The sequence below is a fragment of the Oryza sativa genome, chromosome 1, assembly GCF_034140825.1.
Source record: "Oryza sativa Japonica Group chromosome 1, ASM3414082v1".
Taxonomy (NCBI): Eukaryota; Viridiplantae; Streptophyta; class Magnoliopsida; order Poales; family Poaceae; genus Oryza; species Oryza sativa.
The window spans coordinates 11,246-133,086 of NC_089035.1; the positions used below are offsets into that span (position 1 = coordinate 11,246).

The 121,841-nt window shown below is 47.8% G+C and overlaps 17 protein-coding genes across 37 annotated transcripts in view; 14 read left to right on the forward strand and 3 right to left on the reverse strand.

Annotated features, from left to right (window-relative positions):
• LOC4326813 (rab GTPase-activating protein 22) overlaps positions 1-3,974 on the forward strand; it is a 7,892-nt gene extending 3,918 nt beyond the window's left edge. For 2 of the 5 annotated variants that reach the window (XM_015766610.3, XM_066304520.1), the window contains exons 5-12: positions 293-1,101; positions 1,185-1,307; positions 1,389-1,477; positions 1,565-1,765; positions 2,367-2,774; positions 3,261-3,344; positions 3,431-3,587; positions 3,661-3,974. In XM_015766610.3, coding sequence (XP_015622096.1) covers positions 293-1,101; positions 1,185-1,307; positions 1,389-1,477; positions 1,565-1,765; positions 2,367-2,774; positions 3,261-3,344; positions 3,431-3,454 — 1,738 coding nt within the window. In that variant the 3' untranslated portion in view covers positions 3,455-3,587; positions 3,661-3,974. Of the gene's footprint in view, positions 1-292; positions 1,102-1,184; positions 1,308-1,388; positions 1,766-2,366; positions 2,775-3,260; positions 3,345-3,430; positions 3,588-3,660 lie in introns of all 5 variants that reach the window. The other 3 variants (XM_066304510.1, XM_066304514.1, XM_066304523.1) reach the window with 2 other exon arrangements.
• A 400-nt stretch (positions 3,975-4,374) lies between these two features.
• LOC112163590 (uncharacterized) lies at positions 4,375-5,592 on the forward strand. The gene is made up of 2 exons (NM_001361325.1): positions 4,375-5,217; positions 5,309-5,592. Exons 1-2 carry the CDS (start codon positions 4,955-4,957, stop codon positions 5,472-5,474), a joined length of 429 nt encoding a protein of 142 aa, NP_001348254.1. The 5' UTR covers positions 4,375-4,954; the 3' UTR covers positions 5,475-5,592.
• A 285-nt stretch (positions 5,593-5,877) lies between these two features.
• On the forward strand, positions 5,878-8,842 carry LOC4326455 (monocopper oxidase-like protein SKU5). The gene is made up of 5 exons (NM_001361324.1): positions 5,878-6,970; positions 7,063-7,428; positions 7,516-7,594; positions 8,126-8,328; positions 8,423-8,842. Exons 1-5 carry the CDS (start codon positions 5,931-5,933, stop codon positions 8,514-8,516), a joined length of 1,782 nt encoding a protein of 593 aa, NP_001348253.1. The 5' UTR covers positions 5,878-5,930; the 3' UTR covers positions 8,517-8,842.
• A 604-nt stretch (positions 8,843-9,446) lies between these two features.
• Positions 9,447-13,477, forward strand: LOC112163591 (uncharacterized). Of its 6 annotated transcripts, none has more exons than XM_026027124.2 (8): positions 9,447-10,133; positions 10,540-10,631; positions 10,715-11,415; positions 11,658-11,728; positions 12,125-12,214; positions 12,299-12,478; positions 12,688-12,786; positions 12,888-13,477. In XM_026027124.2, the coding sequence occupies exons 1-7, from the start codon at positions 9,756-9,758 to the stop codon at positions 12,748-12,750; spliced, it is 1,575 nt and encodes a 524-aa protein (XP_025882909.1). In that variant the 5' UTR covers positions 9,447-9,755; the 3' UTR covers positions 12,751-12,786; positions 12,888-13,477. The 6 variants fall into 6 exon arrangements, with proteins under 6 accessions (XP_025882909.1, XP_066163975.1, XP_066164113.1 ...); XM_066307878.1 differs by having other exon boundaries at positions 10,715-11,277; XM_066308016.1 differs by having other exon boundaries at positions 10,715-11,277; positions 12,891-13,477.
• Positions 13,478-16,017: 2,540 nt separating this feature from the next.
• Positions 16,018-20,052, forward strand: LOC4326456 (uncharacterized). 2 transcript variants are annotated; one of them, XM_015765670.3, is made up of 6 exons: positions 16,018-16,438; positions 16,729-17,004; positions 17,119-17,190; positions 17,649-17,734; positions 18,602-18,676; positions 19,040-20,052. In XM_015765670.3, the coding sequence occupies exons 1-6, from the start codon at positions 16,389-16,391 to the stop codon at positions 19,546-19,548; spliced, it is 1,068 nt and encodes a 355-aa protein (XP_015621156.1). In that variant the 5' UTR covers positions 16,018-16,388; the 3' UTR covers positions 19,549-20,052. The 2 variants fall into 2 exon arrangements, with proteins under 2 accessions (XP_015621156.1, XP_015621157.1); XM_015765671.3 differs by having other exon boundaries at positions 16,772-17,004.
• A 244-nt stretch (positions 20,053-20,296) lies between these two features.
• LOC4326457 (small ribosomal subunit protein uS7) lies at positions 20,297-21,762 on the forward strand. The gene is made up of 4 exons (XM_015765672.2): positions 20,297-20,449; positions 20,527-20,798; positions 21,249-21,452; positions 21,524-21,762. The coding sequence occupies exons 1-4, from the start codon at positions 20,378-20,380 to the stop codon at positions 21,576-21,578; spliced, it is 603 nt and encodes a 200-aa protein (XP_015621158.1). The 5' UTR covers positions 20,297-20,377; the 3' UTR covers positions 21,579-21,762.
• Positions 21,763-22,968: 1,206 nt separating this feature from the next.
• Positions 22,969-27,656, forward strand: LOC4326458 (uncharacterized). Of its 2 annotated transcripts, none has more exons than XM_015766704.3 (14): positions 22,969-23,137; positions 23,307-23,389; positions 23,896-23,967; positions 24,046-24,124; positions 24,419-24,492; positions 24,666-24,767; positions 25,538-25,627; positions 25,703-25,777; positions 25,873-25,905; positions 25,989-26,069; positions 26,438-26,491; positions 26,561-26,632; positions 26,704-26,778; positions 27,136-27,656. In XM_015766704.3, the coding sequence occupies exons 1-14, from the start codon at positions 23,101-23,103 to the stop codon at positions 27,283-27,285; spliced, it is 1,077 nt and encodes a 358-aa protein (XP_015622190.1). In that variant the 5' UTR covers positions 22,969-23,100; the 3' UTR covers positions 27,286-27,656. The 2 variants fall into 2 exon arrangements, with proteins under 2 accessions (XP_015622190.1, XP_015622199.1); XM_015766713.3 differs by having other exon boundaries at positions 24,419-24,486.
• A 1,085-nt stretch (positions 27,657-28,741) lies between these two features.
• Positions 28,742-34,334, forward strand: LOC4326459 (sphingosine-1-phosphate lyase-like). Its single transcript, NM_001397998.1, has 15 exons — positions 28,742-29,100; positions 29,188-29,233; positions 29,678-29,829; positions 29,979-30,038; positions 30,755-30,979; positions 31,053-31,194; positions 31,437-31,487; positions 31,595-31,686; positions 32,480-32,606; positions 32,714-32,729; positions 33,100-33,207; positions 33,296-33,350; positions 33,617-33,763; positions 33,864-33,942; positions 34,046-34,334. The coding sequence occupies exons 1-15, from the start codon at positions 28,904-28,906 to the stop codon at positions 34,166-34,168; spliced, it is 1,620 nt and encodes a 539-aa protein (NP_001384927.1). The 5' UTR covers positions 28,742-28,903; the 3' UTR covers positions 34,169-34,334.
• Positions 34,335-51,603: 17,269 nt separating this feature from the next.
• Positions 51,604-54,251, forward strand: LOC107277360 (putative pentatricopeptide repeat-containing protein At2g01510). The gene has a single exon (XM_026027333.2). It carries the CDS (start codon positions 51,819-51,821, stop codon positions 54,249-54,251), a length of 2,433 nt encoding a protein of 810 aa, XP_025883118.1. The 5' UTR covers positions 51,604-51,818.
• Positions 51,604-56,681, forward strand: LOC4326460 (probable bifunctional methylthioribulose-1-phosphate dehydratase/enolase-phosphatase E1). The gene is made up of 8 exons (XM_015765348.3): positions 51,604-52,509; positions 52,590-54,356; positions 54,584-54,734; positions 54,830-54,889; positions 55,255-55,456; positions 55,546-56,066; positions 56,157-56,275; positions 56,409-56,681. Exons 4-8 carry the CDS (start codon positions 54,834-54,836, stop codon positions 56,504-56,506), a joined length of 996 nt encoding a protein of 331 aa, XP_015620834.1. The 5' UTR covers positions 51,604-52,509; positions 52,590-54,356; positions 54,584-54,734; positions 54,830-54,833; the 3' UTR covers positions 56,507-56,681.
• On the reverse strand, positions 56,561-59,498 carry LOC4326461 (uncharacterized). The gene is made up of 7 exons (XM_015765345.3): positions 58,789-59,498; positions 58,409-58,592; positions 58,063-58,313; positions 57,826-57,940; positions 57,500-57,592; positions 57,038-57,181; positions 56,561-56,944 (listed from the first exon to the last, which is right to left on the reverse strand). The coding sequence occupies exons 1-7, from the start codon at positions 59,109-59,111 to the stop codon at positions 56,831-56,833; spliced, it is 1,224 nt and encodes a 407-aa protein (XP_015620831.1). The 5' UTR covers positions 59,112-59,498; the 3' UTR covers positions 56,561-56,830.
• Positions 59,499-66,012: 6,514 nt separating this feature from the next.
• Positions 66,013-72,926, forward strand: LOC4326462 (uncharacterized). 9 transcript variants are annotated; one of them, XR_001541429.3, is made up of 7 exons: positions 66,013-67,096; positions 67,629-68,142; positions 68,780-70,364; positions 70,486-70,567; positions 71,032-71,139; positions 71,270-71,352; positions 72,624-72,926. XR_001541429.3 is itself a non-coding variant. In XM_015761674.3 (3 exons), exons 1-3 carry the CDS (start codon positions 66,064-66,066, stop codon positions 70,167-70,169), a joined length of 2,937 nt encoding a protein of 978 aa, XP_015617160.1. In that variant the 5' UTR covers positions 66,013-66,063; the 3' UTR covers positions 70,170-70,717. The 9 variants fall into 9 exon arrangements, 1 of the variants encoding a protein (XP_015617160.1); XR_001541435.3 differs by having other exon boundaries at positions 71,032-71,062; XR_001541436.3 differs by having other exon boundaries at positions 71,032-71,051.
• Positions 72,927-75,580: 2,654 nt separating this feature from the next.
• On the forward strand, positions 75,581-77,343 carry LOC4326463 (chaperone protein dnaJ 20, chloroplastic). The gene is made up of 2 exons (XM_015790006.3): positions 75,581-76,093; positions 76,879-77,343. The coding sequence occupies exons 1-2, from the start codon at positions 75,668-75,670 to the stop codon at positions 77,023-77,025; spliced, it is 573 nt and encodes a 190-aa protein (XP_015645492.1). The 5' UTR covers positions 75,581-75,667; the 3' UTR covers positions 77,026-77,343.
• Positions 77,344-78,497: 1,154 nt separating this feature from the next.
• LOC4326464 (uncharacterized) lies at positions 78,498-81,990 on the forward strand. Of its 2 annotated transcripts, none has more exons than XM_015789834.3 (7): positions 78,498-78,761; positions 78,898-78,991; positions 79,096-79,247; positions 79,373-79,460; positions 79,560-80,842; positions 81,452-81,559; positions 81,661-81,990. In XM_015789834.3, exons 1-7 carry the CDS (start codon positions 78,540-78,542, stop codon positions 81,742-81,744), a joined length of 2,031 nt encoding a protein of 676 aa, XP_015645320.1. In that variant the 5' UTR covers positions 78,498-78,539; the 3' UTR covers positions 81,745-81,990. The 2 variants fall into 2 exon arrangements, with proteins under 2 accessions (XP_015645320.1, XP_015645390.1); XM_015789904.3 differs by having other exon boundaries at positions 81,455-81,559.
• LOC107278092 (uncharacterized) lies at positions 81,924-82,469 on the reverse strand. Its single transcript, XM_015790108.3, has one exon. The coding sequence runs from the start codon at positions 82,363-82,365 to the stop codon at positions 82,147-82,149; it is 219 nt and encodes a 72-aa protein (XP_015645594.1). The 5' UTR covers positions 82,366-82,469; the 3' UTR covers positions 81,924-82,146.
• A 267-nt stretch (positions 82,470-82,736) lies between these two features.
• On the reverse strand, positions 82,737-85,000 carry LOC4326465 (non-specific phospholipase C6). Its single transcript, XM_015778489.3, has one exon. The coding sequence runs from the start codon at positions 84,627-84,629 to the stop codon at positions 82,986-82,988; it is 1,644 nt and encodes a 547-aa protein (XP_015633975.1). The 5' UTR covers positions 84,630-85,000; the 3' UTR covers positions 82,737-82,985.
• Positions 85,001-112,722: 27,722 nt separating this feature from the next.
• Positions 112,723-114,022, forward strand: LOC136351643 (uncharacterized). The gene is made up of 2 exons (XM_066303893.1): positions 112,723-113,263; positions 114,018-114,022. Exons 1-2 carry the CDS (start codon positions 112,723-112,725, stop codon positions 114,020-114,022), a joined length of 546 nt encoding a protein of 181 aa, XP_066159990.1.
• The last annotated feature ends 7,819 nt before the right edge of the window (positions 114,023-121,841 follow it).

Genomic DNA, 121,841 nt, shown 5'->3' on the forward strand with positions numbered 1-121,841 from the left:
TGTGACCAACAAATTTATAACCAACATCATGTATGCCATCCATACCAATTGTTGTGCGAGAAATTCTACGTTTTGCCTTTGTTACCGATTCTACTAATTGTTGCTGATGAATGCGAATTCCGTGAAATGCCATCGCACAAGTGTTTTTATTCCTTTGTTTCCATTTCTACGGAGCAGGGCAATCAGTACAGTTCTGAAATTCTTGCTGAGTGTTCTTTCTTTTGAAAGTTTTTACACCTGTGGGACAATTATGGAAGCCTGTAACCTCGTTTATTTCTTCGCTTCTATGCAGGGAAAAATATCAAATTTTAGTTAGACAGTGCCAGAGCATGCACCCAAGCATTGGTACAGGTGAGCTTGCTTACGCTGTTGGATCAAAGCTAATGGATGTCAGGACTATGTCAAAAGAAACCCACATTGCAGAAGAAGTTAGCACAAGTCAACAAACTTCACAAAATACAGCTGGCAGTTTAGTAGAAGATTCAGATTATGGCCCCGGTGGTGCACAGCAGTCACAAAAAAGGGAAAGCTGTAGTAAATCAGCTGAACTAGTTGGTTTCAACGTACATAATGATACCTCTCTTTATGATTCTTCCAATTTTATTGTGTCTTCTACAGAAGTGAATAATTGCTCAAAAGATTCTCAGGATTACAATGACATGGGTGAACCAAGATATGACACTGAGACCTTCGATGATTATCCTTCTCTACCTGTTACAAATTTTTTCTCAACTGATGGTGTGGGCAGCAATGGAGTTGATAAAAATCATTGTAGTTTCTCAGTTCCTGAAGATAGATTAAGGCACCGTGATGAACGTATGCACAGCTTCCAAATCAATAATAACATAGATCTCATTATAGAGTCAAATTCATGCTCCAGTGATGTGTTTAGGGCTAGCAACAGTGATTCAGCCATCTTTCACTCAGATGCATACAAGCAGGATAGATGGTTAGATGATAATGGCTATAACAGGGAAGTTATAGATTCCTTGAGGATATCTGATGCACCAGAAGCAGATTTTGTTGATGGAACCAAATCCAACAGTGTGGTTGCCAGCAAAGATCGAGTCTCTGAATGGCTTTGGACACTGCACCGAATTGGTATGCTCTATTTTTTCTTCACTTCATCATGCAATTACAGTGGTATCTTGTGATTATGTTCTAATTTGCAAAACCTATTACAGTGGTTGATGTGGTTAGAACGGATAGTCATCTTGATTTCTATGGAGAATCAAGAAATATGGCTAGGATGTCAGATATACTTGCAGTTTATGCATGGGTTGATCCTTCCACCGGGTATTGCCAAGGTATATGCATATTTCAGTGGCATCTTTTTTTACTTCCTTTTTGGTTTCTTGATGTGTCTAAATGGGATAAGTTGCTAACAGGTATGAGTGATCTACTTTCACCTTTTGTTGTTCTCTATGAGGATGATGCAGATGCCTTTTGGTGCTTTGAGATGCTACTGAGAAGGATGGTAATTCACATATATTTCAAATTTTGTTGCCTATTAGTTTGGTTTCTATGTTACTCCATGCATAATATGTGCCCTGTTCCACTTCAGCGTGAAAATTTCCAGATGGAGGGACCAACAGGAGTTATGAAGCAGTTGCAAGCATTGTGGAAGATCATGGAAATAACTGATGTAGAATTATTTGAACATTTGTCAACAATTGGTGCTGAAAGCCTTCATTTTGCTTTCCGGATGCTGCTAGTGCTTTTTCGTCGAGAGCTGTCCTTTGAGGAGTCACTTAGCATGTGGGAGGTGTGGCATTTGAAGACACATGTATTATCTTTTTTCAGTTGTTGTTCTTCGTAGGAAAGCTCTAATGGATGTTTGTTTGTCAGCTGGTGTAGGTCTAGGGGATGTTGGTTAAGCCTTTTTTATTTCAAAAATTGTATTACTAGTTAAATATTTCAAATAGTAAAATAGGGTACATCTTCGATTTAGGTTCAAAATCATCAGAGGTGTAGGTAGATGGTTCATTACGATTGTAGTTAATGTTTGTGATATCATGTGGCATGTGAACTTTATACTCCCTCGGGTCACAAATATTTGACGTTTAGGACAAGATGTGGTCAAACTTTTAAAATTTTGACCGTCAATAACAGCTCAAATGCGTAGCTTATAAAAACACAAAAAAAGATATGCGGAGATTTGCCTTGCAAGGTATTAGTGTCATAATATGATACACTTATTAGATTTTATAGTCTTATTCTGATATAAAATTGATGGTCAGTTTCAAAAGTTTTGACCAAATCTTGTTCTAAACATCAAATATTTATGATCGGAGGGAACATTACTTATAAAATGCTCTTCACACTGCAGTCTTGATCTGTTAACCAACCGTGCTTCTTGCTTTCAGATGATGTGGGCTGCTGACTTTAATGAAGATGTGATTTTACATTTGGAAGAGAATTGTCTGGAGCCATTGCTGGTAGATATGAGGAATGATTTATCATGTGAGGTGAAAGAAGAGCACCGGGTGAACAGTTACACAAGAAGAAAGTCCAAAAGCAGGAAGCCCCATCATAGAAATGGTGAAATGCGTGTAGCTTGCAACCTTGGAATGAAACCCAATACAAGAAATCCCCTCTGTGGCTTGTCAGGAGCTACTATTTGGGCAAGACATCAGCAGATGCCACATATAAGCACAAATGTGTTAGCAAAGAATGGAGATGATGATCTGCCTATATTCTGCGTAGCAGCAATCCTTGTAATCAATCGCCACAAGATAATTAGAGAAACTCGCTCAATAGATGATGCAATCAAGGCAAGTTTAAGTCACAACTTCCTTTCATATTGTTTACAAACCTCGGATCCATGAAATTACTACCAAGAGTTACCTATATTTGCATTAGATTTTGTGGAATTCATTTTAGGCAAAATTAAAAATTTGCTCAGACAGTACAATAACATGTTATGGCCGATCATTTCTGCATAAATGACTATTGATTTTGTCCTCTGCTGAATTGATGGGTTTAATTAGAGGATGCTTATTTCATTCTGATAACTATCAATATTTACAAGTTACGGCAACTGCTAATTAAAAATGATGCCCAGCCTTTCTCCCTCTTGGAAAAAAAGATGGGTAAACCTGTATATAGTGGTGATATTGACTCTGCTGAGCAGTCTTCCACTTAAATGGGAAGAGTTAAGGAAAGTATAGTCAGGTTTACTTATAATGCAACTTATTGGCATATTAATGCATGTTTATTGTTTGCACTCCTGAAGTTGAGTTGGTCAATTTTTTCCATAGATGTTCAATGATAATATGCTGAAGATCAATGTAAAAAGATGCGTACGCATGGCTATCAAGCTGAGGAAGAAGTATATTTACAAGGTAAATTGTGATAAGCATACATGAGCACCATCCATGTTTTTCAGGTATATTTACAAGGTAAGTTCTAATTTGGTCTTGGGATACAGTTATTGAAGGGGGGCTCGGAATGATGAAAAAGTGGAAACTGAAGTTGAGAAATCGCCCTGGGGAACTAGATGTTTTTCAACCATGAACTTCTCGTAATTATGGGTGATGGAACTTTATATATTCATTAGAAGTCCAAAAAAAATCCGTATACTCACGGTATGGATTCCCTCTTTCTGTTTATGTTTTGTTAGAGATGGATGACGTACATAATCTGCTTGTCTTGTTTCAGGGAATCTGTACATATGCACAGTATACTTGAAAACAAGAGACGAAGCGGTGGAAGGATAATAGAGAAGACCGCCATGTTGGTGTAGCATCGATCGATGTTGTCATTGTTTTTGTGGTGCCAGCCCATCTGCCTTGGCACTTTCCGTGGTGATTTCTGATAAAAGTGGAGTACTAGTTGTTTTTTCTTTTTGCCAAACAATTTGCGTCAGCTATTGGTGGAGAGAGAAGGAATGAATGAGGAATGTGTATAAAGCACTAGTGGTAATCACGCAGTCGTTTCAATACAGAACAGTAAAAAATGGAGGAATTCTGCCACTTTGTTCTTTTTTTTCCTGGCACCTGTTCTTTTTGCTAGAGGGAAAAACAGCCCTGGCTGGGCACTGGGCAGCATACTTTGCGGCCCAATACGATAGAGCCCAACCAGGGTAGGTTTTCAACTAGGCCGGCGAGTCATCTTCCTTATAATGGATTCCTCAACCACAATATCAAATGCTCTAGATTTCCTAATTATTAAAAGGAAAAAGTCAAACTTTAACTTTCTTAAAAGTAGGCCGAATCTAATTCGTAACCCTTAACCAGAAAACCGGATAGGACGGATTCTTAAAAGTTTGGCGTTTATGTGGCATTAGAATTAAAAATATATGTGGAGCTCACATGATCATCTCTCTAATCCTTCTTCCTCCTCTCTCTCTCTTATCTCTCTCTTTTCTTTTCCCCTTCGGCCCTGGAGGCGGTGGGTAGGACGTTGACAGGTGCTGGAGCGGCGGCGGCGGCGAGCGGGTGAGGGCCAGAGCGGCAGCGGAGGGTGTGTCGGCCGATTCCCCTTCCCTTTCTTGGCTCGCCGAAATCCCTAATCCCCATGCCGCATTTCACCTCTTCCCGCGCACAACCTCCGCATCGCACGCGGCCGGCCTCTGCACGTTCGGCGAAGGCGGATACAGCCGGAGCACCTCGTTTAGCATGCACCCCATCTTGGTGAGCTTTCCCATCGCCGCCGCGTCCATGGGGCCAGACCAACCGGTCACCTCCTCCACCTCCTCCCGCACCGCCGCCCGCCACTCCGGGTGCGTCGCCAGCATCAGTAGCGTCCACGACAGCGCCAGCGCCGTCGTAAGCTTCCTCTCTGCGGCGGCGCTCGCCTCGTTCCCGGCCAGCAGCAGCCACAACAGGTCCGTCGTCGTCGTCTTCCTGCCGCCGCCTTCACACCGCCGCCGCGACTCGATGATGTCGAGCAGGAGCGCGTCGATCTTGCGGCCCAGCTTCCACGCCTCGTAGGTGGCGCGGTCCGCGCGGATATGGAGGAGGCTGGCGAGCGGGACGCTGACGAGACGCACGCGTGGAGCGGAACAGCATCGCCTGCAGCTTTGTGGAAGACCGTGGCGTCGTCGGCGGCGATGCTGAAGCTGGCCTTGGCGATGATCTCGGCGGCGTTCCGGACAACGCCCTTCTCGATGTCGATGCAGCTGTGTCCCAACGCCACTATGTCGCTCCACTCGCCGAGCATCTTCGACGTCGTCTCCTCCATCACGCCGATCATGTCCTGCATCATCAACAACAGGTACATATGTAGCCATCAATTAGCATCATGTAGAATAGTGCACGTGTTCTTGTGCATGGAGAGAATGAATTAATTGGTTGATTACGTTGAGGTTGGTGGCGGAGAAGGCAGGGGCGACGATGCAGCGGTGGCGAGCCCACTCGTCGCCCTCGGCCATGACGCGGCCTCTCCCGAACATGGGCATGCGGTTGAGCAGTTACGATATAGTGTGCCAATTGGCACACCTACATTTTAGTCATGTATGTTGTTTAGTTTAATTTTTAATTTTTCGATAGCCAAATATTAACTATTTAGCGACTTTATTGTCTGGTGTCCGAAGAAGAATATATGTAAATGACATTACCATAATAAATGTTGAATGCTTCATCAAATTTTAACCTTGCAACTTGGACGAATCGACTGGCAGTTCCAACTATAGAATTATTGACTTGAGGTGAACTTATTCCTCCCTATATTCCGCTCTTTTTCTCCTTTCCTTCTTGGAGTATCTTTATCTTTTTCCTTGTACTATGGAGGAGTACTATTTTCTTTCTTTTTTTCTCACTCAACTGCTCCTTTTTTTCTTTAGAAGAAAAAAGAAAAGAAAAGGAAAAGGAAAAGTTCTGGGACTCACTCCTACTTGTGGGTGGTCGTGCTGTACTCCAGTCCCCGCTTCACTCCACTCGCCGTCACCCCCCACCTTGACCTCCGCTTCGAATTCGAATTCGAATCCGATGGATTCGATTCGCCGTCGATCTGCCGGAGGCATCCTCGGCATCCTCTTTCTGGTGCTGCTCCGGTGGGCGGGGGCGGGGGATCCCTATGCCTACTACGAGTGGGAGGTATCGTACGTGTGGGGTGCGCCGCTGGGCGGAGTGAAGAAGCAGGAGGCGATTGGCATCAACGGGCAGCTGCCGGGGCCGGCGCTGAACGTGACGACCAACTGGAACCTGGTGGTGAACGTGAGGAACGGCCTGGACGAGCCGCTGCTGCTGACGTGGCACGGGGTGCAGCAGCGCAAGAGCCCCTGGCAGGACGGCGTGGGCGGCACAAACTGCGGCATCCCGCCGGGGTGGAACTGGACGTACCAGTTCCAGGTGAAGGACCAGGTCGGCAGCTTCTTCTACGCCCCCTCCACCGCCCTCCACCGCGCCGCCGGCGGCTACGGCGCCATCACCATCAACAACCGCGACGTCATCCCCTTGCCCTTCCCCCTCCCCGACGGCGGCGACATCACCCTCTTCCTCGCCGACTGGTACGCCAGGGACCACAGGGCCCTGCGCCGCGCCCTCGACGCCGGCGACCCCCTCGGCCCCCCCGACGGGGTGCTCATCAACGCCCTCGGCCCCTACCGCTACAACGACACCCTCGTCCCGCCGGGCGTCACCTACGAGCGCATCAATGTCGACCCGGGGAGGACCTACCGCCTGCGCGTCCACAACGTCGGCGTCGCCACCAGCCTCAATTTCAGAATCCAGGGCCACAACCTGCTGCTCGTCGAGGCCGAGGGCTCCTACACTTCACAGCAGAACTACACCAACATGGACATCCATGTCGGCCAGTCCTACTCCTTCCTTCTCACCATGGACCAGAACGCCTCCACCGACTACTACGTCGTCGCCAGCGCCCGTTTCGTCCCCGACGCCGACAAGCTCACCGGCGTCGCCATCCTCCACTACTCCAACTCCCAGGGCCCGCCCTCTGGCTCTCTCCCTGATGCCCCAGATGACCAGTACGACACCGCTTTCTCCATCAACCAAGCAAGATCAATCAGGTCAGTAGCCTGCATTGCCATTACTGCTCATCCATTCATTCATCGGTCCTACTCACTCTCATTGACTCTCTCTCTCTCTCACACACACCCAGATGGAATGTTACAGCCAGTGGTGCCCGCCCCAATCCGCAGGGCTCATTCCATTACGGCGACATTACCGTCACCGATGTGTACCTGCTGCAGAGCATGCCACCGGAGCTCATAGACGGCCAGATGCGTGCTACTCTCAATGGAATTTCTTATATTGCTCCATCGACTCCTTTGATGCTCGCTCAGCTCTTTAATGTCCCGGGAGTCTACAAACTGGATTTTCCTAATCGTCCTATGAACAGGTTACCAAAGCTTGACACCTCCATTATCAATGGCACCTACAAAGGCTTTATGGAGATCATATTCCAAAACAACGCCACATCCGTGCAGAGCTACCACTTGGATGGATATGCATTCTTTGTTGTTGGGTAAAAGCTTGCAGCACTCCCCCTTTCCCCTGCCCTGGATGTACTACTTATTTACTTATATATGGATATGGTGGTTACTTCTCTCAGGATGGACTATGGACTGTGGACAGACAACAGCCGCGGTACATACAACAAATGGGATGGCGTTGCACGCTCCACAATTCAGGTGCTCAAAATTTTCATGTCTCCCATTGCTTTCTATGGATGCCGGTTTTTAACTATGACACCTGGTAGCTAGTCTGCTGCCTGAAACCCAAAGAAACTAGTACTGTGCTATTACATCTGTTACTTGATGGAGATGGAAGTTAGCAGCCGATATGTGGGACTCGTACTATGTAGTAACAGAGCGGCACGGTGCACCTTCTTGTAGAAAAATCATGTATGTCTTTCTATGGGGGTGGTTAGTTTTTTGAGGGGATGTTGTCATATATCCATATCATTCAGATATGGAGTGGCTAATTATGTGGTCAACCAATGATTCCTTTGGGCATGGCAGTTTTGATGGTATAGAAACCCTCATTGTTTGTTTGGTTAGTGATAAACTTCATGCACTGGTTCAAAGTTTCAGACGACTGCATTTTATCTTGAGAAAACCTTCGAATTCAGGAAATACTGTCTGAAATATAACCTACTCATGAACTCTATACAATATTCTGGTACAGCCTTTAGCTTGACATGTCTTTGTGCAAGACTGCAGGTATTCCCTGGCGCTTGGACGGCTGTCCTTGTCTTTCTTGACAATGCGGGTATATGGAATCTGCGGGTGGAGAACCTGGACGCCTGGTACCTGGGGCAAGAAGTGTACATCAGTGTGGTTAACCCGGAGGATAGCAGCAACAAGACCGTGCTTCCTCTTCCCGACAACGCGATTTTCTGTGGTGCGCTGTCAAGTTTACAAAAGTGAGGCTTCTCATGACAGCGGTTTTCAGTTTGCAGCTCAGGGATGCCTACCTGTTATATAACATGTATAGCGTTTGTTGTTGATTCCGTGCAGGGAGCAATCGCATAGATTCCAATACTCAGAAGCTTCTCAGATAACGCAGCTGTGGAAGATGGTTTTCTTCATGGCATGGTTGGCCCTTTGGTAGAGCTTAATTAGATCTGTCTGCTGGGGTGATCCGGAGACGAGAGAGCTCAGAGCTGGTCCCAAACATGGATGAGCTCTCAGCTCAAGTTAGTAGGGTGGTGAATTTTGTCAGATTCGAATTGGTTAGATTGGACTTGAGTGATGATCCTGTCTGGGAAGGGCAAAGAGTAGGAGGAAGCATTGGGAAGGCATACACACGCTTGACTTGATTTGGCTTGAAGTCGAGCTAGCAGGTTGCTCATTAGCCGTTGTGTGATATCTGAAGATCAACTTACTACCCAAACCTAGACTCACAGAAACCAATTGATTGATATGGATTAAGACCTGAAGCTTCTTGGGTTTTCCTAAGTAATCCATTTGTTGGTGGTTACGGTATCCTTTTTCTTGTATTGACAGCAAGCAGAAAGTTGTTTTAAAAGAACAGCAGGCAGAAAGAAAATAATTATGGTAGTTGGGCCTAACTGAATTAGTATTCTAAGAATATGTCAGTTTACAATCTTAATTCTTAAGAAAGTCTAAAAGTCGTGCATGTGCGTTCCGAGCACACACTTTTTCGTATGAAAGTTTCAGATAAAAGTTTACGGATGAAAGTTTTTTTTTTGAAAAAAAAAAGATGCGCGCTGGAAATGCATTTCCGATTTCATGCAAGGTTTTATAAGGTACTTTTTTTTTAAAACCTTTTATATATAAATATAAGGTATTAGGCTTGATCTCACAAGTGTAGGGAAATGGAATCTGACTTTAGATGACAAGTGGTGGCTTTGTTTGCTCCTTGCCTCCTTGGCCAGGGGAGAAGGCAGTTGACCTACCTAGGTAAAAATTACACAAGGAAAAAAAGAGAGAGTTTCTCTTTCTTTTTCTTTTCTCTCTTTGTTTTTGAGCTGGAGGATTCTTCTCTCTTCTTAAGCTCATCAGGGCCAGCTAAGCCAGCACAAGCAAAAGGACTCTGTATTTTCTGTGTTGTCTCCTCTAGTCCTCTCCTCCCTTCTGTTCCAGTCAGGACATACAAAGCAAAGATCCCTCCCTCTGCTGTGCAGGCTGCAGCAGGCGAGGAGAGGCAACCAGAGGGAGGGTAGGTTGGTTTGGAAGGAAGGAAGGAGAAGAGATAAACAAGTTAGGAGGAGACAAGCATCCGATTCCGAACTTTGATGGATCCCCTCCATATCTATCTTCCCATCCAATCCAATCTCTGCCCTCAATTGAGATTCGAGAGCTAAGCTAAGCCACGCCAAATTAAGCCATGGCGTGCACGGCGGCGCGCATGTTCGCCTCCAACGCCACCCTCTGCGCCTGCGAGCCGGGCTTCTACCTCTCCGCCGCCATCAACGGCACCTGCCTCGGCCTGCCCGACGGCGGCTGGCAGGTCGGCTCCGTCGGCGCCTCCCGCAACCAGAGCTTCTACTTCCTCACCCCCGTCCTCTCCCTCGACGTCGTCCGCCGCCTCACCCAGTCCCAGGCCCTCCTCCTCGAGGCCACCATCGCTGCCCTCCTCTCCTGGCTTGCCTTTTGTGCCTTCGCCAGGTTCACCGGACACGACCCCACCGGCAACAAGAGGCTCTTCCGCGCGCGCTTCTGGGTCAGCCGCCTCGACTGCATCTACGACACCACCCACTGGGCGGTTAGTTTTCTTTTTTTCCCCTTTTTTTTACTAATAACATCTTGTTTCTTACAAATTTCTTTTGCCCTCGCCGAACTTAGATTTTCATCAAGGCCAAATTAATTGCTTTTGAGTCCTTCTACTCATGTCGAAATTGAGGATTGCTTTGCTTCGCTTGTTAGGAATCTCCTCTCCTAAGGAACAAGTTTTTGCTTTGCTACTACTTTAATTTCTTATCCATCACACTCCTTTTGCCGCTCCTTCCTACTTCGGCACATTGCACTTTCTTACCAGTATTAGATATTGGATATGGATATTATACATTATACACTACGAACACTCCTTATATCCAAGGAAATTTATTTTCTGCACTAATTTCTACTTTTCCAAGTTGCATTGAATATTGATGTACCTTGCCGTACTGTAGGATGACCAGCAAGTACTGAGGAAAAGAAAAACAGAGTTGGGTGGTACGTGCTCAGTAGCTAGCTTGATACTCTTCGTTGGATTAGTCACTGTGTAAGTGCTTAACAAAGTCTAGTGTTGGAAGGAATTTGTTACTCACTCACTAACAGGGTGTCTTCTTTCCTTGCTTGTTGCAGGCTGCTGTACCAAGCCATCCAAAGACGCAACATTGAAGTGCATCGGGTCAAACCAGCCAATGCTCCTGATTTGTTGTCTTTTGTCAATGATATCGAGTTCCACATAACCACCATCTCTAGCATGTCTTGCTCTCAGTTGGTTGCCCCTTCTACAATTGCAATGGGAACACCTGGATCTATGGACTTCAGGCTGCTGCCTTTGTCAACATTGTTGACATACAATTGCCAGAACACGAGCCAGGGGCCATCTGTTTCACTCAAGTGCAATGGCTGCAGAATCCCGCCAAGAGACCACTACGTATCCTGGCAATTTATTGACCTGCCAAGGCAACCAGCTGCCGCTGTTGGCTTCCAGTTTAATCTCACTGCGAAGCAACATGGAGATGACAAACATGTGAGCTCTGTCAGTGGAACTATAAACTCCGACAATTTTACTGATGACAAGCTGAAGACATTCAGAGGGAGAGATTCCAATGTGCTCAAGATTCAATTGTTTCCTCAAACATACATCAATCATCACAATTTGAAGCTTCTGCAACCTCTGGTTCAGGACTTCACTCAAGGTTCTACCTTTTCAAATGTTAGAAACTTGAATGCTTCCTTGCAAAACCCTATGGATGGAATAATAAATACTACACTCTACATAAGCTATCTTTCCAACTACATTGTGGAGATTAGCAACGAAAATGTGCTAGGCCCAGGTGAGCTTTTCTAGTGATTGTTGATACCTACATAAGTCATCTTTCCAGCCTATTGAAAATGAAGTCTCTTTACTTGTGAATTGTGGTGTTAATGTTACTAAGATTTACGCTACTAAGTACCAATACAAATATTTGAAATCCCGGTGCAAATATTTTCTCCATGATGGCTTTTTTAAATTTTTGGGCTTCTACTAATCTGAATAGTTTGTATTACTAGTATCTAATATGCTTATTTTCTGCAGTCAGTATACTTGCAAGTATTGGTGGCCTTTATGCCTTCAGTGTGGCAATATTTCTTTGCCTTATGGCTCAAGTAAGTCATCACAAATCTATCCCTGTTGTTTGTTTAAGATAAACTGCCAGTTTTTTTTTTCACTTTCGAGTTTTAACTAGCCTAACACTTGTTGACCTCTGAATCTTTGCATCTTTATGGGGTTTTCTGTTCCACTCAGAATTACTAATAGGCCATGAAAATTTTCTGATATTTTTTAAATGAATTGAATTAACATACTTGCAATTTCCGCTCATTATCATGGTTCAAGGCGTGTGCTCTGGTGCACATCCTTCCTCGACAGCCAGCTGTCGATGTAAAACTTTTCTTGTAACCTTTTCTTCCTATCTTAATTACATTGAATGACCTCCTTCGGTCATTCCGGCAAAAAAGAAGATGACTTAGTATGCAGCTGTAATTGATGCTTTGTCTTTCCAGTGTGAAGCTAGGATAAAAAAGCTTCGAGACGAGGATTCCAGAATGCTAAAAATACTGAGGAAAAGACGTGCTCAACAGAATTGGGATAAGGTGAAGAATGTCCTGATCTAATGATGAACATTGTACCTACTAGACTGCATCCCTGATCAAGCATATCATTTTTCTTCCTAATAGGTGAGGAAGTTTGTCATGTATACCTGGGGCCCTAGCAACTTGGATCCAAGTGATAGAAGTGGCAAATGGCCTGAAAGTTCAGTGATGGATTCTCTCCATGGATCCTTCCACAAGAAAAGAAAACCGATTAGACGAGCAACCTCGAATGGTAACAAACCTAAGAGAAATCCTGCTGACGCGGTAAAGTAACTGTCCTTTTCAACTACTCTTTATGGCACTATTTATACATTTGCCATTCAATACAGTAAAATACGTTTATACCAGAAAAAGGGTACCCTGTGTACATTTTTCGATACTCTTTTTTTTTACTTCATTCTTTCTCTGACAAGGTTTTACTTCATTCCTTGTTGAATGATTATCTTATTTTTCCTGTTTCAATGATATCACAGGGAGTTATTGACATCGAAAGAGTTGGGGAAATGCAGGAGTCGAGTAGTTCTAGACAGGCTTAATGGATGAAAGCTGTGGATGCTATTGGTCATTGAAATGTGATTGCTCTTAGTCTCTGACTCATGGCTGATTCTACACAAATGTGCTTGTAATTTTTATCCCTTTCAATAGTTCCGCATAAAGAATTTTTTTGTTGCAGCAGCATCATTGGAGCGGCATACCGTGGCTTGGCTATATGGCAGGTCCAACACAACCGTACTACCAGAGAGGTTTTCTTGTATGTATGTTGCAACAAATGGGGAGAAATGTACGGAGTTTTAACTATTAATCAGCATGTTGGCTGCTGCCGAGGTCAGGCCAGAATCCTCTTTGATTTTCATGGGACTTCGTTTCTTGAGTTGTCGAACACTGTATATACCTTCACCAGTTACCACCCTCCACGTGCAATTACAGTGGGGAAGAAACAGAAAGATGCCTATCATTTCTCTATATGAAGCAGATGGTGGCATTTGTATTTTAATTTATTACATCGTGTCATCGTGTAAATCTTCGTGTTGGTGTGATTCGCCGACCGTTTTCTAGCCGGCTGATTATATATGCCAAACTTATACTCCGTAAGTAGGGAAAGGTGACCTTCAGTTTCAGGTTGAGAGATTCTACGTGGTACTGTGATAGCTCTTGCTTTTGATGGACATGTAATGTGTTGTTGTTGACTATGTGGTACTTTGTGATGCTTGGACATGTTTATATGTGGTGCTATGTTAAAAAATCCTGTTGAAATTGTGTCAATTATTGCTGAAATTGTGTCAAAATTCTATCTTATATGTAAAATTTTGGCAAAAATCAGGTCAGATTTGAAATACTATATATGTCAAAATTATTGCTGGAATTGATTTTTTTTATGGCGATTGAGTTGTGTGTGTGTAAGAAATCAATTATACTAGCCAACAATTGAGAAAAAAGAGAGTTGCATAGGTGGAAGAAGTTCTGGCTGCCTAGGAATATGGGGGCAACTATCTACTGGCTTGACACTCAATGACATAGAGTAATTTTTCTCTACCCTTAAACCCTTGGAACAAAGGTTTTTTTTTATAAGAATACAACATTTGGGAAGAATTTCCGTGTACCGCACAAGGGTCCATCTGAATGTTGGTATTGAATTCGCCCTATTGAAGGAATTCCTTTAGTCATGATTCAACTTCCATTGGGATTGTAATCGATCTAAAAATTCCTATTTTTCCATAACCCTGACATTTTTTGGGGGGCTTTTTATCCCGGTTGAAGAAAATGGAGTTGACAATGGGGAAAAAAAAAACCTATGTATTTGTTGAAGAAGTCTTGCGTCCCCAAAAGGTTTGCCATTTTGCGGTAGTTGATAAAGCCTACGAATCATTGCAAAATTAGAATAAATAAATGCAAAGTTGTATTCCATTTACTCTCAATAATGATATTGAGATTTTAATAATTGAAAAATCGAAATCAACAATTAGTTAATCATAACCGATATGGACTTACACTTAATAAATGTAGTGTTGTACATGGTGTGGAATTTAAACTATATTTTTATGTGACAAAATAATTTCTAAATTCAGACCAATAGATACAAGTTGTACTGGATTTGAAATCTCATTATCACTTTTTTCCAAATTTAATAGTACTAAGTTTTGGAACCAACTAGTAGGAAGTTACATGTCTCAACTTAGTATCTAACTACCATAGGGTTTTAAATAACATTCATTGATACAAATCAAAATCCTAAACCATATATTACAATTGAAGATAAATGATTAAGGAAATATAATCATAGAAACAATAATATCAAACTACAACTAACTTTGGCCGATACGATGATTTAATATCATGAAAATTATATAATTAAATCATTTTTTTCATTTAGCTATAAATAATTCAATACAGAGGAAAATTATAAGTTTCATCAATTTTAATGGATCAAGTAGTACTAAAACTTATAGTGTAAATGAAAAAAAAACTGAAATTAGCTAGAATTTTTTTTTAAAAAAAACTTATTTTAGCCTATAGATGAAATTTTGATCCATTAATTCTGAATGGGTATCCGTTTCCATTCATATTCCTATGGTTTCAATATTACGTGAGTGGTCCATAAGCATGATTAGGCTAGACCAGAAATGAATAGTACTGAATAAGCATTGCTCATCATCTTCCCTAGTCGAAGGCGAGAAAAAAAAAAGAGAAGAGAAGATGGGCGTCAGTGCTCCGATGACTAAACGGCGGTGAGGAGAGTGGTAGGACGTGTCGCACAACATGAATCATCCATAGATGGTGGAGGTTTCATCCATAGATGGTGGAGGTTGATAATGAAGAAAACCATAATTGTAGGAACACGGCCGGCAACGACGTGGTCCCAATAGAGAGAAATAATAACAACGAACTCTGTTGGTGAACACGATCGGATGAGTGCATGAAAATGTGTTCCTGGATAAAAGGGTTTCAGTTTCTTGAACGCGTAGGAGGAATGAAAGACGGAGAAAAAATGACTAACACTGTTCATCGTCTTCGCTAGCCGAAACGAGAAATATAATTGGAGGAAAGATCGGCGTCGGTGCTTCGGCGACCAAACGACGACGAGGGAGGTGGCAGGACGCGTCCCACGAGGTGGCTTGTCCATAGAAGGTGGCAGTTGGCAATGAAAAAACAAAAAACAGTGGAAACGCAGTCAGCAATGACATGGTCCCGATGGAGATAGAAACAACAACAATTAGCTCTGGTGGTGAACACGACCAGGTGAGTGTGTCAAAATGCGTTTCCGGACAAGGGGTTATGGTTTCCTTAAACGCGCTGGAGAAACGAAAGACGGAAAAAAGAGAATGCATCATATAGGAGGGAAAGAGGGACGGGGAGGAGAGGGTTGCCATGAAAACTTTCTACTCCCTCCATCAATGTGACAATGAATCTAGCAGCTAGATTCATTTAGGATTTATGTGTCAAATCCAACCAAAATCTCTTATATTTTAGGACGGAGGGAGTATATAGAAGTTACTTTAAAATATCAAATATATCTCTTTGTCAAGTTTGTAATAACTAAAACTTAATTAATCATATGTTATTGGTTTTCTCGTTTTACGTGCACAAACTTAATCTTCACCATCATCAATTTTAAAGTTTAAACACCATGTTTAGGGTTTAGGGATAAGATTCAAAATCAATATCCAGCAAGCTATATATAGCAGAGTTGGACTCTTATTTTAATCTGAGGCATGATAATATTTTTATACAGCGTAAATGGATGGCCATATTCATTTATCCGATTGATATCTAATTTTATCCCTCACAAGTCACAGGGAGGAGTCGAAAAGAGTCAATACCAGCCGCGCCACCGCTCCCTCGCTGACCTGCCCGTGTTCGCCCCTCTCGCCGGCCGCCGACCCGCCCCTGCTGCTCACCGCTCCAGCCTCCGCTCATCCCAAGCCTTCCACCACAACCCCCCACCCCTGCTCGCCCGCGCACCCAGCTCACCAGCGCACCCGTCTGGGGTCTGCCTGCCGCTTCTCCCTCCCGTGCAGGTGCAGGGGAAGAGGCAAGGAGGGCAAGACCGGGGCGCAGTGGGGAGTACGGAGGAAGCTGGTGCAGCGTGGGAGAGAGGGAGCTGGAAAAGAAGGAAGAAAGGGGGGCAGTACAAGGGGGACTTGGGAGGAGGAAGAAGGGGGAATATTTTGAGTATATGATCAATTTCGCCGTCCAATCCAGATGTGCGCCAACCAATTCGCTATGGTATAATTGATAATAATGATACCTTCCTTGTTGTATCTATCTATCTATCTATCTATCTATCTATCTATCTATCTATCTATCTATCTATCTATCGATTTCTTATCTTTCTTTGCTCATGCCTGACGATGTCATGTCACAGCTGCTATGCTATAGCAATCTCCTTACTTCAGGATTATCATGTATGTAAATCACTAGTAAATGTATTACGAGAATATATACAATTAAGCATGTATCACATCGATGTAATTGGCTTAGTACAATAAAGCTTTCATTATCTAAAAAAATTACAGTTCTTGTGTTGCTCTGTGCGAACGAAACTTTAAACTGGAACAGGTTGAGGAGCTGGCTTCACTCATCAAGGACAACCTCTACAGCAAGCACCTCGTCCTCTCTACTGAGGAAACCCTCGTCGGGATCCTACAGAACCAGTACCACAACTCTGACGATGACGAGGATGAGGACGATATAGTGGCAGCATACCGCGGGACAAATAGGAATATCCTAGAGCTCCAACCTGCCAGCTCCTATCAACGTCTTCTTTTGCATCGCCTTGCCGACATCTACGGGTGCTCTTTCCAATTCCATTCGACCTGCTTCACCTACCCTCTTCTCAAATACTAACTTAACTGGATAGAGTAATATTTGCAACTACTAATGTCTTGCTTTTGTGTCGCTGCTAGGTTTGTTCATGAATCTGTTGGTGAAGGTGAAGATCGACACTTAGTTCTCCAGCGCTGCCCTGAAACTGCCATGTATGATACCAAAAGTGACCACACATCTCTTTGTTATTGAGTGTCGTCTTATGTCTCCCTATGCCCTCATTTCGCTGTTTCTTATACTACAAACATGTACAGTTTAATTTCCACCTGCATCATTCTTCAATGCAATAGAAAAAAGGGTTAATAGAAAAACACATTGTTTCCACACAAAAAACTGTCTTCAGGGAAATAAAACAAAAGCTATCCCGTAAACTCATGATCACATCTTGTTTGTTATTCCTTGCCGTCTTGCTCCAATTGCATCCCTAGTTCCACCTGTGGCGAACCATTTGGCTGCTCACACTTTAAGATAATCACGCCATTTGCCTCCCATAGCTATTGTGTTGACTCAGAGCACGGAAGCTGAAATCACACTTTTCTTGTGACCTACACATGAGACATTATTCTGTAGTTCTATTACCTCTGATTACTTATTATTTCATATTGCGCAGCCCACCTGTCCTCGTAAGCGACGTATTATGGGAGTATGACAACAAAGATACATCGACATCTGTTGTAGTGAAGAGGAAAGATACAGGTGAATTGTTATAATTTCATTTTGTGGATCATTCATGATGAAGCATTTTGATGGGGTGACACTACCCTGTAGCACCCATGCTGCCAATTCTGTTTGTGCTTTAGTAAATGGTCCATGGAGAAGATTCGTGTGTACTTATGATCCGTTGTTCGGCTTGTCCGGGCTCAAGAAAATTTCTGGATCCTCCTCTGTTTTGTTCCCCTACATAACCACTGTATTACCTGACCAATATATTTTTTTTTCTGAAAACAATCATAATGCCCTTTACTCATAACCCTAAGATACCTTCCCTAATTAATGAAATGGGTCCATAGCGGATCAAGAAAAACTAAAAAAAAGTATGGGAGGATAAAATGAAGAATCAGGGCACACTAGAAATTCTCTTCGCAAAAAAATTATGAAATGATTCCTCTTGATGGTAGTGACCAAATCTGGAAATAGGAACTAGGAAGTCATTGTGCAGTGCCTTAGCCTGAATTTATTTCACCCTCTCATAAAAAGGGATTAAAAATGCACAGTATGGTCGTTGAGCATGATTCGCGTGACAAAGGAGTAAAGCTGGCTGCTGGATGCCAGCTGGAGAAATACTGGTATTTTTTTCCATGTGAGTTTGAAGTGGGTAGTCAATTTGACTTACATTTTCATCGTTCCACAGGCATAGTTTGATGTGTCATAAGACATTCAGTTCCATAGATATCTTCTTGTTATTCCCTTAAAAAAGATATTTCTTATTATTCTCTCAAGAAATTCTAAGTGCACCATCTGCACAAAGAAAAACCTATTCTACATGTATAAATGTGATGCACTGTGCAATCTTATGTGTGTGTAACAGGTTAATAATTAGCATTTTGAATTCTCTTCTAACAGATCTTGAAGAAGCCTGGAAGGAAGATGCCCAAGAAAATATTTCTGCTGAAATCTCGCATTTGAAAAATGATGCAGGTACGTTGCGCTTGCTGTCCACCTCTCAACAAAGCGTCTTTCAAACTGTCTTAGGGTGTGTTTGGAACTCCAAGTTCCCAACTCCATTGCTTTGTTTTCGTACGCTTTTCAAACTGTTAAACGTTGCGTTTTTTTGCAAAAAGTTTCTATACAAAGTTGCTTTTAAAAATCATATTGATCCAATTTTGAAAAAAATAGCAAATACTTAATTAATCATGTACTAATGGACCGCTCCGTTTTCCGTGCCAACTGTTTGGGATGGGAACCGGCATATGCGAACGCAGCCTTAAGCTTGGTTCTCTGCATAATTTCAGTCGAGGAATTTAAGTCTGAAAAAAAACCCAATCAACTCTTTTATTTCAGATTTGAAGGCTTTGCAAAAGTCAGTTGCACCCCCAGCACCGTCACTCAAGGAGAGGGAAGCTGCTTATCGAGCTGCTCGCGAGCGTATCTTCTCAGCGCATGATGCCAAGGGAAATGGGACAGCAGTGGCAAAACCTAGGCATGTTCCTGCTGTTGCTCAACGGATGATCGCGCATGCACTTGGCAAAAAAGTTGAGAGCCCGACAGAGACAGCAGCCGTGAAGAATGGCAAAGGAAAGGAGCCAGCGGAAAGTAGTAGGAACAAGTTAAACCCACGCACAGCAGGTGGCAAGGAAGATAGCAGGTATGTTGAGAATGGCAGAATGAGGTTGCACACCGGGAATCCATGTAAGCAGAGCTGGCGTACAAGTAACAGTAGAGCTGCTAGTAGTGTTAGTCCTGATGAACTGAAGAGGGAGCAGGTTGGAGCGGCAAAGAGGATGTTTGTGCATGCCCTGCGGCTGCCTGGTGTTGAAGGAAGTGATGGTCCGGTGCGGAAAGGCAAGTAAGAGTCGAGTTGAGATGGGAGGTGTAATGTAGGTATTAGGATGGAGTGAAATGGCAACTCTGTGATGATTTTCATCTGGTGATACTATGCTGGTATAAGATGAGATGGAAGGCCTGGTATCCCTTGGTGGAAGAAGTTGAAGCGCAAAATGCAATGCTGGGGATATGCAAGTGGAAGAAGTTGAAGCGCAAAATGCAATGCTGGGGGATATGCAAGTGGAAGTGGTGAGAGCTAGCTGCTTGCCGATGGCAGCAGTTGTGGCAATATTGAGTGCAATTGACAGGTCTTTGTTTGTTTTGTTTTTTTTTTTGCCAGAAGCTGCAGTTTAGCAGGTCCTTATTTTCGTCAGAAGTTACAAAGAGAGAATATGCCAATTTTTAGCTTTATATTTTGCTGAAGGCAGACAAGTTGTAGAGGAATATGCTGATCCTTAGAAAGAACTTTGTGTAGCCTATTTGGATGGTTTCAGACTTTCAGTGATAGAGTCGGAGCAATGTTGGTCTCATTTTCGTTTGCTGCTGGTTACTTGTATTAATACATTATAGAAAATGAGTACATAAATATACATGACGATATGATCCTGTAAGATATTCTATTCCATTATCCAAAAAAAATGAAATCCCTGCCGTCCGATGCGATGGGCGATGGTAAAACCCTAGCTCGAAGCCAAGCACAGCCTGGGCCGGGCCCGGCCCAGCCCAACAAGTAGTCCGCTGTTATAAAGGGAAGGTAGGCATCTCCCCCCGCGCGCCGCGACTCGTTAGGCTACTCCACCCACTCTTGTTTAGGGTTTCCCTCAGCCGCCGCCGCCGCATCCACGCTCAGCAGCCATGGCGGTGGTCGAGCAGCCGCAGCAGCAGGTGGTGAAGCTCTTCAACTGCTGGTCCTTCGAAGACGTTCAGGTTTGCCTGTCCTCCCATTATACTAGTAAGCAAGTAGGGGTACTCGTCTGGTCTGTCGATAACTCTCGTTGGCGCAGGTGAACGACATATCCCTCGCCGACTACCTCGCGGTGTCCTCGACGAAGCACGCCACCTACCTGCCGCACACGGCTGGCCGCTACTCGGCGAAGCGCTTCCGCAAGGCGCAGTGCCCCCTCGTGGAGCGCCTCACCAACTCCCTCATGATGCACGGCCGCAACAACGGCAAGAAGATCATGGCTGTCCGCATCGTCAAGCACGCCATGGAGATCATCCACCTCCTCACCGACGCCAACCCCATCCAGGTCATCGTAGATGCCATCATCAACAGGTACCACCGTCCAATTCCCAATTCCTTTCAGTTGCGCACTTCAATTGTCCAATTCACTTTTTTTTCAATCACCCTCACCCTCTTATATGCAAATGCTTATCACTGTCCAATCACCCCCACCCTCACTCTTATATGCAAATGCTCATAACTGTAGTATTTTTTTTCTTTTTACAAATACTTCTATCCCAAAATACACTCCTCTATTTTGCCCGTGCAATTAATGTTATCTTACTAGCCAAAAATCAAGACGGGAATATATATATATATATATATATATATATATATATATATATATATATATATATATATATATATATATATATATATATATATATTGTTTGGTACGAGTAGTACATACGAAAATGTTTGTGTTACATGTCTAATGTGACAATTTACTACTATCACTGAATGAAATGAACACAAATAAACAAGCATGATTGTTGTTCACAGCGGCCCGCGTGAGGACGCAACCCGTATCGGCTCTGCTGGCGCTGTGAGGAGGCAGGCTGTGGATATCTCTCCCTTGAGGAGGGTCAACCAGGCAATCTACCTCCTCACCACTGGCGCCAGGGAGAGTGCCTTTAGGAACATCAAGACCATTGCTGAGTGCCTTGCTGATGAGCTCATCAATGCCGCCAAGGGCTCATCCAACAGGTAAATCTTGCTTCTCATTTGATGAAATGAGGCTACTGACACATCCATGCTCTAATTCTGATATGTTACAGCTATGCCATCAAGAAGAAGGATGAGATTGAGCGTGTTGCCAAGGCGAACCGTTGAGTGCTGAACCCATCTCAGTGTGCTCGAGCTATTGCCTTGCACTGTTGCCAGTACTTTTTGCTAGTCTTTTTGGGCTTTGCCAGAGTTACCTGTGATTTTCTGTTTAATGATAAGTGCTGAGAAAATGTAGTAGTCTGTTCGCTATCGACATTGTTTTATTACACCCCCAATCCTTGTTCCTGCATGATCTGAGTTCTTTATGTGTGATTGACTGATGATTGGTTCTGTTTCTGATTATGTTACTTGAATTTCAAGCTGTAGATGATAGCTTAGATTAGGTTCATTATGTTTACTCGACTTAGGATGTGTTCGTTTGGGTGATAGGGAGTGATAATGCACATCGTTTTCCGCGCGCACGCTTCCCAAACTACTAAATGGTGTGTAAATGGTGTGTTTTTTGCAAAAATTTTCTATATGAAAGTTGCTTTAAAAAAATCATATTAATTCATTTTTGAAATTTAAAATAGTTAATACTCAATTAATCATGAGTTAATGGCTCATCTCGTTTTGCGTATCTTCCCAATCTCCTCAATCCCCTTTTCCTCAAACACACCCTTAGTTAAGCTTGCTGGTCTTGGTATGTCTCTGAAATACTCGCTGCTTGCATGCCATATGCAAAGTTTATCAACTAACTTCGTATCTGCACCACCCTAAATGGAATAAGAAAATTCTTATTTGTGAATGAACTCGGGCAAATGGCCGCCTACCAGTTTGGTATCAGCACAAGTAAATTATGGTGTATGTATTTCACATGAACAGTCAATTCCAATTGTTGAGTTAAGCTGAAAATTTGATATATCATTTGCAACGTGGATAAATGAGATTGCTGAAATCTGGGGTAGTTCTGTGTGAGGTTGCTATCATATTATAAACTTAAGATTGTAAACATCCAAAATTTGGCCAAAAACTTGAAATCTGATATTTCGATTATTTTATCCAAATTTTGGAAGTTTTTGTCTTAACGGTATTTTGGCCATTTCGACAAATTTGTACGGTACTAATGGAGGCTAACTGGACGGCGATGGTAAATTGTAGAAATTAAGAAAAAGTCGATGGCATATTGTAGAACGTGATAAAGTTAGTGGCAAATCGTAGATGTGTGACAAAGTCAGTGGCATATAATAGGTTGTCCCATGTAATAGAATCTTTCCCTGCCTTAAAAAGAAGTTTGAAAGGGCAAAAGAAAGAGAGAGAGAGAGAATTAATATGTCATCTTATGATTATAATTATATGCCAATCCAACATTCGTGTAAATATAAATATATTTCCATGCCGTAAAAAAGTTTGAAAGGGCTAAAGAAAAAGAGGAGAGAGAGAGAGAGAGAGGGGGGGGGGGGGGGGCGGGGTGGTGTGGAATTGATGATAGGCCAAAGGTGGTGAGGAAGAATCTGGGTCGTCCAGGCAAGATCCCACGGGCGATGCGAACGAGCACCGGATCCGCTGCGGCTGCTCGGCGTCGGGTCGGAGGTGAGGTCTCGAAACCCTAGCTGCTCCGACGACGATCGTGGCAGCCGCCGTCGCCATGGTGCTGGGAAAGATCGTCATCGTCATCGGCTCCGGTAGGGATCCACTCTCGCGATTTCTGTGCGTCTAATCTGTATGTATAGGGTAGCTTGGCCCAATCCCCCCTCTCTCTCGTTAGCCTCTAGCTCGATTCGCTCCTGCTCCTGTTTGTTGCTTCATTTACTGGAGTAGCTTCGATTAGCTTTACTTGTTTGGAAATTGCAGGAATCGTTGGGACATTACTCACCAGCGGAGAGGCCAAGATTGCGCTCCCCGATTTTAGGGATGTGCTCTCTGGTGCCTTCAAGGTTGTTCTTTTTTCTTTCAATTTCAATCATTCCTTCCTTTCAGTAGTATTTTGTTTTTATTTAGAGTAAATTTCACAAAACTACATATTTTATGGTTCACGTTGCAGAAAACCACATATTTTGATACTTGGCACTTAAGTACATATATTTTGGTAGTTTAGTTTCACAAAACCACACTATCGATGAATGGATTCACTTGTGATATGACGACGTGGTTGTTTCATCTAGTATGAGGACGTGGCATCATATTAATTTCGTGCGATGGCTGGTAATAGGATGCCATGTCCTCGTCCTAGGTGAAACAGCCACATCATCTCGCGGGTGAATCTATACATCGATAATGTAGTTTTGTGAAACTACACGACCAAAATATATGTACTCAAGTGCCAAGTGTCAAAGTGCGTGTGGTTTTCTGCAACTTGTACCACAAAATATGTAGTTTTGTGAAATTTACTCTTTTATTTAAGACATAAAAGGTTCCTTTGCTCCTTTGCTCTGCTCTCTAGTTTGTGACCAAGCAAGACAAAAAGGATGGCCCATCCACCAGCAGCCCTCACGCTGCTCACTTGCTATCTCAGGTCTCCCACTCGTCATCTCTTACTGTACTTCATCGCTGGATGGCTCCATGATTAACCCACTGCTCATCTAACTATTAGGTCAATCATCTCAGAGAGGACCTCCAACTTTTGTCCAGGTCAAATCAAGTTGCTATTGTCACCGTCGATGGTAGACCAGGTCTCTCCCATTCTTCTCTGTTCTGTTGTATCTGCAGTGTGCTTTTTTCCTGGAATTATTAACCATAACCTATTAACCTAGTGATATTTATGTTTTCTTTACCGTCCATATCGTTTTTCCTGCCAACCATTATCTTGGAGGAATACATTAAGCCCATTTTCTGATCTAACTAATTTATGGAAACTTGCTCGTGAAATCGTTTGATGCCCTTTTGGACACCAAATTTTTGTATGTAATTTTTGCAGCTACTTCATTGTCTTCTATACTAACGCTGACAAATTCTTTCTTTTGCAGGCCCTGGTGCTTATGGTATAACAGCTGTTGTTGCTGGGGCTATCGGCTATTTATACATAAGGTGGAAGGTAAAAGTAATCACTGATTCTCAACTTGGCAGAAGGGTGCTATTGAACAATTATAAACACATCATCTTAGACTATCAGACAAGCAAAGTTTTCTCTTTTTCTCTCTCCTTCCTTTTCATTTTAGGGCAACTGTCATAATCCACAAAATGGGGCAATCAAGCTAACTCGGTGATTTACAGGGTTGGAAACTTTCTGATTTGATGTTTGTGACGAAGCGTGGCTTATCTGATGCCTGCGATGTGGTTGGCAAACAGTTGGAACATGTTTCAGAGAATGTTAATGTAAGTTTCTCCTTCGTTCACTGGAATATGAATATTGCACTATTTGAAGCTTTTACATGCATACTGCAATGATCCTATATTTCTCTCTTTGGGAAGTTGGAACTGTTGTTTGTTGAATGGAGTTCAATCCTTTAACATCCCGTTAAAGTTTGTGGCATACTGTATGTCAATCACTATTGGACTGCCACCTCAAATGAGAGAGTACACATCAGGCCGCTCAATTAAAATGGTTAAAGGGGAAATATCTAGTGAAAACCATCAAATAAATGAAAACCTGTGAAAACCGGACCGAATCTAAATTCATAACAGTTTCCTATTACTGTTCACCTGAAATTTGTCTTTTTTGTTCCTCCCAAATGAAGTTGAGTTTTTACTTAAGATTTGGTGGGAATGTTGCCTCTAGTTTTTTTTTCATGAATTTAGAGAACTTTTAGGTCCGGTTTTCACTTATTTGATGGTTTTCACCAGATATGTCCACATGGTTAGAATACCTTGGATTTGCAGGATGACCTTTCTTGGATATGAACATTTACAATTATGTGTTGTTTTTGTATATGGCATCTTTATAATTCTATTAAGCATTCTTGACCTATTTGGACCAAACAAGAAAAGTTAACCTGAGAAAACAAAACAGAATCTATGATTCCCACCTCCCACTAGATATGCCTCTGAACATTTTGAGGCTAGCTTTGTTATACTGTTGCATCTGCGTGTGCTTACTCCCACTGTTTGATTCAAATTCGTGTTTATGTGCAATCTTCTGATATCAGGCTGCAAAGAGGCATCTGGCAGGAAGAATAGATCATGTAGATTGTACTTTAGATGAATGCCAGGAAATTACAGAATCCACAAGAAAAGAGGTTTGAATGCTCAAGCATTATGTTAATAGGATTTTATATAGTTTATTGGAGGTTGATACAAAATTAATTCAATAGGTTACAGTCATCCATGAAGATATAAGTGCCTTCCAGGAGGAAATGCAATCAGTTCATCTTGTGGTTCGTACTCTGGTAGGTGCCTTGTATTCCGCATACACTTCTTTTTCAAGATAACTCTTTTCCTCACTGGTGCTAGATGGAAACTGACTTCTTCCCTTGTACTACAGGAGACAAAGCTTGGACGTCTTTCATATACCCAAGTAATTAAGAGTTTGCAACAATATAACTTGCTTTACCCCCAGAAATATGCATTTTGCTAACCTCTTTTACTGAAATGTCTTAGGATCGTACAGCACGAGGAATTTATGACTTATGCGAGTTCACTAAAAGGCTGGATAAGAGCCCCAAAACTGATACTCGTCAGGCAAGTTAGCACAATGCCCAAAAGCTATTTTTGGCAGACCTTGCTATGTTGCTAGCCTGAACTTCTATTCCCTTACGATCCCATACTAGAACATTATTGATATAAAAAGGCATACACTTACACATGAGTTTCTGATAGATTGTGTAAAATGACTGCTCAGACATTGATTTGGCATTATAAGTTATGATATGGCTCCTACATGACCAACTTTAATCTATTTCTTTTGATCCATGAGATATCCCTCAGGCAATGTCCCTCGACACAGTTTCTGGCGTGATACCAATTACGATGTATTAAGTGGCACCATGAAGCTTTCTTATATCATCCTTCTATACTGATAGTCTTGATTTTTCTTAATCGATTTCCAGGTCTTATCATCAACTCCTCTTCCAGCTATTGAATTGCCAGAGAGAATTACAAGGGTAAAGTTGTGCACCTTTTTGAATGTTAACATGATTTGGATTATCTGACCTTTTATTTTCTTACCACAGGCTGCTTCTTTGCCTCCAAGTTCAGAACCGGAGTTTTCTGGCCCTCGATCACCTGTAACAGAGGCATCTAAGGTCAGGTCTGGTTTTGTGTCTGAGGACATGTTTGACCTGGGTTATTGCATCTAATTATTTTTCTTTTGCAGGTTGTGCATTCTCCTACAACTATGTCGGCATCAGGACTGAGTATGCTAGTTGAAACATCAATGCCACCTAAAAGGGTAATATCATCTAACATGCTTTTAAATTGAATAGAGCGACTCATGGCCTATTAAGTGTTAATGCTTACGCTGGGAAAGATGAAGCACTTCGCCTGATGATTATAGACATTGGAAATACTAGCTGTTTACAAAGACGATGGTGTATTGACTATGCTTGAGTGAACACATTAATAGTGAGTCTGCGTTATACTTTCTGGCAATATGCCCGAGCTTTTATCACTTTTCGTTGCTCGACTAGGTGTGCCATTGTTGTTACCTTCCAAAACTCTATAGCACTAAATGCAAACCAGAACGTAAGGAGTGTGTATGCCCTAAACTGAGCAGCTTAAGTTGTCTTAATCCTGCATGAATCTCCAGGGTGTTTTGAGCCGAGCAAGTTCTATGAAAGAAGGATCCCAGGAGCTATCAAATGGGTCATCAAGTTCAGGGGAACCAACCACTGGGAGGAATGTTCCAAATTCAAGACTGTTTGGAGGGTTTGGTTTTTTGAAGAGTTCTGCCAGTTGAGATACATGGCATTGTCATGGTTTTACCCAAAGGAGTTGGATTGACCTTTACGTGTATATGTATTGCTAGCTACTAGGTGCCAGTAGAAAAATATGCAGTTGCCCCATGGCATCACTTTCACCTATTGGAAGTGCCAATTTTTTGTAGAAATTAATTAATCTATATACCAAATACAAATGCATTGCAGAGATATACTGTTTGTCGGTTGTGGTTGTAAAAAAAAACTCGTAGGGGCAGAAAGAGACACCTGATTGCGTCTTGTTGCAGCAAGTTTGTTTGGGGAGGATGTACTGGAATAAGGGTATAGTAGTAGTAGGAATTATTATGGCACATTTGCATGCTTTGGCATATGGCACTCTGAGTTTTATTGATCTCAGATTTTCGTCACTTTAATATACTACCTCCATCCTAAAATGTTTGACGCCATCGAATTTTTTAAAAATGTTTGACCGTCTTATTCAAAAAATTTAAGTAATTGTTAATTCTTTTTCTATCATTTGATTTATTGTTAAATATACTTTTATGTATACATATAGTTTTACACATATCACAAAAGTTTTTGAATAAAACGAACGGTCAAACATGTTTAAAAAAGTCAACGGTGTCAAACATTTAGGAAATGAGGGAGTATATAGGAGTATATATACTCCAGGTGTGGTGTGGGTGTAGTACGTATGAAGTATGATGGATTTGTTGTACTTTGGTTTTCACGGCGAGCCATCTTGTTGTAGCTGTCGGAGTAGGAGGGCAGCCATATTGATGGATGAAGGTCAAATAATTTGGGCCTAATCGATGGTGATACTCCTACTAAACGCTCGCTCTTCTGTGAGGCAGGCTCCTTTTGTTGACCTGACTGAGTGAGTGACTTGTGGCCACAAATTAGGTCAATCTTGATAGGCCCAATTACTCCTATTGCTACTACTGTACATGATTTTCAGTAACATTTTAAACATTAATTTATTTATATTATTTATTAACAACTAAAAGGTTAGTAAGTACTTTAAAATACAAATCTAGTGTTATAACGCATAATACTTATAATTTTTATTAGTCTAAAGTTAGTGAATTTGATTTTCTTTGAAACAAGGACATCGAATCATTTGGGACAGAAGTAATAGTATATTACTCCATCCGTCCCCTGATATAAGAGGTTTTAATATTTTACTTGTACTGTTTGACTATTCGTCTTATTCCAAAAAAATAGAATTATTATTTATTTTATTTGTGACTTACTTTATTATCAAAAGTACTTTAAGCATACCTTTTTGTTTTTTATATTTGCATAATTCTTTTAAATAAGACGAGTAGTCCAAAAGTCAAAATCCCTTTAATTTGAGGACGGAGAGAGAGTATTAGGAGGAGATCTTTTTACACCTAATGAAATCAATGTGAAAATAAAAGGAAATATGCAGCGGAGAATGGGACCCCTTCTAGAAAGTGGATTTAATACTAGTGTGTGCTCCTACTTGGGAAGTTGGGTGGGATTGGCGTCGTGTTCGTGTAGCTCCTCTTCTCCTCATTGCTGGCTTGGCCTTTGGCTATACCTTCCCTTCATCACCTCCTAGTATAAAGCAATTCAATTCCCAATCCCCCCGGCCCGAAGTGAAGGAAGCGGATCATGGAGCTCGCCATGGATTTTGCGCTCCGCCTCCGCGACGCCGCCAACCACCACCTCTCCCGCTACGAGCCTCTCGTGCTCCTCGCCGCGCCCCTCCTCGCCCTCCTCGCTGCCCGCACCCTCCACGCCGCCGCTGCCGCCGTCGCCGACCGCGGTCTCCGCACCGTCCTCCTCGCTCTAGCCATGACAGCCATCAAGTAAGCTTTAATCGACTTCAATCTCCTCCTCTTTTCTTACTTGTTGCTGCTATTACTATTATTATCCGTTCATACATACACACGCAGGTTGCTTCCGGGAGTTAGCGCCTACATCAACGCTGAGAAGAGGAAGGTCAGCAGCACACGCATCTGAGTACCTCTTCAATTCTCTCTCTCCTTTTCTTGTAGTAATCGCTCGCTAGTGGCTTTTATTTTTAAAATGAAAAATAAAAATACTTTCTTTTCTACTCTACTCATTTTTTTACATATGCATATGCCTACCCTACATATGTTAAATTTTTTGCTTCATCTTTTTTTTTCTTTCCTATGGGAATGCTCCGTGGGTATTCAGATGCTACGTTCGTTCAGTTTGACATATGCAGCCGCGCGCATTAACTGGGAATGCTCGCGTGCACGCAACTCAGCCAGGCGTACCGTCTCTCTTATGATTGTGAATGCCATTGTGAATGCGATTGATTTAAGACCATGTTCATGTCAAAACAAAAATAAAAAAAAGTACTTCTACCTACATATCCCCGGATATCTCATTATTGGTGCTATACTTATATTGTAACAGGTTGTTGACCAGCTGCAGTCAGGTGGCACGTCCACAAAAAGTACTCTGCGGACCGAGTTGCCAACTGTTGGGCTTTCCAACCAAGTGATAAACGATCTCGAAACACTGAAAGCTAGAGATGTAAACTGGCAGGGAAAATGCTCTGGCACAGTGTATGTGCATCCCATTAATTCTCACACAAAATAAACCCAGTAAATTAAACGGTTCAATCATTCTATTGTGGTTCTTTTCGTTATGCTGTACACTCTACACATATTACTAGCATTCCGCATGTCAAATAACTTTTTTTTTAATATTGCAGTTATATTGCTGGGAGTGAATCCGAAGGTCATTTTGCATTGATAAACAAGGCTTACTCTATGTAAGACTTGGGATTTTGACCCTGTCTCAATCTCTATTTAAATAGAATATATAGACAATAATTGGTCACCATGTTTTCCAATAGGAGGGCGACTTAAGAAAGTATATAATAAAGTGTATTTATTGTTTTATTTATGCTCTGTTGCGTTGGTGGAAGAAAAAAAGTAATTTGCATAATTTTATTTTTTTCCCTAGGGAATACCGTCATAAAATTCATGTCAGCCTGTCTCAACTATCAAGATAAATAGTCCACTAGATTACTTCAAATGTATAGTAGGGAAACATATGTTCTTCCAGATTCAAACCAAGTGCCTCTGTTAGTATTTTGGTGAATTGACTTATTTATAACTCATATTTCAAAGTTACCATGTAGTCCCTCCATCCCAATTGATCATCATATATATTTATGCACCAAGACCAAAGATAATTTAAATCACATCAATCGAGACACCATGCACACATTCTCCCCACATACATGCATCGATTAAAACATCATGCCAATTACATCCTTAGCATGTACACATTCTCCCTTGCTACATTAATTGTATTCTGATGAAACCCGTGTCCATGCGGTTATGTAATGATCAATTTGAGAAATTTTGGATTTCATTATATGATGATCAATTTGGGAAGGAGGGAGTAACTTTTTCTAGTTTTTATAGGCCTCCATCTAATTTTAGGCTTCTAATTTACCATAAATATTCTTAATCCTTTCAGGTTTTCACACACCAACCCACTTCACCAGGACGTATTCAAGAGTGTGGCACAATTAGAGGCTGAAGTAGTTGCAATGACAGCTGCTTTGCTTGGCATCAAAGAAAAATCATCCGGTGGACAGATTTGTGGTAATATGACATCGGGCGGAACTGAAAGCATATTATTAGCAGTAAAAACATCACGCGACTATATGCGAACAAAGAAGGGCATTACAAAGCCTGAAATGTGAGATAAATGATGGATTATGTTATGCATTGTGATCACCTTATCTCCATGGTAATAAAGGCTTGTGATACAGGATAATTGCCGAATCAGCACATTCTGCATACGATAAAGCTGCTCAATATTTCAATATTAAAGTGCGGCGTGTGCCAGTGAACAAAGAGTTTCTTGCAGATGTGAAAGGATTCAAAAGGTGTATAAACGGAAATACGATAATGGTGAGATTTTATCCATATTCCTGTTTCTCTAGTTAGCTTAAAGCTGTTCTGATGCCTCCATTCACCTGAGATGAAAGATATTTGCATTTGTCTTTTCCTAAGGAAAGATTAGTATGTACCTTCTGACCCTGTGACCTTTTATAAGGAAAGATTAGTCTTTACCTTTACCTTCTTCCTACTCTTACATTTCTTAGTGTACATGTAAATATGTAAATGTTCCCTAACAATTTTCTGTTGCACAGATGGTGGGGTCTGCACCAGGATTTCCTCATGGTTTAATTGATCCTATTGAGGTATGTTAATCAATCATCGTTATGTTAAAGAAAACCAAAAATATTTTTTCCTACTGAAATTGTGCACTGCAAGTTCAGTGATTTCTTGTATCCCGGATCATCTTCAGGAACTTGGGGAGTTGGCTTCACGATATGACATTTGCTTGCATGTTGATCTCTGCCTTGGTGGATTTGTATTGCCTTTCGCTCGTAAGCTTGGGTACCTACTTACTTCATAACATGATATCTTACCATTATTATTAGCACTTGAGCAAATTTTGAATAGCTCGCCAATATACACATTTAATCATTTTCTTACAGCAACATGATGGTTTGCCTATTAATGATTGCTTTAATTTCAATAGAGGAGGTCTCAAACTGTCTACATAAGCAATTTGTTGATACCTGTATTATATTGCTTTTCACCTATAATCTTGGGTATTCCTTCATGACCATTCATTTGTTCCCTTTATCTGGATTTACTCGACTGTTCTCAGATGATGTTCTGATTTCTTATCAGTAATTTCAGCATTTGCATGAACTTTGAAGAACTTGCCAGAACATTACGTAATATTCACTTTTTTAATCATGTAACATGATGGTTTGCCTGTTAATGATTGTTTTAATTTTGTCCCGAACTGCCACCAACTGTGAACTAAAAACCCAAAGGTTATGGCCATGTATAACCACATATGGAACAAGTGTGTGCTTACTATCGCAATACCCAAGCTAATGTGAAGTGAACAAATATGCAAATTTTTGCTAATCCCTAGTCATAGATCAGGTCTGATGAATCTGGACTGGTTTAAAGCAATCTTATGATAGTTACTTATCTTAATGTTCATTTATGTCCCATTTATTGGTTTTAGATACTTGAAGTATATGTCTCTTTTGTTAGAAATGATGTGTTATAACTTCAATCATATATGGCATCCATTTTGTCAAGGCCATTGTTACATCTCTGATTGAACTAATGTTATGTGTACTAATTCTATGACTTCTCTGCAATACAGGTACCCTATTCCTCCATTCGACTTCTGTGTCAAGGGAGTTACATCAATCTCAACTGATGTTCATAAGTATGGATTAGCCCCAAAAGGGACAAGCATTGTCCTATATAAAAATCATGAAATTAGAAAGGTAAAAATAGCCTTGGAGTATTTTTCTCTTTACTTTTCTCAGATATTCTAACATTATTCCCTCCATCTATTTGGCACTGGCATCTTGGATACTACCACCAAATTCAGCATCAATTTGTTGCTGGTAAGCTTCAATCATTTCCTATGAAACTTCTCTCTTGAGTAAACCTTTTTAAGGGGTTCTCACTTCTCAATAAAATTTTGACCTCTATATTTATTCGACAGATATCATGGTTGTCGTTACATAACTATTACAGCTTAACAGATATGATCATGTTGCAAAACTGCACGAAAATGTTCAAACAGGGTAGAATATTTCTTACATGATTATGGTAACTTTGGTTGGAAGAACGTAGATTCATGCAATGCAAATGGTAGTTTGCGTCCTAGTAGCCCTTGGCTTACTTTCCACTATCTGACATGAGCAACGAATCTTGAACCAAAGTTTGAATAGTGGTTTAATGTGGGGATTTTGCTTCCTTATTTTTTTTCAGTTACTGAATGGACTGGTGGGCTCTATGTTTCACCTACTATTGCTGGAAGTAGGCCTGGTGGGTTGATAGCGGGAGCTTGGGCTGCTATGACGTCTCTTGGACTGAACGGTAACAGGTTTATTCAGAAGTTGACCAGTCCAGTGGTAGTTTAGTAGTGGAACAGTATTTCTAATGGATACTTGTGCTTGGTTTCCAGGTTATATGGAAAATACAGGTCATATCATGGAAGTGTCGAAGAAAATACAAAGAGGGTAAACTTGCCTGTTTATCATCCTTGGAAGCCTAGAGTATAAACATATATAAAGACTGACTACTGTGGTGTTTTGGTATCAGTTAGTTTGGGAAATTTTTTGAACAGAAGTGCCATTCACATCAATATTATTCCTCATAATTGTAGGGATGCACATTGTGTATAGTCAAATGGCAAACTTTAGATGCCCTTTCATGTAGATGTGCTGCATCTGAATTCTTGAGAGCACGTGTTTAAAGAGAGAAATGTATTGAATGCATTGCGCAGGATTGAAGATATCCCAGGGTTGTTTGTGATTGGAAAGCCAGACATGACTGTCGTGGCATTTGGCTCAGATTCGGTTGATATATTTGAGGTGAACGACATAATGTCATCAAAAGGCTGGCACCTTAATGCTCTGCAGAGACCCAACAGGTAAAACAAAAACATAGTCTGGTTTCAGATTCAGACAAATAACCATAGTGTAACGTATTTATGTACGAGTGTAGCCTGACGATGTTTTTTTCTGTTTCAGTTTACACATTTGTGTGACACTGCAGCACACGGTCATATATGAGGAATTCCTGAAGGATCTGAAAGATTCAGTGGACACTGTGAGTTACCAACATATGCATGTTTTGTCTTGATAGAGTAGTATATGATTGTAGTGAAGCTACTAAGGTAACTAATTTTTCTGTGTAAATTGCGATGCTGTAGGTAAAAGCAAATCCAGGGCCTATTAGCGGGGGGCGAGCTCCGATTTACGGAGCTGCTGGCAAGATGCCGGACAGAGGCATGGTCAGGGAGCTGCTGGTGGAGTTCATGGACGCGTCTTGCTGAACATATAATATATCCCCTGTTCTTGTTATTGTGGCATTGCTGATTACTGTTGTACTAGTATTATCATCATGTTCATGTACTCACCATAGAACCAAAACATAGCCATAGAATAAAATGCTTATTTGATCCAATAATAATAAAATATAGCTGCATGCAGTTCAGTTCATTTCACTTATCTCTGTCAAAGGAAGGTTTTAACCATCTCTCTCTAAAGGACTCTGTTCCTGCTATGATAAAGAAAACGTTAACATGACTAGTGAGTGGATCTCCTCGCGCAGCTAGATTTTAAAGGAATTAAATTTGATATACTACAACTCTTCCCTTTTGATTCTATAATTGTATTCTCTATGCAACACATTTAAAAAATCAGATTGAATTTTATATAGAGTGAATTGCATATTGGGCTAGTTATTATGACCAAAGTTGCACTTTAGACCAGGGCACATCCAACATTTTCAGTTTAGACCAGAATCTTTTACCTTGGGTTGCACATTAGACCACCCTATCCATTTCCAGTTCCACATCCCCTGTTTTCACTCAGCCACTGCTTGCTCCTACATCAAGCTGCTGCCTGCTGCTAATTGTCTCTAACTTTGGCACTGACATTGGGTCAAGCCAGAAGATGAGTACAACACCACTGGCATGAGGTATTGAAAACCACGGGGAATGGCCTTGAAGAGAGGAGCTCTGTCTATGTTGCCTTTGAGCTTGAGCTCAAGCTCCATCTGTGGCCACCTTTGCTAGCTGTGCTTGAGCTCGACCTCCGCATACCATGCCCATGCTCGATCGCTCCACTTGCACCTCCATGGCGCCTCGATAGCCCTGCCTCGAAGCTACTCTTTTTTCTCCCATGTGTTGTGCTCATTGCTCTTGCAACAGTAGTGGCAGCAGGAATTGGTCTAGTGCTTGATCTAGTCATGAGCTCCTAATCTAGATGCTCAAGCTTGAGGGTAACAACAGATGGGCAGCTAGACCGCTATAGGCAGGCTGGAAAGGGAAGTGGAGGCAGCGATAGTGGGGATGGGGATGACTGGTCTAGAGGAGGAAGAAAGAAGGAGAAGAGGGAGAGACACCTGGTCTGGCTTACATGTGGGCCTCTAGTCCAAATTGCATGCTCAAGTAACTATGGCTGGTTGAAAGTGAAAATGTTTGATAACACCTAGTTCATTGTGAAACATGGGTAAGAAAATATAGTCCAACATGCAATTCACTCTTAAAATATACAACTCTTAGCTTATATTTTCATAGATATAATCTTTTTTTCTTACATACATAACTCTTAGCTTTTATAGATACAATTGTATTTTCTATATAATATCTATATTGATCAATCTACACCGCCATGTATTGAACATATAATGATCGGGAGCTTAAGATCTTTATTTTTTTCCCAACTAATGTCTCTAGAGCAAACATGGTTTCTACCTGTAATATCTAATAGACTTATAATCATGTAGTAATGTTTTAGCATGGCCAGCAACAAAGGACCATGTATCCTTGATGTTCAAATCTTTAAATAAGTGAAAAGTGAAACCCTTCACACAAAAATATCACGCCACGTCATTAAGAAAACATGGATCGTCCGATTACTCCTCTAAACCATGCATGCCGCTTGATCTCTCAATTGGTGAAATTTCATTTGCACCCTTGAGGAAACTTCTTTCACAAATGAAGTCCTCCCATATCCCTACTCGTGGAGCCGCTTCGTCCTCCGGTTTCCACCTCCCATTCGATAGGCAACAGCCCGACGCTGCTCGCTACCTCCTTCCACCTCAACGCCACCACCGTCTCCTCTCCCACCATGTTCTCTCACTCTTCCCCTCAACTTCCTTTGCCTCTACCCATCCCCATCCCCGACGCGCCTGCGACGCTGCTCCTTAACCATTGGTGTGCCCTCTTCGATTCGTCACCAGATCTACGTGTTTTATTCTGGAATCTAATCCAAGAACTCGGCAGATTATATCTCGAACTCCACATTCTAGGTTATCGTCATTGCAATTGTTCTGCAGAGGGGAGGAACCAGGGAAGGTGATGCCATATTGTCGTCGCCTATCGCATAATAGTTTCCCGCAGGGACCTCGTCTTTGCTCCAGCTTGCGTTGGGGAGGTACGACTCTCTTCTCAATTCTTATTGCAGCTATCACAGATGTTATGCTCGATTTGTGTCGAAACAAGATTTCGGCAATAATAAAAGGGGGTGGCTATCAAGCTAGGAAAGTGGATGGGTTTAGAGACAAGGAATTTTATACAGGTTCAGGCCTTCTTATTCAAGAAGTAATACCCTACTCCTGTCCGGGGATGATTCCGCCGAGTGTGTTATTGATTGTGTGATTGAGAGAAAAAGAATCGTTCCGAGAGGAACCCGGACCCCTCCTTATATAGGGGAAGGGATCCGTATTACAAAGTACAGCCCATATCCTAACGGAACATGGGATTACAGATAAAATACAATCGTAACCGATTAGGATCCCTGGTATCTTCTTGACATACAAGTTTAGAATCTAACCCGAGTCCGCATAAAGATATTCTATCTACTGGAATGTAACCGCCATGTGGATTTGGGGTAACCATAATCTCCACAGTTGCCCCCGAGACCTTCACAGTTGACCAAAATAGTCTTCTCGAAACAAAAAACAATAATTCGAGTGCTTCAATTCAACTTGCTCCGGCTTGCCGAGTGCTAAAAGACTGTGAAGGGCGAAAATAAAACATGGTGCATCGAGTAGATGCACCTAATTAGGTATAGCCCCCGACTATGTGATTAGTTGAAAAACTAAACATATAGTCAAGAGCCGAGTGGTTTTATAGCGAAGCACACATGGTACTTAGTAAGATACCCAGCCGACTGCTTCTTAATTTGAATATATCAAGGACAAAAAATACAAGAAGGGCCGAGTGACAAACACTCAAAAGGTCCAAAAATAGATATATTTGGTAGGAATCCGAGCAAGAAACTCTTAAAATGATCCACCAAATACGATAAAGATCATGGTAATTAAGAAGTTCATTAGCCTAGGCTATAACCCTTACCATAATCAAAATAAGCATATAACATGCTAGGAGAATGACTACTAATAAACCAGTCATCTCAAATTAATCCAACAGCTCTTGTAGCCTAAAAAAGCTTACAAAAATGGTATAACACCTTTCTGTCGGGCACCTTTTCATGTGCATCATAATAATTCCAAAGAATTATTGAATCGCGTTAAAAAGGATTTTAACAGCATCGGGCCGTGTCATTGTGAGCACATATTGCTAAAGCAAAAAGCGCCTAAGTCCCTAGGGATCACAACAGGCCACGCTGAAAACATAATTGGGCTGAAGTACTGTACAGGCCTAGGCCCATTAGTACTCCCGATACCCTAAAAATACCGAAGTCCAAACATCGCTTCGTCTTCCCCGCCGAGACTCTCGCCATTCCCCACTCCGTGCTACAGTACAGAACCGCGCCGACGAAGTTAGGTTCATCAATCCGCTCCAATCCATCCTCAAAAACTTCACGAAATTTCTCCCCGCATCCACCGCTCCGATTCCCCATCCCTTTCCAGCCGTATCTTGAACTAAATCAAATCATCTAGTTCACATTCATGGCGGAAGAAAAAGAAAGCTTCGAGAGTCAGTGGGCGCCCTCCGATGTGACAGAAGATAATCTGAAGGAGATGGTGGCGCACGGCGTTCTCCCAGCTAAGGAGATTATCGGATGGCGACCGACGTTCGGCGAAGCATTCCCGACCCCCGACACACACGAAATCGTGGTATTTGCTCATTTCTTCTATGGCGGATTTTCTCTTCCAACCTCAAGATTCTTCCGGGGGATTCTGAACTTCTACGGGATTAGCTTGCATCACTTGAACCCAAACTCCATAGTGCATATTGCCAATTTTATCCATGCCTGTGAAGCTTTTCTAGGCATTAGGCCTCATTTCGCCTTGTTCCGCCGCATCTTTTTCCTCAAGCCCCAGCCAAATAAGAGCAAACCATGCGTCGTTGGGGGTGCTGGTTTCCAACTCAGGGGAACACTGAGCCAAAAATACTTCTCCATGCCCTTCAAGACCTCAAATAAAGGCTGGCACGCAAACTGGTTTTATGTTCAAAACCCCGAGCCTGTCCTTCCCGAGTACTCCTGTCTTCCTCCAGTTTATCGTGATACTTGGAACTCACTGCCAATGGGAGATGAAGCTGCACAAGCAGTAGAACTGATGGATAGGATGATAAAGCTGAAAGAACAGGGCCTTCAAGGAGAATAAATCACCCGGCACTTTATCAAGTGTCGGTTAGCTCCAATCAAAGAAAGATCCCGCACAGCTTTTGAGTTTGATGGCAAGCATGATCCAAATCGGGAAGATCCAGATTCTCTTGACTTTAAGGTCATGAAAGAAAGAATGTACAAGATCTTCTCAAACGCTATTGTTGTCAGCTATTCACATCTGCTGCCCGTTGTGCCATTTAATGCATTCAACCCTCCTCCACCGGTATGCACTCAAACATTTCAACCTTCCTCAAAAGTATACTTTTACCCTCTATTAAGCTAATTGAAAGTTCGAAATATCATGCCCAGGAATTTGCTTTGATGAAATCAGATCCTCCAATTGCTCAATGCCGATCACCTCGCCAGCAGACTGGTCAGGCGAGTGGAGGACCAAAAATTCGATCTGACACTCGACTAAGTGCTTCCGATCCAGTCGGCCAGTCAGATGCCCGCAAGAGGAAGCTGGTTCTAAGCGACGAGGAAGGCGATGATACCGGAAGGCTCGGAGACAAAGGAGCGACCGGAAAATCCCCAAAGCCAACTAATCCAAAGAAGAAAACCTCCAGCCGTCCTTTGCCAAAAATCAAAAAGTTTTCCAGGTACAAATCATTTGGCCATCTTCCTTGTCTTGCAGTTTACCCACTGTTGAAATAATACTAACAGCATAACTCAAACTCGTAGGAAGCCGTCTGACATAGATCCTTCTGAAAAAGACCCCGAGCCGGCTGGCATAGAAGCAAACCCTTCAAAAGAAACCGGGCCGACTGCAGAGGATCGTCCGAGTGACAAACAACCGGCAACCGACAATGTAGAACCCAGCAACGAGCCCCCGACTGGGAACCAGTCGGCCGAAGCTGAAATCGGTGCTAACCAGGAGCCCCCGACTGGAAACCAGTCGAATGCAGGGCCAAGACAAAAGATTCCCGAGGTTGAAGCTCAAACGAACAGTCCTCTCGGGAAGGATGCTGACAATGAATCAGAAACCAGATCTTCCGTGAAGACACCAAAATCCACTCGTCCCCGACAAGGAATCATCATAGGTAGACATGCCATCTGAAATCATTTTGATCCAACAGACTTTATTTGGCTGCTTCATCTTCGTTCATGGGTATACTAGGGCCAATAATTGGTGATGAAGAAGAGATCCTCCGGATACAAGTAGCTGAGGATTCACGCCCTCCGATTCTGGTCAAGTGGTGGGATGACAACATGCAACCTCAAGGGATCGTGATAAATAAGCAAAAAGAGGACGAAGAGTTATGCCTGCTGAAGAAGGCACTTGGTCAGGCAACCCGCATTGTAAATGTAAGCCCTCTGGTACCTGATCTCAACCATCTTGTTTGCCATTTAATTCATGCGCTAATTAAACTGTCTTGTAGAGGATTCATCTTAGGAACGAAGCCAAAACGGTAACCTTAGAGAGGTTAGTCCCTCATCTTGGGACCCTCGAAGCCACCAGGAATCAACTGCACGAAGCGAAAGAGCTTGCCAGGAAGAATGAACATGATCTGAGGGATCGGATCGCTGAGCTCCAGGAATCAAATTTTGAACTGAGTGGCTCATCAAAAGGTACGCACAAACTCTGCTTGACTGACTCATGCTGTTATCTTTTCAATCTTGATTAACCGTAATCAATGTAGTGCAAGCTGCCAAGATATCTCAGTTGGAGAAGCAGATTCAAATTCTTGAAAATGACAAGGCAGAACTGGCAAGACAAAGAGACCTGGCTCTAAAGGAAGTTGAAGGTATCAACAATCAATACCTCAAAAGTCATTATCCTCCATATGCTGAATCATTAATGTGAATCTGTTGATGCAGACCGCAAGATCAAATCTCAAGCTCAATTCGACGTCCTGGTTGGCAAGATCAAAAAACTTGAAGGAGCCCGGGATGAGGTTGCTAACGCTGCTGCCCCAATTGTTCAAGCGATGTTCTTCAATAACAACGGCCCGAGTGCACTTGATGCTTCTGAAATTTTCGACAAGCTGAGAGTTGCTCCGGATACATATTTCAAGAACATCAAAGAGGCTGGAAGTATGGGAGCAAGTCTGGCGTTGGCGATGACCAAATCTCTTTATCCGAGGGTTGACGTTGATGCCATTGATGGCTTTGCAGACGGGACGAGCGAAGAAGCTGCTCTTGACCTCATCAGCGATGCACAAAAATCTGCTGATAAGATAGCAGTTGATGTAGTTGAGAGATTTCAGGACACCGATCTTCGACCGACTGGTCCTGATAATTCTGATGATGAAAAAACTGATACTGATTAATGTACCAATGATGTTAATGGTTAATGATGATGGAGGCACAATTTGTACAATACTGATGAATTTATGCTGTGCTTGATATCTTAACTTAGTTCCTGATTTCTTAAAAGTTTTTGTTGAACCTTTTTGAGCCTAAAACCCGCAAAAGTTGTTAAAAAACTTTCAGTCCTCATTGACTAAGCCAAGAAATCAAACAGGGCAATGATACATCAAGTAAGCAAATTGAATTGATAAAAATCATACTCCATTATTATTATAGTAGCCCCCTGACTGAAAACTTCGAGGAAAAACTTGAAGTTAACAGTCAAAGAGGAAAGATACAAACGAGATGCCTAAGCATAAAATCGACGAAGGTGTTCAATATTCCAAGAATTGTTGATGAGAGTATCGTCGTCGCGCTTGAGTCGATAAGAACCCGGCCGAGTGACTTTAGCAATTATGAACGGTCCTTCCCATAAGGGAGATAATTTATGCCGATCATGTGTTGTTTGAATTTTCCTCAGAACCAGGTCACCGACTAAAAAGGCTCGCGATCGAACATTCCGATTATGATAACGGCGAAGCCCTTGCAAATATCGAGTCGATTGAATTAAAGCTGCTTCTCGGGCTTCTTCTAGTCGGTTGATGTCGTCTACTCGGCCCTCTTCATAGCCCTCCTCGTTGAAGTTCCGAAATCGTAGTGATTCAAATTCCACTTCACTCGGCAACATTGCTTCTGCGCCATAAACCAAAAAGAACGGCGACTGGCTGGTAGCCCGACTAGGAGTAGTGCGTAAAGACCAAAGTACGGACGGCAGCTGATCTACCCACTTGCCAGCATAGGGGCGTAATCGGTCGAAAACTCGTGCTTTGATCCCTTGCAGTATCATGCCGTTAGCACGCTCAACTTGTCCGTTACTCATAGGGTGTGCCACGGAGGCATAACAAATTTTAATGCCGAAGTCTTCACAAAAGTCTTTAAATGCTCCGCCAGTGAATTGAGTGCCATTATCAGTGATGATCCGATTAGGTACCCCAAACCGATGCACAATGTTGATGAAAAAATCTCTAGCTTTATCTGCTGTGATCGTGATGACCGGTTTAGCCTCAATCCACTTGGAGAATTTGTCGATAGCCACAAAGAGATGCGTGTAACCGCCGACTGCCCTTTTAAATGGGCCGACCATGTCAAGCCCCCAGACCGCAAACGGCCAGGACAACGGGATGGTTTGCAACTCTTGGGCTGGCAAATGAGTTTGTCTGGCAAAAAATTGACAACCTTCGCATGTCCGCACAATCTTGTCCGCATCGGACACAGCTGTAGGCCAGAAAAAACCTTGTCGGTAAGCTTTGCCGACGATAGTCCGTGCAGCAGCATGATTACCACAAATACCAGAATGTATATCCTTCAACAATTCTCCCTTCCTCCAAAGATACACAGCGCTGCAGTATTCCGGATGAACTTTTCTTGTACAGTTCAGCTTCGTGAATAATGTAAAGTCTGCTACGCCTGGAAATCCGCTCGGCTTCATTTTTGTCTTGAGGGAGTTCTTGTTTGGTCAAAAATTTTATGAGAGGTTCTCTCCAGTCGGCTTCAAGCATGCTTGTGCCTTGAGTATCCATGGCTTCAACTGCTTCTTTTCTGGGCACGGTTGGTTCATAAAGATGCTCAACGAACACATCAGAAGGGGCTGCTTCCCGTTTTGAACCAAAATTGGCCAGTCTATCGGCTGCCTCGTTGTTATGTCAAAGGACATGGGTGAGCTCGAGTCCATCGAACTTATCTTCCAGCTTGCATACCTCTTGTCGGTAAGCGGTCATATTGTCATCTAGGCATGACCACTCTTTCATGACTTGATTAACAACCAACTAAGAGTCTCCACGGACGATTAATCGGCGAATGCCTAAAGAGATTGCAATCCTTAATCCATGGAGTAGCGCCTCGTATTCCGCCACGTTATGGGACGCAGAAAAATGTATCCGCAATACGTAGCTCAATCTTTCTCCAGTCGGGGAGATTAAAACAACCCCAGCTCCAGTGCCTGTAAGCCTCTTCGACCCATCAAAATGCATAGTCCAATATTCCATCTTTTCCTCTTGCATGTCTTATTGGCACTCGGTCCACTCGGCAAGGAAATCAGCTAAAGCTTGTGACTTGATCGAAGTTTGTGGTTTGAACGATATGTCCAAAGACATCAATTCTAAGGCCCACTTCGCAATCCGTCCGTTTGCTTCGCATTATGAAGTATATCCCCGAGTGGAAACGATGTGACCACCGTGACCGAGTGACTTTGAAAGTAGTGAGATAATTTCCTGATGGTAATTAAGACACCATATAATAACTTTTGAACCTGAGGATACCTTGTCTTGGAGTTGGCTAAAACCTCACTGACAAAATAAATTGGTCGTTGGACTTTTTGAATATGGCCTTCCTCTTCACGCTCGACAACCAGGACCGTACTCACAACCTGGGAGGTCGCTGACACATATAACAGTAGCGGCTCTTGCGGATGTGGCGAGGCCAAAACTGGTGGAGTGGTGAGGAGTTTCTTGAAGTCTTCAAAGGCTTTCTGTGCTTCGGGTACCCATTGGAAATTGTCAGTCTTCTTCAGCACCTTGAAGAAAGGCATCCCCCGCTCGCCGAGTCGTGAGACGAACCGGCTGAGCGCCGCCATGCAACCAGTCAGCTTTTGGACGTCTTTTTGGGAGCTTGGCGGTTTCATGTTGAGGATGGCGTTGATTTTATCTGGGTTGGCCTGTATGCCTCTTTGAGATACCATAAATCCGAGCAACTTCCCTGACGGTACTCCGAAGATGCACTTTTCCGGGTTTAGTTTCATCTTGAAAGCACGAATGCTTGTAAAAGTTTCTTCTAAATCCGCAATCAGGTCATCCTTCCGCTTGGTCTTGACGACTACATCATCAACATAGGCTTCAACATTACGACCGATCTGAGTTGAAAAACACCTTTGAATCATGCGTTGAAAGGTTGCTCCTGCGTTCTTCAATCCAAAGGGCATGGTGATGTAGCAGTAGGCCCCAAAGGGCGTAATAAACGAGGTCTTCAAGCAGTCGGATTCTTTTAGTCGAATCTGATGATATCCCGAGTAACAGTCCAAGAAGCTGAGTAACTCGCAGCCAGCCGTTGAGTCAACCACCTGGTCAATGCGAGGTAACCCAAAAGGGTCTTTGGGACAAGATTTGTTGAGGTCGGTATAATTGACACACATGCGCCATTGCCCCGTCTTTTTCCGAACCAGGACTGGGTTAGCCAGCCAGTCGGGATGAAGGACTTCCTTAATGAAGCCTGCTGCTAACAGCTTGGTTAATTCCTCCTTGATCGCGTCCTTCCTGTCCTGTGCAAAACGGCGGAGTCGTTGCTTGATGGGTTTGGCGTCTTCCTTAACATGTAAAGAGTGCTCAATCACATCTCTAGGGATACCAGGCATATCGGATGGTTTCCACGCAAAATTATCTTTATTATTCTGAAGAAAGGTGATGAGCGCGCTTTCCTATTTACAATCTAACTCAGCGCCTATTATAGCAATCTTGTCAAGATCGGAGGGATCTAAGGGAATCTTTTTCGTCTTGGCATCGCTTTCTTCGGTCTTCGTCAGCTTGGTTGCAGGCACTTCTCCATCGCTTGCCGTGGTCGCAGCCAGTCGGATCTCTTCGCGGGCGAGAGTGGTCTCGTGGGTTTGAGCCATCTCGCAACTTTCTTTGTCACATGTGACGGCTTGCTTGATGTCGCTCCGTAGTGATATGACCCCTCGAGGACCAGGCATCTTCATCATCATGTAAGTGTAGTGCGGGACAGCCATGAACTTGGCTAGAGCTGGTCGTCCGAGTATAGCATGATATGCTGTCTCAAAATCAGCGACTTCGAAACAAACATTTTCTGTGCAAAAATTCTCCCGAGTGCCGAAGGTAACTGGAAGAGTGATCTGGCCGAGTGGTGTAGCTGACAATCCTGGGATAACACCATGGAAGGGTGCATTACTCGGCTTTAATTCCGTGCGAGGAATCTGCATATCGTCCAGGGTCTTAGCGAAAAGGATGTTGAGTGCGCTGCCACCATCGATGAGAGTCCGTCGGAGCTTGACATTGCGAACCACTGGGTCTAGTACCAGGGGGTACCGCCCCGGGTGGACCACTCGGTCGGGATGATCTGAGCGGTCGAACTTAATTGCTGTCTCTGACCACCGAAGATATTGGGGCGTGTTAGGCTGAACCGCATTGATCTCCCGTTCTGTTAGCTTCTGTTTTTTCTTGGACTCATAAGCCAGGGGTCCGCCGAAGATGTGATTAAGTTCTTTGCGATGATCTTGAAAACCAGTCGGGGCATCGTCTTCATCATCTTTCTTCTTTGATGTGCCCTGATCTCCGTCTGCAGGTTTGCGTGCGTTCTTGACGTATTGCTCCGCGAATTGTTTGTAGACGAAGCAATCTTTGGCCACGTGGTTGGAGTTGGGATGATGCGGACATTGGGAGTTCATTATCTTGTCGAAGGTGTTGACGCGGGGACGTTGTCGGGAAGATGGAGAGGTGGTCGCCACAAGTTCTTCGGGCTTACGCTTGCGATCCTTGTGGTTGTTACTTCCACTCCCCCCTGCAGTCGGCGTGTCCTTCTTTGGCTTCCAAGTGGTGCCCGACTGTTTGGATGCGGTGATAGCATCTTCGGCTTTGGCATACTCGTTGGCTTTTTCGAACATCTGCTTAACCGTACTGGGAGGTTTACGTCCGAACTTGCCAACTAGGTCCTCGTGGCGAATGCCTTTAGTGAAGGCGGCGATGATAACGTCGTCGGTGATGTCGGAGATCTTGTTGCGTTGTTCGGAGAAGCGTCAGATGTAATCTCGAAGGGATTCTCCAGACTTCTGAACGACGTTGTAGAGGTCAAACTGTGTGCCGGGGCGTTCAAAGGTGCCCTGGAAGTTGGCGATGAAGTGATCACGAAGTTCCGCCCATAATCCGATCATGCCACGGGGTAGTCCGTGGAGCCAGGATCGGGCGGAGTCCGCTAGGGCCACAGGTAGATAGTTTGCCATGGCCTTGCTGTCTACTCCTGCTGCGCGGATTGCGAGTCTGTAGACGGTGAGCCAGGACTCCGGATTAGTGGTGCCGTCATACTTCTCGATTCCAGTCGGCTTGGCCAATCCACTCGACGCAGGTCATTAGTGAAGGCAGCTACTCCATCCACGTCGTCGTCGTAGCGATTTGGTGAATGGCGGTGACCTCGTGCTGCACGGCGCTGGTTGATCGTGTCGCGAAGATCGACGGGGCGCTGGTGAGGTGGAGAGCGAGGTCGTTCGACTCGGCGCTCCCTGTGACGTTCGGGAGGCGAGTGAACGGATCGTTCGTCGTGACTCCTGCTCCTGCGACTAGATCCTGGGCCGATGGTGCTGAGGCTTGGCTGATGATGATCATGAGATCGGAGGTGAAGGACTCGGCTACCAGTCGGGGTACGGGTGCTTGCGGAGTTGGCTGGAACTGAGGCAGCGATCATGGTCTTCGTCTGGTTCAAGATGTTGACTACACGATCAGCTTGGTTGAGTGCGTCTTCTTTGAGGAGGGTGTCGAGGAGAGTGATTGCTGCAACCGCGTTCTGCTGGGGGGTGCGAAAGACCGCTGTTCCATCGACGTCTTGTTGCCCAATGAGCTCTCTCGCTCGGCGCCCAGATTCCAAGGCGTGTTGTCGTCGATCTTCAGCCTCCTTTGCAATCCGCTCGCGATCTTGCTGCTCACGCTGTAGTCGTTCTCGCTCTTGTCGCTGTCGCTCTTCCTCCAGTCAGCGATGTTCAGCTTCTTGCCGTGCGCGATCTTGGTCCGCTTCTCGGGCTTGGCGTTGTTCCTCCGTTTCGTTGTCAGCCATGAATACGCCGAAGAAGAGGGGCGTGTAGTTATCCTCATAGCTGTCGTCAAAGTTGTCGAGGTCACCGTGGTCGTAGTGGTAGCCGAAATTGTCGTAGTCGAGGATCTCGGTTGGCCGAGAACTGACGCCGGGAGAGCTAAGGTAACCATCCAACTCTTCTGTCGAGACTGTCCCAAGAGGTTGGAGTATAACGCTAACCTCTCTGGATCTAGATTGGATCGGGGCCGAAGCCGGAGCTCGCCTAGATCTTCGAGTGGGAGATGTCTTGGCAGTGAAGACAGCGGCCAAGTCATCAGGAAGTTTCATCAGGATTGAGGGGTAGGACCCGTCGTCTTGATCTGGTCGCGGAAGAGTAGATTGGATCTCGTCCGAGTGGTTTGAAGCCGACTCGGGAGAGATGATCTTGGAGTAGGCCTCGGCCGAGTTCGGAATACCGAATGGCGCGGGGACCTAGTCTCTCCCCGACTGGTTTGAGTCCGAGTCAAGGAGAGAGATCTTGCCGAAGTCGTTGGTGATGAAGTTGAGGCTGCCGAACCGGAACGCCTGCCCGGGAGAGAAGGCGAAGTCGTCGATGCCAGAAACGAAACCCATCGCACTTAGTTGGCGAGAACTTGACGCTCCCCCTACCTGGCGCACCAACTGTCGAAATAAGATTTCGGCAATAATAAAAGGGGGTGGCTATCAAGCTAGGAAAGTTGATAGGTTTAGAGACAAGGAATTTTATACAGGTTCAGGCCTTCTTATTCAAGAAGTAATACCCTACTCCTATCCGGGGATGATTCCGCCGAGTGTGTTATTGATTGTGTGATTGGGAGAAAAAGAATCGTCCCGAGAGGAACCCGGACCCCTCCTTATATAGGGGAAGGGATCCGTATTACAAAGTACAGCCCATATCCTAACGGAACATGGGATTACAGATAAAATACAATCGTAACCGACTAGGATCCCGGGTATCTTCTTGACATACAAGTTTAGAATATAACCCGAGTCCGCATAAAGATATTTTATCTATCATTGGTACCATATATCCAGCTGGAATATAACCGCCATGTGAATATGGGGTAACCATAATGTCCACAATTTGATCAAAAAGATAATGTTGTACTTTTTGCATGGTTTGGATTTTTCTTGTAGGGAAATGATACATGTAAAAAATTCTTTTTAGAAATTAATTGCCAAATGATTATATCAAACTATTTTTGCTCCTAAGAGTTTCGTAAGAAAGTTTTCAAAATTTGATGACAACCACTTGGCCTGATATGTCAAACCACTCGATAAACTAATCTTTGTTCGGATTTACTAGTTTTCATCCATAATGACGAAACCAGTTTAGATTTTACTGGTTTTCGTCTGTATTGGAATTAGTGTCATGGCGGTTTTGGATAGCAAAGTGGTTTAAAAGGGAGACTAAAGGGAGATACAACCCTGATATTTTTTTTCTTTTTTGGACAGAGGATTCAAAACCTAGTAGGTGTATTAGCACATCATTGACCATGACTGACGTGCTCTAGATATGAGATGTCACATTGAACCCTATTGAGGGGATGAGGACATCTATTAATAACGCCCCTGTTCGAATCTCCAATAAAAGTTGGATAAAAGTGGCACGCTTTTTAAACCGCTAAATAGTGTGTTTTGTGCGAAAACTTTATATATGGAAGTTATTCTAAAATATTAGATTAATCTATTTTTCAAGTTTGTAATAATTAAAATTCAATTAATCACACGTTATTACCATCTCGTTTTGCGTAAAACACTTAATCTTTATCTTCATCTTCATCTTCAGGAGATTCAAACACCACAGTTGTCTATGACTTTTCACCCATGACTGGGTGAGTGAACGAGCAAGACATGCATGTAGGGATAAAAACGGAGCGGATACGGACAGATAATGGTCATATCATATTCGTTTTCATATTTTTTGCCGGATACGAAAACGAATATAGAAACAAATACATATTATCTCCGATACGAATAAGAATCGAATATGATCGGACACGAATACGAAAACATTTTTTTCTCGAAACATGCAAACCAACTCAACTTGTAATAGAAACAAATATCAACATATATAATTAGCTCATTTTATATAAAATGTAGTATAATTTATAAATATTTTTAAAAATTTAAATAATATTAATAGTGTGGAGTAGTGTTAAGAGATGAACGACTATTAAAATCTAAAAAGGTATATTGAAGGTCATAAAGTTATGAAGAAATGTGGTATGTCTCGTAGCTTCTGCGGATATTCGGATAGCATTGTTCACCAGATATCCGAATTATTATCCGTATCCAACGGAAACTCCAATACCATATTCGTATTCGTATCCAGAAGAAAATATCTGTATCTGAACTATCTGAGAATTATCCGATCCGAAAGGTATTCGTCTTTATTTTTCTTCGAAGCGGACGGAAACTATCCGCTCCGTTTTTATCCCTACATGCATGGGTAGTTCTCACCCATGCCATGCTCATTTACCCATTAGGCATAAGTTGCAGACTGTTAACATGTTCACGGGCAAAAAAAAATAAAAAAAACATGAGGTACGTGCTCGGCTCAAGTAGTGTATTTATTGAAGGCAAACAAATTATCATGCACAATTACCCTCCTGATCACTGGCGATGGTAGCCACTATTAGGGTATTTTTTCGAGGAGCTTAAGATTCTGAGAAGCAGTTGATAGGTAGCCAACTTCTAAAAATCTGAAAAAGCTGGGTTTCTCAGCTTCTGACTTCTAGTTCATTTTCTGGACTCTATAACTACAGCTTCTCAGAATCTGGACCAAAAGCTGGATTGTTTAGATGAGCTTCTGATTCTAGAAAAAACTGCAGCAGCAAGCTCCCCAAACAGACCCTTAAGAGTCTCGTAGGAAAAAAAATAATATTGGTTGGATACATTTGATTTGGACGCAAATTCTATATAGTTATTGCACACCAGTTACAACAGCTCCTTTCAGGTACTGCACTAGCATCTTCAATTTCTGGTCATCTGGCCTATTTCGTAGTTGCATGTAGGAACACTCAATATTGCTTTTGATCCTTTTTCGAGCAACCTCATCGCTTGTTATAGAGTTCTAACTTCACCGGTTAAATTTCTAGACAGGCACATAGCATTTGATTAGGAAGTTTTTAACGGCAAAGATGCAATTCTAAATGGTGCTTGATAAAAATCCTAGTAAATTTGATTTGCGTCACACTGGAGTTGGGAAAAATGAGGATATGCCACTCCACCTTCAATAAAATAACACAACATTACAGGAGTAATTGTTAAAAGAGTAAAATCCACTAGCGGTTCTTAAACTTGTCACAAGGTTTCACATAGGTCCACGATCTTGCAAAGCGTTCATCAAGGTCCGTAAACTTGGTTTATTGTATCATTCTGGTCCAAAGCGTCGTTTGACCGTGGTCATGCCTATATGGCACGCCACGTAGACGATGATATGGTTTTTTTTCCTCTTTCCCTTTTTATTTTTCCTCACCATCGGCGAGATCCCGGCGACTCTGTTCGGCGAGTGCCCCCGCCTCCGCTGCGTGTCACTCACGCACAACACGCTCACCGGCTGCGTCCCGACGGGCATCGGCAACTGCGTTCTCCTCGCCGGATTCGACTTCTCCTACAACAGCTGGACAGCGAGCTGCCCGATAAACTGTGCGTGCCACCGGAAACCATGGCGAATTGCCGCAACCTGAAGGTACTCAATTTGGTCCAGGAACAAGCTCACCGGTGGGGTCCCGGCGAGAAGCGACGGCGACGGCGGCGGTCTGTCCTGGGAACGGCGGTTCATGGTCGCGGTGGCGACGGCGCGCGCGCTCGCGTACCTTCACCATGACTGCAAACCTCAGGTGCTACACCTCAACATCAAATCAAGAAGCATCCTGTTGGACAAAGAACACGAAGCAAAGCTCTTAGATTTCGGGCTAGCCAAGCTTCTGCCTGAACCGAGCAACCTACCAGACTACGTTGCGCCGGAGCTAGCGTCGTCGTCGTCGCTGAGCTCGAGGCACGGCGGCGACAAGTGCGACATGTTCAGCTTCGGGGTGGTGTTAATTGCTGGATATGGTGACGGGGCGGAAGCCGGTGAGCAGCCGCCATGGACGACAGGGCACGGTGGTGGTGGTGGTGGTCCTGCGCGACTACGTGAGGGAGATGGTGGAGAACAGCACAGTCTCAGGCTGCTTCGACCTGAGCATGAGGAGAGTCGTCGAGGCAAATCCTTCCAAGTCTCTGCCGGCGGCGTAGGTCCTGCCGGCTATGCCGTCGAAGGGTGGCGCAGGGTCGCCGTCGTCGAAGGCGGTGGAGGTGGATTACTACGCGTCGACCCAGCCAAAGAAGCCAGAGGGGCCGCCGACGGTCACAGCAGTCCAAAAGGATTGCGCCCCACCGGCGGCGCCCAAGCCGGCGGCCGCTACGGCACCACGATGCCCGTTCCGGCGACGCCATCGACGTCTCCTCCTTGGAAGGAGTATGCTCCGGCGGCGCCAGGTGTTGTGCCTTTGAAGCAGCCTTCTTCCCAGGCGGCGCCAGCAGGCGTGGTGCCGATGCAGCCTTCTTCCTCGACGACGGCGGCGACAAAGAAGAGAAAAATGATTGAGGAATAAGGGAGAAAAAAATAACGTGCCACGTCATCATCTATATGGCTGGTCACGTGGACCACGGTCAAATAAGATTTTGGACCGAGATGATACAATAAACCAAGTTTAGATATCTTAATACACACTTTACAAGTTCGTGGATTTAGATGAAACATGCTTACAAGTTTAAGAACCGCTAGTGTAATTTAGTCTTGTTAAAATGCCACTAACAACATTGACTCATTTGTGTGTATACGTGTGTGTGTTTTTTTTGGCATTGTGGGGTTAATAATTCATTTTGATTTTTTCTTCAATATTTCCCACAGCCCGGTAAGCTGAAATGACCAAATTACCCCTCTGATTTCCTTTTTTTTTACTACATCCGAATCGTGGGCTTCGTTAAAATAAACTCTCCCCTTATTATTGCCAAATTGATTACTCCTTGACTTTACTGGGGTTTCTTTTTCTTTTTCTCATTTGATGACCGAAATGCCCCTGGGTCACTCCACCTACAGCTACTAGTACATGGTTGGGTTGAAGCAGTAGCAGACGAAGAAGCCTCCTCTCTCGACAACCGGCGGCGGCGCCCAACAGCGCTCCGGCAGACGGCAGGGCAACAGGTGGAGGTGAGTAGCCGGCGGGCAGGACAGGAGGCACCTCGCTCGAGGCCCAGGTGGAGGTCGGTCGGTGGCGATTGGCGATTTTCTTTCTGATGCACCCCTCCAAAACCACCGCCACCGTCGTCGCCAATGTCGCCGCCGCGGCCCTCCCCCTCCCCCTCCCCCGTGCCGCCACGCCGCTCGACGCCCGCATGGTCAAGACGGGCTTCGACGTCCTCACCTACCGGCTCAACCTCGGCCTCCGCTCCCTCCTCTCCTCCGGCCACCTTCACCGCGCCCGCGCCATGTTCGACCAAATGCCCCACAAGAACATCTTCTCCCTCAACCTCATCCTCTCCGCCTACTCCAGCTCTGGCGACCTCCCCGCTGCACAACACCTCTTCCTCTCCTCCCCTCATCGCAACGCCACCACCTGGACAATCATGATGAGGGCGCACGCCGCTGCTGGTCGAACCTCCGATGCCTTGTCGCTCTTCCGCGCTATGCTCGGGGAGGGTGTCATTCCAGACCGCGTCACCGTCACCACCGTGCTTAACCTGCCTGGATGCACTGTCCCGTCGCTCCATCCCTTCGCCATCAAGTTCGGCCTCGACACCCATGTTTTCGTCTGCAACACGCTGCTAGACGCCTACTGTAAGCACGGCCTCCTTGCTGCTGCCCGGAGAGTCTTTCTGGAGATGCACGATAAGGACGCAGTCACATACAACGCCATGATGATGGGCTGCTCCAAGGAGGGACTGCACACCCAGGCGCTCCAACTATTTGCTGCTATGCGCCGCGCTGGTATTCCCGCCACCCACTTCACCTTCTCCAGTATTCTCACAGTCGCAGCAGGTATGGCTCATCTCCTCCTTGGGCATCAGGTTCACGCTCTCGTGCTCAGATCCACCTCAGTGCTCAACGTGTTTGTCAACAACTCATTGCTCGATTTCTACTCCAAATGCGATTGCCTTGATGACATGAGGAGACTGTTTGATGAGATGCCAGAGCGGGACAATGTCTCCTATAATGTGATTATTGCAGCCTATGCTTGGAACCAGTGCGCTGCCACGGTGCTGCGGCTGTTCAGGGAGATGCAGAAGCTGGGTTTCGACAGGCAGGTGTTGCCTTATGCTACTATGCTAAGCGTAGCTGGGTCTCTGCCTGACGTGCACATCGGGAAGCAAATACATGCTCAGCTGGTCCTTCTGGGCCTTGCTTCTGAGGATCTTTTGGGCAATGCGCTGATTGACATGTACTCAAAATGCGGCATGCTCGATGCTGCAAAGAGTAACTTTTCTAACAGAAGTGAAAAATCTGCCATTTCATGGACTGCTTTGATCACTGGGTATGTGCAGAATGGACAGCATGAAGAAGCTCTGCAATTGTTCTCTGACATGAGAAGAGCTGGTCTAAGGCCTGACAGGGCAACGTTTTCAAGCATCATCAAGGCTTCCTCAAGCCTCGCAATGATTGGGCTAGGAAGGCAATTGCACTCGTACCTCATTAGGTCAGGCTATAAGTCCAGTGTATTCTCCGGGAGTGTCCTTGTTGACATGTACGCTAAGTGTGGCTGTTTGGACGAGGCACTTCGGACATTTGATGAGATGCCTGAGAGGAATTCCATCTCGTGGAATGCTGTTATTTCAGCCTACGCTCACTATGGAGAGGCAAAGAATGCCATCAAGATGTTTGAAGGCATGCTTCATTGTGGTTTTAATCCAGATTCAGTCACCTTCTTGAGTGTTCTAGCAGCATGCAGTCACAATGGTCTTGCAGATGAATGCATGAAGTACTTTCACTTGATGAAACACCAATATAGTATATCACCCTGGAAGGAACACTATGCTTGTGTTATAGATACATTGGGTCGGGTAGGCTGTTTTTCTCAAGTTCAGAAAATGTTGGTTGAGATGCCATTCAAGGCTGATCCAATAATATGGACCTCCATTCTTCACTCGTGTCGAATTCATGGAAACCAGGAATTAGCTAGAGTGGCAGCTGATAAACTGTTCGGTATGGAACCCACAGATGCAACACCCTATGTTATATTGTCCAACATATATGCCAGAGCTGGTCAGTGGGAAGATGCTGCATGCGTGAAGAAGATTATGAGAGACAGAGGGGTTAGGAAAGAGTCGGGTTACAGTTGGGTTGAAATCAAGCAAAAGATATACAGCTTTGCTTCAAATGATCTAACCAGCCCAATGATAGATGAGATTAAAGACGAGCTAGACAGATTATACAAAGAGATGGATAAACAAGGCTATAAGCCCGACATAACCTGTGCCTTGCATATGGTGGATCATGAGTTAAAGCTGGAGTCGTTAAAATACCACAGTGAGAGATTGGCCATTGCATTTGCTCTGATGAACACCCCAGCTGGGACACCTATCAGGATTATGAAGAATCTGACTGCGTGCCTAGATTGCCATGCTGTCATCAAGATGATATCAAAGATTGTGAACAGAGATATCATCGTAAGAGACTCACGCAGGTTCCACCATTTCAAGGATGGGGTTTGCTCCTGTGGAGACTACTGGTAGGAGCTTGGCTAGCTGTCGCCAGGAACGGAAAAGGGTTGTAGTCAGATGAAGAATGCAGGCTGCAACTGCTGGTGGATGACCTAAGATTGAGGAGACATCTCTCAGGTATAATCTATGTACTTCTTCCATCCCAAAATATAGCAATCTAGGACCAGATTGGATATCTTAGTAGTATACTATATATTTTAGGACGGAGAATGTACTTACTATAAATGAGGATTTGTAGTTAGTGTAGCCCTGGTGTGATTTTGGTACTACTCTATATTTTAGTTTGCAGCTTGTGCTTTCTTTGTTTTCAAAAAGAAGTGTCCAGTATAATTTTTCTTGCATAGATGTTGCTGCCTTACTGGAAGTCTGAGGGCCATTTGGCAGCACTCTCTCCGTTTCAATTTGCTATTGAAGGAATTTCGGCCGTGGCTCGTCTTCTGCGCGCCGGTGTTGATCTGCATCGCAACAACAAGATGATCCATCCACAAGACCAAAGTATGCTCTCCTTTCGTGCCTTTTCCCTCCCTTGTATATACAGATCGGCCGTCTTTTTAGTAATGTTGACTAATGTAAACGATTCAACATACTAGGATCATGGGATCGGAGCAGGATTTCATTCTAGGATGGACGCCGGAACAAAACCTCCTTGGGTGAGAGTCCAAAACCCTGTTTTTATTGTGGAAGTTAGAATTTTTCAGGCATGGGACAAAATGAACAGCCATGAGAATGATGAGGCCGAAGCATTATGCTTTGATTCATTGTGCTGCATTTTGAAGGCATCAATGCGATGTGAAATCGGGGGACTCCAAGGGGAGTGCGTGTGGTTGGTGTGAGAGAATGAAATGGATGAAATCTGGGTGCGTTGTGTGGTTGGTTGGTCAGTGTCTGGGTGGTCACAGTCGCGCGCCCATATATCCAATCCATTATCCATTCCTTTCCTTTCCGGTGACATGTAGTAGTAGTAGTAGTAGTAGTAATTTCATCTGATATTACTCATCCATTCCATCCGCGACAGGGAGCGTAGCATGCAGGTGCAGATGCAGATGCAGCAGGCTACCACCGTTCTCAGCAGCAGCAGCAACCGGCCTTGGACGCTGTGGTGCCATCCTGTCCCAGTAGTCTCCTCCCCATCCCACGCCAAAAATAAGAAGCATGGCCTCCGACTCCGAGCAGGCATGGCCATGGCCTCCTCCGAGCTTCCTGACCTGAGCGCAATAGTAAGTAAGCTGCTTCGATCTTACTAATTTGTTGAGCATTATTATCTTAATTTGTTGATTGATGGATGGATGGATGGATGGTGGTGCAGCAACGCGTGGTGCTGGACATCGAGGGCACCACGACGCCCATCTCCTTCGTGGCGGACGTGCTCTTCCCCTACGCGCGCGACAATGTCCGCCGCCACCTGGCCGCCACTTACGGCAGCAGCGAGGAGACGCGCGCTGACGTGGCCCTGCTGCGGGCGCAGGTGGAGGAGGACCTCGCGCAGGGCGTCGACGGTGCCGTGGCGGTTCCGCCGGATGCGGAAGGGGAAGGGGAAGGCGCCGTGGTGGAGGCCCTGGCGGCGAACGTGGAGAGCATGATTCGCGCGGACAGGAAGGTGACGGCGCTGAAGCAGCTGCAGGGGCGCATCTGGCGGCGGGGCTTCGACAGCGGCGAGCTGCGGAGCGAGGTGTACGACGACGCGGCGGACGCGCTGCGGCGGTGGCGTGCCAAGGCCTACATCTACTCCAGCGGAAGCAGGGAGGCCCAGCGCCTCATCTTCGCCAACACCGCTGCACACGGCGATCTCCGCGACCACCTCTGCGGATTCTTCGACACCACAATAGGGTGGGTGCCTACCTTAGCTGGTAGTAAGGCTTACCATCCATCACCAACAAAACAAACAATTCACCATGCATGCATGCACCCATGCTGCAGGGCCAAGCGCGAGGTTAGCAGCTACTACGAGATCTGGCAGACTCTGGGCACGGACCGCCCCTCCCAGATCCTCTTCTTGACAGACGTCTACCAAGAAGCCGCTGCAGCAAAGACTGCAGGTCAGCCTCACTCCACTCTCACTCAGCAAATTTGCCGTCCCCTCCGCCGCTGCGCTGCACATTAACATCACTCCTAGTAGTACTTCAGTAACACCTCTATTAATCACAAGTATATTTTTTTCTTCCGCCGCAGGCCTTGAGGTGATAATATCTGTCAGGCCTGGAAACGCACCCCTCCCTGATAATCATGGTTTTCACACAATCACATCATTCGCTGAAATCTCCATCTGAACCTAGCCAGAAATGTCTTGTACTATACAATCTGATCCGAACAATATTCTACCGTACGCTAGCAGCACAGTTAGCAAATGGTTTGGTTAGGTTTAAGGCAAGACAATCTGGGGTGTAAATAAATGTGTAATAGTCCCAATCAAGCTAATACTATCATGCTCCCATTCCATCCAAACCTGGAACAACAATTTCAGATGCATATACTACTACTTTACATTTGTTCCTTTTCCTGCATAAAGACCGTCCATGTCTTACTGAATCCAGTAAAATTAGCACATGTATCCTCCTTGTCTGATCTGATGACGAATCATTAATTCCCTCCCATCAACCTTGCATTTCAACATCCGTAGATTCAAGCTCCATATTGTTTGACTGAATCGAGGCAACGAGATCCTCAATTCTCAGAGGAGCATGCCTAGCAGCGTACTGGAACAAAGCCTGAACATACAAAAGGCGATCAAACCATTGGCTACAAGGCATGAATGAGATGATATTTTCTCAGCAAAAATGCATTCTCAAGTGGCCACTTACTTTCGAGTGGCTGTCAGCAAAAGCACGAGCACGATTCGGCTTTCCAACAAATTGAAGCTCACTAATCTCCATCTTTCCATCCACAAGTTTCACTCTTTCATCTTTGACAGCAAAGCGAAGAAGATTCCCTGGCCGCAGGTTTGACTGTACAGCCATGTAACAGTAAGTTAATGCTTCAAACAGGTTCAGGCAAGGACTGAAATCACAGTGCAGGAAGGCACTTCTGGTGCCTAATCAGGATAAGCACGTTACTTTATAAGCATAGCATTGTAACACTTCCAGATAGGGTATACAATCAACATAACCATTCATTGGTTTCATATCAACAACTAAAAGCTTGGAGCACCATGTGGAAGGTACTCTGATGCAGATTTCCACCCTTAAAAATCGGGGAACCATGAAAGCATATAATCCTATGTAATTATCACTTTTTTTAATGTAGGCTGCATTACACAACAGTACCTTCTGAATGAATTCATTGTCCAAGCTACCAAAGACAACTGGAGGATCATCAGAAGTAGTAAGCTTTCCATCCTCTTGCAGATCCAGCACAATCTGATTGTACAGGAAGAAACAAGGCACGTGAGAAGTTTTGTATTGGGGAACAGAAGTAGTAGCAGGGCATCAGAGTTGACAACATCTTCGTCTGAGAGTATTGAAGATGATAATTATTAAATATGATGCCCTTTTGTAAAGAGAAACAAAATGCCCCAAAATGGAGTTCTATCGGCAAAATAATTATCTTGCTAGCTGCAACATGAAGCAAACATTGAAAGAATGAAACATACATGCTGCTCACTTGGGACTTGTCCCTTGCTATCTGTGTCAATAACATATTGACTACAAGCCTCATCTTTCCAGACCAGTGCAAGGGGTGTGATACCAGCTAGATAATGTGCATGCCTTTTAAGAGAAAAGACAACAAACAGTTAGTCAATGCAGTGATGTAAACTGTAAAGGCAGTTAGCAGATATGAGGGCATGTCTAACAAAGAAGACATCATCAAAGGTAGAAAGAGAAGTTACTTGTTGTAAAACAGCAAGCCATCTTTCACATATGGTGTGCTTCCTGAGTATGCTGCTTGAAGACCCTGAAGCGTGCACTCGTATATAGGGACAGCACTGAATCTGTAGCGATGGTACGTTGATGGAGGATCACCAGCAGTGGTCTCCATGAGCTTAGAATTCACCCAAAAGAACCTAAACTCAGCGGTGCAGTCGTACAAGGAGTAGCCTCTCCAACAGATCATATCAATGATGTAATATGTTTCATCAGGCTGCAGCACAAGAGAGACGACAACGTTATGAATGAACAAGCCAAAAACGAAAGAAAGAAAAGGCAGGTCAAGAAGGATGGATCAGGTGGTAGCACCTCATGAAAGATGCAATCAAGGATGGAATAGGAACTTGCTGGTCCGGAGATGTCTCTCTTTGATCCATTTGGAAGAGCGGAAGGGAATCGGTGGAGAATGGATCCATTTCGGAGCCTGCTAATGGTGATGCCGTTGCAAGAGACGACCAAGCACCGTTTCCCGGCAGGTCTGGCAAAAACATGCCTACACATAGAGAAGAATTGTTGAGGCCGATCCTTTGTTGAAACTTGTAGTAGTAGTAGTATACTACATACAGTTTAATAAGCAGTAAAAGTGAAATTTGCAGGTTAAGAATCATAACTAACATAACAGGGGTACTCGAATTGAAATGCGTAGTAGTAAAGAGAAGGAGTTGGGAGAGGGAGGGGAAGGTAGCAACCAGTCGGTGGCGAGGTGGGGAGGAGCGTCAGCCATCCACTCCGGGAGCATGATCTGGCGGGCGAACCAGCGGCGCGCATCGGAGCCGCGAAGCTTGGAAGCGGCCTCGGCGACGGTGGGCTCATGATCGCGCTCGCTGTCGCCCTCCACTGCTGTGTCGGCAGCGGCAGAGGACGGGGACAGAAGGGAGTTGGCGAGGCTGCGGGCGCGCGCCTGGGCGTCAGCGCGGCGGGCAGACTGGGCCTGGAGGGCGAGGTCGCGGCGGCGCTGCTGGTCGGAGATGGCGGGGCGCTTGTAGGGTCGATGCGGCGGCGGCGGCGCCATGGCTGAACGGACGCCCCGAGGAGAGAGGCACTGAGGAGAGCCGTGGGCCCGTAACCCGCCGCCCCGACGATGACGACCCGGCAGGAGACGACTACGACGAAGACCGGGACGACGACAACGACGACCGAGACGACGATGACCGGATCTGGAGCAGGCGGCGGGAGAGGAGTCGCGGCGGCGGCCGGCGGGCGGGAGAGGCGGGGCGGCGGCCGGCAGGAGAGGAGGCGCGCGGCCGGCGGGCGGGAGAGGAGGCGCGCGGCCGGCGGGCGGCGGGAGAGGGGGCGCGGCGGCGGGCGGCGGGCGGGAGAGGGGGCGCGGCGGCGGTCGGCGGGCGGGACCAATTTTTTTTTCCTTTTTTCCGTTTTTCTCCTTTCCGCTTTTATTTCCTGAGAAAATTCAATCCATAGCACAGGAAAAAAAACCGGTACCACAAAAAATAGCACAATAAATTTTTCACTTCGACCAGAAGCACAGGGACCAATTTTCCTTCGATACATAGTACTTCCGTTATATTTTAAGCTAACGGTGTTAGTTTGGAGTAGAAAAAAATATCCTCGGACTAATTTACCTTTAGACCATGTCATCTCGTCGCGTCAGGCCCTCTGCGGAGCAGCTACGCCATGCGCGGTCGAGCAAGGAGCCGCCGTCGTCGCCTCACTGTGCCTCGCAGCCATCGCATGGACCAACCGTGCACGGTCGAACCACCCTCCAGCCATAGCCGTCGTCGCCACGCCGCACCTCGCAAGCAGTCGCCGCCACTGCCGCCGCCGTCAACCAAGTTGCCTTGCTTCGCAGCTGCACGCGGTCGAGCCACCCGTGAGGCTGTCGTCGTTGTTAGAAGTGATGCCGAGGCCAATGACCCGATGGGCGGAGACGGAGCTGGTGGCGATGTTGGGAGCATGGACGAAGGGGATTCGGTGGCTGGCGGAGAAGCCGACGGTGGAGACCCCGGCTGGCCCCGACGCGTCTCGCCGTCCACCGGAGCCGACGGTGGAGGCCCCGGCTGGCCCCGACGCCTCAACGTGTCAACCCGAGCACTGTCCTCCGCCGCCCGCGCGCGCTGGAGTCACCGTCGCCTCGCGCCGCAGCGGCCCCTCCACCGCCGAAGTCGGAGGGCCTTGCTAGATCCAGCGACGGCGGCACCGGATCTACCACCTCCTAGCCGGGAGACCTCGCTGCCACCACTCACCAACGCCGGGAGAAGGCCCCACCGCCGCCATCCCCGCTCACCAGTCGGCTTTGCCGGCGGTGAGCTCCGGCGGTGGCGAGGAAGGGGGAGGGGGGAGTGGGGGCGGCAGCGACGGCGGGGTTCGCCCACCGTGTGGCCTGCACGTGGGCGACGCGGGGGGAGCATGAGGGAGCCGTTGGTCTGAGCTCCATTGCCCTCTTGCTTGGGGAAGAAGGGCAAATGAGTCTTTTTTTTTCATATCAACTCACATGTTTGGATGGCAAATGTGACGGGAGTGTTATAAATCGCAAGAAAATTGGTGCCCTATGCTTCTGGTCGAAGTGGTAAATTTGTTGTGCTATTTTTTGGTACCGAGTTTTTTCCTGTGCTATGGATCAAATTTTCTCTTATTTCTTTCTCATTTTTGAAAGATTCATTAACATCATTATAAATATGGGCAATACTAGAAAGTCTTATAACCTGAAACGGAGGAAGTACTGTTTTTTGGGTTAGGTGAATTTGAAGAGGGGTATACTCACCACCTTTAATGAAAGAGTGATTGGAACCATTCATCCATCCTACTCTCCCAACAAAAAAAAAGATCACCAAATCCAACTTCATCCTTAAAACCAAACAAAAAAATTGGATCGACATATCCACTCCACCAAAAAACTGGATCACCATATTCCATATTTAGCAAAATATGGACCGTCATATTCTATCCAACCTTGACTAGGAACCAAACACACCCTTAATGGAGCGTCGGCTAGTCCCTTGCAACTACTAATTAACATCGAAGAAATAAGTTTATTTTGGTTCCTCAAATTTGTCACTGTTGACGTAAAACACGAGGCCTGGGAGATCTGCTTAACTCCAGTGCAGGCCCAAAGCTCGCCTTCGGGTGTGTTAGCGTGCCAGTTGATTTGATCCTGCAATCAACAAGAAATAGAAACAAACAGATCGCGGTTAAATCTATAAATGATAGCCGATCGGCTAAGTGCCGATGACATATCATTTATCTTTGAGCCGATGTCATATGTGAATTGATCGGCGACTATAAATAGATAATAAAGAACTAAACCTACTCGATCGGCTGTAGATATTACCAATATATAGTTCTTATATCGATATATATTTAAATCAAGTGATTGGGATAGATCGGTCGCCATGCCGAGACAATATAAATCACTTGGATCGAAATATATATTAATAACAGGACTATATATGTTTATAGCATAGCCGATCATATAGATCTAGCATGTATCGGCTAATACTCCGATACTACTCTATATCAGGATATTAAAACAAGTATAATATATCAAACAAAACCTTAATATACTTAAATGCAATAAGATCTTGACATAAAGGGCGGATTTAACATGTCACTGAAGCATATAGAGCGAATATGGTTAAATCAGATAAGATCGGTTGAAACTTCGATACTACCCTAATCGGCAACCAGAAGGCAGGCTAGAGATTGATATTCTAAGCACGACTTAATAGATCAAACTCAACTAATGCAGCATTAAGTATGAAAAGAAGAACAATATCTAGACAATCAAGCCGCTGGAAGTTTCATAGAGTGGTAGATATCTTATATAATCTAAATCAACATCAAAATCTAACCTAATCGGCTGCCCTCTACTAACAGATGTTAGCCGATTGTAGGTTAGATAGCGATATTGCTAGAGATTATGTACGATATATGATAACTCGACGAATTACGTAAACAAGATTAGAGTATCATAAAGATGGAAGCACTAATCCCGAGAACACAAGCCATCATAACAAGTTTTACCTCTTGTTGAAGATCAAAACTGATGCAGCTCAACCCGAAAGCAAGAACTCGTCGAAATAAAACTAAAGCAAAAAGGTGGCGATGCGCCGAAATTGTATTGAACGTGTGTGGTTAATTGATTACATGAGTTTCGGGCCTATTTATACCCGAGAATTACAAAATATGTCCATACCGGACACGACTCTTATCTCTAACAAACTCTAAGATACCACAAGTCTTTAGGGCAGACTTTTGCCCAAGCATATTTCTAAGGAAATTACATAAAATGTCCTAATTAATAGATACAATTGCCTTCCCAGGACTCTATCCATGCGTGGCAATCATCTTGAAGCACCTCAACCCAACCCGATGTCGTACACCAAGTCGTATTGTCGGAATCGGCTGCATCACCTAACCAAGTCTGACTCCAACTCAGCCGATCCAATCGTAGCCGATCCGGACTTCAGCTGATTCTTACTCTGTTTCCGCGACAATCTTCATCTTCGATCTCGCTTTAATCAAATCTTCATCTCCGATACTGATATTACCAAATTTGGTCGTTAACAGTCATAGAGTCTAAAATTCGTCCCTCAACCGTAATAACGGTGCAAATAAGGTCCCAAAATGGTATGGACTACGGTTTCGGCTGACATGGCACTTAAAGTTAGAAACAAACTATGGGACCCACATACCTGTTAATGTTCGGTTAAAAATAAAAAAATACAGTGGGACCCACGTATCATCCCTCTTTAGCCACCGAGGCTGCGTCGACCGTAATCATGCCGCTCAAGAACTCTGGCCACTTCCTCAACCAACGCTCCCACAAGCCATCCTTGCTCCCTACCCCTGAGGAGGAAGCCGCCCTTGCCGCATCCGCCACTGGTGGGCCCTCCTTCGTGCTCCACACATCCATCGCCCCCAACAACCCCTCCTCCCAAATTACTTATGGCCTCACCATACACCACGCCGTGACAGAATCGGAGAAGACAGTGGCTTCCTCAGCCGCGATAGAGCCGAAGAAGATGTCGCATGCTCCTATAGTTGATGCCCACATCGAAGACACCCAGGTTCCCAGGTTGAAGCCATTGTTGAGCTGTTGTTGCTGTTGCGACCGTCGCTTTGTCACCCCAGTGGCATTGGCATCCACGTTGGTGGGGAGATGGAGGTGAATGCGGGGTCAAGGGATGGGAGCGTGTCTATGGCCGGGGAGGCGACGTTGATGCCCTCACCTTGTAGATCCGCGATGTCGTCCCTGTTCGCCCCTACGCCACCATCTCCACCCCTCCACTACCGCCGATGCCCCGCCCACGCTTCTGCATGGAGGAGGACCGGCTGCCCCTATTGTCCTCCGCTCCTGCCCCGTCCCCCACTACCTCCATCCTCGCTACACCGAGGAAATGCAACAACCAGCCATGCGTCACTGCCCTGGAGGGGGATTGGGAAGAAATGAGTAAAAGATCAAGTCCTCTAACCTCGTGTTAGGATGAGTTTTGGTGATTAATGACAAGGTTGTTGGAATTAACCTTTGCTATGAGTTTGTGATGATACGTTATGTTTTAGCATCAGAAAAAAAAGGTTGATGGTTGACATGTGAGATTCAAGTGATAAGGTTGTGGATTTATGACAAGAAATATGACACCTCATATATTGGGAATCAACAAGAATCAAATGTTGACGATGATAACGCTTGAGGAGATCCCATCATGAGTTGGTGGACATGTTGAAGGAGTAAACCCCATTGTTGAAGTTGATAAAAATGAAGATGGTGTGAGAAGCTAGAGGATGGATGTTATTGGTTGATGAGAACCAAAGAGAAGAGATTGAAGATGTGTAATATGAAGTAGTTACCTATGGCAAGACGGTGAAGCTCAAGTGAAACTCGGCTACGATGGACCATGAGGTGGCGAAGGGCAAGCAAGGGGCTTGGCACCGACAAACCAATTCCGATGGAGAGGAGTGAGTGAAGACATTGTCGTGATGGACCATGTGAAACCATTCGAAGCTACGAATTATCTGCGTCAATCATTTGAAAAATGAAAAATGTAATGCCAAAGATCATAAGATGTGATTTGTTTTTTTATTATTAAGGGCACTGATCAAGGCAAGGGTATAATTGATTTGGGACTAATACGTTTATTGAGTTGTAGGAGAATAGTCCTGAAGGTGAAATGACTTTGACGTTGGCAACCCTTGAAGTAAAGAAACAAGATGAAGTGAAGGCATTTGTATTGGTATAGTTTTTCTATTTGCATTTGAGTATAGGAATGTTGTACTATTAAGAGGAATGCAACGTTGATGTGTTTGTTTATGTCTTAGTATTCAAAGTGACCTATGGAAGTGCTACCATATAAAGAAATCCAAGTTTTAGTCTATCCTATGAGTGGTTTAAAAGCTTTGTTCTTGGTGGGGTTGGGTAGCCCTTTCAATAAGCTTTCCATAGAGTCCAAAATCATTGGAAACTGAGTCCGAAGCAAGAAGTTATGGTTTTTTCTTCAGGTATTGTCAAGTGGTCATGAGACTCCGGGTCGAGACCAAGAGACTCCAAACTTGTGCAAGCCGGGGCTTACATTACAGGAGACTCTGGAATAGAACCTCCAGGCACCCGAAAAGGCTTCCCAAAGACTCTGGGCCAAATCTAGGAGATTCTGGCCTCTGTACTTACTTGTGCATGATGGCTAGTTTTCGAGGTGTTTAGGAGACTTCGGGCCCGAGACCTAGATACTTTGGGGACTGCACATACTTGTGTGTAATGGCTAACCCCCTCCATCCATGCTTGCTGACTTTGGACAAGCTCAGATTCATCCAAAACCAAAGAGTCATTCTCCAATATCATACCGTTGTGGTAGAACTCTTTGTGAGTGAGATTTGAAAAAAGGTTTGATAAGAGAAGGGATTTGGTGCTGAGAGAGAGGTTGAGAAGAAAAGTTAAGAGCTAGTGAGCTTCACTCTAATCTTTGAACACTTGAGTTCATAGCAAGCAAGTATTCGATTGCGTTTGTTACTCTTGGGGGTTAAGTCTTCTAGACGGCAAGACGTCGCCCAGTGAGTTCCCAAGCGTGCGGTGAGCCGCGAGAAGTTTGTGAAGGTTTTCCTGACCTCTGTATGGAAAGAGGTAATTTAGTGGAATCCGAGCTATCTTCTAGGAGGTTTCATGGTAGAGGCGTAGAGCAAGCTTCATTAGTGGATCAGGGCTCGTCGTCAAAGCTTGTAGCCTTGTACCATGGGGTCGCTTGGAAATTTGCTATTCCTAGGTGGTGATTTGTGGGCGTTAGCCGCTGACATGTGGGTCCCATGAGTCCCACATTGACTCAGCTTTGACATGTTAGCTAAAACCGGGCATAATACTGCCTTAGAACCTCGGACGATCCTGTTTTGTATATTGAGGGACCCGTTATATATGATTTTGCTACACGTCTATCGTGTGATTTTTTCTTAGGCATTTCACGTTTTTTTAGTCGCACCATATGTGGGCCAAGATTTATGCAAGAATTGGTGGGGCTGCATGCATGGATAAGGCCGTGTGTTGGATGCTTAGGCCCGGTTCTTTTCTAAATAAAAATTGATTTCTTTAACGGTTAAAACATTAAGACATTTGAAACTAAAATATAAAATTACAGTCCTATATAACTAAAATTACATATGTTTATTTTATAGTCCGTTGGATGCAAATCCAAGGGAAGAAAAAATCTCTCAAAAATCACCCGAGTGATACACAGGCGGTTCCCGTTATATATGGTATTTCGGTTTAAGGATAAATTTGGTAAACTTAATCCAACAACGAATAGTGGGCGTAGGCTTAGGCCTGGGCCTGGTCCTGGTCCTGGTACGGCCCAACAACACGAGAAACAAGTCCCTTTCCCTTGCCCTCTTGTTGAGAGATTTGGGATTTGAGAAGCTGCTGCTGCTCACCTCCCCTCTCCTCCCCACAATCGAATCGAATCGAATCCTCCTCCTCCAGGCTCCAAGCCGAAACCAAACCCTAGCCCCGTCGATCTCCCTCTCCTCGCATGGCGGCTCCCAAGCCCATCTGGGTGCGCCAGGCCGAGGAGGCCAAGCTCAAGTCCGAGGCCGAGACCGCCGCCGCCGCCAAGGCCGCCTTCGACGCCACCTTCAAGGCCCTCTCCGCATCCGCCGCCGACGACCCCGACCAGGACGACGACCTCCACCGCCCCTCTTCCCCGGCCCAAGCCTCTCGGGACGCCTACTCCGACGCAGACGACGACGACGACGACCGCCCCCATGCCCCTCCCGGTCCAGTCGACCCCTCCAAGTCCTCCGCCGCCGGCCCCGGCATCGCTGGTGGTTCCGCTGGTGCCCCCGCCACCTTCACCGTCGTCTCCAAGGACCGGGACTCGCGCAGGGTCCCAACCGGCGGCGCGCGCGTCCGCGTCCGCGTCTCCCCGGCAGCTGGCGTCGGCGGCGACGACCTCGAAGGTGCAGTCAAGGACAACGGCGATGGCTCCTACGCCGTCACCTACGTCGTCCCTAAGCGCGGTAACTACATGGTCCACGTCGACCTCGACGGGTCGCCCGTCATGGGGAGCCCCTTCCCCGTCTTCTTCAGCGCATCCAACACTGCCGCCACCGTCGTCACCTCCACCTTCCCGCCCACGCTTCCGGCTGTCTCCTCCGCCTACCCCAACATGGTCAACCAGACCATGCCCAACATGCCAAACTACGCTGGCGCCCTCTCGGCTGCCTTCCCCAGCCTTCTCGGCCTCCTCCCTGCTGCGTCTACTGGTGCCTCTGGTGGGGTTGTGCTGCCTGGTGTTGGTGCCTCGCTTGGGGAGATTTGCCGGGAGCACATCAACGGCAAGTGCACCAAGGCCACAGACTGTAGCAAGCTCAACCACCCGCCACAGCAGCTGCTCATGTCCGTGCTGGCTGCCACTACATCTGTCGGTGCGCTCAGCCAGGCGCCCATGGCACCATCTGCTGCTGCCATGGCTGCTGCTCAGGCCATCATGGCTGCACAGGCACTGCAGGCACATGCTGCGCAGATGCAGGCTGATTCCAAGGCTGCAGGAGGGGAGGCTTCAGGTAATCCCTCAACCTTTAAGGGATGCTGTTTTCTTGTCCCTAGATGCTCTAGGGTTATGAGTGTATAGTCTGCCTCGCATATTTGCATTGGTTTCAGTTTCTATGCTGTTGCTCTTGATTTTTACTATCTTAGTCATCTTTACTACTACAAACTCTATATGGAACTTCAGTTTAATTGCATCAATATTTCTGTTGTTTTGCTGAAGCTAGCTAAATGCCTGTATAATTGCTATGGATGAAAACAAATCATACACTTTCTGAGCAGATTAAACGAATCTGAGTTTTTTTTATCATTAATACACCCTCCATACTTTTGTCACCGAGAGTGCTTCTGAAAATAGCTTTGATACTGTGCATATTTGTCGCTATTCAGTCATCTTAGATCTTTCTAGAAAACATTAAATTTGTAGCCGAGACAAAATGAGAAAACAATGGTATTTGAAGGGCCTAATATGTAATACTGAAGAACTTAAACAGTGTTTCTTTTTTGCCAAAGGATACATTGCTTACGTTGCACGTTCCATTGTTGTAGGTTCAACAGATAAAACTGATAAAGGTGATGTTCTGAAGAAAATGGTTCAGATTAGCAACCTAAGCCCACTTCTTACGGTGGATCATATTAAGCAGCTATTTGGATACTGTGGCAAAGTGGTTGATTGCACCATCACAGACTCAAAACATATTGCCTATGTAGAATACTCCAAACAAGAAGAAGCAACTGCAGCGCTGGCACTCAACAACATGGATGTTGGTGGTCGCCCCTTGAATGTTGAGATGGCCAAATCCCTCCCTCCCAAAACTAATTTGGCAAATAGCAATCTGCCCATGATGATGCAGCAAGCTGTTCAGTTGCAACAGATGCAATTCCAGCAGGCTCTGATAATGCAGCAGACAATAGCAGCTCAACAGGCTGCTGCGCGCGCAGCCACCATGAAATCCGCCACTGAAGCAGCAGCTGCAAGGGCTGCTGAGATAAGCAGGAAGTTGAAAGCGGAGGGCTTTGGTGGGGAAACTGTCGAAGAGAAGGATGCCAGAGGGAAGTCAAGGTAGTGCTTGATTCTTCTTTAATTTTACCTGAACTGCTACGGTATGCTTTTAGTATTTGTTGATTAGATTTTTTTTTTCTCCTCATATTGTAACAAATTATGGTCATTTGCTCGTAAGATTTAGGTGACAGAGACTGTGTTCTCATCCCTCATGGTTCTTATCAGCTTCAATTGTAGGAAATGAAATTAGATAATATATTTACTTATGTGCAGAAAATCTTGCTATGTTTTTTTTTTCGTACTAGAGGTGATTGATGGGGCACATGCGATTAGAAAGTTGTGCTTTATTTTGAAGTGGTGGCTTTAGTTTTCAACAATGTGGTTCTGTTATTCCATATATATTTCACATTTTTTTTGTATATATGTATGTGTGGTTTTCTTGTATCAATATTCAAAGTGAAGCATTCATAAGAGAATGGGAGATGTCTCGGCATGTCAACTTTCAGCAACATGACTTTTTTTTTTGCGATGAGCAACATGACTCATTAACTGCATGGGAGCATGAAATTTTCACCTGTCACATTTTTAACCTTAGACATGCCCCTACTTTGAACAAAAAGAAAAAAGAAAAAATACTTCAATTTTTTACTTTATACATATTGCAAGATGGACACTGACTAGTATGCCTATTTTATAGGTCGCCATCACCTTCTGCCCGTAGATCGAAATCTCGGTCAAGATCACCTATCAAGTACCGCCGGAGCAGGCGGTCTAGATCATACTCTCCGCCGGTTAGACACACACGAGGGCGTAGATCACGATCACCATCAAGATCTTACCACTCAAAGTATGGTAGTGATCGATCTTATCGGGATGATAGAGACAAGTATGGCAGGTCTGGGAGAAGAGAGAGCGACCGATCTCGTGACCACTATTCATCTAGCTCAAGAAGAAACAGAAGTAGAAGTATAAGTCCAAGGCATAAGAAGTCCTCCAGATCTGATTCTCGGTCACCCAAGCGACACAGAGAAGAAAGTTTAAGCCCTTCGAAATCACGGAGGTCAGCTCGAGCTGGTTCAAGGTCACCAGGACAGCACAAAGGAAGCAAATTGTCGCCAACTCGTGACCATCATTCTTCTCGCCGTAGTAGGCGTTCTAGATCCAGATCTCAAGAGAAGAATCGCAACAGTGATAAAAAGGACAGCAAAAAATCTGAGATGGAGGATAAAAAAAGGAGATCTGATAGAGGCAATAGAGGTGACAAAGATGAAAAGTATCTAAAGGATCCAATGGAAGATAAGAAACTAGATGTGTCTTCTGTTGCTCATAAAAGGAGTTCATCCGCATCAGAAGATGAAATGCTGAATAGTAATTCCAAGAGATCTAAACATGATGCTGCTTTGGAGTGTCATGAGAGGAAGGATGAGGATCATATTGAGGAGGACAGAAGGGATTTGGATTCTGTGGGATCAAAATCTGAGAAGAGAAGCCTAGGAAATGGTGATCATGAAAAACAAAATCATGATACAAATAGGAAAACAGACAAGAGTCATGACAGGGATGATTCTTCTCGTAAGGACAGAAAATACAGAGAGGATGAATCAAGACATTCTAGAGATAGATGTTCCCGTCATTCATCTTCAAGATCCCATAGAAGTTCAAGGCATTCAAGGGAAAAGTATCATGGAGATACCACTGATCAGCATAAATCAAAGAAATCAGAAGAGGGTTCCAAGTCTAGGAAGGATGATTGTCTCCTTGATGATACCTTGTCTTCAGATAGAAGGAAAGTTCAGAGCGAGGACTCTCCTCGTAGGAAGCATAACCAGTTAGCAGCTAGTTCAGATGTTCATGGCATCAACCATGATACTGGAGTTAAGGTGCCAAATGATTTCTCAGAAGCTGATCAGGGTATCCAGGAAGCCAAGCAGGTCGTTCATGAAACTGATATGTCCTCTGCACCACGCCTTGAGGACCCATTTCTTGCACAAGACAAACAAGATAAACCTATTGTTGCTGGCCTTAATGGGCTACATGAACCTGGAGTTGATGGTGCATTTGTGGGCACTGAAGAGTCTGCTATATGATATTAACCAGAGTGTTTACTTGATGGTTGCTATATCATTGAGTTGGCTGATCACAGGATCTACTTGATCAGTGGATGCAGATAGATGAATTGGTGTTTGTTATCTTCCTTTCTGATTTAGGAGTTTTATTTGCAGGATATGAAGAACATGGAGAACTTGAGTGCTGATCGAAGTGTTCATCTGATCTATAAAAATGTACTCATTAACTCTTCAGATGGAGATTTTTTCTGTGGAGTAAACTTCTAGATGTAACGCTGGAGCTTGTGAGGTGATTTAGTACTGTGAGGTCAAACCAACCATATATTTGTCGTTGCAGGCTTGTGGTTCCATGAAGAGTTGGAGCTCATTCTGGGGTGTCAATTGAAGATACAAGGGAGGTCACACTTTTCCGTACTCAAGTAAAGTCCATTATACAAGGCTATATAAACCACTTCTCTTGTAGGCTGTGATACATTTCAATTGGCATGCTTTGGCTAGTGCAATGATCCAAAGATGTTTCTACATGTAAACATCCTTTGATTAAGTTGACATGCTCCCTGTATTTGTTATGCGTATGATTTGCATTATGTCTGCATCAGTAATGGTTGAAAAGATCTATAGCTTAATACGTATTTAAATCTTAGAACACGTAACCAGTCCATTTTACTTTGTATTTTGATTAATGCAGAGACTTGCCCTGTGGTTCTTGTTTACTATCTTCCCTGCTGCTTAATTCTGATCAGTCCATCTAAAATTAATGTGTATTTCTAAACAAAGATAGTATATGTGTGTGTAATTGAGTATATATCCTGGTATTCATTGTTTTTCTTTCCCTTCTGTTTTCTTTTTGTTCCTTTTTTCCTTTTTTTTTTCTGAGAAACAGGGTCCATCCGAGAGGCCAATGTAAGTGACTGGTGAGGAAATTGTTGATAAAGTCCGAGCAACCTTTTACCCTTGATAGTTCCAGAGATAAGAAGCATATCTTTGAAAAGTAGCATTCCTTGTGTCTTTCTTTTGTGACTTTGAATTTGTGTTGGTTTAGTTACTAAGCACTGCCTCTGCAAAGAGATATTGGTGCTTTACTTGCTGTGATTGGTGGTGTCATTGGAAAACCTGTGCAGGTTTTTCATAGGCGGTCGCTGTTGGAGTATATCTGAGGGGAGGTTTTTCAGTTAAGTCTAAGAGCTGCCTGCCTGTAGAAGAGGTAAGGGTTTATGATGTGCTCTTGATAAGATTTAAACACCCACAGATTATTGCCTCTGTTCGGTTTTGATCTTGATTTGGGGTTGTGCTTCTGTGGATGTAATACACTCGTCCACTGTATTGGGTTATTGTTAGAATCTTGATATTAGTTTTTACAGCACAAACTGGTGTATATGCGTGTTGGCGGTATGTCAGCATTTCTTTTCCTTTTTGTGCTTGTGTTTTTTTCTTTCTTTTTTTTCTGTGTTTGGTTGTCTTGATTTAGGAGGGCTGTTGGGTATTGGTCGGTCACTCGATGGAGATGTCGTGTTGGAGGCTGCTGGATCGGTACCAGGGTGCCGCTGAATCGGCAGATTCAGTAGTAGAATAAGAGTTGATGTTAAGCTTTTTGTTTGGAGTGTATGTTTGGATTTAACTGAAACCATTGCAAAAGGACCTGCCTTGGGACTTGGAGGAGATGCTTGGAGTTGTAGCTGGTTGATCATAGGTTAGTAAAAAACATTAATTATTGGATCTAGTTTTCCTGAACTGCCATTTTGTCTTTTTGATGACTGTAGGTCAGTGTACTAGAATTTGGCCGCGAACGGCAAAAGAGTGTGCGTGCATGATTATATTTGTAAGCAATCCAACAGTTCAGTTGTGTGCGATGCATACGTGCTGCTGTTGGATCTTAACAGAAATCCGTGACTGCCAAAAAAGGCGAAAACCAACGCAGGAATGAGGAGAACAAAGTATCCGGTGTTCGGTTTCATTAGCAATAGTAGCTTGCTGTCGCGGGATCATTTCATGTTGCCATTTTGCTGGTATAAATTAGCCATTTTGCTGGTATAAATTAGCAAGGCGCAAAGGCGTCGGAGACAGCGATAACAATCACTTGTTTTAATAATTTTATTTTTACTCTGCTCTTGTTTTAATACGTCGAGATCCGTTCGTTCGTTCGTTGTTATATCAGTTTTTGGCTCCATTCAGAACAGCGTGGGTAATAAGTACTCCCTTCCCTCCATTCCCTAATATAAAGTATTTTGACATTTTATTTGCACTGTTTGACCACTCGTCTTATTAAAAAAATTTGTACAAATATAAAAAACGAAAGTTGTGCTTAAAATACTTTGGATATTAAAGTAAATCAAAATAATAATAATATTTTTTTAATAAGACAAATGATCAAACAATATAAGTAAAATTGTAAGTAAAATGTTAAAATCTCTTATATTAGAGACGGATGGAGTATAATAATACTGTCTCCAGCTGACTCTGCTTGCATTCATGCAGAGCCACATCACTACAGCAGAGGCGGCTCTTCATTCTTGCTAAAAGGTTTTATGATGAGGAAACTTGCTGCAAAGGCATACTCGTTCAAGGGGAGGCTACCTACAAATCCTGACCTAACCCGTACTGATTGTAACTATGATCTATATATTAATAGTAAGTTAATATCAGATCTACACCTTAAAATATAAATTGATATGATGAGTGGAGAGAACAAAGCAGCAACATATACTAAATATCGATGACTTTGCATGTCGACACCTTATTGGGTCCTTTTATATTTGATTGATGATGATGTTTCATCTATTCCATGCCATGCCATAGAAGTACTAACTAGAGTACTCAACTATTTAGAGAAGGAACATTGAGTTTCTTTTGCATATCATCATGGCTTGTGTAGCTTGGTCTTAAATCAGCCATGACATGAATAACGAAAATATAATAATACTATTGAGGTAGCTCTCTTCCCTCTCTTGGTGAAAATCTCTTGGGCGGGAGATGGCGGTGTCCTTAGTGTCGTAACCTTTATGGAAATGTTGTTTACGAAGAGTTCGCTATGTGGTTTTGGAGGCTCGCCAGCGATCGGCCACACATAGCGGCGACCATGCTATGTGGTTTTGGAGGCTCGCCAGCGATCGGCCACACATAGCGGCGACCAATTTAATTTAGTGCTGGGCTTCCTCCTCAAGGTCATACGTTTGTGTTTTTAGCGCGTGTTTTGGGTGCGCTTTTTTTTCCTCAATCTTAACGGTATTTGGATGACCTCCTGGGAAAAAGTAAAAAGTAATACTAATACAATATGGTGTTGTAGAAATGTACTACACAATCCACAACACTACAAAAGATCCACGACACTACAAAAGAGTAAATAACACATTAGGAAAAGTTATTGTCGGAGTACATGACTCCTACAATGGGGAAGCGTGAACCCGCCATGAAAGATTCGGTCAAGGGGCGAGTCAAGCCTGAGTCACCCTCAGGAATCAAATGGGCACAAAAAAAATATACAGGTTCGAGCATATACAAATTCGGGTTGTGCGGATGCGTAACATCTTACGCCTGTGTGTATATGGACCATACGTGATCAAAACAAGATTACAATGAGATATGGATCTTGTGTGAGCTCTAATCTCCAAGGAGTCAAACCATTTATCCGTTAACATGGATCCTCCTTTTATAGACTAAGGAAAGTCCATAGCGCCAACAAAAATATAGAAGCGGTTTCCGTGCCAAAGAGTTGGGTATGCTTGGACTTGTTGATGTCCCCTACGACAAGCTGGTTGGATGTTACAACTTTGCTCTCCAGTTGACACTTAGCGTAGGAGCCAGGTGATCTCTACCCATTCACCATGGGGCCCACCAGTCGGCCCTTGCGAGGTGGCAAGGTTGAATGTGCTAGAGTGATGTGGGCACGACACGTCATGCCCCTTCTATTCCTCTAGCAGACGTGGGCATGCGGGAGGCTGCATGCAGCGTTACGTCACTGAGATGTAGGTGGATGAGCTGTTCTCCAAACGGCTCCCTCCTACAACAGAAATCATGATGTTGGATTGGAGTTAAGCCCCTAGGTCCATCTAGAGAGGCGGAGAAAACCCCAAAGTGAGCTTAGGGCAGTGGGGTGTGCTTGGAGCCCAGCTTGGAGCCCCTAAACCCTATACTGCACCCCAGGGTAACCCTCGCTCCTCGGGGCAGTCGTCTATCCGGAACTTATTTCCATGCCCAGGGAACTTAGTTTCCTTGGGCCCTCGGTGACCTCTCTCCATGTTTCTTCATAGGTTTCCATTGTACTTTGGATGAGTTTCTTGAAGATGTCGTTGATGAATGAGTTTATAGTGATCACCTACGTCAGAGTGGCTCGAAGCAGTTGTCTGCCGCCTCAGCACATTGAAAATGTAGATCTTGACGTTCTTCTTGAGATCTTGGATGTGTAGATCTTATACACCTCTTGAAGATGTTGATCTTGTACTTCTTGAATATGTAGATCTTGTACATCTCATGTTATAACATATATCTTTGGGTGCCCTGACGACTCCGGAGGACGGGGACCCCTATTCTCATTCCTCCAATGGTTTTAAACTAGACTAAGACTAACTTAATATATTCACTTAACACTACAAAGTCTTGTGGTGTATGCATACTATCAATCTTCTCCTTTGCACGGGTATATGTGCCTTGGCCACCACCACTACTGCCCTTGATGGTATCCATACTAGCCCAAGGGTGCCTTCATCAACACCTGTTTCTAGGGTTAGGGTGAAACCTGCATTTCATGGCACAATATGCGTGTTGCTTCTTGATATTTCTCTCGTCAGAGTGTCGAGATTAGGGGGTGGAATTGTCAAGTTAGAAGTGATATCTTCTTGTTATTGTTTCCCTTAGTTGTCTGAGATAGCCACAAGGATAATCATGAAATAATTGATCAGGTTTTGTGGCAATAGATAGTTCGTATCAATCTGCGAAGCACCGCATGGTAAAGAACTAGTCATTGTGAGAAGAGAGCAGCTTGTCGACATCCTCCCTACTCCATACTCCCTCCGTTTCAAAATGTTTGACACCGTTGACTTTTTAGCACATGTTTGACCGCTCATCTTATTAAAAAAATTGTGAAATATGTAAAACTATATGTGTACATGAAAGTATATTTAACAATGAATCAAATGATATGAAGAGGATAAATAATTATTTAAATTTTTTAAATAAGACGAATGGTCAAACACGCATTAAAAAGTCAACGGTGTCAAATATTTTGAAACGGAGGGAGTATTATCTCAATCTCACATGTGAGCTATCGATCCAAATTGATGAAGTTTACAGCAGCAGCAGTAACAGTTTGTTTTTATTCAGGGTATAGTCTATTTATTTATTTTCTTTTCGTATTTTTTTGCAGCCAGCAATGGGTGCGCCATTGGCAGAGCTGTTGCAAAAGAAGAACAAACCCAACAAGAACCCAAAAAAAAGGAGAGAGAGAGAGAGAGAGAGGAAGAAGCAAAGCACGGGCACCGGTGGAAGCGAAGCGAAAGTGAAAGCATAGAGAGAAGAGAAGAGCCATGCCCCATCTCGCCGCCTCCCCCACCTCCGCCGCCGCCGCCGCCCCTGCCTCCGCCCGCGTTGCCTTCCTGCGCCCTGGCCGCGTCCCCCGCCCGCCGCTGCAGACAGCGCGTGGCCTTCGCCCGGACTTGGGCACCCTGCGCACGGCGGAGCAGCCCACGTTGTACGACCTACTCGGGATCTCCTCGGAGGGCACCCTCGACGAGGTCCGCGCGGCCTACAGGCGGATGGCGCGCAAGTACCATCCGGACGTCTCGCCGCCCGACGCCGCCGCCGAGAACACCCGCCGCTTCATCGAGGTGCAGGAGGCCTACGAGACGCTCTCCGACCCCAGCCGCCGGGCCACCTACGACCGCGCCCTCGCGCGCGGCGTCTGCCGGCTTGCCTTCTCCTCCTCCCGCCGCGTCGCCCCCTACTACTACCAGGTACGTTTCGTCTCCTCTCCTCTCCTCTCTAGTGATTTTGATTTGAATTTGTCCCCAACCTTCAACACAAGCCCATTCAGTTTCTAACACACAAGCCCCAGCCTTACATGATGTTTGATCCAGCAGCCTGACTTAATATGTCTGCTCCATCTTCTCCCCCATTCAATTCAATACTTGATTGCAATTCCTTCTATCTTTCTTGTATCACCGTCGTCTGCAGCACATAACTCAATATTGCGCCTGCATGTGCTTGTGTATTTGTACAGATTTTGGCTTCATATATATATATATATATATATTATTGCTCAAGTTCGCTGGATCAATTCATCATAACTCTATGTAGGATGCGAGTAGAGATTTACCTTTTGTTCAGGCACTAGCAGTGCCATACATACAAATAAGGAAATACTACATACATAGGCATTATCTCTTGCGTGATGCATATAGGGATGCAAAATTCACCCTGATGCAAATTATATGCATGTAGGTGATGAATAGTGAATGAACAATTATACTTACAAACAAAATTGAAAAAAAGAAGTCTTTTTCGTGTGCCTCATAGTTAAACTTATCCAGGACATAAGTTAGAGAGGTCGTGTCTTCCGTGTAAGGTTGAAACTGGGAGAAGCTTTGCTTGTTTGGCTATTCTGTTAGCTGATTTCTACTTTCACTCGGTTCATGATGTTGATCCGCAAGTTGGTAATTTCCATTTGGATTGTCAAACCATTGTTTCATATGCTGTTTTTTCCATGCTAACTTGCCACCCGTGTGACTCAAAACCATAGGATCAGGAAGACAAGTCTGGCTGGAGGAGAACTTGGGGAGACCAAATTGAGGAGCTGAAGAGGAGGAGCATGACGAAGGATTCAGAGGAGAACCTCTCCTGGGGAGCTCGGATGCGAAGAAGAACCGAAACATCATCCTCTGAGTAACTGTGATCGTAATGCTTCCAAAGTGTAACCCTAGTGGTATATCTTTTGCATCAGCTAAATTATCATAAGCTGTTAACAAGTGCAAGGTTAGAAGGGTGTGCTGTGCTGGTATTAAGCTGTGCATTTTGTATTTACTCCTACAAAAGATGATGCGGCAACCCTATGCACAAGGAATGCTAAGCACTCCTCTACTATAGATATTAGTGGCCATTCTAGTGGTGGCATAGTTAGAAGCCCGTATGGGGGTATTTGTGTCAGTATACTGTATACCCAACCCAAGCTATGAATGAACGATGAAGTGACCAAGTATGATGTGTATATTTGCGTAGGAGGCTCTGCGTTTCCTTGTGTGCTCTAGTGTAAATATGGGATATGATATCATATGAGCAACTTGTCAAAATAAGCAAAGCTAAGGTGTATCTTCAATTTTGACCATCTACTATTTGTGTGTTGTGCCTTGAGTATCAGGGATTGGACTAGACTGAACGATGAATTGGTGACAAAATCGTAGTAATAACAAAAGATAGTTGATGTCATTTTCACTTAGCAATGAAAGGCTGGGAGGGACTGGGAGACTGCCTGCCTCTAGTAGTTGTGAATGAATCAAGGGGTGGTCCACTCAATAGTTGGAGTTGAGTAAATAATGTGCACCAGTCTACATCTGCTAGTCTATACTAGAATCCATTCTGACACTTGTGGCTGGTGGTAACCGGTGAGAATGTGGTTTTCACAGTTGGTATTTTCTTAAAAAAATGAGTGAACATTTTACAAGTGGTCACTGATTAAACTTTTTCACAAATCTGGTATCATTTTTATATAAACTAAATGATACCCTGCTTTTGTGATGGAAAAGCAGACGGAATATATGGATGAATATATATTGAGTATTATACAAACAATGAATAGATATGTTGAAATATTGTGGAAATAATGTGAGGTGTGATGATTAGATATATTTGCATGTTGATTTGTTGAATTTAATAAATTATAGGTGTTGTTACAAGCTTGGATATATAGAAGGTATAGATGGCATCACGAAATTTGGTCAGTGTTTTTATACTTCTTAAAAAGAAGGGAGTGGTGGTTTTGGTGAATCTGTCACCGCCCCCACTCGCATTGTAAATTTTGCAAGTTAACCCCTAAACTTCTTATAATATTAAAGGAGATTAAATCTAAATGGATAGTCACATAAAAAATTAGAATAATATGAATATTTCCTATAGCAAAAGAATGGGTAACACATTAATACATTTTCTTTTATCTGTAGCAAAAACGGAAAGCCAAATGTCATAGCTGGTCTGGGCTGGACTAGGCTTTGTGATGGAACGGCCCATATAAAAGCCTCAGTCAGCTCGTGGGCGGCTTTTGGGCGCGACCCTTGCTTGTTTTGGCGCCAAGCGAACCAGATTTGGCGCCAAAATCCCCCCGCCCGCGCCGCTTCTTCTCCCTCCCTCCCGCCCGCGAATCCATTCAGACTGCAAACTCTGAGAGAGAGAGAGAGAGAGAGAGAGGCCATGCCCACACAGCACCTGACCTCTCGCCGCCACGCTGAGCTACTCCGCCATCTCCTCCTAGATGGCGGCGCCGCCGTGAAGGACCTCCGTCTCCGCCGTGTCGTCCCGCTCACCTCCGCGCCCCTTGACGACTCCTCCCCCGACCCGGCCGGCCCTGCTGCCAAATCTGGATCTGCAGAGACGACGCCGCCGGAGGCCCAAGACGGCCGGGAGCGAAAGCCGGTAAGTCTTCCCGACTCCCTTCATCTTCATCTTCATCTCAGACGCACAATAAAATTCGTTCTAGCTTAGCTTGGTGTTGGTGGCCATCTCATCTCATCTCATCTCATATGTGTTTTATCCGGGCGGGGCGGATTAGGTCGTCCAGCGGTCGAAGCTCGTGCACGCCCCGGCCTCCTTCGGCTACCGCCGCTTACTGCCTTTCCTCAACCAACTGACCAACACCAACCAAGGTAGTACTACAACAAACACCATTCTCCTCCTCCCAACTAAATTAAATGGCCCTTGTTTCTTCTTACCCCATTCCCTTCCCTTCCCTTGCGTTCGTGTGGTTCAGAATCAGAATGCCCTAGTGGCAAGGACAACTCCAAGATTGATGCATATGCCGAATCTGAATCTGAAGCTCAACCTGATCCTGTGCATTGCTCTATCAGCACCACCAAGGAAGAAATCAACATTTCCTCTTCTCATCTTTCAAGCACCAAGATGGTGAGTACTGTCTTTGATGTCTCCTTTTGGTCTCCCTTGTTATGCTATATTCAGCCAGATCTATTCCCATCTCCTCTTCTCTTCAAAATAACCTTGTATTAAAAATGTATGCATGTATGTTTCAGTGCCTTTCCCGGTGTCAGAGGTCCAGGTTTGTTCACCACCCCAGCTCATTTAGCTACAAGAGGATGCTGCCATTTGTTACGGAGAACGGTACGATCAGATGCATTCTCACATGACGCAACTGTCTACTTAGTTCAGGGTATCACATCGCCAATTTATCTCATCATGTGCTACTGTCTACTTTCTCAGAGATCACTTCTCAGGAAGGTCACAGGACCAAAATTCCAAGACTCGTACAAGAAAAGCAATCTTCAACGGATGAGAATCTTATCTTGACCACTGGACAGCATCACTTTGTTATGTCAGGAGACTCTGCTGAGGAATGCAAAACAGCTCAAGTCGAAAGATTAGTAGAAGAAAACGAATCAAAATCAGACAGGATTCATCCTCTTGGTGGAAGGCTGCTTCAGCCTGCTGTTTCTGAAGCCGCTCATCTAGAACTACAAGTCAGTACAGTTGAAGGGCAAAATCTCACACAGGAAAGAGTGCTAGCTTCAGATGCACACCTTCTATCTTCAGACAAGGGTGAGTGCACATTGAAATGGAATGATGTCCTGCCTGCTGGACAGCATCAGCCTGCTGCCTCAGAAGACTTCTCTGAAGAAAGCAACAAAGCAGGAGTTGAAGCAGTATTAGAAGAGAGGAAATCAGTTCCAGACGGAAATTCTGTTCTTGATGGCAGACAGCTTCAGACTTTTGTTTCAAAAGCTTCTCCTCCAGAAGGCACAGCTGAAATGCAGAAGGCCACACAAAAACAAGCAGTGACTTCAGATGGTGATGACGACCCTCTAGACTCCTGCAAGGGTGGATCTCTTGCCAAAGAGCAGCCTCTACTGCATGCTACAGAGTTGTCAGTAAAAGATAATGCTGAAGGTGATGAGGTACATCAATGCCAAAGCCCAGAGTTGGGAACTTCTGATGTTTGTTTTGGTGGTCCTACCAAGGTTGTAATACCATCAGTGAATTCCCACAATGCACTAGAGCAATGTGATTCTATGGCTTCTCTAGATGAACCGTTGCTTGATGTGGAGATGACATGCATTCCTTTGGACCCTTGTGCTACTGGTGTGCCCTACTCAGTGAAGGAAACGCCTGCTGGTGTTCTGTGCACGTCTGATCATTGTTCCACTGGCACACCCTTAACAGTGGAAGAAACCTCCAGTTCCGTTTCTGTTGTGCACATTGAGCCAATGTCAAGCAAAGTCAGCCCAGTACGGCAAAGAGGTTCCCCTTGTTTGGAAAAACGAGGCCTTTCCCCTAAGAAACTATCTCCAAAGAAAGGAATACTTAAGAGACATACAAGGGGGTGCAAGGGAATCTGCATGTGCTTGGACTGCAGCACATTCCGTTTACGTGCTGACCGAGCTTTTGAGTTCTCTAGGAAGCAGATGCAAGAGGCAGATGATATAATAGATAACTTACTAAAGGAGGTGTCAAGTCTTAGGAATCTCATGGAGAAATCTGCTGGCCAAGTAAGTGTGATCACTGGCACTTCACTTTTATTTTCTTGTCCTTACAATGATCAAATTTTATAGTACCCTTTTCCAAGGGAATGAAATGCTATCATCTTATTTTCCTGCTTGTCTTTTACATTAATCGTGCAACTTCATCAAATTTAAGCACTTGAGAGTCAAGATCAGGCTCTGTACATATCAATACATGGGGTGGTAGAATGTGATAAACTTTTAGCAATCCTTTTTGAGAGAACACAAACAAAATGGGGATATCTTCTCGTACATACGTGGAATTTCTTGTTTAGATCGATGATGCCTTGTATTACTATCTTGTCCAAATATATAAGTAGAAGAAGTTGGTAGGGATTGCTTTGTGCAGTGAACGTATATGTATCAGAATACATGCATATGTTCAGTAGACATGAATGGCAGAACGCGTTTGATGCCATAATTTATCATTTCTCACCAGGACCAAAATTTATGCTATCGTAATTAGGTTGTCTCTGGCTCTGTCAGTTCTTCCTGCATATTACTGATGGACACTTTCACTGCTTGAAGTATGTTGATTGAAATATGAAATTGAGAGAATCCTGAAATTGACAAAAAAACACTTTGGTTGAGTTGCAGCAGGAGACAAAGCAAACAGCCTGCCAGCGGGCGTCACAGGTGGAGGTGGTGGCCAGAGAGCGTCGTAGGCAGATGTTGATGGAGCTGAACTCACATTGCAGGATCCCTGTGAGTACTGTAGCTACCTGCTCTACCGATAATCAGCAATATTCGCTTTAACTAAAAGTAGTAGCAGTGGGAATTCATTTGTTTGACTGTGACTGACTCAGGGACCAAGGGTGAAATTTGCACAATATGTTGAAGAGAGGATGGCGTCGTCTCCATCACCTGATTCACCTAGCAGGAGAAGATAAACAGGGGAGGATGTGTCCTGTCTGATCTATCCAGCTTACCTGGTTAATTTTTGTGTAGTGCAGTGCAATACTCCTACTTGGTTAATGTGTTGTAGAGGGTGGGTGGTCTGTTTTTGGAGGAACAGCATGTCATGTGCATCCTTTGTTTGACAGAAAATGGAAGGACCATGTGCGTGGCGTACTAGATATATTAAATATTTATTATTACCACCAGTCCAGTGAAATAGTAGAATGATACTATCTATATACACAGTTTTGAGGGAATTCCGCTGTTTTTTTTTGTTTCTTTTTGTAGAAGTACAATATAACTAGTAAGTAGTAGTAGCAGCAAACATGCAAAGCGTAATATATAGAGGAGTGAATATGTATGAATGAATGAAAGAGAAAGAAGGGAGGGCTAGGCTAGCCGGCGTAGAGGTGGAGGCCGACGGCGACCATGAAGATGGCGCAGAAGGCGAAGAAGAGGAGGGCGTGGACGAAGATGGAGGCGACGCTGGTGCGCATGCTGTGGAACTCGGCGACGCGGCCGTTGCTCCCGGGGATCTGGCACAGCAACCCCGGCGTCAGCAGCACGAACAAGACCAACGCGATCAGCACTGGACCCCAATCACCAGACCCCATCTTCTTCTTCTTCTCAGGCTTACTAATTCCTTGTAGGCTACTAGCTGTTGCTGAGCAGTGTGCACTGCACTTTCACTTCACTTCACTCTGGTATATATGCTGTGCTGGCTGCTACAAGTACAGGTGCAAGAAGAACAAATCATCTACAAGTATATGCTTATTGCTGGACCTGGACGATCGATAGATGCATGAATCAAATGGCCGGCCTGCCCTGACAAGTACGCCTGCTAGTACTAAATCGTGGAGTAAGAAATTGTTGAGGCCGGCGCTGGACGGCATATCCAATTGCAACTTAGGTACGTATGGTATAGGGACAACAATCTCAAGGACAGCTTCGTATCCTCCAAGGCACCAGATAGCAGGCCCAGACATAAAATATAAGGGATGTGTAGTATTCATTAAGTAATCTTTCATAAAAAAGAAACATGAGCAAAGGCCACCCATCCCTCGGTCCCTCTCTGGGCTGAAAATCTGTGTGATATATATATGATCATCGATATACAGTAATTAAACTAATGGAGTACTCCAGTAGTAAGTATATGGGTAGGGGATTGGATTAGCTAAGGTAGGTAATTAATTAAATTAATAAAGAGACTAGTTTAGTGTACTACAGTAGGTAACTAAGGGCAGCAGGTGGTTGCAGTAGTGAGGGATGGTCTCATGGTTACAATGGCGGAGTCGTTTGCACCTAAGCGTTTGGCCCGCTTGCTGGCCTCCAGGAAACTTTTGACGGCTCGCCTCACATACGCATCCGCCTGCTTCACCGTCATCGTCATTCTCGACTCGTACTCCTGTGCGAAGCTTGACAGCATGTAGTCGCCGTTGAGGAAGGCCGCCAGCTGCACCAGCTCGCGCTGGAAGTCCGACAGCCATCCTCCGTCTTCTTTCTTGGTCGACGACGACGAGGAAGATGGCGGCGGGATCTCCGGCAATGTCTCCGGGCAATCCGTCCTTGGCTCGTCCAGGTCCGTGAAGAGGTGCTCGAAGGTGCCCGCCCACGCATCCCTCCTGGTGAGGAAGTCGGAGCTGAGGTTGAATATCTTCTTGATGGTGGCCGGGATGGAGGAGTGCTCGTACTCGGACGTGGGCGTTGGCCCTCCCGGCGGCCTCCCCACCACCGTCCCTTTCCTGATCCACGGCGACACCATGATGGTGGGCACCCTGACGCCGAGGCGGTCGAACCTGAAGAAGAAGGGCAGCGGGCCACGGATGGCGTCGGGGCTGGGGACGCCGACATTGGGCGGCGGGACGTGGTCGTAGAAGCCGCCGTGCTCGTCGTAGGTGATGATGAGCAGTGTGTGGTTCCACTGCGGGCCCGCCCGCAGCGCCTCGTAGACGTCCTTGACCAGCCTCTGGCCGTTGGCGACGTCGTGCGCCGGGTGGTCGTCGTCGGCGGGCGTGCCGGTGAGGTCGAAGTAGCGTGGCTCGATGACGGAGAGCGCCGGGAGGAGGCCCCTGCGGGCGTGGTCGCGGAAGGCGGCGTCGTAGCGGCGGAAGGTGCCGCGGGCGGCGTTGGCGACGGTGCGGAGGCGGCGGTAGAAGAGGGTGGTGGGGATGGTCTTGAAGTAGACCCGGTAGTCGAGGGCGTCGGCGGCGAGGGAGTCAAAGATGGTGCGCTGCGGGTAGCCGCGGAGGAGGTTCCACTTGTCGTGGGCGACGGCGCCGTGGGAGGTGGCGGAGTAGAGGAACAGCCGGTTGGGCTGCGTGGGCCCCGGGATGGAGGAGAACCAGCGGTCGAACACCGCGAAGGAGGAGGCCAGCGCGGAGAAGGCCGGGAGCCGCGACGGGGTGAACCCCCGCATGACGGCGTCGGTCAGGAGCGCGCTCACGGAGACGGCGCTGCGGACGAAGCCCGACATGTCTGAGGGGGAGGCGGCGGCGCCAGTAGAGTCATTGGGTCGGAACCCCAGCAGCTGCTCGAGGACGTCCTCGAAGGCGTGGGCGGGGTCGTCGGGGACGACGAGGTCGGCGTCGGGGGAGACGCAGTGGAGGAGGGAGTCGGCTGGACCTGGTCCTGGAGCCGGGTTGCACTCTGCGCCGGTGAGGCCGTCGATGGGGAGGCCCAGCAGCCGCTGCATCCACCCCAGCATGTGGTCGAACGACCGGTTCTCCAGCGCCAACACCACCACGTTCTTTATCTTGGAATCCCCATTGGAATTGGGTGCCTGTGCCAGCATTAGGAAGAGCAGCAACAGCCGCCGACCCATGGCGCCGGAATGCCCGTGCTGCTGGAGATGCCGTCGGTGAGGAGAGAGCGGCCACATTACTAGCTAGTGGTGTGGAGTACCAAGTACAACAAGCTAGAGAAAAAGAAAATAAAAGATGGCGGTGGATCGATCACTTCACTAGTACAGCTGCATGCGCTGGCTTCATTTGGCGCCACTCACCACCTGCTCGTGTCACCCACTGCCAAGTGCTACTGTCGATGTTTCTACCTTCTCGCTTAATAACAATCACGATTTCTGTATTAAGTAAATACTCTCTCTATCCCATAGTATAAGGGATTTCATATAGATATGACGCATTCTAATAGAATAGATAGAGTGATGTATTTCTAATAGAATAGATCTGTATAGATAAACTATTATAGAGTGATGTATTTTATGTTATTAATTCTAGTACAATATATCTTATTTATTCTTTATACTCCATCTGTCCCAAAATATAAGGAATTTTGAGTGGATGAGACGTATTCTAGTACTATAAATCTGGACATATTTACTGTCTAGATTTGAAATATTAAAATGCGCCATAATCAACTAAAACTCCTTATATTTATAGACAGAGAGAGTAACTATTTAAATGGTACGTAAGAAACAACACGAGATGAACTCATAAAAATACTTCCCCACTGCCGCTTCCTTTAGGGAGCAATGTTGTTCTAGCCTTGCATATGGATGTGGTGGCGACAGCCGAATCGATTATGTATGTACTCCGGCGAAGTTTGTTGTGTTGTGCCGTTTGAAGATGCAGTGGCCCTGTAGTTACGCTGCATGTGACAGGTACAAACAAACTGGCCGACCTACATATGTCAAACAGATTGCCCGCCGTTGTTGGTTCACGGGCTTATTGAGATGGGATTGGGAAGCTGCCCACCCGTTCTCTCGTTAATTGTTGCTCCTATTATGTACAAGTATTAGCTATCTGCCTATCTCTATCTCAGAGACTCAGACTGAGTTCCTGCTTCTGTTCTTTGTTTCAGAGCTGGTACTTAGAAACCTGAGTTTTATTCTCAGCCCCTGTTTGGATCCCCTCAAATTTTTCATCCTGTCATATCGAACGTTTGAACACTGTATGAAGTATTAAATATAGGCTAAAAAATAACTAATTACCAAATTACGACTAATTTATGAGACAAATCTTTTAATCCTAATTGCTCCATGATTTGATAATGTGGCTACAGTAAATATTTGCTAATGATGGATTAATTAGGCTTAATAAATTCATCTCACGGTTTACTTACGGATTCTGTAATTAGTTTTTTTATCAGTGTCCGAACACCCCATACGACACCCTATATAATATTCGATGTGACACGCCAAAACTTTACACTCCTGATCTAAACACCCTCTGAATGTCTGAGACAGTGCCCACTCTGTGCTATAAACTTTGTGAGTGAGTTTTTACCCAGCGCTCCCCCCGTTTGGGCTTTCAATATAAGCTGGGTCTCTGACCTCTCTAAAAAAAGGTATGTATTACAACTTAATTGATAAAACAATTACATTACTTATACAAGTAGTTGTAGAAAATACTACATCCATCTAAAAATGACGAACGTCATAAAAAAGCAAAGGGAGGATCATGTGTTGTCATTGATAAAAAAAAGTAGATTAAAAATGTTCAATCCGATTTACCCCATCAACTATCGTAAAAAGATAGATATACCCTCCTCAACTATGGTATGTACAGGGATGCACGTGGGCCGGGTTAACCCATGTACCCAGCGACCCAGCCCACGATACATGGGGTCAAAACCTCGTGGGCTTATCCATGAAATTTCATGGGTCATCATGGGCTGACCCTTCTGTTAGGTTACACATCACAGTACCAGGCACCAGCTGCGCCGCTGCCGCCTCACACTCCGCCCGTCCGCTCCAGCGCTCTACCCCTCCACCGCGTCGCCCAATCTTTGTTCAATATTGAGTGATATTTATAGCTGTAATTCTAAAAGAGTGTCAAAATCTACCAAATTATTAACTTATTTTGTTTGAATAATAAGTACGTTAATGATGCATGTTTTCTAGCTGCTCATTTGATGCATCATGCTTGCTGATGATTTAGATGTGTTGATGGATAGAGTCTTCTGTGCCTGGAGAATCGTTAATGGGTTGACCCATAGTGGCACCGTGGGTCAGCAAGTCAGGACTCAGCGTGGGTCGCGAGTGACCCATGGCCTGTAATTCATTACCCTGGGTAACATGGGTTAGACCGTGGGTTGACCCAGCCCGGCCCACGTGCATCCCTAAATTATTGATATGAGATGACTTTACACCCCTTATATTTTTAAACATGACAAAATAACCCTTTAGCCGAATGCAAGAAAGTTTCACCTCCTATCTGGTGACGATCAGTCCACATGGTAGCGGCGTGGCAGTCAGTTAGCTGTTTCACTCTTCTCTCCCCCTTCCCCTCTTGCTCTTCACATGTCGCATTACTTCCCCACGGTTGGGTGCAAGTTGTTTCGCTGCCAGATCGATCAGTGCCAGCCCCAGGGCCCGGGCAGGGCGAGCAGTGCGGCTGCGCCGAGGTGCCCCATCTCAGTATGTATGTGTATTGTTGTTTCCATCACTAACTTAATCGCTATTATTTCCTTGAAAACATATACTACCTCAGTCCCAGAACATAAAAAGTTTTAGAGTTGGACACGATTATTAAGAAAATAGGTAGAAGTGAGTGGTGGATGCTTATGATTAGATGAGTATAGGAGGTAGGTGGGAAAAATGAATGGTGGAGGATTGTAATTGGTTGGGAAGAGAATGTTGGTGGAGAAGTTGTTATATTTTGGGACAAATCTTGAGAGTTAAAAGTTATTATATTTTGGGACGGAGGAAATATTATGCTTAAAAATTTACAGTAGTACTATTTTGGAGCTATGGTAATATCAGGTTGAGTCGATTGGATTATACAAATTATAGCTTTGTTTTTTACAATAGTACTTTAAAAATAATTATACGGACGATGGTACTTTAAAAAATAATTAGTGTGGCTAATTGTAAAACATGTAGCTAATATTTCTAAACTATATACTCCCTCTATTTCGAGTTAATTTGTCATTCTAGATGTTATAAGCCAAACATTTTAATCTTTCACCATTAGTTTCTATAAACCCACATATATAGTTTTACATTAATTAATTATAAGAATCAATATTGTCGACGGGGGATACCCGTAGACCGGATATAGAGGGTAGTGGGGTATGCTGTTACGAGGATCTACGTAATACGACATCAAGCAGACAGAAAACAAAGATTATACTGGTTCAGGCCCCTTGATAGGTAATAGCCCTAAACCAGTTGATATGGGATTATATAATGGAAACCACAGATTACAGAAGGAGAAGCAGAACTCGATGATACCAATGAGATCGTAGTCGAGTTGATTCGACTAGATCACCTGGCGACTTGGCTTCAACTCCGTAGGCTGTGGTGGATGTGCTGACTATGAGATTTGATCCCTTAGGTCCTCCCGGGGGTCCCTTTTATATCGCAGGTTAACTGGTCTCCAAGTAGGACTCGGAGACATCGGACTCGGCACGATAAAATGATGACCCAGTTCTGTCCGAGTAGGACTCCTTCCATCTGTGAACTCCATGATGAATTTCCTTAACGTATGCCGAAAACGTCCGTATACGCGTATGTATGACGTATATCGAAGGGTAGAGGGTATACCTTACCCGTAACCCTGACAGTAGCCCCCGACTTCTGCTTAAATGAACTCGTGTAATCGATCGTGACTTCTGATGTCGAGGTTGTTGTCGTTCTCGGTGTGAGGACCGAGGGATAAGAAGTGATTGACAACGCCCAGTGAAGCTCAACGGTCATGAGTGAATTTAAATTGAAGTCCGAAAAACTGCCACGCGTAACGGACCCAGAAATTTCCGGCGGCAATCTCTCTCCTTTCCTTGGAATTTGCACCGTCGGAAATGCGACTATTTAAGGGAGTTTTGGGGATCCAATTTGAAGTCCGCTGGTTGTGAAAAAACTCTCCAGCCTCCAAGCGTTCCTCGTCTTCTCTGCTTCAGCAAAAACCCTAGCTAGCTCATCTCGGTCCTTTCTCCGGCGATCCCCGGCGGCAATGGACCTTGACAAGTCTACCTCCACCAGCGCATCGCTGAAGAAGCTACAGGAGGATGGCGCCCTTCCCGGTCGTGGGACCATGGAGAGAGAAGCAGGAGGTACTGAACCCCAACATGTCCTGGGTCGCATGGTTGAGATCGAGGACTATATTCTTTGTGATTTTCTTCCTCCGCCTTCTGAATTTCTTCTCTTGGTCTTGAATTTCTACGGCCTTTCCTTGCTCCATTTGAACCCCAATTCCATCGCCTTCCTCAGTATCTTTTCGCATCTTTGTGAGGCCTACATTGGGGTAGAGCCGTTTCTTGACCTCTTCCGCTTTTACTATGAGTTGCGCTGGATGGAACCTAAAAAGGTGTCCGGGTGTGTCGGTTTCCGGTTTCGGGATGGCCTGAAGTCGCGATACATCCCCTTCCAGTGCCCCTTATCTCACAGCAAATGGCGGGGGAGGTGGTTCTATCTTCAGATAGAAGATTCGGATCCGGTCTTCATTGTTCCAACGGAGCAACCAGACAAGATTTCACCTTGGACCGCCAAACCCGCCTTGACCCCGTCCCTCCAATTTTTATCGATCCCATTGATGACCTCCGAGTACGGGGGTTGTCGGGGTATGAAGTCGCTGCCGACTTCATTGGTAGGCGGATTCAGCCGCTCCAGGCTCGAGCCCACCCAGCCTTTGACTATTCTGGGCTAGAGGATGCGACCCGGGTTTCTCCTCGGGGTATTTTTCTTGTAGTTAAATTGACTCCCTTATGTGCGTGTTCCTCCTGACTTATCGGATTCTGGTCTCGATCTACAGGCTTGAACAGCACAACCGTGGAGCACCGCGTCGGCCAATTGATGGTCAGCGGCCCGACAACGGCGAGCGACGTCCCCGTCCCCCGTTGCGAGAGAGGGGCAGCCGAACGTGAAGCTGCCATCAATGTAAGTGTACTCAGCGGCCCTTTTGCATTTTTCTTCCGGGATCGCATTGTGACTTTATGAAGCGTAGGCTCTCCCTCTGACTGATATCATCAGGCCGCTCGTGGACCATCAGGTGGCGGCGTCGCTGAAGGAGAAAATCGCCAAGGAGGCGTCTGACACTGCTGCCGCTGCTGCCACAACGAGTGGCGGCAACGCTCCGAAAAAGGGGAGGAAATTCTCCTCTGTGATCGGACATCGTCGAAAGACACCCACCCTCTCGGTAAGTTCTCCTTGTCCTTCATCGCGTAGTCGGGAAACTTCCTCCTCATATCATGCCCGTTATACTCCAGGCCTCGGATGCGTCCCCCCCACCTCCACGACGGCAGCGGCTTGTGACGCTTGGTGAGAAGTAAGTGGGTGAACTTTGAGGTTTTATCACTTCATCGAGCTCTTGCAGCATGTCTCAATTGTAGCCTTTCACAGGGCGGCGCGGGTGAAAGCGGCGCAAGATGGGTCCGGAGGGACTTCCAGCGCGTCCCCTACTATGGCCTCGACAGATGTCGTGGTCGTACCCAGGAGCCGCGAGGTGACGCCGAGTGGCCCAGCCAGCGATCTCGCGGCTGGTCGGGGTCCGCCGACTGCCGTCCTCACATGGGAGGAGCTCCAGGTCGAGATGGGGCACCTCCTCGAGGCTGGTGCTCGCGGTGTTAGCCGCGAGATCGTGGAGGCGAGGGCGACGACGGCATCGTCGGCGAATGAGCGCACCGACCGGCTGGCGCGTGATCTGGCGGAGGTTCACGAGGACCTCCAGAAGATGAGGGAACTGGTGGCCGGCAACGAGCGACAACGGCAGGGGCTCGAGCACCGCATGTCGGAGCTCGAGAACAACTTGTCGGAAATACGTGGCTCGTTGCGGGTCACCTACACTAGTCTGCACCAACTCACCGGGGAGTGTGGTATCAAGTCCATCATTCCGGTGAATCCCGATGAGTTCTCGCTGACGACTTCGCTTGCGGAGCTGGCGATGGCGATGGAGGCGATCCCCTCCAAGCACGCGGCCATGATCAGAGAGGAGACGCCCAACGAGATCTATACCGGGGCGTGCCATGTCCTTGCGTGTGTGAGGCTGGTGCACCCTGAACTCGATCTGCGGAAGATCTTGGATCAGGGGGCGGCTAGCGACGCGCGCAAGGATGTGATGAAAGAAGTCGGCGATCTGGGGGAGTCTGTCCTCCCGCTTTTTGAAGAGTAGGATTTTGGCTCTTTTGTACTCTTTAGTCATGCTTTGTAAAACTCTCATTGGTTCCAACTGCCTTTGTGTGTGCAGTTATCACCTTGGCTTTCTTCAGCATTTTGATCTTGAGTACTTTGTTGTCGTATGTAGAGATGTTGATGTCGAGGATGTCCAGCAGCGCGGGCAGCCTGAGCTGCCAGTGATCGTTCCGATACTTGCGTTCGAGCCACATGTGCTGGATGGCGACGTAGCTCAAAATTCACCTGTGGAAACGGGTATGGCGACGACTCCCTTAGGTTGGTTGTCTTTGTTTTCATCTCCTTTACTCTTCCGTCTGGATCGACTTGATCTGCTGTATTCTCGGAAGAGAAGAGCAGTTTGACTTAGTCGTTTCCATACTGAGCAGACCTCGAGAGTGTGCTTGCTGACCAGGATCGTCGCATCCAGTATTAGAGGACGAAGTTTGAGGTCGCGAAACTCGAGAGGACTATGCTGGAAGTGAAGAAGGACCAGGCCGTGGAGACACTCCGGGGTCGCGCTGTGTGGTTCAACTCGTATCTGAAGAGTTGCTGCACCTCCATGTCAAGAGTATGTAGAGAGCTCCGAGTACCCCGTGGGGATCCCGAGGAATCGGCGGCTGGATACATCTCGTGGCTGAATGGGGCCTGTGCCCAGCTCGAAGGCATCGACCAGCGTATCGACGAGGCCCTGAAGCAGGAGTGTCGTCGATCGAGCCGATATGCCGGGGGGCATGTGTTGGCTTGCATACGACATCATCGCCCGCAGCTGCACCTCGAGTTCCTCTACGAAGGGTATTCTCGTTCTCGAAGAACTCCTACGGAGATAGATGGCCTGGCGAGGTCGATGGCACCGCTGGCGGAGAAGGTCTTCCAGTCCATGGACTGGCGTTGGCCTTCCTGGTAGTCTCCGTGTCCTGTGACAAATGTCTTAGGAAAAAGTGTAATATAATTTTGGATTTTTGTGGAATTGTAAGAAGTACTTGTGAAATAGAAAAGAAATCTATCTAACTAAGCTTTCTTACTCTGGATGTAGCGTGTATGAGTGTCTTCTCACTTCGTGACTTCGATCAGTCGTTTGAGTTATACACTCTCCCTAGCCCCCAGCCTTATCATCGGAGAATTCGTCTCGGAAGATAAGGCTCTTAGACCTTTGACCTGCCTCGGTTGAACAAGCACTGATCCTAGCCCCCAGCCGTGAAGTTGGAAAGTTAATTTCCGATTACACGGCTTGGTTAATACGCACGGCGAGAACTCTTACACGACTAGATCTTACATGGTCTTTCATCTCTACAGGATCCGACAAGGCCTTATCGGCTCTGGGCGTCCCCAGCCGAAGTTCCCTTAGGTTCCTTGGAGGCCTTGTCAAGACGGCGTAAAGGGACATGAGGATAGGTTTCAACGCTAGGTGTCATCTGGGTAAGGGATCATCGGGAAGGAACACTTTGATTGTAGTTTGTACCTGAAAATAGGCTTTATTGAAGCTGTAAGATGTCTTACAAGTATGGATACTATTGATTTATACATAGAATTTACGTAATTGATTAATGTTCCAGGAATTTGCCAACTCGCGACCATCGCCGTCTGCAATTTTGAATGCGCCTGGCTGCAGAACTTGTGTGATCGTGTACGGTCCTTCCCATTTGGGTGAGAGCTTGTTTCGCCCTGCTTGACTTTGAACCCGTCGGAGGACGTAGTCGCCGATCGAAAGTGTGCGTGCTCGGATGCGTTTCTCGTAGTAGCGGTGAAGGGCCTGTTGGTAGCTGGCTGCTCGAACGACAACTCGTTCGCGATGTTCTTCGAGTAGATTCACATCGTCATTTCGCTGCTCCTCCTGATTCTCATCGGAGTACTTATGTGCTCGTGTACTTTGGTATCGTAGCTTGGTGGGGAGCATAGCCTCTGAGCCGTACACGAGGAAGAAGGGTGTCTCCTTGTTAGACGTTGTCGGTGTGGTACGCACGGCCCATAGTACTGATGGAAGTTCTTCGACCCACTTCTTGTCATGTGACATGAGCCTGTCGTAGACGCGGGTCTTGATTCCTTGTAGTACTATGCCGTTTGCCCTCTCGACTTGTCCATTGCTCTGAGGGTGAGAAACCGAGCGAAGCAGATCTTGACTCCCAGCCTGATGCAGTAGTCCTGGAAATCGACACTGATGAACTGGGAGCCGTTGTCCGTTATGATACGGTGGGGCAATCCAAATCTACAGAATATCCCTTTGATGAATTTGATGGCGTTGTCGGCCTTGATTTCCCCCGTGGGTGTCGCTTCAATCCACTTAGTGAATTTATCAATCGCCACGAATAGGAACTTGTAGCCGCCCTGTCCTCGTGGGAATGGGCCGAGTATATCTAGCCCCCAGTACGAGAACGGCCAAGTGAGAGGGATGGTCTGGAGTGCTTGCGCTGGTAGCCTTGTGTGTTTACTGTGGAATTGACAGCTTCACACCGCTAAACCATGTCGCAAGCATCTTTGAGGGCGGTTGGCCAGAAGAACTGTCACGCCCAGAAATTTAGCCCAAATTTCCAGACTATTTTGTGTATTAAATCCCTGTCCAGGACCAGCCAGGGTACACAAAACGACAAGTAATAAACAGTTCCAAACGTAAATAAAGCGTAAAATACTTACAGAAGAGGCACTTAGTCCTCACACCGAAACAAAAGCAGCAGCAGCGGAAAAAGGCGATCCTAGCGGGGCTTCAGCTCCACTCCACAGGCAAAACTCAACTGGGGTCTGAGCCTTGGTCCTCTAACTCCATCTTCAGCTCAGAAGCACTACACTTCTGAAAAGGGGGAATAATAGCAAGGCTGAGTACAACCACCGTACTCAGCAAGCCACACCAACGATGCAGACGTGCAAGGGGGAACACAAGGACGGTTTGTGGCTATTTGCATAAAGGCAGTTGTAAAACATTTTATTGAGCAAAACAGTAAAACTGTTGAGTAATTAAAGTAATATTAAATCTCCACTGATCAACGCTACACCACGTTGAACAGGCCCAACCAACCCACCTTTACTACAGTGCATTGGGTCGATTTATTAGGTGTGAGACTAATCACGGTGAATCTGGTCGATCGCCCATAACCGCGGGCACGGCTATTCGAATAGTTTTACTCTGGCCAGAGGTGCACAACTGTACCCACAAGACACAACCCACCGACATGTCACCGCGTCATCATGTGCCCATGATGCACACGTCACCATGTCGAGTGATTGTGACGAGACCCTTCGCATAACCCTCCCCTAACCATCCACACCACGCTAAGGTTTCACCCCCACCCCTCAAAAGGCAGTGGGCGGTCCCCTCTTGCGCCGCGGTGAATCCGGCAGCTGGACAACCGGACACCCCGGCCGACCCAACTCCATCACGCCCACCCTCGCCACCGGTGCCTAGGAAAGGGTCGAGCTATACTTCAGATCAAGCAGTTACCCATTCCCGCTTGTGGCAAGCGCTGTAAGTCTTCCAGGGTTTCCCGTGAACCGGTCCTTAATTGCTATGGGTGCGACTCGCAAAACCATGCATCCACAGCCCACCATTCAGTCGCATTTTAGTTGGATAATTACGACCATAAAACATGGCCAGATGTCTCGAGCACGCAGCTCAACAAGATACTAGAATGTCTAATACTGCAATTATCCCATCGACTGAGCTAGTGGTAATTAAGCATGGCTAAGCATATAGTTCTAGCTAGGTCACATAAGTAACACAAGCTAGTCAATTTATTACCCAAGGTTGACAAAGAACAGATATCAAGTAAACATGGCGCAAGCGAGCAGATAGGAAAACCCTGATCCCATGTAATTAGCAAAACATGCATATTTATTTGTAAACGGTAAAACATTTATAAATTGGGATCAACATGCTCAAGGAGAATGTGTGACTTGCCTTGCTTCTTCACTTTGATCTTCTGAACTCTTTTCCTCGCGACCGCGGACTTCCGAAACGACGGAAACTACACGCTGGCACGCAAAACGAGGAAAAACTCTAATAAACACCAAGAAAACAGTACATAAAAAGTAAACAAACATGTAGAGCTCAATTTTAGATGAATTTTGCAAGTTGAATGGCTCAATTCGGAGTTCGAATGAATTAGATATGAATTTTAGAAGGTTTTGAGCCATTTTAATGAATTTCTAGAATTATTACCGATTTATTGCGCAATTTAAATCAATTATGACGTCATCCGACGGGGGAGAGGTGGCGCCGGCAAGCGGGCCCCACCTGACGGTGACTCACGGGTGGCGGGCGCACCGTGGACCGAGTCCACGCATGCGCTGGTCCGCGGGCGCACCACGTGGCAGACACGTGGCGGCCACGACGGACGGCTAGCGGAGGTGGCGCCGACGTGGCGCCACAGAGGCACCGACGCGGGCGGCACGGGAAGGCCACGTGGACGGCCCAGATCGCCCCGAAGGAGGATCGGGCGGCCACGGGCGAGCGGGAGCCAGCTCACCGGTCGGCCGGCCGGGAGCGACGGCGCACGGCCCGATGGTCGCCGGCGACGACCACCGGCGCGACGGCACGCACGGGAGGCGACGAAAAGAGGGGAAAGGGAAAGGAGATGAAGGGGGTCCTCACCGAGGAGCGCCGGCGACGGGACGACCATGGGGAGGCGACCGGCGGCGGAAAGGATGGCGGCGGCCGACACGGGAGGCGACGGGAACGGCGGTCCGACGACGCCCGACCATGGCGGAGCCGCGGCCGAGGGCCGGCAAGACCTAGGGAAATTATTGGAGCGGTTAGGGAGGGAAATAGGCGACCGGAGCGGCGAGAATACCACGCCAGAGAGGAGAGGAATGGTGGGGCTCACCGGCGACCGAGAGGTACCACGTTCCGGTGGGTTTCCGGCGATGAACAACGGTGACCGAGGTGCTGCACGGCGCTGCGAGGCGAGAGGTGAAGACGGAGCGACGCGGCGGCGGCTAAGGCGACGGTGGCACACGGCTGGAGGCGGCGTATGGTGGAGGTGGCTCGGGATGCACGGTGGAAGGGTGGTTGCGGTGGTGGAATGGGGAAACGGAGCGGAGGCCGGGGTAGAGCTTGGCACGGCGTTGCCGACGGCGCAAGCGGCGAGGTGCGGCGACGACTAACGCAGCGGCAGCGGCCGGCTGAAGGCGGTGTGTGGCGGTAGTGGCTCGGCCTCGCGATGGGAAGGTGGTTCCGGCGGTGGAGGAGGGAGATGGAGTGGATGCCGGGGTGCGGTGGGGTGGTGTGATGCTATAGGTGGTGGCGGCGCAGCGCGGCAGCGACGGGAGCGGCGGTGGCGGGCGGCTGGACATCGCCGGCGAGCGGCGGCGAAGGGGATCGGCGTGGAGAGCTCGGTAGAGGGCGTGGGGGACTCGGGAAAACGGGGAAAAAGGAAGAGGAGTCCACGGGGATTGATTTTATAGCTCAAGGGGGCGAGGAGAGGGCCGGGGAGCGGCGGATTTCGAGGGGAAGTGGGGCGGCGTCGTGGGGGTGTGGCGGCTCGGCGTGGCGTTGATTCCCGCGGGGAGAGAGGGGGAGTGGGGCGGGATGTGGTCGCGAGGTGGAAGGGGTCTCGGGTCCACGCCGGTTGGGACGAGGGGAGGTGCGGGATCGGCGGAGGGAGTGGGCGGCGTGGGCGGCGGTTGGAGCTGGCCGGAGGTTGGGGATGACAGGTGGGGTCCACGGGTCCCACCTGTCGGCCTGAGTGAGAGGGGAGGCCGGGAGGGAGGAAAAGAAGACTTGCGCCAAAAAGGGGAGGCAAGCCGGGCCGCGGGAGGGGAAGGAGAGAGGATTTTGGGCCGAGCCCGAAAGGGAGGAAGGGGAAGTTTATTTTGTTTTCTTTTTATTTAAATTGATGCAATGACCTTTGTGCTATTAAAACTATTTCTCGAGCTCCGAAAATTCACGGAAAATTCCGGAGAGTACATTAGGGCACAAAGAATATTACAAAATATTCCCGGCCAATGATTTTTAAGGGAAAATTTTAATTCTCCCAACATTTCACTTGGATAAATTGATTTAACTTTTATTTAATTTCTAGAAAATGTATTATTAATTGATTTTTAAACCCGAACGAAAATCGGGGCGTTACAAGAACCCTTGTCGAAAAGCCTTTCCGACTAATGTCCGACCGGCGGCATGTGACCCACAGATCCTTTCATGTATATCGAGGAGGAGATGTCTGCCGTCGTCGGACGAGACGCATTTTAGAAGTACCCCGTTTGGCGCCTTCTTGTATAGATCGTTGCCTATCATACAGTAGACTTTTGCTTTACGGGATATTTTCTCTGCTTTTGCGTCGTCCTCGGGCAACTCTTCGCTGCCTATGAATTTGATGAGTGGGGTGTGCCAGTCGTCTGTGGTCTCAATGTCGGCAACGACGCGCTCTGCCTTTGTAGCCCCTGAGCTATTGTTGAGGGAGACCGGGCTATCTTTGCCGCTTGCGTCTTTCACTGATGGCCTTGTCAGGACGTCCAGAAAGGTGCTAGGTTCGAGTGGCTCTCATCTGGACGCACGCCGTGCTAGATCATCCGGTTCGATGTTGTCCTTGCGGTATACATGTCTGACGGAGCTCGTGGCTCCTCACCGGGAGACCGCGCAGGCCCCCCTTTGCCGGTTCGGCCGGGGGCTTAGGGTGCAATCTCAAGCTCTCGCTCTCTCTCTGTATGTGGAAAGATCGTCTGCCAGCAAGAAACACGAGACACCGGCGATCTATACAGGTTCGGGCCGCTGAGAAGCGTAATACCCTACTCCTGTGTTTTGGTGGATCTGTGTATGAATGAGTTACAAAGTGTGAGCTGACTTCCCCCCCCGTTCTCAGCACTCAATCCGGGAAAGAATCAACCAACCCCTTCTCTATGGGCAAGGTCCTCCTTTTATACTTCAAGGGGATACCACATGCACCCTTCTCTTTCCAAACTGGACTTTTCTTCTCTTTATGGACGGAGATTGGTATGGTTGCCCTCCGAATGACACTCCGATGGGACGGCCCACACCTACCTCCACTCCCGGCGGAGACAGGCGCAACGTGAGATCGTGGCTGCCCGTTGCTGATGCGATCAGTGTCAGACCGGTCATTCTTGTCCACCATGCGTCAGTTTAATAACATGCATGTTTGCCCTTCTTCGTGTAACACCTCGCCTGTAATGGTTAGGATGAAGCCTGGTATAAATCGATCGGGGCTAACGTGCCATCTCTGGGATGTAACACGCTAGCTCCAGTTGGGGGGGGGAAGTGCTTAGAAGCTCACACCTTGACGGGATGGGGCAAGGCGTGCGTCAGACCGCCTGCCGCCACCTAACCCGCGATCTGACCGGTCTGTGACTGGTCACAGACCGGATAATCGAGTGCACTGCACTGCACTTCGTGCGGCGTGACACGCTTAGCCGATGCGCAATAAATGCGGTTAGGTGAGCCCTGCTGTGCTCACCCAACCCATGTACATAGTGCAAACCCCTCAGGGGGTCGGGGCACCTCGGCCCTCGGGGTCGGGGCAGGTGCAACCCGACCCCCCCTCGGGGAAATCAGGAGGAGGGCGGACACCTCACCCTCGGGCCCGACGTCCCCGAAGGTGCCAGGCCACGTGGGCGATTCCATCTGCCTCAAGCCTCCGGGCGCAATACTCCCGGTCCCATATCACCGACAGTAGCCCCCGGCGTTATGCCAGAGCAATTTTCCTTCCCAAGGGAAGCGGTCAGGTGTGACGCCACCCCTAAAGCCTGGTGACAGGTGGGACCGGTCTCCGTAGTTGGGCAAAATACCCAACGGTCTCAATCCATGCACATTGGTATTGATAACTTTGGTTGTCCATAATGGGCGGTCTATTCAAGACTGCCACACCACTTGAGCGGCGCGCGAATCTGGGTGAGCAGATTTGTCTCGCCCGGAGATACGGTAACGCCGCTTCGGTCGGCGAGCGTAATTAACGCGCGCACGATACGATCCATTTCGAATGCCACAACCGCATATCCACTTCATGCGCCGTAAGCGGGCGAATGGGATTAGTGGAAGCGTGGGCGCGGGAAACGAGGGAGCGAGATAGCGAGATACGAGGGAGCGAGGTAGTGGGCGCGAGAAACGAGGAGCCAGGCCCAGCGATGGCAAGGGTATAAAAGCATCGAGAAAAGGATTTGCTCCCTTCCTTTCGCCATTGTTCCTCTTGCCTTCGCCACCTGAGCTCTAACCCTTTCTCTGCTACGCCCCACTTTCGCCACACGCGCTCGTTCTCAATCATCTCATCCTCCGCCGCCATGGCACGGGGCTCTGCTCTGCTCGACGGCAGCGTGCTACCGCCTTCCCGCATTGTGAATGAGAGGCACGCCGGACTGCCGCGCCGCTTCATGCCGGAGTCCGCCACCGGTCGGGAGATAGTGATGCTGGGCAAGGGGCGCCCGGCACCAGACTACCCGGGGCGGTCCATCTTCTTCCTCCCCTTCGCGATGGCTGGGCTGGTCCCGCCATTTTCTCATTTCTTCATGGATGTCCTGGAGTTCTACGATCTCCAGATGGCGCACCTCACCCCCAATGCGGTGATGACATTGGCCATCTTCGCGCACCTGTGCGAGATGTTCATTGGGGTGCGCCCCTCTCTTCAGCTGTTCCGGTGGTTCTTCACCGTGCAGTCGGTGTCACCGCCGTCGGTGGTTGGCGGCTGCTACTTCCAGCCGCGGGGGCCGGTGCTGAACCGCTACATCCCCTGCGTCCTCCGCAAGAAGTGGGACGACTGGAAGAGCGACTGGTTCTACACCTCCCTCGCCAACGAAGCGCGCCTCCGACTTCCAAGCCAGCCCCCGGCGCAGGTCTCCAGCTGGCGGGCGCCGGTAGATCTGGGGGAGGAGTACGACGCCGTCCTCGACCGCCTGGTGGGCCTGCGATCCCAGGGGCTCACCGGGGCCATGGTTGTCACGCCCTGAAGTTTCCCCCCTTTTGCTTGCTTTAAAAATTGGCTAAATAAATCGTCCGAAGAAATTATCTTAATTAACCTAGAGCTAATTCCCTAATTAATAAATGCAAATAATAATCGGAATCGGCATGTGGAATTTTTCTTGGATTCTACATGTCACAATATATTAACAGGATTTTTAGTGGAATTTTCAGAGCCTTGGAAATAATTTTAACCAATTAAAAATCACCAAAGTGCAATTTTTAAATCCCAGGAAAATCCTTTCTTTTCTTTTTCTTTTTCCTGTTTCCTCCTTTTTCCTCTTCTTGGGCCGTCGGCCCAGTCCACCCGTCGCCCGCGCTCGGCCTCCCCTTGTGGGCCGGCCCGTTCCCCTTTCCCCTCCCCGAAGTCCTCCCTCCCTCCCTCTCTCCTTCGGGCGCCGACAGGTGGGGCCCACCTGTCGGTCGTCTTCCTCCTCTAGCCGGTTGGAGCCGAGCCCCAACCGCCGGCGCCCCACCTCCCCACGCCGCCCGCCTTCTCCGTCCCTCTCCGCGCCCGCACCTCGCGCCCACGTCGCCGCCTCTTCCCCCGCATCTCCCGGCCCGCGCGCGCGCTCGAGAGGGCGGGATTCGATTTCGAATCCACCTCTCTCACTCTCCCTCCACTCCCCACGTCGCCGGCCAAATCGGCCACCTCCCCGGCCACGTCCGCCCCCTCCCGCACCTATAAATCGCTCCCCGCGTCTTCCTCTCTCGTTTTTCGCACTCGCCGCGCTCTCCCGTGCCTCCTATCGCGCTCGCGCCGCTTGTTGCTAGTGCCGCCGCTTGCCGCCGCCTTCGGCCGCGAGCCGCCGCCGCTAGAGTCGCCGCCGCGCCAAACCGCCGCCGCCGTTAGCTTCGCCGCCGCAAGAGCTTTCCCGGCCGCCGCCTCGCGTCGCCGGAATCCCACCGGAGCACCTCTCCCCTCGCGAGCCGGTGAGTTTTTCCCTCCCCTCCATCTCCGGCCGACAATTCAAGCCGCCGTGGTCGTCGTCTCCTCTCCTAACGCCTCTCCATCTTCTCCTAGGGTGTCGCCGCCGCCCGTCCGTGCCTCCGCGTCGCCGGTCATCGCCGCTCGTCTCTTCCCACGCCGGTCGCCGCCATCGCCTCGGTGAGGAATCCCCTTTCCTCCTTCCTTTCCTCTCCCCCCGTGAGCGCCGCCGCCCTCCGCGCGTGCGCCGTCGTCTTCGGCTGCCGCCGCCGCCTTCGCGCCGGCCGCCGCCGTCTCCCCGCGCCGCCGGTCACCGCCGGCGGTCGTGCGCCGTCGTCGCCTCGCCATGGCCGGCCGGCTTGAGCCGTGCCGAGCATGTCGCCGCCCACTCCCTCCCCCTTGAGCCACTGCCCGTGGGGCCCGCTTGCCAGCCGCCCCCTCTCCCCCCCTTAGTGCCGCTGATCAGTGGGGCCCGCCTGTCGGCGCCACCCCCTCCCCTCGCTGACGTCAGCCCTGGGCTTTATTGCGCAATAAATTGATTAAGGACTTTTCTTTATTAGTAAAAACACAGTTTATCTTCTAAAATTCATAAGTAATTCATCCGAGCTCCGTTTAAGTCCATTCAAGTCTCAGTAAATCAAGAAAAATGCAAAGAATCCATTAAAAATGGTTTTGTTCCCTGTTTCAGTAGTCTTATAGCCTGTTTTGCTTGTGTGCTTTGTTTGTCGCGTAGGTTTCGGCCGTTTTGTCGATCCACGGTTTCTCGAAGACGTTGCTGAGGTCTCGTCAGTGCGAGAGCAAGGCAAGTCATGAAATACGTTTGATCATATTGTACCCAATTTACAAATATCCCGCATTTCTATTAAATGTTGCATTCTTTTACAATGTAATGTGGGATGGGTCCTATTCCTCAGCCACATATTGTTTACCATATGCCGTTGATAACTTGGGTATCAAAATGACTAGATGTTGGTTTAGGAAATGCTTAGCCATGCTTAGTTCAACTAGCACACAAATGGGGATCACCTTATTACATAGACTTTGTCTATTGGCATAGCTTTAGATTGGTGCCACCGCAATGGTGTTAGTTAATTAAAATACACTGAATGGTGGGCTGTGGGTGCATGGTTTTGCTGGTCGCACCCATGGCAGTTAAGGACCGGTTCACGGGAAACCCTGGGAGACTTACCGTGCTTTCCACAAGCGGGAGTGGGTAACTGCTTGATCTGAAGTATAGCTCGACCCTTTCCTAGGCACCGGTGGCGAGGGTGGGCGTGATGGAGTTGGGTCGGCCGGGGTGTCCGGTTGTCCAGCTGCCGGATTCACCGCGGCGCAAGAGGGGACCGCCCACTGCCTTTTGAGGGGTGGGGGTGAAACCTTAGCGTGGTGTGGATGATTAGGGGAGGGTTATGTGGAGGGTCTTGTCACGATTTCCCCCTTTGCAGTATCATGGTGATACTTCGGGGCATGGCGACATGTGTGGAATCGTGTCTTGTGGGTACAGTTGTACACCTCTGGCCAGAGTAAAACTATTCGAATAGCCGTGCCCGCGGTTATGGGCGATCAACCAGATTCACCGTGATTAGTCTCATTCCTAGTTTAGCTTAATGAACTGGTGTAGTTCAGGTGGTTGGTTGGGCCTGTTGCAACGTGGGGTAGCGTTGGACAGTGTTTGGTTAATATTGATTAATTACTACAACTGTTTTACTGCCTTCAACTACTGTTTTTAAATGCTAGCTTTATGCAAAAGAACCTCTAGCCTCCTTTGGTTATATCCTGCATCATACCTCCTCTTCCGGTATGACTTGCTGAGTACAGTGGGTAGTACTCAGTCTTGCTCTCTTTTCCCCCACACCAGAGCTGAAGATCTTCCTAGTTGGAGCTGTTTTGTCAAAGTTGGTTTCGTCGCTGCCGTCAAGGATTGCCTGTGGAGTGGAGTCGCCCGCTGCTGAAGTCAAGCTTCCCGGTTTAGCTCGCTTTTATCTTTTCCGCTGCATTTGTAATATTTTCTATTTTTGTAAGACGTGGATCTGTATGTCAACAATTGTCGTTTGTGTACCCTGGCTGGTCCTGGACAGGGATTTAATGCACATTCAGCTTAGAAATTCTGGTTCGAGAATTTCTGGGCGTGACAAGTTGGTATCAGAGCCGACCTTGACCGTAGGACAAGCCAACTGGAAACCCTAAGAGCCCTCTGAACCCCTTTTTCATCTGCATATGCCTTTTTGCACCTGGAATTGTTTTGGGAAAATTTGGAGTTTTGCCTCTTTGGTTTGCGGGAAAAATCTTGGTCGTTCATTCGGATCGGATTTTTTTTTTTTAAAAAAAAAATGAGCTCAGCCTAGGGCTTTAGAAAAATTTTAGTTGGAGTTTATTCGATAGTCAGTCGGGAATTTATTGGGGGTTATGCATTAGGTCGTGTCTATATTCGATGGGGGCAATGTTATGCGCATCATTTTCCATGCAACTAGTCTATGCATTAATTTATTGTTTAGTTGCATTAGTGTCTTTATTTGAGTTCATGAAAAATGTTCTATGCATAAAAATCATCCTGCTCGGTTATTGATTTGAGTCTTCTTTTGCTTTGTTTAATTTGGATTTGAGCATGAATTGGTTCCTATCCCTTGTCTACTTTAGATGTCAGTCCTATCCCTCGTTTGCAAGCGCCGCCTCGAGCTTCAGAGTCACCGCCCTTAGCTTTATCGCCTTCTTAGTCTGTTTGCTTGCTAGTTTTCGTGTTTAGGTTTGATGCTTGTGGGCTAGTCGGCGGTCGATATCATGTGTCAGTGGTATGACTGCCTCAATTAGGAGTTGCGTGCCTCTTTTTCAGTGTTTTAATCAAGATTAAGATAATTGCACTTAAATTCATAAGAAAGATTAGTTTCTGAGCCCCCTGTTTTTCTTCCTTTTCTCATATTTCTACCTATCCCCTTCAGATGGAGACAAGGAATGGTTCACGCGACTCGAACAACGCTAGTGGCAGCGAAAAGCCGATCAATGGAGCACGTGCCAACAGTGCATCTGACAACAGTCCGTCCCCACCGCCCGAGAACCCAACAATTGCTCAGGTGTTGGACAATCAGACTCAGATGATGACAATGATGATGCAACAGATGCAGCAACAGTACCATCAGGTGTTGCAACAGGTGCAGCAGCAAGCACAGCTGCAGCAGCAGAACCTGCAGTTTGGTTCTCCACCTCCTCAGTCCAAACTGCTAGAATTTCTTCGTGTCAAGCCGCCCACCTTCTCAAGCACCACCAACCCAATCGAGGCCCACGACTGGCTTCATGCCATTGAGAAGAAGCTGAATCTTTTGCAATGCAACGAGCAAGAGAAGGTTGCTTTTGCTACACACCAGCTGCAAGGTCCCGCTTCTATTTGGTGGGACAACTACATGGTGACCCGTCCAGCTGGGGCAGAGGTTACTTGGACAGAGTTTCGTCATAGTTTCAATAAAGCACAGGTTCCCGAGGGAATTGTGGCACAAAAGAAGAGAGAGTTCCGTTCCCTACAACAAGGAACCAGAACAGTTATAGAGTATTTGCATGAGTTCAACCTCCTCGCGCGCTACGCCCCTGAGGACGTGCGTACCGATGCCGAGAGGCAGGAGAAGTTTTTGTCTGGTCTTGATGATGAATTGACTAACCAGTTGATCTCTAGAGATTATGAGGACTTTGAGAAGCTGGTGGATAAGGCTATCCGTCAGGAGGAGCACTGTAACAAAATAAACCGTAAGAGGAAGGCAGCTCAGTTCAGGACTCCCCAGGGGAAGAGTCAGAAGCCTCGTTTCACGATGGGACGTCACGGTGGACCTTCCACCATGATTATCCGACAGCACCGTCCCTACCACCCGGGTAGCTTCAACAAGAACCACCATAATGGCAGTCACAACAACAGTGAGCAGCACAGTCTCAACCCTACTCCGAGTTCACTAAAGATTCCAGCTCAATCAGTTCAGCCAGCTCTGCCAGAACAGCCCAAGAGGTTGGGAGAAAAACCCGAACTCTGCTTCAATTGTAACAAACCCGGACACACGGTTGGAAAGTGCCCGAAGCCAAGACGTGCTGGACCCAAGTTCGTTCAGGCCCGTGTTAATCATGCATCTGCAGAGGAGGCGCAGTCAGCACCAGAGGTTATATTGGGCACATTCCCCGTCAACTCGACACCGGCAGTAATATTGTTTGATTCTGGTGCAACCCATTCCTTCATTTCCAAGCGTTTTGCTGGTGCACATGGGTTATCCTTAGTGAAGCTTAAGATACCAATGCGAGTGCATACTCCTGGAGGTGGCATGACCACAACTCACTACTGCCCATCTGTGACAGTTGAAATTCAAGGGTTGATTTTTCCAGCCAACCTCATTCTTCTCGAATCCAAGGACCTAGATGTCATACTTGGAATGGATTGGTTAACAAGGCACAGAGGAGTGATTGATTGCGCCAGCCGCACCATCAAGTTAACCAATGCAAAAGGAGAGGTGGTAACCTTCCAGTCTCTAGTGCCGCGGAAGCCAGGGATCAGTTTAAACCAGGCTGCTGGTGAAGAACAAGAGGTAGCAGTGGAGAAAACCACTAAGAAGCTGGAGGATATTCCCATAGTCAGAGAGTATCCAGAGGTTTTTCCGGACGATCTGACAACAATGCCACCAAAAAGGGATATCGAGTTCCGGATTGACTTGGTACCTGGAACTGCACCGATCCACAAGAGGCCTTACAGAATGGGAGCCAGCGAGTTGGCGGAAGTCAAGAAGCAAGTCGATGAGCAGTTACAGAAGGGATACATCCGCCCGAGCACGTCGCCTTGGGGTGCTCCGGTTATCTTTGTGGAGAAGAAAGACAAAACCAAGAGGATGTGCGTTGACTACCGCGCACTCAATGAGGTCACCATCAAGAACAAGTATCCTTTGCCAAGGATTGATGACCTGTTTGATCAGTTGAAAGGAGCTACTGTGTTCTCTAAGATAGACCTGCGATCAGGCTATCACCAGTTGAGGATCCGCGAAGAGGATATTCCAAAGACAGCATTCATCACTCGGTACGGGTTGTTCGAATGCACAGTTATGTCTTTCGGACTCACTAATGCACCTGCCTTCTTCATGAATTTGATGAACAAGGTGTTTATGGAATTTCTAGACAAGTTTGTCGTGGTTTTCATCGATGACATACTTATCTACTCCAAGTCCGAGGAAGAACATGAGCAGCATCTTCGGCTGGTACTTGAAAAGTTAAAAGAGCACCAGCTATATGCCAAGTTCAGCAAGTGCGACTTCTGGCTTAAGGAAGTTCAGTTTCTCGGTCACATCGTGAATGCTCAAGGAGTAGCTGTGGATCCAGCAAATGTGGAGTCAGTTACCAAATGGACCCCACCAAGGACAGTCACTCAGGTTCGGAGTTTCTTAGGACTTGCGGGCTATTACCGCCGGTTCATTGAGAACTTCTCTAAAATTGCTAAGCCAATGACACAGCTATTGAAGAAGGAAGAAAAGTTTATCTGGTCTGCTGAATGCAATAGGAGTTTTGAAGAACTCAAACGACGGTTGGTGTCTGCACCAGTCTTAATCCTGCCTGATCAGACGAAAGATTTCCAGGTCTATTGTGATGCATCTCGCCAGGGGCTAGGATGTGTGTTGATGCAGGATGGCAAAGTGGTTTCTTATGCTTCACGGCAGTTGCGTCCTCATGAAGGCAACTACCCGACGCATGATCTGGAATTAGCCGCAGTTGTTCATGCTTTAAAGATTTGGCGGCACTATCTCATCGGTAACCGTTGTGAGGTATATACAGATCACAAAAGTCTAAAGTACATCTTCACCCAACCTGATCTGAATCTCCGACAGCGAAGATGGTTGGAGCTAATTAAAGATTATGATATGGGAATACATTATCATCCCGGCAAGGCTAATGTGGTTGCGGATGCCTTGAGCAGGAAGAGCTACTGCAATGTTGCATGGGTAGAGCAACTATGTGGTGAGGTTCAACGCGATTTGGAACATCTGAACCTTGGTATAGTTGAGCACGGATTCGTGGCTGCCCTAGAGGCACAGCCCACGCTGGTGGAGCAGGTTCGCATAGCTCAGGCAAGTGATCCTGAAATAGCAGAGCTCAAAAAGAACATGAGGGTTGGAAAAGCCCGAGGTTTTGTTGAGGATGAACAAGGAACAATCTGGATGGGAGAAAGATTGTGTGTACCCGAAAACAAGGAATTAAAAGACCTGATACTAACCGAGGCTCATCAAACTCAATATTCCATTCATCCCGGTAGTACTAAGATGTACCAAGACCTCAAAGAAAAGTTCTGGTGGGTCAGCATGAGAAGGGAAATAGCTGAGTTCGTAGCACTCTGTGACGTCTGTCAACGAGTAAAGGCAGAACACCAAAGGCCAGCAGGTTTGCTACAGCCACTTCAGATTCCAGAATGGAAGTGGGAAGAAATCGGAATGGATTTCATCACCGGTTTGCCCAGGACGTCATCGGGGCATGATTCTATTTGGGTAGTCGTTGACCGACTCACCAAAGTGGCTCACTTCATTCCGGTGCACACTACCTACTCAGGGAAGAAATTAGCAGAACTCTATCTATCAAGAATCATGTGTTTACATGGTGTACCTAAGAAGATCGTGTCTGATCGAGGAAGCCAATTCACTTCAAAGTTCTGGCAGAAATTACAAGAAGAATTGGGAACCCGGTTGAATTTCAGCACCGCTTACCATCCACAAACAGATGGCCAGACCGAGCGAGTCAATCAAATACTAGAGGATATGTTGAGAGCTTGTGCGCTTGACTTTGGTGGGGCATGGGACAAAAGCTTGCCGTATGCTGAGTTCTCGTACAACAACAGTTACCAAGCTAGTCTGCAGATGGCACCATTTGAAGCACTGTATGGACGGAGGTGTCGTACTCCGCTCTTCTGGGATCAGACAGGGGAACGCCAGTTGTTTGGTACAGAAGTTTTAAATGAGGCAGAAGAGAAAGTCAGAGCTGTTAGGGAAAGATTGAGAATCGCGCAATCTCGGCAGAAAAGCTATGCAGACAACCGCCGAAGGGAGCTCGTTTTCCAAGTAGGGGATTATGTGTATCTCCGTGTCACTCCGCTCAGGGGAGTACACCGCTTCCAAACCAAAGGAAAGTTGGCACCACGCTTTGTGGGACCATATCGGATTTTGGAACGCAGGGGTGAAGTTGCTTACCAGCTTGAGCTTCCCTCCAACATGCTTGGCATCCATAATGTGTTCCACGTCTCTCAGTTGAAGAAATGTTTGAGAGTTCCTGAGGAACAGGCAAGTCCGGATCAAATCGAAATCCAGGAAGACTTGACGTATGTGGAGAAGCCAACTCGTATCCTCGAAACCAGCGAGAGAAAGACCAGAAACAAAGTAATAAGATTCTGCAAGGTTCAGTGGAGCCACCACTCAGAGGAAGAGGCCACTTGGGAAAGAGAAGATGAGTTGAAGGCCACCCACCCGCACCTCTTCGCCAGCTCTTCCGAATCTCGGGGTCGAGATTCCGTTTAAGGGGGGTAGGTTTGTCACGCCCTGAAGTTTCCCCCCTTTTGCTTGCTTTAAAAATTGGCTAAATAAATCGTCCGAAGAAATTATCTTAATTAACCTAGAGCTAATTCCCTAATTAATAAATGCAAATAATAATCGGAATCGGCATGTGGAATTTTTCTTGGATTCTACATGTCACAATATATTAACAGGATTTTTAGTGGAATTTTCAGAGCCTTGGAAATAATTTTAACCAATTAAAAATCACCAAAGTGCAATTTTTAAATCCCAGGAAAATCCTTTCTTTTCTTTTTCTTTTTCCTGTTTCCTCCTTTTTCCTCTTCTTGGGCCGTCGGCCCAGTCCACCCGTCGCCCGCGCTCGGCCTCCCCTTGTGGGCCGGCCCGTTCCCCTTTCCCCTCCCCGAAGTCCTCCCTCCCTCCCTCTCTCCTTCGGGCGCCGACAGGTGGGGCCCACCTGTCGGTCGTCTTCCTCCTCTAGCCGGTTGGAGCCGAGCCCCAACCGCCGGCGCCCCACCTCCCCACGCCGCCCGCCTTCTCCGTCCCTCTCCGCGCCCGCACCTCGCGCCCACGTCGCCGCCTCTTCCCCCGCATCTCCCGGCCCGCGCGCGCGCTCGAGAGGGCGGGATTCGATTTCGAATCCACCTCTCTCACTCTCCCTCCACTCCCCACGTCGCCGGCCAAATCGGCCACCTCCCCGGCCACGTCCGCCCCCTCCCGCACCTATAAATCGCTCCCCGCGTCTTCCTCTCTCGTTTTTCGCACTCGCCGCGCTCTCCCGTGCCTCCTATCGCGCTCGCGCCGCTTGTTGCTAGTGCCGCCGCTTGCCGCCGCCTTCGGCCGCGAGCCGCCGCCGCTAGAGTCGCCGCCGCGCCAAACCGCCGCCGCCGTTAGCTTCGCCGCCGCAAGAGCTTTCCCGGCCGCCGCCTCGCGTCGCCGGAATCCCACCGGAGCACCTCTCCCCTCGCGAGCCGGTGAGTTTTTCCCTCCCCTCCATCTCCGGCCGACAATTCAAGCCGCCGTGGTCGTCGTCTCCTCTCCTAACGCCTCTCCATCTTCTCCTAGGGTGTCGCCGCCGCCCGTCCGTGCCTCCGCGTCGCCGGTCATCGCCGCTCGTCTCTTCCCACGCCGGTCGCCGCCATCGCCTCGGTGAGGAATCCCCTTTCCTCCTTCCTTTCCTCTCCCCCCGTGAGCGCCGCCGCCCTCCGCGCGTGCGCCGTCGTCTTCGGCTGCCGCCGCCGCCTTCGCGCCGGCCGCCGCCGTCTCCCCGCGCCGCCGGTCACCGCCGGCGGTCGTGCGCCGTCGTCGCCTCGCCATGGCCGGCCGGCTTGAGCCGTGCCGAGCATGTCGCCGCCCACTCCCTCCCCCTTGAGCCACTGCCCGTGGGGCCCGCTTGCCAGCCGCCCCCTCTCCCCCCCTTAGTGCCGCTGATCAGTGGGGCCCGCCTGTCGGCGCCACCCCCTCCCCTCGCTGACGTCAGCCCTGGGCTTTATTGCGCAATAAATTGATTAAGGACTTTTCTTTATTAGTAAAAACACAGTTTATCTTCTAAAATTCATAAGTAATTCATCCGAGCTCCGTTTAAGTCCATTCAAGTCTCAGTAAATCAAGAAAAATGCAAAGAATCCATTAAAAATGGTTTTGTTCCCTGTTTCAGTAGTCTTATAGCCTGTTTTGCTTGTGTGCTTTGTTTGTCGCGTAGGTTTCGGCCGTTTTGTCGATCCACGGTTTCTCGAAGACGTTGCTGAGGTCTCGTCAGTGCGAGAGCAAGGCAAGTCATGAAATACGTTTGATCATATTGTACCCAATTTACAAATATCCCGCATTTCTATTAAATGTTGCATTCTTTTACAATGTAATGTGGGATGGGTCCTATTCCTCAGCCACATATTGTTTACCATATGCCGTTGATAACTTGGGTATCAAAATGACTAGATGTTGGTTTAGGAAATGCTTAGCCATGCTTAGTTCAACTAGCACACAAATGGGGATCACCTTATTACATAGACTTTGTCTATTGGCATAGCTTTAGATTGGTGCCACCGCAATGGTGTTAGTTAATTAAAATACACTGAATGGTGGGCTGTGGGTGCATGGTTTTGCTGGTCGCACCCATGGCAGTTAAGGACCGGTTCACGGGAAACCCTGGGAGACTTACCGTGCTTTCCACAAGCGGGAGTGGGTAACTGCTTGATCTGAAGTATAGCTCGACCCTTTCCTAGGCACCGGTGGCGAGGGTGGGCGTGATGGAGTTGGGTCGGCCGGGGTGTCCGGTTGTCCAGCTGCCGGATTCACCGCGGCGCAAGAGGGGACCGCCCACTGCCTTTTGAGGGGTGGGGGTGAAACCTTAGCGTGGTGTGGATGATTAGGGGAGGGTTATGTGGAGGGTCTTGTCACGATTTCCCCCTTTGCAGTATCATGGTGATACTTCGGGGCATGGCGACATGTGTGGAATCGTGTCTTGTGGGTACAGTTGTACACCTCTGGCCAGAGTAAAACTATTCGAATAGCCGTGCCCGCGGTTATGGGCGATCAACCAGATTCACCGTGATTAGTCTCATTCCTAGTTTAGCTTAATGAACTGGTGTAGTTCAGGTGGTTGGTTGGGCCTGTTGCAACGTGGGGTAGCGTTGGACAGTGTTTGGTTAATATTGATTAATTACTACAACTGTTTTACTGCCTTCAACTACTGTTTTTAAATGCTAGCTTTATGCAAAAGAACCTCTAGCCTCCTTTGGTTATATCCTGCATCATACCTCCTCTTCCGGTATGACTTGCTGAGTACAGTGGGTAGTACTCAGTCTTGCTCTCTTTTCCCCCACACCAGAGCTGAAGATCTTCCTAGTTGGAGCTGTTTTGTCAAAGTTGGTTTCGTCGCTGCCGTCAAGGATTGCCTGTGGAGTGGAGTCGCCCGCTGCTGAAGTCAAGCTTCCCGGTTTAGCTCGCTTTTATCTTTTCCGCTGCATTTGTAATCTTTTCTATTTTTGTAAGACGTGGATCTGTATGTCAACAATTGTCGTTTGTGTACCCTGGCTGGTCCTGGACAGGGATTTAATGCACATTCAGCTTAGAAATTCTGGTTCGAGAATTTCTGGGCGTGACAATGGTGTACGGCGATTACCTCCGCCGCCGGATTGCGCCGCTCCAACGGCGCGCCCGGAGCGCCTGGGAGTACACTGGGCCTGAAGACTACATGCGGACCCACCAGGGAGCCAGATGGGATTGGGCTCCCGAGGACTTCAAGATCGTGGTCCAAAGGGTGCTGAACCTTAGCTCCGCGGAGGCGTCTCGCATTCCTCAGGAGATCCTCCCCCTCTGCAGCGATCCCGACCGCGCCTCCATTCTAACCATTATGATGGGGGTCGGGGCCTCAGAGGAGAGAGCCCCTAAGGGCCACGACGGCGCGGGCGAGCGCCGCCGGGGGGAACAATCTGCCCCAGGAGGGGGTCGTGCTTCTGGGCCCCGCGTCGGGGTCTCGGGGAGCAGCCGCCCTGCCGACGCCCCGGGGAAGAGGAAGCTGGGAGGAACACCTCCCCCATCTCCTCCCCGAGGGGGCGGGGCGACACGTGCCAGCAGTCGGCGCCCGGAGGGGGCCGCGCCGACGTCGCAGCCCGAGGGGGAGCGCAAAAAGAAGCGGCTCCGCAAGACGGGGGAGACGGAGCCATGCCGGGGAAACCTGATTTCCCCTCCAAGGTGGTCATTCACCCGTCCCCCTCGCAGGTTCGTCTCACTCTCATTGCAACCATCTTTCTCCAAAAAGAAGTTTTTTCTTGCTCATTTTGTTCGTCTTTTGGTTTTTTCTTCTGCTTCAGCGATGTCCCGTCGCATTCCTCCCGCCACCCCAAGTCCGGCCAGTCCGAGGCCGAAGATCCGGCGGCCGCAGAGGAGCGGAGGCGAGAAGCTGACCGGCGTGAAGCCGCAGATCGCCTTCGGGAAGCTGAAGAGGCCGCCCGGGAGGCCGCCCGGGCTCGCCAAGCCGAAGAAGCTGCTCGGGAGGAGGCCGCCCGGGCTCGCCAAGCCGAAGAAGCTGCTCGGGAGGAGGCCGCCCGGGCTCGCCAGGCTGAGGCGACAGCTGCCGCTGGCGCATCACTTGGGCCCACTCCCTCGGGCGGCCCTCAAGCGACATCCTCCGAGGCGGCTCGCGACGAGGCTGCTGGCGCATCGCCTGGGCCTACCTCACCGGGCGACGCCCAGGACCAAACGGGCCCGGGGGACATCCCCGAGCCCAGCGCATCCTCCGGGGGGCCAAGCCGCGTCGCCTTTTCCCCAAGGCGGCTCTTCTCCTCTTCTTCTGTCGCCCCGCTGAGCGCCGAGCCCCTTCTGCAGGCCCTGGCCGCCGCAAACACCGCAGTGCTGGATGGGTTCAACACCCAAGTGGAGGCCCTGCGGGCGGAACGAGCGGAGCTCGAGGCCGCATGGGCGCGTGTCGAGGAGGGGCGGCGCTCGGTGGACGCCATGGTGGAGGTGGGCCGTAAGGCCCACCGCCGCCACATCTCGGAGCTTGAAGCCCGCAAGGCGGCGCTGGCGGAGATCGCCCGTGAGGTGGAGGAGGAGCGGGCGGCCGCCCTCATCTCTACCACCGCGATGATCGAGGCGCAAGACACTCTCCGCCTTCAGCACGCAAGCTGGGAGGCGGAGCTGAAGAAAAAGCTCAACGCCGCCCAAGGGGTCCTTGACTCCGCCGCTGCCCGAGAGCGGCGGGTAACGGAGACTGAAGCGGCGTCTCGGCGGCGCGAGGAGACCCTTGAGGCCCGTGCCATGGCGCTAGAAGAACACGCCGGCGCCGTGGAGAGGGGCTTGACGGACCGCGAGGTCGCCGCTGCTCTCCGGGAGGCGACGCTGGCGGCGCACGAGGCCGCCTGCGCCGAGGAGGATTGCGCGCTCCGCCTCCGCGAGGACGCACTCGCTGAGCGGGAGCGAGCTCTCGAGGATGCTGAGGCCACGACCAGACGGCTGGCGGACAGCCTGTCCCTTCGCGAGGCGGCGCAGGAGGAGCAGGCGCGCCGCAATCTTGAGTGCGTCCGCACCGAGAGAGCCGCACTGGAGCAGCGGGCTGCTGACCTCGAGGCACGGGAAAAGGAGCTGGACGCGAGGACGCCTGTCGGCGGGGCGGCCGCGGGCGAAAGCGACTTAGCCGCCCGCCTCGCAGCTGCCGAACACACCGTCGCGGAGATGCAGCGAGCGCTGGACTCCTCCACCGGGGAGGCCGAGGCCCTTCGCTTGGCGGGCGAGATTGGGCCCGACATGCTTTGGGATGCGGTCTCCCGCATGAAGCGCGCCGGTCGGCAAGCCGGCCTCTGGAGAGGCCAGACGACGGTGCCCCCCACCAATCTGGAAGGCCTCGCTCCGCACCTCAACAGGATGGCCTGGGTCCTCGAACGACTCCCCGAGGAGCTCGAGAAGACCATCAAGTCATCCTCGAGGGACCTCGCCCGGGGGGCGGTCGAACTCGTGCTGGCGAGTTACCAGGCCCGGGACCCCAGCTTCTCTCCCTGGATGGCGCTGGAGGAGTTCCCTCCCGGGACCGAGGACGACGCGCGCGCGCGGGTCGGGGATGCTGCCGACCACATCGTCAACAGCTTCGAGGGCTCGGCCCCTCGGCTCGCGTTCGCCCCTGACTCCGACGAGGAGGGCGACGCCAGCGGTGAGGACGACGGTGGCGACGAGGCCGGCGACCCGGGCGCATCGGAATGAGCCCCCAGGCCCCCGCCAATCTTATCTTTTTTCTTTTTCTTTCTTCTAAGGCCTTCATGCCTCTCTTTTGTACAAATTAACTTAATCTGCAATCAGAAATGATGAAAAAATTTTTGTGTTAGTTTTATTTTGCTATGCAATGAGTTGAGGATGATCTGTGCCGTGATCCTCTTTTTGTGTCTTAGCCTGATTTAAGGGCCCGTGCCCAAGTCCCAGTCTTCGAAAGGCGCGGGTCGGGGCTAGTGCCTGGGGAGATCCACATGTCGAGACTGGCCAGGCCGGGAACGTGGTGACCGAGGGTTATGGGTGACCCGATTGTGGGTTTTTGCCGATTCCCCCCCGGAGTTCACCACGCCCCGGGGCACGGCTCGGTTCTGGGCCCCGTTTGGCGATTTTAGCTGACCGAACCGAGCCCCCGAGGGCAAGGTTGAGCACGAGTGACCTTATTTCAAGTTAAGATTTTTTCAGAAGGAAAAACGGCACAGACACAACCTTTAGGAATTTGAAACTGCTTTTATTGAAATGCTGAAAGGAATATATGTGCATGTGTGGTAGCCCCCGGCTAACCCTGCACACCCGAGGGGGGTGCGGGGTTAGCCCGAGCCAAAACCTGACACCCGACCCCCCCCTTCAGGGGTAGAAGCGACGAAGGTGTTCGATGTTCCACGGGTTTGGCAGCTCCGTGCCGTCGCCCGTGGCCAGCCGTACCGAGCCCGGCCGGGGGACACCGATCACTCGATACGGACCCTCCCACATTGGTGAGAGCTTGCTCAATCCAGCACGCGTTTGGACGCGGCGTAGGACGAGGTCGTCGACGCAGAGTGATCGGGCCCGGACGTGGCGCTGATGGTAGCGCCGCAGGCTCTGCTGGTAGCGCGCAGCTCGGAGGGCCGCGCGCCGCCTTCGCTCTTCCAAGTAGTCGAGGTCATCTCTACGAAGCTGATCTTGATCAGCCTCGCAGTACATGGTGGCCCGAGGAGACCTCAGGGTGAGCTCGGATGGGAGAACCGCTTCTGCGCCGTAGACGAGGAAGAAAGGCGTTTCCCCGGTCGCTCGGCTTGGTGTGGTTCGGTTCGCCCAGAGCACCGCTGGCAACTCCTCGATCCATGAATCGCCGTGCTTCTTGAGAATGTTGAAGGTCTTGGTTTTGAGGCCTTTAAGGATTTCTGCATTGGCGCGCTCCACTTGGCCATTGCTTCTGGGGTGGGCAGGTGAGGCGAAGCAGAGCTTGATGCCCATGTCTTCGCAGTAGTCGCCGAAGAGTTCACTAGTGAATTGGGTGCCATTATCCGTAATAATACGATTAGGCACTCCAAAACGGGCCGTGATGCCCTTAATGAATTTAAGAGCAGAGTGCTTATCGATCTTGACAACCGGATAAGCCTCGGGCCACTTAGTGAACTTGTCGATCGCAACATACAGATACTCAAACCCGCCCGGGGCCCGTTTGAACGGTCCCAGGATATCAAGCCCCCAGACAGCAAATGGCCATGACAGCGGTATGATCTGCAGGGCCTGGGCCGGCTGATGGATTTGCTTGGCGTGGAACTGACACGCTCTGCATCGCCGGACCAGATCGACCGCGTCATTGAGAGCCGTCGGCCAATAAAATCCTTGACGAAAGGCCTTGCCAACCAGGGTACGCGAGGCGGAATGGGCTCCGCACTCGCCCTCATGGATGTCAGCAAGAAGCTCAACGCCTTGTTCCTGAGGAATGCACTTCAGGAGGATTCCGTTAGCCGCGCGCCGATAGAGGGTCCCTTCTATCAGCACATAGCGTTTGGAAATGCGTTGTACGCGTTCACTCCCTTCGCGGTCCTCAGGTAGAGTCTTATCTGTGAGGTATGTTTGGATCTCAGAGATCCAAGCAATCAATCTAAGGGAGCTTGGAGCGCTCTCTTCGGGTCCCGAGGCCTGGACTCCGACGGGCCTCGGGGGCCGGTCAGGCGCATCCGTCTCCCCTAAGGGGTCGGGTCGCGCCGACGACTGGGTAAGCCTTTCTTCAAAGGCGCCCGGTGGGGTCTGGGCTCGCGAGGACGCGAGCCGTGAGAGTTCGTCGGCAACCATGTTATCCCGTCTGGGTACATGCCGAAGCTCTATCCCATCAAAATGGCGCTCCATACGCCGCACTTGGCGTACGTAGGCGTCCATCTGCGGGTCAGAGCACCGGTACTCCTTACAGACTTGGTTAACAACCAGCTGAGAGTCGCCTAACACCAGGAGGCGGCGGATCCCCAGCCCAGCTGCCACCCTGAGTCCGGCAAGGAGTCCCTCGTACTCTGCCATATTATTGGTCGCTCGAAAGTCGAGACGGACCAGGTATCTGAGGACGTCTCCGTTTGGGGAGGTCAACGTGACCCCCGCACCGGCGCCCTGGAGAGACAGAGAACCGTCGAACTGCATCACCCAGTGGGCGGTGTGAGGCAGCTGAGAGGGGTTCGTGCTGGCCTCGGGGATTGAGACGGTCTCTGGAGCCGGGGTCCACTCTGCCACAAAATCGGCGAGGGCCTGGCTCTTGATAGCGTGGCGTGGTTCAAAGTGCAGATCGAACTCAGAAAGCTCGATTGCCCATTTTACCACTCGTCCTGTACCCTCTCGATTATGCAAGATTTGCCCGAGGGGGTAAGACGTAACCACAGTGACCCGATGCGCCTGGAAATAATGGCGCAGTTTCCTCGAGGCCATCAGAATAGCGTAAAGCATCTTCTGGGCCTGCGGGTATCGGGTCTTGGCGTCCCGGAGGGCCTCACTAACAAAGTAGACAGGCCGCTGCACCTTTCGGCGGGGCCGATCCTCTTCGCTAGGGGCCGTACCCCCGGGGCGTTTTTCGTTCAAGTGGCCTTTCGGGGCGCACTTGTCTTCTGTGCCGATGACCTCGGGGTCGGAGGATGAAAGGGGCGGCCTTCCCTCAGTGGCCTCGGGGCCGTCCTGGGGGTCGGGGGCTCCTGGCATCGTCGGACAAGCGGGCAAAGGGCCAACTCCGGTCGTCAGGGGCCTCTGGCCTCCGTTCGGCTCGGGGGCCTCTTCTTCCTGCTCTTTCCCGGGTCGAGTCAGCACAGGGTTAGCCTCGGGGTCAGAGGGCGTTAAGTGCGGCCTTCCCGCAGTGGCCTCGGGGCCTTCCTGAGGGTCGGGGGCACCCAGCACCGTCTGACAAGCGGGTAGAGGGCCGTCTCCGGTCGTCAGGGGCCTTAGGCCACCGTTTGACTCGGGGGCCTCTCCTCCCTGCTTGCTCCCGGGCCAAGTCGGCACGGAGTAGGGGTGCGCAGGATGAGGATTGTCCTCATCGCGCTCCACAACTAACGCCGCACTAACCACTTGGGGGGTCGCCGCTAAGTAAAGTAGCAGGGACTCATTTGGCTCCGGGGCGACCAGAACTGGAGGAGAGCTGAGATACGCCTTCAACTGGGCAAGGGCATTTTCAGCTTCCTCCGTCCAAGTAAACGGCCCTGAGCGCTTGAGGAGCTTAAACAAGGGCAGCGCCTTCTCTCCCAGCCTCGATATGAAACGACTTAGGGCGGCCATGCAACCAGTGACGCACTGCACATCCCTAAGTTTGCTGGGGGGGCGGATCCGCTCTATAGCTCGTATCTTCTCGGGATTGGCCTCAATGCCTCGGGCAGAGATCAAAAACCCGAGAAGCTTGCCCGCAGGTACACCAAACACACACTTATCGGGGTTCAGTTTTATGCGGGCGGAGCGGAGGTTCCCAAAAGTTTCCGCTAGATCTGAAAGTAAAGTTTCTTGGTTGCGCGTTTTTACAACCAAGTCATCGACATAAGCCTCAACATTACGCCCTATTTGGCTACCCAAAGAAATTCGAGTAGTACGTTGAAAAGTAGGACCTGCATTCTTTAACCCGAAGGGCATTGATGTATAACAATAGGTTCCTACGGGGGTAATGAACGCAGTTTTTTCCTCATCCTCCCTAGCCATGCGAATCTGATGATAACCAGAGTATGCATCTAGAAAACACAAAAGGTCGCACCCCGCAGTGGAGTCGACGATCTGATCTATGCGAGGCAGGGGGTAAGGATCCTTAGGACATGCCTTGTTAAGGTCGGTGTAGTCGATGCACATCCGAAGCTTGCCGTTCGCCTTGGGAACGACCACCGGGTTCGCCAGCCACTCCGGATGGATGACTTCACGGATGAATCCGGCCTCTAGAAGTCTCGCCACCTCCTCGCGGATGAAGGCTTGACGCTCCGGGGCTTGCCGCCGTACTTTCTGCCGGACCGGCCTTGCGCCCGGCCGCACGGCGAGACGGTGCTCAATCACCTCCCTGGGGACCCCGGGCATGTCCGCTGGTCTCCATGCGAAGACATCAGCGTTTGCCCGCAGGAAGGAGACGAGCGCGTCTTCCTATTTGCCATCCAGAAGACCACCGATCCGTGTGGTCTTGGATGGGCCGTCGCCCAAGGCAACCTCCTTGACCGGGACCTCGTCGCATGTGGCCATCCGCTGCCTCGGGGCGGTGGGGGCAGAGGCGCCAAGCCTCTCGTCACCACCCTCGGGCTTGGTCGCGGCAGCGAGGTGGTCCGCGCGTTGCTCCATGCAAGCGAGCGCGACTTTAAGGTCGCCACGGACAGAGATGGGGCCACCAGGGCCCGGCATCTTCATCTGGAGGTAGGCGTAGTGGACCGCCGCCATGAACTTCACCAACGCGGGCCTCCCTAGGACCGCGTTGTAGGGCAGACTGAGGTCCGCCACATCGAAGCTCACCCGCTCTGTGCGGAAGTTGGCGGGTCCACCGAAGGTGACCGGTAGGTCGATGTGACCTAATGGCCACGTGTGCCCCGGCGTCACACCGATAATCGGCTGGGACGGTCGGAGCACCATCCCCGGGGCCTTGATAGCATCAAAGGCCGCGGGGGAAAGGATGTTGAGAGCCGCTCCTCCATCTATGAGGACACGTCCCAACTTCACGTTGCAGATGGTGGGAGAAACCACCATCGCAACCTGCCCTCCCCGGGCAATGCACGGTGGGTGGTCGGTCTGGTCGAAAGTGAGAGCAACCTCCGACCACCGCGCCCGACGCGTCGCCTCATGAGTAGGGGCCATGGCCAGAAGCTCTCGCTTCATAGCCTTGAAGCTCCGGCGAGAGACGTGAGCACACGCTCCTCCATCGACGGTGGCGATGGTGGCCCCAGGTTCTTGGAAACCTAGGTCATCATCACCATCATCGATGTCAACGGCGGGGGCCTTCTGCTTGGCCTCACTTCGCCGTTTGCCGGAAGGAACCGCCGGGGACTTGCCCTCACGGCGTTCCTGCCTCCTGTCCTCCTCCCACTTCCTCGTTCGCTCAGCCAGGTTTTTGACTGCGCGACAGTCCGCGAGATCGTGGAGGGAGGTGTTGTGGACGGAGCACCACCTGCCGGCGGGGCGCTCCCTGCTGGGAGTACCAGCCTCTTTCTTCTTGTCGCTCACAGGCCTCCCCTTTCGGGTGGCCCGCGGAGCGCCCTCGACGGCGAGGACATGACCCTCGTCGCCGGAGCGGTCCGACCTCTTCTTCCTCCTCCTGTCACGCCGCCCTGTCTGAGCGGCGGATCCGGGGGCGGCCGAAGCTGCCACTCCGGAACCGGAGGAGTTCCATGTCCACGCTTCCTCCTTACGAGCCACTCGGTCCGCGAGCTGAAAAAGCTCCGCGGTAGTCTGGGGCTCTTTGGAAGCGATCTTTTCGAGCATGCGGTTGTGCCGCACGCCCCCCCTGAACGCGTAGATCACCGCGTGTGCAGGGATGCATGGTATAGTGTTGCGGACTTGGCAAAACCGCTGAATGTACGAGCGAAGCGATTCATCATCGCCTCGCTGCACTGCATGCAAGTCCGCTTCTTCGCCTGGGCGCGGATATGTGCCTTGGAAGTTCATGGTGAACTGTTGGCACAAATCTTCCCAGGAGTGGACCGACGCGGGTGGCAGGTTCATCAGCCAACCCCGCGCCTGTCCTTTTAGGGCCATGGGAAAGAAGTTCGCCATGACCCTGTCGTCACCCCCAGCGGCCTCGATCCCGGTCGTATAGACCTGGAGAAACTCGGTGGGATTGACGCTCCCATCGTACTTCTCGGTAATGGTGGGCCGGAACCTTGGGGGCCAACGGACATTCCGAAGACTCGCCACAAAGGCTCTACAGCCGACACCACCAGCCGGGGGCACGGAGGGCTGGTCCTCACGTCCATGTCGAGGTGACACTCTGGACGAAGAGGCGCCCTCCGTTGCACGGGGAGTACGCCGGCTATTACGCCGGCGCTCGATGTCGAGGCGGGCATCCGGCTCCCCATGCTGATCCTCCCGAGTCGAGGGTGTCGACGAGGGAGTGGCAGCCGAATGCCGTGCAGCCGCCGCCGCTCGCCGCGCCCTCCGCCTTGACGACACGGAGCCGGTGGTAGCGGCGCCGGAGGTCTTGGTGGTGGCGGACCGTCCACCAGCACCCAGGCGCTGCTGTGCCGTCATGACCAAGTTGGCCACGTCTTCCAGCCATCGTTGGGCTGGAGACTCCGGGTCATGGACGACAGGCGGGTGTCGTAGGAGCGCGCCAGCAGCCTGAAGCGCACCCTGAGGCGTGCTGCCGTCGCCGTAGACGAGGAGGCGCCGCTCCCCATCTCGCCGTTCTCCTGCATCACCCGCGATCGGTGATGCTGCGGATTTATCAACCCTCTCAAGCGCCTCCCCCTGCTTAGGGCTTTGGCGCGGAGGAGGTGGGGGAGTACGAGCTCGACGGCGTGGATTCGGCTCCCCGTCGTCGCCGCTCACACTCGGAGAGAGGTCGTGCGCTTTTCCTTGCTCAGCCATTATGCTGAACAAGAAAGACTTGGCGCACGCGGAAGAGTCTGAGAGCTCAGAAAACACACACTGAGCCCCCTACCTGGCGCGCCAGATGACGGAGCTCGTGGCTCCTCACCGGGAGACCGCGCAGGCCCCCCTTTGCCGGTTCGGCCGGGGGCTTAGGGTGCAATCTCAAGCTCTCGCTCTCTCTCTGTATGTGGAAAGATCGTCTGCCAGCAAGAAACACGAGACACCGGCGATCTATACAGGTTCGGGCCGCTGAGAAGCGTAATACCCTACTCCTGTGTTTTGGTGGATCTGTGTATGAATGAGTTACAAAGTGTGAGCTGACTTCCCCCCCCGTTCTCAGCACTCAATCCGGGAAAGAATCAACCAACCCCTTCTCTATGGGCAAGGTCCTCCTTTTATACTTCAAGGGGATACCACATGCACCCTTCTCTTTCCAAACTGGACTTTTCTTCTCTTTATGGACGGAGATTGGTATGGTTGCCCTCCGAATGACACTCCGATGGGACGGCCCACACCTACCTCCACTCCCGGCGGAGACAGGCGCAACGTGAGATCGTGGCTGCCCGTTGCTGATGCGATCAGTGTCAGACCGGTCATTCTTGTCCACCATGCGTCAGTTTAATAACATGCATGTTTGCCCTTCTTCGTGTAACACCTCGCCTGTAATGGTTAGGATGAAGCCTGGTATAAATCGATCGGGGCTAACGTGCCATCTCTGGGATGTAACACGCTAGCTCCAGTTGGGGGGGGGGAAGTGCTTAGAAGCTCACACCTTGACGGGATGGGGCAAGGCGTGCGTCAGACCGCCTGCCGCCACCTAACCCGCGATCTGACCGGTCTGTGACTGGTCACAGACCGGATAATCGAGTGCACTGCACTGCACTTCGTGCGGCGTGACACGCTTAGCCGATGCGCAATAAATGCGGTTAGGTGAGCCCTGCTGTGCTCACCCAACCCATGTACATAGTGCAAACCCCTCAGGGGGTCGGGGCACCTCGGCCCTCGGGGTCGGGGCAGGTGCAACCCGACCCCCCCTCGGGGAAATCAGGAGGAGGGCGGACACCTCACCCTCGGGCCCGACGTCCCCGAAGGTGCCAGGCCACGTGGGCGATTCCATCTGCCTCAAGCCTCCGGGCGCAATACTCCCGGTCCCATATCACCGACAATGTCGGATCTCGATCCCATCGAACCTTTTTTCCAGCTTCCTGACTTCTGCGAGA

Bases quoted from the DNA above. Each gene is read 5' to 3' on its own strand.
- LOC112163590 (NM_001361325.1), top strand. From the start codon at position 4,955: ATGGAGGAGGCTGGCGAGCGGGACGCTGACGAGACGCACGCGTGGAGC. The intron at 5,218-5,308 runs GTACATATGTAG...GATTACGTTGAG, and splicing joins TCCTGCATCATCAACAACAG to GTTGGTGGCGGAGAAGGCAG.
- LOC4326455 (NM_001361324.1), top strand. From the start codon at position 5,931: ATGGATTCGATTCGCCGTCGATCTGCCGGAGGCATCCTCGGCATCCTC. The intron at 6,971-7,062 runs GTCAGTAGCCTG...ACACACACCCAG, and splicing joins AACCAAGCAAGATCAATCAG to ATGGAATGTTACAGCCAGTG. The intron at 7,595-8,125 runs GTGCTCAAAATT...GCAAGACTGCAG, and splicing joins TTGCACGCTCCACAATTCAG to GTATTCCCTGGCGCTTGGAC.
- LOC112163591 (XM_026027108.2), top strand. From the start codon at position 9,756: ATGGCGTGCACGGCGGCGCGCATGTTCGCCTCCAACGCCACCCTCTGC. The intron at 11,729-12,124 runs GTAAGTCATCAC...TTGTCTTTCCAG, and splicing joins TTCTTTGCCTTATGGCTCAA to TGTGAAGCTAGGATAAAAAA. The intron at 12,479-12,687 runs GTAAAGTAACTG...ATGATATCACAG, and splicing joins AGAGAAATCCTGCTGACGCG to GGAGTTATTGACATCGAAAG.
- LOC4326456 (XM_015765670.3), top strand. From the start codon at position 16,389: ATGATCAATTTCGCCGTCCAATCCAGATGTGCGCCAACCAATTCGCTA. The intron at 16,439-16,728 runs GTATAATTGATA...AAAAAATTACAG, and splicing joins GCGCCAACCAATTCGCTATG to TTCTTGTGTTGCTCTGTGCG. The intron at 17,005-17,118 runs GTGCTCTTTCCA...TGTCGCTGCTAG, and splicing joins CGCCTTGCCGACATCTACGG to GTTTGTTCATGAATCTGTTG.
- LOC4326457 (XM_015765672.2), top strand. From the start codon at position 20,378: ATGGCGGTGGTCGAGCAGCCGCAGCAGCAGGTGGTGAAGCTCTTCAAC. The intron at 20,450-20,526 runs GTTTGCCTGTCC...TCGTTGGCGCAG, and splicing joins GGTCCTTCGAAGACGTTCAG to GTGAACGACATATCCCTCGC. The intron at 21,453-21,523 runs GTAAATCTTGCT...GATATGTTACAG, and splicing joins GCCAAGGGCTCATCCAACAG to CTATGCCATCAAGAAGAAGG.
- LOC4326458 (XM_015766704.3), top strand. From the start codon at position 23,101: ATGGTGCTGGGAAAGATCGTCATCGTCATCGGCTCCG. The intron at 23,968-24,045 runs GTCTCCCACTCG...TCTAACTATTAG, and splicing joins CTGCTCACTTGCTATCTCAG to GTCAATCATCTCAGAGAGGA. The intron at 24,768-25,537 runs GTAAGTTTCTCC...TTCTGATATCAG, and splicing joins ATGTTTCAGAGAATGTTAAT to GCTGCAAAGAGGCATCTGGC.
- LOC4326459 (NM_001397998.1), top strand. From the start codon at position 28,904: ATGGAGCTCGCCATGGATTTTGCGCTCCGCCTCCGCGACGCCGCCAAC. The intron at 33,764-33,863 runs GTAAAACAAAAA...TTTCTGTTTCAG, and splicing joins GCTCTGCAGAGACCCAACAG to TTTACACATTTGTGTGACAC. The intron at 33,943-34,045 runs GTGAGTTACCAA...GCGATGCTGTAG, and splicing joins TGAAAGATTCAGTGGACACT to GTAAAAGCAAATCCAGGGCC.
- LOC107277360 (XM_026027333.2), top strand. From the start codon at position 51,819: ATGCACCCCTCCAAAACCACCGCCACCGTCGTCGCCAATGTCGCCGCC.
- LOC4326460 (XM_015765348.3), top strand. From the start codon at position 54,834: ATGGGATCGGAGCAGGATTTCATTCTAGGATGGACGCCGGAACAAAAC. The intron at 55,457-55,545 runs GTAAGTAAGCTG...ATGGTGGTGCAG, and splicing joins TTCCTGACCTGAGCGCAATA to CAACGCGTGGTGCTGGACAT. The intron at 56,067-56,156 runs GTGGGTGCCTAC...CCCATGCTGCAG, and splicing joins TTCTTCGACACCACAATAGG to GGCCAAGCGCGAGGTTAGCA.
- LOC4326461 (XM_015765345.3), bottom strand. From the start codon at position 59,111: ATGGCGCCGCCGCCGCCGCATCGACCCTACAAGCGCCCCGCCATCTCC. The intron at 57,593-57,825 runs GTATGTTTCATT...CTGTACAATCAG, and splicing joins AAGTCCCAAGTGAGCAGCAT to ATTGTGCTGGATCTGCAAGA. The intron at 56,945-57,037 runs GTAAGTGGCCAC...TTGTATGTTCAG, and splicing joins TTGCTGACAGCCACTCGAAA to GCTTTGTTCCAGTACGCTGC.
- LOC4326462 (XM_015761674.3), top strand. From the start codon at position 66,064: ATGGCGGCTCCCAAGCCCATCTGGGTGCGCCAGGCCGAGGAGGCCAAG. The intron at 67,097-67,628 runs GTAATCCCTCAA...CCATTGTTGTAG, and splicing joins TGCAGGAGGGGAGGCTTCAG to GTTCAACAGATAAAACTGAT. The intron at 68,143-68,779 runs GTAGTGCTTGAT...CCTATTTTATAG, and splicing joins GATGCCAGAGGGAAGTCAAG to GTCGCCATCACCTTCTGCCC.
- LOC4326463 (XM_015790006.3), top strand. From the start codon at position 75,668: ATGCCCCATCTCGCCGCCTCCCCCACCTCCGCCGCCGCCGCCGCCCCT. The intron at 76,094-76,878 runs GTACGTTTCGTC...TCAAAACCATAG, and splicing joins TCGCCCCCTACTACTACCAG to GATCAGGAAGACAAGTCTGG.
- LOC4326464 (XM_015789834.3), top strand. From the start codon at position 78,540: ATGCCCACACAGCACCTGACCTCTCGCCGCCACGCTGAGCTACTCCGC. The intron at 78,762-78,897 runs GTAAGTCTTCCC...GGGGCGGATTAG, and splicing joins ACGGCCGGGAGCGAAAGCCG to GTCGTCCAGCGGTCGAAGCT. The intron at 79,461-79,559 runs GTACGATCAGAT...CTACTTTCTCAG, and splicing joins GCCATTTGTTACGGAGAACG to AGATCACTTCTCAGGAAGGT.
- LOC107278092 (XM_015790108.3), bottom strand. From the start codon at position 82,365: ATGGGGTCTGGTGATTGGGGTCCAGTGCTGATCGCGTTGGTCTTGTTC.
- LOC4326465 (XM_015778489.3), bottom strand. From the start codon at position 84,629: ATGTGGCCGCTCTCTCCTCACCGACGGCATCTCCAGCAGCACGGGCAT.
- LOC136351643 (XM_066303893.1), top strand. From the start codon at position 112,723: ATGATCGAGGCGCAAGACACTCTCCGCCTTCAGCACGCAAGCTGGGAG.